This window comes from Gavia stellata, chromosome 21, assembly GCF_030936135.1.
Source record: "Gavia stellata isolate bGavSte3 chromosome 21, bGavSte3.hap2, whole genome shotgun sequence".
NCBI classification, from domain to species: domain Eukaryota; kingdom Metazoa; phylum Chordata; class Aves; order Gaviiformes; family Gaviidae; genus Gavia; species Gavia stellata.
The window spans coordinates 6,817,544-6,939,439 of record NC_082614.1 but is presented as its reverse complement, the minus strand read 5'-3'; the positions used below and the strand labels follow the sequence as shown (position 1 = coordinate 6,939,439).

Here is a 121,896-nt window from a genome sequence, read left to right as displayed (position 1 = left end):
ACGAAGAAAAGCGTCACTGGAAGACAGTAACTCAACAAGATCAAAGGTCAGCCCAGTCCAAGCAGCAATGGAAGGAGACATGGAGCAGCAGCATTTCAGTCAACAGCTAATACAGTTGAGTATCGCACAAACTCATGGAAAGACTCATGAGAGAAATTAAAGTATTTTTTTAACTCCGTATTTTTAGATGAGAAAATCCTGCAAACCCAACATGCTGTCAAGGTATTTCTTGCTCTTTTCTGGGAAATCAGAAATAGAATACTTTAGGGCTCCTTTTTTCAGCCTTCATGTACAAACATAAGCTACCTCTGTACCAAGTAAAATGAAAAGCTAGAAGGATCACACATTTCTCTGCCACGCTAATTAGATGGAAAAAGAATGAACTTAAGGAGAATGGGCTCTGTGTGTGTATGTGTTGAGAGGAAGATGAGAGGTAATTTTGGGGAAGTAGCAGGATGCTTTCAGTATTCACAAGGTATTTTAGTCAAAAAGAGAGAAGTTTGAACCAGGGACTGTTGGACTTCAGGCAGAAGTTCCAAACAGCAACAAAGAAACCCAGTGGAATGGGGTTTCATGCCACATCTTAGCCAAATGCATTGTTCCTCTCTGTTCCTCACATCTATTTTTATATTGCCTTCCCAGAAATCCACATACAGTTACCAGATCACATGCTGTGCTTCCAACAGGAAGAGTCTCAGGAGACCTTCCAGCATTCTTGCTTACCTCTTCACTGGATTTACATCAGTTTAACTAACTGGATCAATAATCTGTTGTTTATCATCAGAAAGCTCACAAATCCTATAGAAGACTCTTGGAACAACTGGGACATGTTTAGACTCACTTTGAATAGGAAGACAAAAAGAAAAGTAAATTGTCAATAGCAAGATGTACTAAAAAATCAGGCAGGGGTCTGGAAAACAACCTGATGGAAAGTCGTCAGTGTGAGTAATTTATAAAGGGGAACAATAGAGGGGTTACAAAACAATTCTTGTACCTGACTTTCAAGATTAGCCTTCACATGAATACCGCATGTGCGGCGCCACATTTCTGACAGGGGATATGAACACTGGCTACCTCTAGCACCTCGCAGAGCAACAGGATGCTGTTTTGCACTCACCAAAGCCACCTTTGGAACCAGAGTTCAAGCTTTAGAACTCTTCCAAAGCTAGCTGCAGAGTTTCAGGTGTGGTGAAAAGACACATCAGAGCAAGACATGCATCAAGAGACATGGCATGTATTGATGCAATAAAGTTTCTAAGTCTTCCACATGCCTCAAGTGGTTTTTCTTATTTTTTTAAGCTTCTCAGGTGTTATGTATATGTAATTTAACAGAAAGAATAACTGAAAATGAAGTGTGCCCAACAAGGAAGCTGGCATCTTTGGTCTGCAGAGAAAGTCCTGGGGCCAGAGCTCTACAAAGCTTGATGCCATCAAACCAACACTAGTATCTCTTCCAATAAACAGGGCTTGTACTTGGAAGCAGTTCTTCCCAAGCCTTCATGAGCATTTGAGTGCACCGCCTCTCCAGTGCACCCAGAGGGCTCTCAAATGGAACAGGCCAGCCCACACAAACCGCAAGCCCACACCCAGACCCACACGCCCATCTCTACAGTCTGACTCCAGCAGTTTAAGACTGCCTGTTATACTTGAAGCTTACAGATAGAAAGGATCAGTGTCCAATTCTGGTGAAATACAGGAAATATGCATGATACTTCAAACTAACTGTACTTAAACAAGGATTACAAGAGTGTTAAGTCAATCAGTAGCTTGTCAAAACCTCCACTGAGACCAGCTATAGTGCAGTTACACACTGAAGTAACGCACTGGAGTACATGCTATTGTGAATACAGCATTCTGCTGGAGGAAACAAAGAAAGCGAGAGGCAGCTACAGTCAATGAAAAAGTAAGAACACACATAAACCTATCTATGGCAAAAATGTAATTCTGTAATATTCTGGGGAAAAAATTACATACTCTGCTGTGAAAACCAGAGGGGACAGAGGTGAATTTTGACAGGCCAATTCTCAGAGTTGTTACAGACCTGTCAGTTACAGCTAAGCTCTCTTTAGTTTCAGGTCTCATTGTCTATGTTTTCATATTAACTAGAGAAGTTTCTAGCTGCCATTATCCAACTATACCTTTTAAGAGTTTAGTTCTTTGGCACAGTCTGATTTTAGGCTAAAAAAAAAAAAGAAGTAATGAAAAGTAATTAAAAGCCCATTACAGTGATGTAAGCTTACTTGTGTTGCTCCCAGAAATCACCCATTTCAAACCCTTGGCCTGAGAAGAACCTTGTTGTAGTAAAATGAAAACATTTGGTCTCTACGGATTGCTGAAGTAATTATTTTCAAGATTTCGTGAGAACAGTGTGATAGCTAGATGAATATCAATATAAGGAATGTCAAAAAAGCCTGTGGATCATCAGATACCCTGGAATCTATTCACATTACTCTGCTCAACAGTTCAAAATACCGATGATTTCATGACTTTCTTGCACCAAAGATAAACCATTTCTGCCTGTCTATAAAGAAACTTCACCTGTCGTTTTTTGGATGGCTTCCCTAATTCAATTTCAAGCTGATATAGTCATACAGTGGAACAAACACACTTGAGTATTTACAAATATTAAATGTAGGCTACTCACTACTGCAATGTTCAAGTGACAGTCATTTTTTAGATAAGCTAATGTAATACACAGCAGTGTATTTACTGTTTATAAAACAGCAGTTCATTTTAAAGCAAAATTCCAGTCATTCTATATACGCACAGTACTATGCTGATTTGGTAATACAGGGACACAATTTAATGATTTTCTTTGCATTTGTTTTTACAAGATTCAGATGCCAAAAACAGAACAGAACATTAAGTTACTGGATTTAAAAAAGAAAAATCACATACGTTTACAACATCAAAAGAATAAGACGAAATATAAACCTTTTCTACTTACAATTGATCTATACAGATTAACCAAATCACAAATCTGTCACAATATAAACGTTTAATTGTTACAATGAATAAGAACATACAGAAAATGATTTTTTTTTTTAATAAAATCTTCCTTTGCTTTTTTATTTTAAACTTACCATTAACTAAATTAGCTATGCAGGACTTGTGGGGTACATGGCTAAGAAGGCACCAACAGTACAAAGCAAAGACAAAGCAGTTTGAGTATTTTAAGAGTGCTCTACACTGATACAACACAAGAAAAGGCAACAAGAGTAAGTAAACCAGCTGCAACCTTTAGAAATTTGTTCTAGATTTACAAAGGTAGTCCAACTTTTACATTTCCTCCAATGTTTCACTTAGTTTGATCACAGCACATGCTACAAAAACCACTGTAAGCTTCACTTTACTAATGTGCACTTTTCACTAATTTAGTGTCTTGATTTCAATTGTTAACTAAACCATTTTGAACCACAAATGTATTTAAAACTTAGTAAAAGGATTGTTTGGACTTTTTTGTTTAAACCACTGCATTTACAAAAATATTTCCCCTAAAATCTGGGATTGCTTGAAGACATTGCTGTACAAATATAAAAGTACTATGCAAGGGACCAAATTAATGAGTATATGGTGTGTATGTATAGACCTATATTTATACCATATCACTGTGCTGTAACAACACAATAAATTTATCAATAACCAAGGACTATATAAACTACACTAACAGAAGCAAATATATATTAATAAAGTTTAAATCTATAGTACAGTTGCTCAGCAAACAACTGGGACATGGTATAAATATATTGTAGCATATTACAGTGGGCAGCAACAACCAGTTTTTCTCATTCTGTAAGGAAAACCACGCTCAACTCCTGGGTTTCATTTGGCCACTGCTGAGTTATGTCATCCCTGCTACTCCTGAAAGCTCCTAGTGCACCACACTGCTCAGCCCGTGTAGCGTGGTGTTCACTTCAAGTTTGATAGAATGTGTGGTATTGATGAGGAAGAGTCTGGCGGCAGTCAGGACAGCAGAATAAGATGCTGATTTGCCAAACCATCCATGTGAATTCTATGTTTGCATATTTTTCTTCAGCTGTTAAGGTTGGAATGTTTTTGACAGTGAACTGTTTACAATCCTTATTCCCAAAACACCTTTACCATGAAATATGCATGTTACTTCGATTAAGAGTTGCTGTTCTCCGCTATAAAATATAAAAACTACATAAAGAAAAAAAAAATCAATGTAAAATGATGAAATAACTGACCTAACACAGCGTTGTTATAGGCACATTCTTTTAAACTATTTTCAAAATCTGACAAAAAAAAAAAAATCATGCTTCTGCATTTGACGCATCAGCAAATTCAACCCAACAATGTTTATGGAATTCAGTAAAAGACTGATGAATGTGGTTACTGATACTGATGGATCCCAACTGGATTCAGCAAGAATAGCTACGGAAGAAAGCCCGAAAGCACCAGATGTTAGGTAAAGCCAACCCTTGGCCTCTCATTCTGAGAGACAGAATGCAAGGGTAAGTCTACACCTCCCCAAAAATCCCAAATTAAAGAAAGTATTAAAAAAAGAATTGGGAGAGAGAAGGATGAAGTAAGCTGCCAAAGTTCTTCCTTAATAAATTAAAATTGAGGTGTTACAAACTAATTTCAGTAACAGTCATCTTTCCAACCATGCCAACAATGATTCCCGTAGTAATGATGATGATACAAGTAGCAGAGATTCTAGAAATATTTCAACTTTTCAAAACTGAGTGAGAAAAGCATTTTGGTAAAGATGTGTAGAAATGTCAAGAAAAATTTCTACACTAGTATCAACAGTCAAGTGCATATTTCTATAGAAATGTTTTTAGCATAGGTTCCATACCACAATCCAACGATCACTTGTGCAGTGTCCTGACAATGCTCCTAATACGTTCCCCGCAACAGAGATTTATGTACCACAGGAACTTCCTAATAGAAAATACCCTTTAATGACAAACCCTTGCTTATTAAAAATCAGTTTTGGCAGACTAACACTTAAACTATAGGAAAAAGAAAATTTTGAAATGGAATCTTGTAAGCACCCTTATCTATTGAAGTCTAAGTTAATGGCTTTCTAGATTTCTTTGAAGAGCAGACTAAATGGTATGAGGAAGCCTGGAATTATTAACCAGCAAGCATCCCTATATACTACAGTAGCAATTGAACCTGATTTCCATTCGAACACATTACCCAAGAGGAAACCAAAAACTAATTCTTAATGTTAATGTGAAGATATAAGATTTAAATTTATTTCCAGGAATTACAAGTGCATTTTGTTCATATTAGCAAGCAGTCTTTATACAATCCATTCTTCACTGCTGCCAAAATAAAATGAGAAGAAGACAGCAGAGATATGAAAAGCTAAAAATAGAACTATTTTTCCTAAGTTATTTGTTGAACAGCATTTCAGTTGAACACAACTCAGAGGTAACAATAGATTATTTTTTTTTCTCAATCATAGGCATGTGGCACTTAGACAATCATCTTTGCACAGAAAGCTTTAACAGTCATGCGAGGGCACAGTAATTATTTTAAACAAGGCAAATTTCTCACCACAGAGAGCAGTGGGGAAAGAAAAGGAGGCACTGCACTGGAACATAACACCTAGTAAACTCCACATTATACAATTTCAGTAACAAATACTTGAAAAGATCATTAAAAGGTATACAATTTTAAACATTATTTAGTGCTAGCTTTGTTTGGTTGTCCTAACTCAGCATTATCAGAAAAGTTTGATAGTACTTGACAACAGAACAGTACTTCATGTCACGAGCTCATGGAGGCTTGATTACAAATCACCATAGTGTAGGTTGCAAGAAATGAACTTGAGATGCTGACATGCTGTAGGAGCAAAAGTAAAATCAAACTTTCTCATTTAAAGATGCAGTGTTCCTCTCTGCAAGAATTCTGAATGTCAGTGATTAGATTCAAATGTAAAAACTATCAATCCTCATTTGAAGCATTTCATTGGTATGCAGGATGTAGACTGAGTTTATTAACATCATATTTTGGTTTCTCGCTTGCCACCACATATGGATGCCTTCTACAGAGAAAAGCATTCACCGTTAGGTCATCATGCCATTATGTTCTTTGTTAATCTTCCACCACACGGTGAGTAAATATAAGTTGGCGAGCTGCCACTCATTCTCTTTGCACAAGTCTTATAAACACTACTACACAGTATGAACTTTGGAAGTACTATGCCTGCAACATGGTTAAACTTTAAACGATCTCTTTTAGAAAAGGCAGGGAGAAAAAGGTACAAATTTTGTCAATACACAGAAAAAATGTTTCTTAGATGAATTCAATTAAGTTGGGTTCCTATGTAGCTCTTACGCTGTATAGAATACCTGTATGTACAGCACAGGACACCCAAACAAGTGCATAAGCAAGATTAACATGAACACGACTTATGCTGTAATCCATAGCATAATGGTATAAATTCCACTGGATGCTAACCATTTCTATTTAAAAAGGAAGTGCAAAAAAAATCTGGGATGTCACTGACTTAAAGTGCCCTGAATAGTAGCTTTTCTAAAAAAAATGCCAGCGACTTCAGTAAAGTCAGAAAAACATAGTTCATGGTGTAAACTTCTTACAGGTTAATGAATTATCTTCTTGGATATTGATCCGGGAGTGAAAGGAACCACTGCATCTTTCAAACCAGAAAGCAAGCAGTTAAAATACGGCCAGCAGTAGGTGCACTTACAGTACAGTACTGCAACAGGTCAACAATGGGCATTACGCATAGGAGTGTCAATTACAATTCTTCAGGCTGAAAAGATTCATTGAAAGCATGAAAAGCCAAAACTACCAGGAACTGCCCTCCTGAATGGCTCAAAGGAGTTAGTGGATAAGCTGAGAGAGGCCACAAGACATGACCAACAATAAAGAACTGGGAAGAGGAACAGCAACGTTTGAGCATGCCCAGTCCTTTAAGTCCTTGTCCTACAAAAAAGAGCAGAGACGTATTTCAGTGAAGAAAGTTTTAACATTGCCTTTTAAAACAAGCATACTTTTCTATTTCTATGCTTTATGTACACTATGTTTACCATGAGTCAGAGACAGCAGTACCAATATATGTTAAAAAAAAAAAAAGTCAGAGACAGTGGGCATCAGCACGTTACATTTTAAGTTAAAATTTTAAATCTTCAAAAATATTAGGAAGATTAATCTTAAATAATGAATGAAGTACATTATTTGGTCATCTGAAGAATCTGTTATTTTCTCATTGCTTCTCAATTCCAAAAACTACAGCCAAGGGACAAGTTTTGAATCTCAAGACGTAACACACTGAGAAGAGCTAGCTGATAAAGTACAGGGAGGGACTGTAGGGGGAGCAGAAATGCACAGGAAGAGACCATTACTGTCTGTTTTAAGCCAACTCCTGGGGATTGGCCCTCACTAGGATGTCAGCTACTTATATTTAAACTGTTGTGATGTGGAATAGCTAATAATTCTAATGACAAATTACCAGCATATCATTATCAAGCTAAGTACAATATTTAAATTTCAGTATCATGTCAGCCAAATCAACTCTTTGTAGTAGCATTTAAAGGTAACATTTTTAGCAAACCAGAAGTTTCCGTTACCACCGGATCACTGATCCCTTTATCCCTGATCCCTTTATCCCTTAATCCCTAATACAACCTAGGTAAGTATGGTCTGGGCAAAGAGGCAAGCAGGACAGATCATAAACTACAATTTACCACAATGTTAGCTACTTGCTCTCACTTCCTTGATACTACAGCTTGTTAGTAACAGGTTTCATCTTACTCCTAAAAATTTATGTCATTTTATTCCAGAATGTGTACATGTACTGCTAGAGTCTCTTCTACAGAATTAGCTGTAGAAAACACAGACGGGAAATAAGCACCACGCATGTTACTGTGTCCCAGGTCTAATTCTATTGGCAATGCCCAGCTAACAATAAGAGCCAGATGTGTAAACCTCAGATTTACCTAACTTTTAATTATTAAAATAGTTTCAAATTTTAGCTAGGAAGCTTAAATAAACAAAATACATTATTTCTAAAGATCAAAACTACTTCATTTGTGAACGTCTATACATTTGAATATTCAAGCCAGTGGCAACAGAAGTTACCATATTTAAATAAAAACTGTATTTTCAAAAGTTTCCTCCACTTTTTTTTTTTTTCCTTTCATGGATTTCTTGCAGTGAGGAAGTTCACTCGCTCAAAACTTAACATTTCTGCTGGAACCGCCAACAAAAAACGGTGACTGTAGAACGCTGCAGTTGATGGGGAATAGCACAGAAATTACTTTTAAGACCATAAAACAGGTAACCTAGATTAAGCTGTCTTCTTTTGTGCGTTTTTCTTTTCCAGTCACAAAACTTTGATACTCCAAACTCCAAGTTTCATATGACTAGATACAAGGAAGAAATTTTTTATGATGAGGGTGGTGAAACACTGGCACAGGTTGCCCAGAGAGGTGGTAGATGCCCCATCCTTGGAAACATTCAAGTCAGTTTGGACGGGGCTCTGAGCAACCTGATCATGTTGCAGATGTCCCTGCTCATTGCAGAGGGGTTGGACTAGATGACCTTTAAAGGTCCCTTCCAACCCAAACCCTTCTGTGATTCTATGATTCTAAGTATTACAAAAATTATTTAAGTCGGTATTTGACCAATTTTGTATGAAACTACTGAGACTTGCAAGCCTCATAGTATATGGAGACCAGTTAAGTTCATTGGTTTTTAAAAAAAAAAAAAGGCAGAGACAGTGAATATGTAAGTACATTACATTTTAAATTAAAATTTTAGTTCTTAAAGATTAGGAAGATTAATCATAACTAATTTACTAATATTTACATACCTATTCTTACTTACTCACACTATTGCAGAGGTACTTAAAACTGAAGTTAAATCATACTCAAGCTCTGTGGGGTTTTTATTCCCTTTAAAATAATTTAAGAGATTTCTCCTCTGTACATTATATTTAAGGAAGATTTTTTTTTAAAAAGCATTTGAAGCCATACAACAAAATAGTCTGTAATATATGAAGAACACTGTCCCTTAACATTTTTTAATAAAATTTGCATTTCATAGTATTACCATAGCTTTTATTCTGAGAAGCACTATTTAAATGTAATTCTTACTCCTTAAATGTAACCTAAAAGCTAGGTAAACATCTCAGACAATTGCCTGGATTCCCTGTAGACCTTCAATGTTGTAGGCAGAACTAAAGTTTCTTCAGGAACAGAATAAGACTGAGGTCAAATGAATAACCATAAAGCTACCCTTTCACAGCTAGTTATCATACCAATAGAAAAGGTAAGGTCTTCATTTCACTAGTAGTAACAAAGTTCCAAAATTCTTCCCCCTGCCCAAGTGGTTTCGTACTGCTGTGACTTTACCTATGCACAATTTAAGATCGATATCCTGGCTGGAATCTAGCAGTTTCCTCAAAAATCAGTTCTTTCAGCTTTTCCTTCGGCAAGTCATCCAACTCCATATCAAACTTGAAGGGTGCTTCAGCTACAGGCTTAATAATATAAAGAAACATTATTACTTTTTTTAATATTACTGTTCTGCTGAATTTCATGTAGTCCTTGTACAGGGAAAAAATCTGAAAAGGCACTTCACAAAAATATCTAATACTGTGCAGTCTTCAAGGAAGAACTCATTCTATTAGTCCTTTGTGTGCTTTATATATTAGTTTACCAAATTTTAAATCAAACCACAGTAAGTAGCTGCTCAAGTCTAAACCACAAGTTAAAATATTTGTTAAAGGTTCATAACTTAACATCTACCTGAAGAAAAATTATCTGAAACATTTGTATTTCTCGGAATAAACATACCTGTCCCTTAAGAAAAACTAGTTTATTTCCACCTCCCCTACTTCTTCACCAAACGTAATCTGAAATCTCATTAGAACTGTATACTAAACTACAGCGAGTTCAGATTTGGGGGGTTTAAATGCATAATCTGATGGCAAACTCAGTTATTCTCCTCCTTTATCTCAGACATTATGAAACAAGACCATAGTAAGCTGAGAAGTTCCATTTTCAGGAGAGTACCCCTTAGCATCTCTTTATTATGTTGTGCCTCCAACATGCTGCACTAGAACAAGAAATACGAAGTTTTGGTAAATTGATGCAATACAGTAGAAACACTGTCCTTAAACTAATGAGGAAAATAACCTGTTGCATCATTTAAAAAAACTGTACATTTTAACAATGTCTTTACCTCATCACTTGGATCATAATACTGCTCCAGATATGGGTGGGCTAAAGCTTGCTCAACTTCAATCCGCTTATGAGGATTAAAGGTCAGCATTTTATCCAACAAATCAAGTGCTAAGAGGGAAAAAAGTGAGCAAAAGTTTAATACACACTCCTAAGTACAAAAGTGTTATAAACACTGATATTACATAGAAAACACAAGCTACCCTAAGTTCTGTGCTAATTTCAATTTACAGCTGGAATTCCCCAGCTGTAGTAGCAGTAACAGCAGCAGCAGATTGCTTCCTGTGATTTGGGCAGAGGCTCTTCGCCTGCCCATCTTACCTGCGTTCCTCAGTTACAGTTTCTTTGGCACCATCTGGTCTAATGGAGGTGTACCCTTTGAACGGCTCTTCAGCCTCAGAATGAATGTTGAGGGAAGAAATGCATAGAACACTATGGTACAATCTGTTTTTAACTACAGTGGAAATTTAATAGATCAGGCTTTTTCTTAACTCAAATACCAAGACAGAGCTTTTCTGAAGTGAGTAAGTAATCAAGAACATGTACTTATTCTGAAAAGAAAACTTGGCTGTTCACTGACGAAAATGTCATCCAGAATGTCATTAGGCGTTCTAGATCATCACAGTGAACTATTCTAGCATAACTAGCAGCCCAGAAGATACTCTCCAGCTAAGATGCAAATATATTCAAATTCATGAGATTCAGGCAAAATCTATTGAAGACAAAAGAATCCATAGAAAACCTGAAGATCCAGTAAGACAGAGAGTGAGGTCTGATGAAATTCTGGACAAATGTTACAAGTCAGAGTTACTGCAATTGTTCAGCTACTTTGATTGTAACATTTTCCTTTTCTTGGAAAAGGAAACTGAATGATTACAGTAGCAAGAAGCCCAAAGGTATCTGCAGCATCCTAAATTCTATTCCATTTCTTCTCTTCTCCTCACCACATCATTTATGACACAGAACTTACATAGAGGCTTCTCACTGCAGTAAAGTAGCTGTAGCTTTGCATCAGGATGAGATGCATACCAAGCATTGCAGAAGAGACAGACCTTACCACTACATTCAATGGCAGCTTGAAAAAGCTGCAAACTTGCACAGCAACTAACATTAAATATTTTGATGCAGTTTTTTCAACACTGGAAACTCACATGCTCACTCCATGCTAAAGCATGTCCTGCACAATGTTTTTTACTGGAATGATTGACAAATGGCTTTTTGAAAGACTGCTCTGTCAAAACTGCTCTGGAGATCTAGATGAAAAGGTGTCGCAGAAGTCATGCAAACTGCGTGTTCCTCTAGCAGCTAAGCGTATCAGCATCGCTACAATTTGAGCTGTCAGAAGCCCACGGTAAAAATCCTCATGCTGATGAGCACTATTATAAAAGCAGAATAAATCACTGCTGTTTCTCTGAATGATAAGGATAATCAGCTCTACACAGTTCCACCTGCAGAAATCATCTTGTACATGGTAGTTCAGTACCTGATCATATTCACTAAGAGTAAATTATCATATCAGTTTAAAAAAAAGTAACTTATGAATTGTGTCAGAGCAGCTAAATGAGCACTGTATTGTGAATACAACCCCCCTTAAACTGTATGAAGTAGAATTTAAAAGGCAAGTTAATAACTATCTAGCAAAACAAAATCATTTTTACCCTTTACTAAAGACTTGTTAAGAAAGGCAACAGTTATTACATTCCTTGCTTTCATAACTTTTGCTCCACTTATAACCAATCTTAATCCATTAAATTTTAACCATTCATGCTGCTGAAGGACCCATGCTTTGATTGATATTATTCTGTTTGATCTAGAACTGACATGCAGTCTGCACAAACTACACTGAGTTCAGCAATAAGCAGCTATCTCGTATCCAATTTTAGAAACAGAGTTCAAGATTTGTTTCATGCCTATATCAAAATCCAATGCCTATGTTCAGTACTTCTGTAATATATCGTGCTATCAAAGACAATAACAAGAGTTAGGATTTATGTTTTACATGTAAGTTAAAGATCAAACACCACAGTACGTAATCTTAGAGTTACTAAAATTGCTTTAAAAAGCTAAGCTAGTATGAGGGTTTCATGCTGGTTTATGATTTTATATTAGATTTATTCTGCTGTTTTAAGGGACCTAGATGTTCTATTTCCAATATAGATAAAGATAAATTCTCAGGGCGGTTTTAAAAATCCCATCCTGCCATTACTTTTGGTACTCATTTCCATTTCTGAAGATCTGAGACAATATAATAGAGCATAAAATACCTTTGGGGTCAGCATTTGGAAACAGCCTGTTCCATGGTACCTTATTTTTGTGTGGTAGGGAAAGCAAGTAGTTTCTGGCCTTTAAATTTATTATACAATTCAAATCTTCTTGGGAAGGGGATCCAAGTATACCTAAAAAAAATAAATACAAACAGTACTGCATTCTGTGAAAAGCACATTAAAACGGTTATATCACATTTGCTAAAACTCAGTACTAAAACTGCTCGGAAGAAGATTTCAGTCTAACTGTTTTAAGCGTACAGAATACATCAGAATTTTTTTAGAAACCTTTACTAAAAAAATTTAAGTTATTTTTTCTTGTAAAAAACCAAATGCATTTGCATTTTCTAATGATCAGTAATCTATTTAAAAGATCCAATTAAGTGGCGTAACGATAGAAATTTTTAAAAAAATTTCACCTGGACCTAATATTATATTTGAGCTTTTTTAATTTTTTTTTATTTTATTTTAAAAACATCTCTGCTGATGTAGTAAATAAATTGGTAAGTATCCTCTGATTACCCCCAAATCAATGATTTCTTGTAGAAATCACTGCAGAACTAACTACAGGGAACAGATGATACACCTACAGATCCATATGTTCTACACTGACCAACAAGAGAAAGAAATGAGTGACCAAGACCAGTTTAGTTGATACAAAAGATGGAGAGAGACAGATGAATGTGGAAATGCTACTTTTATGTAAAGCTTACCAAGGATATGGTTAAGTTGGTCAAGGTAGTGTTTTCCTGGAAAGATAGGTCTGTTGGAGAGCATCTCTGCCAGAATACAGCCCACTGACCAGATGTCAATAGACTTGGTGTAACCCTGCAAGTAAAGTGGAAACACATTTTTGTCAAAGAAATTTTTGCATAATGGCAGCAACATGTTACTTTAGTAAACTTTGAAAGTGCACGCAAACTTTTTTTTTTTACATGAGTCATGCTTGTTCATGCTGTTTGATTTTTTTCTGTACAAAACAAAATAATTAAGAATTGTATATCAAAACACTATTTTGAAGGGGTAGCAAGAACTGAGGTATGCAAGATACGCTTTTCCAAAAGGATTCTCTAAGTTCAGCTAAACATATTACCTACTGCAAATTTTTGAGACTCCCTAATTTTATAGCAAATTTACACTAACAAATTTTGGAAACAAGCTGTTCTTCTTAATTCCATAGCTCCTAACAGTATGCTAAACACATGTGAATAAAAGCCATCCTTCTTCCTAATAGGATCTAAATACCACACAAGTAAGAAGCCTTCAGCATCAAAGGGGTGAAAGGGCAAAACGGATTGCTGGTTAGCTGATTTGTAAAACACAACAGGTAAGTAAGTAGTAAAGATGATGTGAGAAGGCCAACAACAGTAAATGGGATAGAAGAAGAATGGAAGAAATGGCCATATTTGCATGCGTATGGATAACCCCATGTTATCCATAAGAAAAGGTGTTTATTCAGAAGCACACTCGTTACACTAGTGCCTGGGTAACACAGGGGCAAGTTCACCTCAAGAACCCCCGGCCCCTTAAGCTCCCTTGCCTTATTCTCCCATAGCCTGCTGCCCACTACTCCCCCTCCCATTAGCAGGGAGCTTCCAACAAAAGCTAGTAACTTTGTTGAATCCACAGCCACCTCAGCACCCGCTTCTCAGGACATGATCGCTTGGCCAGTTGTTTTCAAGGCACTGTAATTCTGAAAGGAATCAGGCTACAGGCCAGGAAAACTGTAAGCTGACCACCTCTTAAGAAAGACACAAAATATTTTCTTGTAAAAGCTGGTGATAAATGTATGTGGATATCCAGAAATAAGGTTAAGTTGCCCTATGTTTATGGCCTCAATGCGAGTTTAAAATACAAGAAGCTGGGAAAAAAAACCCTCAATGGGTCAGATGACTGTTTTATAGAAGCACATCAGACACACTATTGCCACAACAAATCAAACCCAACAGCCAGTGAATCCTACACAAACAACGAAGTCTCTGCGGAACATAAAATACAGACACAGACATCACATAGGTATTTTGCAAACAAGCATATGGCTGTAGAAACTAATGCAAAGGTTATGAAGGATGCCCATTGCTCACACCATACAGGGACTGGATACACCTTAAAACAGCCACAGAACAACACAAGAATAATTCCCAGTATAAAAAAACCCAAAGGGATGAATTCATTAAGACTATGGGAATGCAATTAAGATTGACACACAACAAAGATCACACGCCTTCAGAATCAGATTCACCCTCATTACACATTCTAAACCGAAATCAAGATGTCAAGATAATACTAAGGCAAGACTTGCAAGCCTCGATGAAGACAGTAGTAAAATGCTCTCATTGCTAGTACTTCTGTCCTGCTCTGTGGAAGAGCATTTGATGGAAAGAAGTCTCACGATTGGCAAGGCACTGGACACATAGGAGCTAATGCACATGTTTACTCAGTTGTTGTATCCAGTAATAGTATCTGGAATCACAGATTTATTGCAAGCCAGTAGCTATACTGCAAATCCATTACCACATTTCCTCAAGACTATGCGTGCGTTCTGATCCTAAAAACACAGAAGGGGCAGGGGGGAAACAAAACTGGTACTCACAAGTGAATAACCAGCAACAGAAACACCACAGCAGTGCACTATGGCTCTTACCTTAGAATTTAGCATGATTTCAGGAGCCCTGTACCAACGTGTGGCCACATATTCTGTCAAGAATCCTGTGTGATCATGATCTGGATCTGCAACACGAGCCAGGCCAAAGTCACAAATCTGGTTTTAAAGAAATAAAAAAAAAAGACATTAGACATACAATACTACAACATTACTAACTCACCATTCCCCAACCCATGATGTAACACCTACAAATACAGGGATGGTAACCTGTATTTTTTAGAAACAAATTATTGCACAAAAGTGAAGAAAAACATTTTGGATGCAAGTACAAAGAGTATCCAATTAGGCCATGCAGGGGCCAGGAAGAATAAACGTTTTGGGGAAAAAAAGATGTTCCTGGTGCACAATTTATGTTCCACTTCCTTAACAACTTCTCTGCCAGATAGGTGGCAAGATATAGTGCTCCAACCTGTTACTAGAAATTTACCAGAAAATGAAAAAAGAAAGAGATTAAGATTTCCAGAAAACAAAATTACCAGCACATTTGTAGCAAAGTTCAAGACCCCTTTTTACAAAAGCTACCATCATAACTGCATCTTGGCAGGAGAAACATCCTATCCAATCATGAGATAACGGTAGACTGGAGAGATTATAGGTTGCTGAAGGAAGCATGAGCTTAAAAGAAAAAAAACCAAGAAAATATTTCTCAACCATGTATCAGGAAAATAGTTTATCTAACCATGAAAAGAAAAATAAACTCTCATCTAGACTAGTGAGTTCAGCAAAAAGGAAAAAGTGATTTGGTAAGGAGGCTCCATGGCTTTCAGAGCTATTTAGTGTCCTCTCTCCAGAGAGAAATGAAGAAAACTGAAAATGTGAAGAAAGACAGTCTTCTAGAGTACAGCAGCTGTTCCTTTCTTACCTTCCAAAAGGTAAATGGCAAGCTTGTGGAGTGGCACATTAGACACATTCATATGTTTTTGCTACCACCAAACAAATAGCAGTTTATGATAACGATCAATTTCCACACGAAGTGCATTTGCATGAAAGAATACATACTCGCAGAAAAACAAGGCATCAATTGTAGGAGTAGCAAACAGGGAGTTCCTCTGACACATAGGTTTTATAATAGTTTAGTCTTTCATAGTTAATTGTGTACAATGATTAAATTAAAAATGTGAAGTAATAACAAATTGTAGTCAATAAAGACTGTAATGGATAATCCTACCAAAAATGCAAAAACCTCATTGTACCCTGGTAACCTACTCCTTTATTTTCCTGGAGGGACAGCCTGTGAAACAATTGATAGATCAGTTAAGGAAGAAGTGATTCAGCCGACTAAAAGCTACATCTGAAAGACAAGATTCAGCAGATGACTGTTAAACAGAGGGACTGAAGAAAAGGAAATGATGAAATTCATAAGCCAGGCTGCATGGGATGACTCCTCTGACTTTAGCTACATATTAAAAAAACCCAAACCCTGAATCCTTAGAAAACAAAATCAAAAAGAACCCTTTTAAGCATGTCAAGGTTTTCCCAGGCTATGGAAAGAGAGCAGCTGCCTTGTGTGCAATTAGCAGCTTACATAAAGCGAATCAATGCAAATAATCAGAAGAATCTCCTGTAAAGACAGAGGCGAAGAAACTGTAGAGAACAGCTTTGTGGACTTCAGAAAATAATTATGCAGGCAGACAAAATTGTTGCAAGCTCTTCCTCCTAACCTCATAAAAAAGCTAGATAAGACTATAGGCAAGGAGACTTGTGCAGAATTATAGTATTACACATAAGCAAAGTGCTATGATTTGTTATTAGGAAGACAAAATAAAAAAGACACTCTCTGGTCCACAGTGAGGAGAAAGAACTGAATTAAAGAAGGTGTCTGTGAACCTCTCAACTCAAGTAGAAAAATGCACATGGGATGGAAAGGACGATTAATGACAAAGAGAGCTCATTAAAATGACAAAAAGCCCCTGCTGACTGGAGCAGAAACAGGTTAAGTGAAAAATAAGAAACACCATTACTGAGAAAGGCGTCAAGGTTGAAGCTGCAAGAAAGAGGCTTTTGGCTGTCAGCAGTGTTTTCACCAGCTGCAGAGCTGACCAGGAGCATTAGCAGGGCAGAATAAAAGAGAAGCTGGAGAGGCCAGCATTCTGCCTGAAGTCCCGGGTGCAAGGGACGAAGCACAGAGACTGACTGTACCCTGGTGAGGGCAGACCGTTCTTGCCCTGTGGCAACAGAACACATTTTAAAAAGCAGCTACCCTATTTAGAGGGGGGGAAAAAAAATATTCCAAGTCCACTATGTCTGTTCAAAAAATAATTGGTAAAAGTCAAAGCACCAGAAGAAGGTAGGCTTCTCAGTCAGAACTAAAACAAAAGAAGAAAGAATCTGTGAGAGCAACATAATGACAGGCAAAATTTTCTTGGCATTTTGACTAAGTCATAACAGAGAATGAAAAACTGCACAATGAAAGACCCAGGTATGTCAGTCAGTGCTTCATGCCTTGGAGAGACAGAACAGATGCTGCCAAGAGAGAAGGAATAACTTCCCCACTAAATAAATAAATAAAATGCCAGGATCCTATTTATATATTTAGCTTCCACTTCTTGAAAACAATGTTATTGTAATCAGTATCAGGTATGCTTGTCTTTTTTTTTTTTTTTTTTTAAACAGAGATGGCTTAAAATTGGATGAAGCTATCAAGCAGATGGGAAGATTTATGAGGATCATGTACATATGACCATTTACTAAGCAAATGAAATGACATCCAACAGTGCTACTAATACACTGAAACATCTGAAGTTGTAGCATTGAGTAGTCTCTGTGTGTGTATGTATATATTTGTATAAAAGGAAAAGAAGAGGCTTCCATTAAGTTCAGTTGTTAATGATGTGATGGTAGTTGAAACAGTTGCGGCTCTAAAGTAATTGGTAAAATCCTGAAACAAACAATAACTTGCAGTTTTCCTCAAAAAAAACCCTCTCTCATCACCCTCCTTTCAAGCCTATCGAAGTATCTAACAATTCTTGGATATTTAATACTTCGAAGTATTCACTATGTAGATAGAAAAGCACAACTTAAAAAATAATATTGATATAGTGTGTTAATGTTTTAACCAAGTCAAAGAAGTAGATTCTCAGCTACAGTAAACTGGTACACTGAAGACACTGCAACATACTAGTTGAGAATCTGTTTAAAATAACTTTGACCTCATTTTCTGAAATATTAACGCCACTGGCCTAGGAAAATTATATGGTCATGACCGTTTTTATCTAACTTAATTCATTTACAAAATTGCAAAACAGGTCAAATTGTTGGATGCAGGTAATCATGAAAGCATGTGAAAATATTTCTAAAAATGTTAGCTACTGTTTTAGAATATATTCCAGCCTGTAGCATGTCAGTATACATTAATCCCGTTCAAGGGAAAGATACCAGGCTGCAGAAGAGCAGACTAGTATCTTTATTACCCAGGACTCTCACTGGAGAGAGACTCCAAGGTAGTAGTTTTCATGGACTCTCAAATCTAATCTTTCACTGAAAATATATCACAAAAGACAGTAGTTAAGTCAATTGATGTACTTTCACAAACTTTCATTCACTATGTGGTAATTCATACTTAAGGTCTCACTGAAGTCTGTAGCATAGCCTAAGGAAACAAACAGCTTTAGGTTCTGCATTTCTGCCCTGAGCCTTTCAGCTGCTTAGGACAAGCTATAGACAAAATTTGTAGACAAATAGTGTCAACAGAGACTCATACATTTCTTTCCTGGAAATGGAATCTATGATCCAGAAGTCATGATCATATTTAAGGGAGAAGAAAGAAGGAGCTCTTGTTACAACCTGTAGGACTCTGAGCTCCAGAAGAGATCAACAGCTCTCTCTCATAACACCATTAAAGAAGGAAGCTAACAGCATTACCACTGAAGATAAATAAACTTTCTTCCAAAAGTGTGATTTTAAGTTGTTCACTTTCACATATGCTGTGTCTTGAGTTTATGTACAATAATCAACTTTGTAAGCACACACATGTACACAGCTGACACACAGACTTACAGAACGGCCCTAAAAGAAACAAGTTAGTACAATTTCAGCATTTATCAGGCAAGGCCTAGCATGTTCTACTTTTCTCTCCAATTCTGTTGTTTAAACTTTAGGTGTGGTATTAATACAACACCGGAGCTTCCTTTAGGTTATGAAAAAGCATAGTCTATATGACAGAGACTACCATATTCTGCATGAGAAAGCATGTATTGCAGTGGCATGCTGATTTTAAAATCTTATAAAGAAATTGGAACAGTACCCACTAAGGTCATATTGTGTTATTTTGCCATACAGTGAGCTTACCTTCTTTTTCATGACCACCTTACTTGTGTTAAAACGTTGCCTTTTATTATTTTATTGTCTTTAATTGCACATAACACAGAGCTACACTCAAACTGTTCTTTCCTGCTGCTATCGCATAGTCGTCGTAGACTTTACTCCATTTCTTTCACGAAGGGGTTAATGCCTTGAAGGGATCTGATGTAATAACAGCTGCTGAAATCCCATAGCAGGAGTCAGAGGTGACCAGTCCAGCAGTACCGTGCATTAGGAAAAGCTGACAAGTAGCAGTGGGAATGTGAAGCAAACTGATCGTGTAGCCAGTATTTAGAATGGACCAGCATATGAACAGCAAGGACTTTTCTTGGAATTGTGACAAACTTGTACGGCCAGCAGCTGGTTTACATTTTGAAGAGGGTATTTTTGTTTTGTTTTGGTTTTTTCTTTTTTTTTTTTAAATGAGAAAGCTAGAGCTACTATAAAAAACGAAGTGTAATTAGGTGCACCACAGTATACAACAAACACAGTTGTACCACATCAGATCAAAGTAATGTAAACTCCGTAATCTCACTCCATCAGTGGCCAACACCAAATACATAATGTAAAGTGTAAAAGGGAACATACTCTACTGCTTCTCTACTAGTCTCTCTCATCTTCCATGGATTTGCCACCATGGGACTCTAAACCAGAGGTAGCATTCAATAGCTTTTTCTTCGACTAACTTGCTTGGGTTTTTTTTAAGTCACATTATCTGTAATATCTACAGTGTTCTGTGGTACCAAATTCCACAGCTTAACAATGCTGCCAGTTAACTACTATGTCCTTTCACTCTCAGCATGCCACCTGCTCCTTTCATTCCCTCCTCCACCTTTTTAATAGGTAAAGACAGTGAACAACTGTTCTCTCTTCACCCTCCCTATGCCACTAACAATTTTATCAAATTCTATTGTATTCTTTCTTTTCCTCAAGCAGTATCTTCCAGCAGAGAAGACCTAGGCTAAATAGTTCTTCCTGATATGGAGAGAAGTACTTTGAAGTCCTGGTCTCCTCATTTTAAAAGGATATCATAGGGAGAAGTGCGATAACTACGATCACACGGAACTGGAGACTCAAAACCAACAGAAAGTTATAGAACGACATGTTTTCTGTTTTATTCTTTATTTCTGTTCTAATTCTTCACACTTGGTTTGCTTTACTGAATGCCACTAAGCATTGAGCTGACATTTTCCAAGAATCATAACAGCTCTAAGATCATTCTTCTGTAGTATTAACTAGTACAGAGCCCATCACTGGAAATGTAAATTAGGAACGTTCTCTCTCCAAGTAATTGCTGTGCATTTAACCAGCACTGACTTTCACATGCCATTTTAATTGGCCACTAATATGAAGTCCTTTTCCAACACTGAACAATTAACAGTCTAAACACAGAGAAACCAAGACTTGGAATATACACCATTTGAGTTTACGTTCTAGGTAAACACAATTCTGCTTCAGATAAAGTGTTTTCACCTAGCTTTCAAAGAGGCTGTTTCAAAGTCAGCCTCCAGATGGAAACAGTGATGCACCCATTAAAACAGTGTAACAGTGAGTTCTTAGTCACTCTAATCTTAATAATTATTTTATCAAAACCAATAATGTTTTAGCAATCTTTCCAGGATAAAAATCACACTAATCCCCCATAACAAAACCACATTCATGGTTAGAGCGGGTAGTATAAAGACCGTGGTAGCAAAATTTTTAAGAAAATTCAACTAACCTTGAGATCACAAGTGGTATTAAGCAGCAAATTTGAAGGTTTGAGATCACGATGAAGCACATTGGCTGAATGGATATATTTTAACCCTCTCAGAATCTGGTAAAGGAAATAACAAATGTGGTCGTTGCTGAGGTGTTGAGTCTTTAAGAGCTTGTAAAGATCTGTCTCCATAAGATCTTGCACAATGTATCTGTCAGGCATCGGATGTAAGGCAGCAAAACAAACACGGTGTCATGTCAGATATCAACATACATTACCAGACGAAACTTCCATAACAATTTTTGTCTCTTTTTGTCTATTTAATAACAATTATGAAACTATGTAGTTGCTTCTTGCTTTACAAGTTTTGAATCAAATCAATCCTGTTACATGATGCAGCCCTTTACAGAACTAAGAGGCGTCAGCACATGGCCCTCCCAAATTAATCAACACAAATCTCTATTTCTTTATATTAGAGCCTGATTTTTATTGGCATCTTAATATGATCAGATTCCTATCCTGCTTGCCAAGAAATAAAACCTGTTTTTTAGTTTAATGAATAATAAGCTTCCGAGATACTTGCTTCCAGTTGCACAAAAGCATGAAGGTAGAAGATCTGATCATTTCTGATCAGTCTTCTCTGCCACCTCTCCACTTCAAAAATTCAGCTGTTGCTCTCCTTTACTATATATTTATTACGCTACATTGAAAACAATAGTCCTTTGCTTACCAAAATTAAATCCCAATATATTCAGTCAGATTTTTTTTTTTTTAAGACTGACATGAACATGAAGAAAAGGGATTTTTTTTTTCCTGCTTTGGCAGGAATGAGTTAAGTAAAATTTTCTTCTCCCTTAATTTAATTAAGCTCCCTTAATTCAAATAAACAAACCCTTGGGGTGTAGTTCCATGATCACTTTTCACTGAAATAGGATTTTGTGAAAACACACTACTATTGCATTCCCGTTAGGTGTTCCCATCCTCTCTTCTGGGTGTTCAGACTGGATCACACAACTAGGACATCTTTTTACAGGCAGCACGCACTTATATAAGTCAAAATGGCCACAGAGACGCAACCTCAGAACCCCATGTAAGCCTGATTGAACTCAAATAATATATTGATAATTTCTGAAGTGAAAACATTTGACCTAAATTCAATTCAATTTCCACCTGCATGCACTTACGCCTTTTCTTGGGCAGACATCTGCAAAGACCTGCAAAGCCAATAGGAACCAATGCATGCAGATTTGGGGAAACTAAGCTGGCTGACTCTAACCCAGGCCTTGTATCTCAGATAGAGTCTCCCAGCTAAGACTACTTCATACGTCAGATATCCGCATGAAGTCATATCTACACAAAGCCAAGTTTCCCATGAATGAACAATTAGTATAACAAAAAGGCCAGATTTGCATATATTAATCAAGTGTGTTTACCTGCCCACGTGCAGTTTCAGACCTTTCACATATGCAAAAAGCACTGCAAACCTGGGGGTTTTGATTTATTTTAATTTTTTTCCCCCCAAGATGTATCCATTCTATTCTTTAAGAAAATTTTAGATGATTATAGCAGAGTCTGGCCATTTTATTTTCTCCTCAAAGCAATCAGTTCTAACAACACCTCTATTAAGAGCAAATACAGTTTTAGGATTAAGTAACTAAACTAAATCATCTCTACAATGTTGAGTTCTTTGCCTTGGAAGATATAAATTAACATTTATTTTCCTGAAAAAGAACAAACAAAACTAGTGTTCACCTACTTATCAAATCTATGTATCTATAAACCTACCAAACACTATGAACTTCCCTTTCAATTTACAATAACAGAAGCCAACTTTTATTAAAATTTAGTAAGGAAGAGGATGAAAAGGAAGAAATAATCAAAACAGAGAAGGCGACAACCATCACTAACTACACAAAATAATTTAAAACTTTGAAAGGATACACGTCTTTCATTTGTTCAATAGTCGGAGCTCTGATAATATCATTTATTCCAATAATATTCTCATGCCTGAAGCGCAGTAGGATCTTAATCTCTCTCAGAGTTCTCTGGCAGTACGTCTGATGCTCAAAAGGACTGATTTTCTTTATAGCAACTCGAACTTTGTTGACGTTATCATAGGCAGAACTAGAAGAGAATCAATAACATTAGTTATAAGGAATGTCAAATTCATTCAATTCAGAAAGCAAGAATGCGAATTCAACTGAATATAGGGGCGGTGCATTTATTTTACTTTTTTTTTTAATCAAATTAAGAGATGCAACAGCGGCAAATATCTTTTAGTTGGATGAACAGACAAAATACTGTTCTACTATCACCAGCCTACTTGGGTATCTACAAGTCACTAGCTTTCCCAACTGACTTAGAGTCTGCTGATTCTCAGATACCTGAACAAAGAAAATGAGTACTCATCTTCTTTATCAGCCTGTGGAACAAACAAGTTTGAGTCTTTCTCTATATGCTGTCATCAAGAAGTTTGAGAGAAAAAGTTCATCTTGATTTAACCCATTCACTTTGGGGCACAGAAAAGCCTTCAGAAATCATCTTTCAAGCAGCAGAATTCCACATCCTACGTGTAACTCCTGCAAGCAATTCCAATTGACACAACCTTTTAGTCCTCCATCAAGCTACACTGTCGGCACCTCCATGAAGAATGGACATGGAAGAACAAAAGGGATGGAGAATTTCTGAAAACACCTTCCCAAGTTCAATTCCAAAGATAACAGAGTTTGAGAAGAGAAAGAATGTATCAGACTATACACATGAAGCGAAAGGAAGCAGCAGTACAACGAGGTAATACGTTGATTGTGACCTGTATCAACGAACACACTGGCTGCTATATTTACAGTGCTGTGGTTTCAGAAGTTCAGAACAGCATTCCTAGCTATCCCAATAAAGCAGTCTCAGTATTTCTGTTCAAAATGCCTATGAATTTATGAAGAATATCACAGCCTGAGCCGAGTAAAAAGGCTCAGTAAAACATACACCATTTTCTAAATTTGGACTCAGGTTATTATTTAGTAAAAATGTCATGAATCCTTACAAATTTTAGGATGTTTTCTATCGTCTTGCTTATATGAATGACAAAGCATGTCATTATAATAATTTGTCTTTGTATTAAAAGTATATGGTAATTTAATTACTTAGAATTTAAATGTGTGTATATGATTCTTGTTCCTTTCAAATTTCTTTTTGCGCACTACTGCATTGTTTGGAAATTAAAAAAAAAAATCCATTTAAACATTTCTGTTAGCCTCAACTATTTCATATAAAAATATAAACATACTAGCCAAGCAGGCATTACGTTCCACCAAATTTCTATAATCAAGTCTCAGAACATTCTTTGAAACTCTCTTAATAGGCCTTACTCTGCTGAGAAGTCCAGGTATCTGGTGATCAGGTAAGGCAGAATGAAATATGAAAATCCAATTAGAAAAGGAGACCTAAAAGGAATTCAAATGCCTGGCCACGTCAAGGTTCTTCTACCACTAAGCAGATTTATGGTGCAACAAGGTGTTTTGAGACAGTACTGTTACCACTGTATGCAGAAGTGTTTAACATTTCTCACTTTCATTATTAAAAATGACACAGAATTTGTGCCGCCAGTAAGATCTTCATACAGCTCATGAATATGCAGTGACATCCTTTTTGTGTCATTTTTCTGCAAAATCACTTTGACCTATGTGCATCCGTAACTCTGCCCTATAAACACAGACAGACTGCATGATTTATTTGCCTCTAGAAACATTGAACTCAAATGCTCCACAGGGTGCTTTGAAATTCCACACGGTAAGCAAGTATTCATTACAACTGTTGCTATTACATATGTATAGATAACACATTAGCAGTTCATAAGTCCCAAAATAGATAATAACAAAGTGCTGTAAGTGGAACTTGGCATACACAGTCTTCAAGAGCACTTCGTCTACAGTATTTTTCTTAGTTGATCAGTTAATCACCTGCAGTGTTTACAATATACCAGTAAGGTAAGTCACAAGCAGAAAACAAAACTAGAAATAATTCTGAAGCATGAACAACCTGTATTTGGGCAAGAAATGAAAGAATCCCATGGACCATTTTATCGTTACAAACAAACCTCCTACCTCCTTTTTTGTATGGACTTAAGCACATTTTTTTCTCCCACAATGCAGAATCTTACTTCCTTGCAAAGTACTGGACACCAGCAGCTATGCAGAGCAGAAAAAGGCAAGATGCCAATATTTACTAATTGATGCTGCTCAAATAAAAGCTCCTCATCTCTTACAATATTTGATAAATCTCTAAGTTATTGCTTCTCAAGCAAAGGTTGGTTATTGATGAAAAATATGCATCTTCCCTCGCAGAGATTCAATGACCTTGAATCCATCAATTAAATATACCAAGACTTCATCTCTTCTAGCTGTTTCACTTCCAGCTCTTGAAGCATTTTCTTAGCAAAAGGTTTATGCTGTTATTTAAAAAATGATGGGTAATTTTGCCTTCAGATGGTTCAACTATAAAACAGATGATTTAAAACAGTGTGGAAAAAAAGCTGACTATTTGCAGTAAAGATGCAATCAATTTCCTCTCCAGTGTACATTCTGCATACAGTCATCTTTCTGTTCGTATCAGAGGATCTCACCACACCAATGTAGCTAAGCATGCACTGCTGTTACCACTGCAAAGCCTCAGCTAAGGAGAGCAAAACCGAAATACTACCTACTTGAAACATTAAAAGGGACACTGGATTTATTTCTGTTGTCACACTTTCTGAAATATGAGTTTTTCTGTAACTTGATTAAACATGCAAAAGATTATCTCAATTCCTATGAGCAAGAAGCTAATCATACAACTAGTTAGGTACACTTGCTTATACATAGTATTTTAAATATAATGCATAATACAGATACACAGAGACTCTATTATAAAGCTCACACCATTTCACATTCTCAGAGTCACAGCCCTCAAAGCAAATACAGCTTTGCGTAAACTCTGTGACCCTTTAAAAAACAGTGCTTCTTCAATTTGACACGTGCTATAGAAACCTGCAAAAGCTACATATTAGACTGAACTTCAGTAGAACTGAAGAGTCATGTGTTCTCTCATGCACATCGGCTACAATCAGACACCTATTTGGCCTATGAAACCATATAGCAGTATCTATTTCACTACCTAGGAAACACCATAAACTAACAAAATCAGGTCCTTTATAGGTCAGACCGAACCATTTCCCAAAGCTTTCCCTGTTCCTCACAATCTCCATCCAACCAGTACCTGCCATCAACACCAGATGGTTACCCACTACTCTCCAGAACTCTGGTGAAGAAATATGCTGCTCACACGGTGTCCACAAATGAACAACTATAAAAAGTGCAAATCCAAACCCTCAATGCATTAACTCGCTGCAGTTAATATAACAGCTTACTTATCACTTAACGCAGGATTCAGCTTGCTTAGCCTTAGCTAGAATTAGAGATCTAATTTTACGACTAGTAATCACCTGTGCTCCCCCTACAGTCCAAAAAGGAATAGCTCCACATATACAGCCCATCCACCACCCAGCGCGTCCTAAATTTAGATTATTTGCATTCTGGAAGTGCTGTCCCAATGTGCATAGTCTAACCTAGTTGTCTAGACTTTCAGCTTCTACTAAATCTCACAACAACTGCTTATATTTTCACTGAAGCAGTTAACTGGGACTCCTTCTAAAGGCAAGAACCTTCTATTATCTAGACTTTTTTCCAGAGAAGATAAAAATCTGTAAAGTGGGAATAACAGTTCATGTACTAACAACTTTTAGGGTGCTAATTTATAGCTTTTAGTTTCTAATCATTAACCACATATACCAATCACTGCACATAGAACTTTCCCTTTAACAGCCTGTGTGTTTTTCACATTACGATGAATCTAGTTACTGACACTTTCAATATTCAGAAGGAAGGATTTTTTTCCACCCCAATGATATGCAGCTTCACAAGTTGATGCAACCATTCAGCCGTGAGTGCTATTTATCTGTACTGTGATAAATTTAAACATAGATTTTGCAACTGCCCAACTCTAGTATACACAACATTATTCCTATTTCAAGCTGTGGTTACTATCCTGTGACAACCTGCAATAGCACCATTATTTAAACACTTTTAAGGCACCACGTGAAAATCCATACAAGTCCTAGCAGTATAGTTTATCATTCCTAATATTAAGCATTTTGTAAATATATAACAAAGTTTTGACTAAGTAAAACATCTTGCACGCCTGTACAAAATAAACAAATTAGCATTTATAACCCAAAAAGTTGTGCCACGCAACTTTTAAAGCCAGTGTTTTATCCTTCTACTGCTCCGGTGCCAACTTCCTTTTTAAAAAGCAGCCCAGGGTGGGGCTGCTTCCAAATGTAAAGACCAGAAAACGCACCACAGTATCTGAGCAGCCTACAAGAAAACAGCATACTAATTGCTAAGATGAACCTCTGACATGTAGCCCCTCTCCCATTAATTCCTTCTCAAGGAAGGAAAGCTTTTCACCAGACAGATCGGGACAAGTGCCAAAGCTCAGCTCCTTCTACCCACAATGGCTGCTGCATGTTCTTCCATCCATTTCTATTCTTCACATGTTTCATTTTGGAGCAGAACTGGAACAAGTGAGAGCATGCTGCAGCTGCCGGGAGGAAAGGAGCCAGCTCCTGGCAATAGTTACATCCCACAGAGGGCTGTTTCTTCATAGAACCATTGAAAAACAACTGCCTACTCTGTCGGCACCCCCATCCTCAGCACACTCCTCCACCACGCTGCCTGAAGGCTCACCCCATCATGGGATATTCTTCCAACACTTCTAGGATTATTCACCTTATGGCTGTTTTACAGGCTGCTTTCAGCATATGCATATGTACACATAAAAATACACAATGCTACCGGCAAACATCCTAATTACAGCTCTAAATAAAAGACTGACTTGAAGTTTAAAAGGGATGTTTTATCAGTAGCTTTGTGTTGCTGTGGAAACAAGATTCCAAGGGCATATCCAGCGATAAGAATCTTTCTGAAATATTGAATAATTCTGCTTGCAACCAGGAGAGGAAAGGCAAAAATAATTCCCAGCAAACAAGCTGATCTATGAAGATCTTTAATATTTTCACTCAGTCTACATTTAGCTCAATCGCAGACATTTCTACAACATGCTGACATTTATCAAGTTACAATGCAAATAGCTTAAACTTATTTTTAAGACTGCTGTAAGAAAAATAACACACTATTATGATATAGTAATAACCAGCAGTACCATAACAGACTGTTCGCTACCATTTTTGGGGGTGAGGGAAGGTGGTGTTATGGGTGCAGATTTGTGGAGGGGACCGTTTGGTTCTTTGGCTTGTTTGGGTTTGTTTCAGCTTTTTTTTATAATCAGATATTAACCCTTTCAGATTCTTCAGAATAATTAGTTTCTGATTCTAGATTATTAAAATACAGGGAGCAGCTACACTGTATTGTTCTTTTACCAAAGAGAAAAGACTGGAAAAAGGATAAAAGTAGTCAAAGACAGTTTCAGATTTGAAGACATCCAGTAACATGTCATTTTTATACTGCTGAATATACTTTTTGTCCCCAGCTACAAACACCTACGGTTACTAGAAATATTTGTTACTGTGTTCCATTTATTCATAATATTTTTGAAGATAATTAAGTATATTATTCATTAGACCTTTTTTATTAACACTAACTTACAGAATCAGCACTTGGTTTTAAAAGGAGTATGCGCCTATTCGTATTAAGATATATTTGCCTTGTTTTAACAGACCTCAGTTTATGAAGACAACCCATGTCTCCCTCAGAGTTTTTTGTTTTGATTTATTAGCTTTCTCTAGAAGAGGTTCTCAATAACGTAACATCTCCCAGGCTTCTCAGCTGTGAATTCAGGAAACTATAGAAACAAGGGCATCTTAATAGGCTTCTACTTCTCTCCATTAAAGATTTACTTTTACAGACTAATTCCTACAATGTAGAAAAGTTAGTAGATCCATGAAAATGGAGAGCTACCTAAATATGAGATTCTTATAAAAAGAAAACCAAAAACAACTCACCCTTGAGGTTCTAGTTGCTTTTCAAGCTACAAAAAGATTATAGTAACTTTAGGAACACGAGCACCATGTACTTTTTCATCCTACTCTGAGGGACAAAAGTCAAGTTGTAATTCAGCACTCTTGAATTACCTATTGGTATGCTACAGACGCTCCCCATTGATTATTAAAAGACAACTGTACATATTGTCTTCTTAGTCTTTGGAAAACATACATAAGCACTAACAGCTTATAATGAAAGAGGAGGCCAAAAAACTTGAATTCAAAATTGAGATACTTCAGAATAAGCTTAGATACAAGAATTACGTAATGAATTGCCAAAAGTTTGAGTGTTTAAGGAATGGACCTCTTCTCATCATTATCTGATTGCTGAATTCTCCATTTGTTGAGTGTGTCAGAAAACTACCTCAAGTTATAAATTACAGGATGACCTCAGATTTATCTCAAGTCTTGTTTTTGTTGAGGAAAGAAAAAGAATATGCACTGCTGTGACACACGGCTGCCCGCAGACACTGAAACTCACTGACAACTTCTCCCCATTTTCTTGCATCTCATGCTACAAAAATAGCAGCAGAGGAAGACCAAGCAACAAGAGAACATTAAAATAACTATATAGTAGATGTGATCCAATTTGCAGTAGTGTTAATCTGGCCCTACCTGAAAATTCCTAATTGCATGGTGTTTGAAAAAGCTTGGGTTTGTTTTGGTGTTGTTTTGGGTTTTTCTAAGCAATTTTTCATTTGTCAGGATTCTAGTATCAGTGGCTAGATGATTGCTTTGGGACTAAGAAAATATGAATCCCTGTTTCTAAACCTTTTATCATGACCCCTCTGCAAAGCAACTGTCATACTTTACAAACTCCTCACGAGTTTATCCATATTCCACATCCCTTTTTGTCTGTTGCTCGTCACGAAGTGATCACTGCTATGGTTTGGTTTTGTTTTTATTATAGAAGATACCTAAACAAACTCCTTTTGTATTTCTTATAAAGTTGATTTTTTGTTTTTCTTTTCCAACAAGGGGGAAAATAAATATAATTTCTAAAGCAGTGTCCTTTATTTTATCTCAAGTCCATAGCAAGATGCGCAAGTAACCACTGCAGACTGCTCTTTCATACTTCTAGTTAACCTCTGAAGCTTACTCAGTCAAAAATGTAACTGCATTACCTTCACCTTTACCACCTACTTTTTCAGTCATCTTTCTCCTAACATTCAAATTCAATCCTAATATTAAGGGTTTCTGGCACAATTATGCCAATTCTTTCCTCCCATGACAAAAGTGAATAATTACTCATAAGTGATTTTACTCTTTAGCAGTTTCTGATCTACTACAGGTTATTGCCCTTCACGCCACAAATTATTAAGGCACTTCTGTAACCTCCTATAGGACATTTGTTTTCATATATCTACTCAAATAATTCTAATAGGTTACCAAGGCACAATTTTATTTTTCAGAATTTGAAAAGTAAAATCTGATGGAGCCTTCCAAAGCATTACAGTTATTAACTATTTACTACGCATATAACAATGACTTAATAGTTTAATTCCTTAGATCGCTCCTAGTATTTTGAAAACAAATAGCTAGTTATGCAAAATGGAGTCTATTAAATAAATAACTTTTGCCAACTCAGTCAATTCATAATCCCGGGTGTGGCAGACCAGATGATTTGTGTTTTGTTAGCACCTACTAAGCAGAACTATGAAGAGCAGCAATTCTAGAACTACACCTTAACATTAGTATTAGAAAAATATAAGCTATTTCACCCAAGGTTCTGTATTGTTTGGCTGAAGATGTCACTTAACTTCATGGTATTCTCATCAATCTTAGCTGTTCAAAAAAACCGATCACTTCTCTCAGTCTCTTCTAATACATATTTTTCTTTCTATACCTTTAGCTGTGAAGCACTGTGTCTTCAAATCATCATATATGCCTACTCTACTTTATGCCACTCCAGTTCAAGTTGGTCTTCAGAAAATAGACAACTCTTACATCTTAGCATTTTGTCTACTTCTTGCCTTCCCACTTATCCTCCCCATCTTAGAAGTTTACAGGTTCTCCGATGCGAATATTTCCTTTGATAGCATCTATGCCAAATTTAACATTTAGGCAAACTTCACTGTTATGTTTAAAGGCCCTTTGGCTACCTGCGAAATAAATCCCTCATTCAAAAGCACCCACTGCTTTTGGTAAGATATTATGATATTAAATATCACTATCTTTCTTCTCTCTGTATAAACTTAAAGACAATTCCTGTGGGAATCAATTTCAGGGTAGAATTGTAAGAGCTCGACAACATCCGAGACAACCTAAGGGCTCAGCGAATTAAAAGGAGTGGTTGTGGTTCACTCTCCTTTTTGTGCCTGACAACCCTGCCCCTTTCTCACTTTTTTGGTTGGAGCGGTGGTTTTCTTTGTGACAGTTCAGAGAACTGAAGCAGCTCGGAGTCAAAGCAGATTACGAACAGGAACAGTAAAGTCCTTACCTGCATATTCCTATTCCCTTCCCGTGTCAGCACCAGCACTGACAGGATTTTGCGTCAGTCACATCAACTTACCACCTTTAAATTTTATTTTTTATGAAGTAACTTTTCAGCTAAATCAGTTTTCCAGCACAGCTAACTCTACAGCTGTGTAAGCACCAGCCCAAGAGCAGAGGAAGGAATGACACGACCCGAGGCCCAGAAGGAAAGGCTGCCCCTTTAGAAGCAGCGCAGCCTGAGATCAGCACAAGTCAGTCATGGAAACCACAGCTTAAGCGTCTAGGCCCGACTGTCATGAAAGCTGAACTTCCACATGAACCGCCGAAGCGCTGACTTCCTCCTCCGGTGCTTACGGCTTCTCAAGAGGCAACAAAACGCCACCAAGGCAGCGACGGCAGGACTGTTACATAACCAGTGTTACTCCACGGCCTGGAACAGCAACGCGGCACTGTGAGCGTGCACGGGAAACATCTCCCCTTTCCTAGAGAGAAGGGAGAGCACTACCAGAGAGCTGTGCGTGGTAACAGTATTAACAAATCCCCCGATGTGCTTTACTCTTTTGTCTAATAAGGTTCTAATTTGACTTAAATCCCAAATACTCCTCCTAAAATCAGCTTTAGAAAAAGGAAAAAACACAAGATCCACACAATTACTATATTTTTCAGTAATTAGCTTATTTAATTGATTTCACACGATATAAATCTTCAGAAGAGATAGTTCACGGTATTTCACTCCAGCAGAAAATAAAGAAAGAAATAAATCATTGAACAAAATCACTCATGCATACATACTTAGAAGCAGAGGTTTTCCTAAACCTGTAGAAACATCAGTGCAAAGTAAAAACTAATCACAAAGCACTAGAGAAAGCAAGCTCATTGCTACTGTCCACTCTGCCGTAGTTAGTTCAGTATTCCACTTGCAAAGCAAAACAACCCAACCAAACCAGTAGCACCGAGAATGCATCTCTCCACTATCAGAAGTTGCTTCCCTTCAGTATCAGCTTATGAGGCGTTTCTTGCATGTTTTTTCCATCTTTCCAAAAAGACATGCCAACAGTAAACCCTAGCCCTTCAATATATTTTGTTTTGTAAAACACAGTGTTTGTGTTTTGTTCAGACAGGGTATCAGCAGTAAGACATGTTAGCTACTGTAACTAAAAGGAAGATATTTCACAATTATGAAACACTCAGAAAAATCCAATATAAAAGTCAGCCTGAATGTCATTTGGGGTACTTTGCACCATCGAAATCCCAATAAAATTGGGCAAATTCCAGACTGAGGCAGTTTGGGGAGTATTGATTTGCAGTGCTCAAATGACTTCACATTTCACTCAGGACACATCAGCAATATTTGGTGGAGCAAACTGCCTTCTCTCCAAACAAGTGAGAAGTAAGGTACTGCAGTGACAGCTGCTAATTTTAAGGAAAACTGCAAAATGAAGTAATTGCGTATTACAAACTGTAAGCCTAATTGCAAGTTGCTGGTACTTAAAACATACCCACCATACAGACGAATTACCTTCTACAATGTAACAAAAACTCTCATCTGCATTCTAAGCATCACGGAGTATTTCAGTATTTTATGAAAATTCTCTTAAAATACAAAAGAAGAACTTCCAAGAGCAGAGATTTTCCCTTAATAGAACTTAGGCTGTTGTGACTTTAGGCACTGCTAAACAAAGATAGATAGTAAAAACATGCGCACAACTCTGCTAAAAACTGGACTGTCATGGAAGATTCTGCCCAAATCTAATAGAAGAGTATTTCTAGTGAAGTCTTTCTACAAGCCATGTATATACACACACACATCAGTATTTCATCCACCACTGACAGGCAACCGGGCCTGGGAAGGCACACAGCAACCTCTCGCCTGCTCCTCCTTCAGCCAGCGTGCCCAGGTGGAAGCCGGGGTGCAGTCCCTTCCGCAGGGGATGCGGGGCTGCCTCGGCTCTAGCTCTCACACAGCCACCAGAAACCCAGCGGAAAGGGGTGGAGACAGGAATGCTCTCTGAAACAGAAACCAACCTGCTGCATGATGATGGAGTACGAGAAACCTCGTCTTGCCAAAGTACCTACCAATATCTCATCAAATAACCCCATCTGCGTTAATGGCATTTATTACTACTTAGATCTTACTAATCTCCCTGGTCAAAGCTGATAATGAAGTAATGCATATTTGGCTTTTAACGCACCTTGCAAAAAGATGAGTTTAAGAATAGCTTCTTTATATGCCCAAAAGTTGTAATAAAGCAAAGGAAAACAAGCTCCCTTCTGAAAAGGAGATTCATTCACAAGCAAACAACTCTCTTTAATAACTGACCTAACAATTAATAGAATCTAGGTTTGACACAGATAAACCACCAAAACAAACTACACTTTGCTGCATTTCACATACACTATTAATTTAATTTACCTTACAACACAGTAAAAGAAAAGTTATATTCTAAAATATGTTTATGGCTCCATACGCTTCATTTGAGCGATTTGGAAATCAGAATTATATAGAGTTGAAATCACTTAATAAAATGTTGTGGGGTTTGGGGTTTTTTTTTTCAGACCAGATTTTTTCCTAAAATACCTCACCTGAAATGCAAGTAAAAGTATTTTATAGATTGCCAGAACAACATCCATCTTCATCCATTAGCAGCACCTGCTCACAGCGATGAAGGCTAACCACGGACTGGGCTGCGTTATTAAGTGTATAGCCAGCCGGTCAAGGAAAGTGATTACTATTGTTAGGCCACATCTGGAATACTGCATCCAGTTTTCCTCTCTCCCAGTACCGGAGCAAGTCCAGCAGAAAACCATTAGGATGCACAGGGGGCTGAAGGACATGACATACAAGAAAAAAATTGAGGAAACTGGGTTTGTATAGGCTACGAGGGAGGGGGGGAAAGGGGTGGTGGTAGAAAGCATCTAATTGCTCTTTTCAGTCACATAAAGGGGGATTAAAGAGAAAACTTATCCAGACTCTTCTCAGAGGCAAAAAGTACAAAGGACAAGAGGTGACGGTCACAAGTTGCGGCAAGGGAAACTCTCATGTTTTTAAGGGCAAAAGTTTCACTGGGCAATAGGTTTAACACTAGAACCAGAAGCTGCCCAGAGATGTTGTGGAATCTCCATCCCTGGAGATTTTGGAAATACTGAGTGGACAAGTTGAACAACTTGATCTAATTTTGACATCAGCCCTGCTTTAAGTAGGAGGTTGGACTGCATGACCTCAGGAAGTCCCTTTCAACCCACATTATGCTGTGAAATATTCCACAAGATGTCATAAAATATTTTTATTAAATATCAAATTGATCAGTTAATTTAATTTCTAGATCACAGCTGAAAGCTATGACAAAGCATCAACATAAAACGCATTAAAAAAATGACTATGTTGGCGAAGTATTAGTTTTCAACTCAAGTTGAGCTGTACACCCACTCAGTTGGTAAGTATTAACTCTTCTGTGGGCTGTAGATCCCCCCTCCTAAACAAGGAGCTCACTGAACTAACAGAGCCTGGTGTCCTACAAATACACATTTCCGGTCTCGAAAGTATCAATAAATCCATCCGTGAAACTGGGGCATCTGTCATGTCTGTTTCAGAGAGTCTGACCTCTTATACGTGACCTCCTGATGCAGTCTCTTCCTCAGTGGAGCAGCATATAGGATCTCTTCACTCTAGCAAAATACCTATTTTTAAGAACCTTGCAGAAACTTTCCATCTTTAAGACTTCTACCATTCTGTCAAATTTGATGGAAGGCAGGCAACAGGTTCAAGAATCATATGTACAGGAGACAGACTGATGCAACCACATACAGACACTGTGAACATATAAGCCTTACTTCCTTAATAAATTGTGCTTTAAAAAAAATAACACAAGTTATCACTATCTGTTTCCATGGGCTGGACCAAGCTATGTCAAGAAAATGTGTATTTACTTATAAAATGCAAGTGTCCCTGAGCCGCACTCTTCACCTCTTAAGCTAGTATCCCATTACTTTGGGCAGACAGGAAAAGTTGCTACTTCTCATCTTCCATAAATCTTAAAGACAGCTCTGATACGAACAGAGAGCGTGTAGCTGCTGTCCCGTCCCCCATGCCTGCTGCACAGCTTGCTGACCACCTGTGGCATCACGGGGGAGAGCAGGAAAAGCAGCTCTAATTGCTCCTTTCATATTTCCACATCAGGGTGAGCAAGTGCTAGAAGTCTGAGTGACTGGAGAGAAATGCTTACCTCGGCCTTCTCCCCAGAGGGAAGAGGCTGATAACTAGCCACCAATTACATTCCCTAATTCTTTACTCTGATCCTTGCACTAAGAAGAACCTATTAGGGTTGGCTAACTTGTATCAGCTCCCTCTTTTCCTTATCACACAGACCAGAAGATGTTAATTACCAGGTATCGACACCCACACCCAACCCGTGCTCCCTAAAAGCACATATAAACAGGGACATGAATCTCTATACTTGCCCTATCATTACAGGGTACTCTCTCCAGACCAATGTAATAGTTAACAGAAAAAAAATTATAGGCTGTTTCTGATCCTTGCCACTAAGCAGGCCACCCACCAATCTGACCCTCACAGAGGGATGCAAACGCTACCTTTTTGGACTGTCTCAAAAGAAAGTATTACGCAACCATCAATCCCATCAAGTTTTCTATTTCCAACTTTTAATATAAATATCTGTGCCTTGCAGATCATCCTAGTCCTGATTTTTTTTCTGTTTCCAGCCTCTTCATGCATATATTTCTCAGATTTCATTTTAAATTATCCATCCTCTAAAAGTAGGGCTCTTCCTTGAGACAGTAGAAAGGAGCAGAACTTTGAAAAAACTACTGCCAAATGTTTTCTTTTCAGTATTACTTTAACATTCATCTATTGACTACCTTAACTTCTAATAATCACTTTTCTATAGCACATCAGTAACACAAAGGTGTCTTTGTAACAACCCAGTCAAATTCAGGCCAAGAAATGCAAGATTTGAGCTTCAAGATTGTTTTCTTCCAACTGCATTCATGTTTATTATTTACATGCAGTTATTTGCAGCAATGTTAATACTTCACATTTACATAAGCCTGATGACAAAAAGGACTTCCAAAAAACAGCATATAAAACAGAACATCCCTATCACATTCCCATTCACCATTTCTTTCCCAAAAGATGACTTGTTTTAAAATGTCAGATTATCATCCGTGCCAAATTACCACTGATCAACTGGATGAAGAACAATTCACATTGGAAATTTAAAGCTCAGCTTTAAAGCTCAGCACAATCGTATTTTTATCGCTGTTTCAGTGTGTTTAAAGTATGGCCTGTGAACAGGTTGATTCTGGTTTTTTGCAAAAAGAAGAAAGAAAAAACAAAAAAATCCCCACACATTTGGGAAGGAGGAGACAATCTCAAAAACCTTTCACACTTTATTGTGTCTGAGAGGTAGTTCTGAAACTTCAGACTTGGTCTGAAAGTCGGTCCCAGCTGACTCTGAGGTTGATATTCCCCTATCACTGAAAGAAAGGGAAAGTCACATAAAGAACCTCGTATCAAAACCCCTCAAAACAACTCTTAAGCAAAAGAGAAGAGGAAGAAAAAGAAAAAAAAATAAACACAACATTTGCATATATTTGGATAAATTAATTCAGAGTAACAAACATGACTGTATGACTAAATTGCTCAAAGAATGTCCTGCAGTCCTAGAAAGTGCTGAGGATTTTGGCTAAAACTTTGTTTGCACTGTGGTCATCCCCTAGTTTCACATGCAGAAATACTGAAAACAAAAAGTAGGTTAGAAAGGGACACCGACATGGATATTCACTTATTAACCACTTCAGCCCCAGCAACAAAATGTCCGAGCAAGATGCAAGCCTGTATCAAAGGATGAACATTTGTGGTGGAGCTTAACTGGAGGACATTAAGATGGGGGCTTGCCTGAAAACACGCGTTTTCTGCTTACAAACTGAGAAAGTGCAACCACAACATAGCAGTAAATATACTGCTCTGTTAAGTTTATTTTTACTCAAAACCTGATTATGTTAAAAATGACTGCACTAGAGAAAACAGTTAAATGCCTTTAAGGGTTTTCAAATCCAGATGAGAGAACATTCGCGTACAGTGTATTCAGTCAACATCTTCCTCTATTTCCTGTGCTGTTATTTTATGTTGTGATCAATATTTCTCAAACATTATTTTCTCTGCTGCAAAATCAAAATGGAAGACTGACTGTAATAGCACTATCCTAAGAATACTTGACTTGCCCTTTTATTCAGTAATATAATTAAAAGAATTTTATTGTTTTCAACTCCCTAATCCAGAAATAGAAGAATTAGGAAAAAGAAGGAAAAAAGTGAAGTATTTTAAGAGATGTCACTTGTTTTCCGTATAACAAGCCTTACGGCACAATGCACTTGTAAACAACTAGCATCTCCCAAGTCGTACACATTAGCTGTGGGTCTAAAACAGAACCATCACAGCCTGCTCTGCTTTCCTTCATTGAAGTGTACAAATTTAAATGGATTTTGCAGTTGTGGGAAACATCTCCATCTGCACACTCATAGCTTGCCCTCTACCCCACCCCCCAAGGGAGAAGCTTCTGCAGATCCTCCCTGCATTAGCTATCAAAGCAAGATAAGAAACATGGAGTATTAAACTGCATAACCTACCCCTCCATTGATCGAGAAGTACTCTTTTTTAATCATAGTAGCTCGTATGTTAGGCACGACAATACTTTACAGTTGCTATGGCATTTAACTACAACAAGTGCATCCAACACTTTCCTGGTGAAGTATACATATAAACTGCGACTTTGTACCCTGTCATTTCACACCCAAGGCAGAAGAGCAATAATTAAGGGCACAACATATTAAATTTAGTATTTCACATTAATAATATTAGAGTAGAAAACACAGGAGCCAAGGGCGTGTTTCAACTGAACCGGAGACTTGGATTTTTTGTTAGTAATTTTGCAAAGCATTCATAGCAGACACAATGCATGAGAGTAAGTTTAAAGTACAAGATAACCTTATATAGTTTTGGAGGGGAAACAGTTTCAGTATAGAACTTAACATACCATTCAGAGGGGCAGAAAGTGGCCCCGTTTCCCCTGTATCTGCTCAGTAGCATAGTGACACCAAAAAAGGGCATCAACTGCCATGGTACTGCTTCTTGTAGTCTCTCATCTGTGGTGAAATATTTTAGCTTTTAACACGTTGTCTGTTAAACATACTTTTAACACCCCGTTGATATGAACCGGACTATACACAGCATACACCTTGAAAGTACTATTCCCAAGTACTTTGTTAAAGTGGACTGCAAGTGTAAACCAGTGCAGTTAGTACCAACATTATCTGCACTGGTTTACTTGCTCTAGCTCAGATGATAAAGTACACCGTAATAAAATACAGCTTGTACCATAAGCTACATTAATGAGTTTTGGACTGGATATATTGCTGTGATTTCTAACACTAAAACAGTAACAAGGATATTTTTACACTGTAAACAGGATTTCTGATCTACATTTTGAAGGTTCTTCCCACAGCAAAAAAGTGAAAGCCGCAACTCAAAACTTTGTAAGAGAGACTCATCTCCCAGCTAAGTTCAGGCCTAGATGAAAGCTTCCACCCTGAAATACAGGATGACTTCATCTTAACAGGCCAGCACAACTCAATGACTATACGAAAAAACCTATAGCTACAAAAATCTGTAACATACAGCTGAAGGCTGTGAAGAGCCTTCACTGAGAAATACACTAGTTTACAAAAGATTAAGCATCAGAGAGAGAAATTAACGCTGATAAAGCTTTCATGGAGTCATAGCCTGTAAATCTCATTTAGTACCTCTGGTCAAAAAACATGCTGAAGAAACAGAAGCAGCGTTGTAAGAAAGTTGACAAAACGATAACAAAAAAAGTTTTTCATCTGTACCCCTTAAATTGTTTCAGAAGTAAGGGGATTTTCAACCTGTTTTACTAATAGAAGACAGACTAAGAAATCCTAAGTAAGGTCACTGAGGACGTCAGATTTAAAACCCAGTCACTAGATATACCACCACAGAGCATCATCCCAACTCAATTAGATTGCTAAAAAAACCCATCTCACGATCTCAGTCCAGTTAGTTTACAGTTTCGGTATTTTGTAGTTCATTCACCTCGCTCTTTAAGCCTGATACTAACCAAAGCAAACACACACCACCGCTTTTTAGCGAGACTTAGTACAAGTCTTCGTGATACAAAACCACCAAGAGCTAGAACGGCTGAGGAGAACTTTCAGCGGTACATACGTTAATTCAGAGCCCAGCCCGGCAGGCTGTGCCGCACAGACAGCACGTCCCAAGCCGAGCCAGGCAGGGGCAGCAACTCGTATGCACAGATTCTCCTTTTTTATCAACCGTGACCTCGGGGACGTGCAGCCAGGTGAGCCTTCCACGGGCACAAAGAGAAACGCGGAGCTGCTAGCAGGATTTTACGACCTTTTCCCCTTTTTGAACGTCTGCAATCAGGCTACAGAGACGGAGAAAATAAAGACAGCAACCAACTCTAGAGGCAGGGGCAAAAAATATTCAAGAAAATAAACGCACGACTGAAAGGAAACGAGACGTTCAGCTGCACCCATCGATGGAGGAATTTTGGAAGGGGGGGGGGGGGGGTGAGGGAGGCGGCAGTGAGGGAAAGGGGATGCCGGAGGGACAACCTCGGGAACACGAAGGGAAAAGCAGAGCTGAGGAGAGCGAGGCAGAGATGCTTGAGCCCCGGCTTCCCCTCCCCCGAGGGCAAGAAACGGGCCTCTCCCCCCTGCAAGGGCGGGCCGGAGCCCGCGGCCGGGCCCGGAGGAGGCTGCGGCCAGGCAGGGCGGCGGGGAGGGAGGGAGGGAGTTGTTCAGGGCAAGGGCGCTGCCCCAGCCGGGCTCGGCAGCCGGCACTCACCACACCATGCCGTAGGCCCCCTCGCCGATGTAGGAGAGGTTGGTGTAGCGGGGCCCCACGTCGAACACTTGGCCCCGCACCATCTCCGGGCCCCCGGCGTTGGCAGAGCCGCCCGCAGCCCCGGCCCCCGACACCGCCGCCATGTTGTCCGTGCCGGGAACCGCGGTGACTGCGTGCGGGGGGGCGGGGGGGGGGGGCGGAGGCGGGGGGAGGAGGAAGGAGGGCGACGAGGAGAGGGATGCGGGAGGGAGGAAGAGAGGCGTCGCCCGCTCCGCCGCGCTCCGGAGCACCGGCCGCTGCCGCCGGCTCCGAGGCCCCGTCAGCGCCGTCACCGCCGCGGCCGCTGTGAGGAGACGCCGCCGGCCGCGCGCGCGCGGATCGACCCGGGCCGGGGGGAGGGGAGGAGGGGGTGGGGGCTCGCGCGGAGGGAGGGGCGGCGGGGCGGGGCCGGGCGCGGCGGGGGGCGGGGCCGGGGCGGGGCCGGGGACTGCGGTAACCGCAGCCGCTGGGGAGGGGGCGCGGCGGGCAGGTCACGTGGTGGGCGTGCCGGCTCTGCGGGCGCGCGGCCGCCCGGCGCCATTAGAGGCGTCAGGTGACGGCGGGCCGCGGGCAGGAAATGGAGCCCGGGCGGCGGCGCGGCCCGGCCCGGCCCCGCTGTCCTCCTCTCGCGTCCAGGCCTCCGCCTCCCGCTCGCTGCGGCTTCTGCGGTCGCCGCCCTCCCGCAGGGAGGCCACGGGACAGGCCCTGCCGGCGGCGGGCGGAGCGGGGTGCCTGCGCCGTGCCGTGCGAGGCTCGAGCTCCTGGCCGACGGGCCCCTTGCGAGCCGGGCTGGCGGGCCTGGCGTCCCGCGGGCCCCCGCACCCCCGCACCCCGCCGCCGGCCTCTGCGGGTGCCCGCTACAGCACGCGTTAGCGGCGTGCTGCAGGCTGCGCGCTGTGAGGAGCTGTGCTCGAGGCTGCGCGCAGGATGAGCGGGAGCAGAGAGGGCTGCGCTCGTGTGTGAGGCGCTGGTCCCGGACCCAGAAGGGCCGTGCGCTGTTCTTGGCTGCGCTGCGGCCTCCTGCTGTCATGCAGCGCGAGGTGATGATACACGAAAGCTGAACTACTGTAATAAGAGCAAGTTTCTGACATTTCCTAACTTCAGTGCGTAGTTTTGCAACCCCTAGTTAGCATATTGTTTTTATATAGAATTACATTTTCCTGCTAGTTATTTCCCATATAAATGTAAACTGGAGGGTTTGGGAGGTGAAAATGCCGTTGATGATGGTTTGTATCGTGCCACGGTTGCTGCTTGCAACGGTGTCTATCATCTCTTCTGTTTTCCTGCAAGGCTCAAGTTTTCCTACAACAGCTTTTACTTGATCTGGAAGTTTGCAAAAGTTACGCACAATGATCTTCAACACCACATCTGAAATTTTTTTTCTGCAATTCTCTAATGATTCTCACAAAAAGTATTAACCCCTGATCTGAAATCCTCCTGCTGCTTGCTTTAACTACTGTTGCCACGGCTGCTTGAGATGTGCTGTATCTTCTGTTCCTTTGAAAAATCGTTCAGATATGTAGCTTTGTATGTCTTAGCATGCCTGTGTCTCCACTTTTATACCCAACCCAGTCTGTCAGAAGACCCCAGTGTGGGACCATCCAAATACCCCTTGACTATCAAGCTTTTTTCTTGTAAGCAGTTACTAGTTTTGCATTCCTGTTCAATAGTGCTCAACCAGAAGCTGTTACATGACAATCCAGTTGCTCTCAGGTTCTCAGTGGTTGTACTTTGCTCTCTAGTTTATTTCAACATTTCTCTCTCAGCTCCACACTCTCGATATTTTACTGACAGTTTTACTATTGACATCGCTGCTGACAATCCTGCTGCTTCATGCCTGTCTTTGCCTTGAAGGTGTCCCTGCCGATGTACTGTCTTCCTTCTCCCAACTGCCAAAGGGTCATTTCTGGCATCCCACCTTCTTCTGTGACTACTTGCTGCAAACCAGTTTCCTTTGCCATCAACCGAACAATTGCAGTTTTCTGAGGCTGCTTCCAAATGCTGTACAGTCTCCTGATTACAACTTGCTAACATCCCCCAAAGCATCGGGCTTGCTCTTTGACCAGAAGTCAAGAGGGAAGAGTTTCTGGTTTCAGTTGCGCAGCCGGTTAGCTGAACTGCAGCCCAAGGACTCTCCTTTGACGCAGACCTACCCAGCAGAGTCTGGGCTTCAGATGCAGCCCCGGCCTCGTTTGATGGAGTGAGAGCTGTCATGGATGACAAACATCATCTTACAAACTCCTCTCTGCATTTAACAGACATTCAACTATACAGCTTGAGTTTTTTATGTATTTGAGTGGGATAATGCTTCTGATGTATTTATTTTTACTTGTATACTTTTTTTTTACTTATGTATTTTTCCTTTCCATGATACCTTCTTCTGCACTTTAGAAACACAGTATTATTATTCTCAGAAATTTTACACAGCAGTAAATGTGAATAAATGTTTAAATTTTCTGAACCTAAGTAAAATATTATTTGAAAGGTTCTTTTAACTCTAAACATGAAATTATGCTTACAGTTCTTATTACATACATAAATAAATCTGTCATCAGCAAATGCAAAACATGATTATAGAGAATCTAGCTCAAACACAACCTGTCATAGCAAATTTAATTAAAAACTGGCGTGTATCTAGATTATTTTCTACCTTCACCAGCATGTGTCTGATCAAAAAGGAAACCAACCAGGCAGACCAGGAAATTGTGGAAAGACTGTCAGCTCCTTTGGGCTCTGTGTTCAAATACATGTCTAATCCAATTAAACCCAAGTAAGTGGTCAAAAGGCTATGGCATGCTTTCCCCACAATTTCTCCTGTGACAGAACTCGGTGCATATATTTCAATGAAGCACTACAGTTACTGAGATAGGTAGATCAGACAGAAGTGTTACCAATAGCTTGTCAACCTATTTAAATACACTGCCATTACCTGCGCTTAATGTTGGGTCTTGTACCTTAAGAAGGTGACATGAAAGCCTCAATTCTGGAAAGAACGTAAATGTGTTTTAAGAAAATTAGCAGTTCTATAATCAGAATAAGGGGTTATGTTGGGGGAGAAGAGGTGATACTTACTAAAAAATGATAGCAGGTAATGAAAAGCAGGAGGAAAAAAAAACCCTTTTATTTCAAACAGAAATAAAAGCACTGCTAAGCAGACTTTGTCCAAACAGAAACACAGTATCTTCAGTTTGAAAGCTATATTAGGAAACAGCTAAGCCGTACAATTGGTCAGTTTAAATATGCCATGGTTTGGACTATCTCCATATTCATATCAAGTTCAGGAGTCACATGGATGAGTTCATCCTACAATCAGGGTCTAGAAATTCTCTGTACTGTTATACATATCTACTTTAACTGTTAACTTCGTGTTCTGTAAATAGGTCTCTTGAAAAGTAAATGTCATACTATGAAAGGCCCTACGAGTCCTGGAAACAGCATTATCAGGTTTAGGCGAAGGACAAACACGACGTAGCTGCCCCACAGTGGCACTCTTCAGTGGGGGTGGGAGCGATTTCAAATTTTTGTGCTAATTTAAAATTGAAACTACATCTCCCAAAATCATCATTATTGTATTAGTTGTATTATTTGCGTGGGGACATTGACGACGTAGCTTTCTTGGTAGCTGCTGTAGGAGTGTGGCATTTACTTACAGAGTACCTCAGCATGACCCTGAACCTCCCCATCATCCCAACAAAATGCAGGCATTAAGTATATAAAACAATTTTCCCAGCATTATTTAAAAAGACCTCAAGCCTCTGTGCGGGGGTGACGAGAGAGAGAAATAAGACATGTAAGATGTTTTATAAAGATATATTTTAACTTCTAAGGCACTCAGGAACCATGGTGATGAATGTGACACAAACTTAAATTGCTTAGATATGAGCCCTGATCCACAGGGAACTATCCTAAGATTCATAAAGAGCATCAGATGCTAATAACTTCTAGTCAGTACCTACCTGGGCTTGATTTAACTGGTGACATACAGCTGAAATCCCTTGAGACTGATTTTCATTTAAATGTCAGCCACTGCTTTGACAGTGTAAAGTGACCTCAACAGAAACGAGGATCTCTGTGTAATCTCATGCCATTGGGAAGTTAAAAACAGCCTCTCACCCAAATTGCTGGGCAACTGATGCCAAAACAAATTTACTTTTTTCCCCCAGTATTTCTTTTTTCCCCATTCAGTATTCTGACTGACTTTGCAGGAAGCTTATAGTGGCTTATACACCATGGAGTTAAGACTAGTAAACAGATTGCTATGTTTGTTTTGTGCATGCCAAGGAGAGCACAAAAGATTATTAATTGCAGAACTATACTGTCAGTAACAACCTTGATCTTGCACTGGGTATCATTCTGTCACTGTCAGAATCTGTCACTGTTGTAGGAGATGTCTTGTGTTATCTATCATGTTCTTGATAGATCTGCTGTTCACAAATACAGTTTGAAAACACAGTTGCAATTTCAAGTCATTTTTATGTTCCTTAGTTTTGTACAACTAGTTTACAATTACACTCTAAATATTTAAAAAGAGATCCATTTTACAGCAACCTTAAAAACTTATTATATAATTCTAACAACTTTCATTAATATACTGACATTTTGTTGCTGTCTATACAAAATTAAGTTGCTTTTATTTTTCAACTGCAGTAGCAGCAGTATCCAGGCACTGTCCTGCACTTCAGTAATGGAAATTTCCCAGCCTCAAAGCACACTCTGTCTCAGTCAGCTGCAATAAAACTCTGAGTGATTTCAATATTGTTGTGTGCTTTACTTGTCCTCAGTTATCTGCAGCTTGTATCTTTTGAAAACCAGCTACTCCTCATGAGCTTGCTCCATCTTGCCCAAGACTTAAAATTCAGTAAACAAGCCGTGGATGATAAGAGAACTGAACCACCAGATAAAAAGTTATTTTACAGGACTGATAAAAAACCCCATAGGTATAGTCAATATTTATACGGAATGTTACAGTGACTTGTGAGGATGCCCCTGAAGTCCCGGTACGTGACCATTGTTTTCTTGTGCTGAAGCTTTATGCACTGGAAGGCCATTAAGTTTTTACAAAAAGATTTAGCTAGTGTATATCGGTCTCTTGATCGCTGTACTTCTGATACCATTGATTACTAGGAAAGTACAAGAAAATACAAAAAAAAGGAGATAAGATTATTACAAAACCTCTCAAGTCTAGTGATTTACAAATACTAATATATGCAGTCTGTTTCCCCAACTTGTTCTCAGTTCAGCTGTGAACAGGACAAGTGATGCCTCCAACAGAGGCAGAAGGCAAAGAATGTAGAAACAGGGTTGTTAGGGGTTTATGTTGTCCAGATAGTGCAGTCGCTCCGCTTTTAATCCTTCTCATAGCTAAAAATTTAGGGAGCATTTGTGATGAAGAGGTTGGCTGATGTGAGGGCAGAGGAGAAAGGATGATGAAGGAAAGAATAAAAGAAAATATAGAGGCGGGGAAGAATGTAAAATAAAAGTAAGATTAACAGGTAGTAGGAATGAGCTATGGGCATAGAAGGGATATAGTTGGAGGGGTGATATCCAGATCCCATTGCATCTGGCTTTGTGCAAGTGAAGCACTTGGCAGACACACCTCCCTTCATGGGGAACCAGTTTGGGGAATGGTGCCAGACCTTCTAAAAAGAGCTTACCAGGACTTGCTTTCACGTGACGTTCTTCTCAGCAGGGGTGATGTTAATCACAAATAAACGTAGCCAATGATTTTGTGGTGGCACAGGTATACTTCCTAGTTGTCTCCTGTTATTATATTTAGTCTAAATGATGGGCACTGGTTGAACAGAAACAAGTGACAGGGAACAGTACACTACTGGGATTCTGAGATTTACACATCAGCAGGGTTCAAAATTCAGCCAACATCGATACACCATCACATGACAAGTGCGTGGCAGCCTTTATGAGCAAGTTGGAGGCAAGTTGGAGCACAGTTATTCTGCATATAAGGTTCCACATATGAACTGTCATACTTAGCTTTCCTGCTGCTAGTTTTAGCAGATAACAAGACCTGACTGGAAACAGGACTGCCTTTTCTCCTTCACTGGCCAGATCCTGGCCTTGCTGATAGTGAACGGCAGAGCTGCAGAAGAGGTGCTGCCAGAATTACGGCTGCGGCACTTCAGGCACCTGCAGGGAAATCTGCATCTTTGCTCTCTAAGCTGCACCTGTGCTGTGGGAGGGAAGGAAGGTTATCAGTCTCTTTTCCTTGCACATTGTTCAATCCACTGACCTGAGAGCCCGCAGAGTCTGTACTGCATTTTTCTAATAGATATCATATAAATTACAGACATCCATTTCCACAGTCCAAAATTGATGAATCATCATTCATTTTTAAACCAACCATTTCTTTTGCGATTTTGCATATCTGTAGTAGATAAGAGCTGTGCAGATGAGACAGGTTTCCTGAAGGAAGTGGTGTCACAGTATTTTGAAAAAAAGAGCCAAGCTGTTGGAATCTGTGTTGCGTTACAGGGGTAATGCAATACCTCTGAGCGCTTCCTGTTGATCATGAGAGACAGTTTTCACCGCATCAGAAAACTTTCAAGCATTTGGTAAGAAACACTCCTAGAGAAAAAATAATATCCAAATATACAACCCCCTGTGGCATCTGTCATTATAAACAAAATAATGTTTTCGTTATATATATCAGGGGACTATTTGTGTGAGAGAAGCAGATTTTGAGGCCCCATCCACCTCCTGCTGAAGCCCATGTTGCATCTCTCGTTAGGTCATTGGACCCCTGGCATATGATTTTTCTTATATGTAAATATCAAGATGTTTGAATGAGCAAATGTAATTTTTACTATCAGCATTTGTCATTTTCGTAAACAATGTGGGTATACAGAGAACGAACATCTGCAGAATTACAGCACAGAGCCTTGTATGAAAATGCCAAAAGTAAGATTTGCTTCTAACAACAATAATCTGCAAGTGCTGAGGTACCTAATCAAATATACAAATTGTGCAGATGTTCAGAGCAGTGCTGTCTCACTGTGTGGCCTTTCTCACTGGACAGCTTTGTTGTCTCAATTAATTCTTCGGGATAAATTAACCTAGCCTGAAGACGTAGAGCTGGGGAGCAGAAGGCTGCAGATTTTTCAACACCAGCAACCTTGATGGTGCAATTTGCACCCCCAGCAGATAAGATCTTTGGCAAGGAAATGCAAATTACTGAGGCTGATTCAGGATGTTCTTGTGATCATGGCTAGGACTTGGTCTGCAGCTGACAGGCACACAGGGTGGGTGTCAGGGAGGAAATTCAAGGTTTCTGCCAATTCTATAGGGAATGAGCATTTTGATAGGTTACTATACAACAGCGCAAAGACAGGCCTTGAGTCTCGTAGAGCTTCACCACTGAAGGAGGCTTGTTAAGTTCAGAGCAAACTGTAAGGCTTATCTGTTTGTTCAAGCTTTTTGGGACAAATGGGAAGATCTGAACTGCAGTTTTGTTCGGTAACCCTGCTGCATGGAAATTCAAGATGGGTAATGACTGTATACAATTCTTACTTCTTTAAATGGCTATAACATTTTAAACTCTGCCACATAGACTGTTACCAGTTAGACCAGGGGAAAGACTGAACCTCAGAAACATGTTACCTCCAGCCACCAGCACTAGATATAGCTAAATTGTATTAATAATTAAGACATTTGTAGCTTTTTTGATTTTCAGAGTTTTAACAATGGGAAAATTATCTGGCTCACATTATCGTGGTCTTACCTGACATATGGTGGTTATTAGGTTAGCCTAATGATAAGAGATGCTTTTTATAACTGCAATACATCCATTGTAATCAAGTGCTACATTTATCTTACTGCATTACTGAGTCTCTGGATTTTGTACAAGTGACAAAAAATTGTTGTGAGGATCTATCAGCGTCCTGCATCTCAACTAACTTTTCAATATAATGTTTCATTTCCCACTGATGTTAACAGAGCCAAACTGAATCCCTGGCCTGGAAATTCTGAGAGAGAGACTGACAGCAACGAAAAGGATTTTTGACTATTACAATAAAGGCTGCTTTAAAAAAAAAAAAAAAAAAGGCAAGCAACAGAACACTGCTCTTTTTGAAGGATATGGCAAAATATCTGTAGGATGATGCTCTGCACCCAATTTTACAGGTACCATTAATGGCGGTAGGGTAAGATGAAGTGATTATGCTCTGCCGAACAGTAAGTGTGGGAGAGCAAACAGCAGATGTCCAGCCACTTAGGCCTGTGCCTTGCGCACCAGACCGTGGTATGGAAATCTGTGTGGATATTTAATTGTTATTAAACTACAAGTTGCCTGGATTTATGAGTCTGGGAAGCGCGTATGCTGCAGTGAGAAATAAGTGTTTATTAGCACAGTAGCTGTGCCAGCCTTTCCTGCAGAGGCAAAGTACCCCCGTCTATAGAAAATGGATTAAAAGGGGGCAGCGTACCACTCTCATGTCCCATTTACCTTTGTGAAGTGCAGCTGGATAAATGCCAATGTACGGATACATTTCCATCATGAACTCTGAACAGCTTTTACTGCCACTTGTCACAGATAACAAAAATGCAGCAGCTGTCTTCTTATCAAACCCCAATTTGCAGAAACATATACCTAAATAAGGGACATAAATAGGACTCCTCCTTTAGGGACAGCTACATGGAAACGTGAGAATAAACCCATTGAAAGCTAGATTAGGAAGGTGGGACCATTGCCCTGTATTCAAGCATTTTCCGGTGCTTGTTGCAGCAACCTTCTGTGGTTGCTCTGAACATGTCCTCTTTCCTCCTTGGTTCCTCTTCCACTACTCTCACCCATGACAACATCCTCCTGGGCTCCTGCAGTCCCATTCATTCCCTTCTCTGCTGTGCGGATCGCTTCCCTTCACCTATCCAGTCAGCCTTCCTGATCCGGCTGTGTTCATCTCACGCACTTTTGAGGGAAGCACCACCTAGGAGGTGAAGTGGGAGGTTCGGCATAGAATAGCAGCGAGGCATCCCCCAGCACACCCCAAATCTGCCGCAAAAATCTGACGTCTGTACTTCTCCCACTCATTGCAGTTCCAGTCTCCATTCTCACATTGTCCAACTCTCCTCCGTTCCTGGGCTGGTACATTTGTTGCTGAGTTCATTTTCTTACAGTTTATTGAGCTGCACGAGCTCATCAAAGGGCCTGACAAGCACCAGACCTGTACAAAGAAAGCAGCAGGGCTGGGAGTGGAAGTGTCCTTTTTGATACCAGCAGTCCATTACATTTGGCTCAGCTGCCATGTGATACCACTCCCTAAGTCTAGCTTCGTCTGTGAAACAGGGAGGTTTGACTACACTGCTGAGAAGCCTTCAGACACTTCTTTTGCCTTTGCTATCCTTCGCCACACTTTTCTCTGTTCTGGAAAAATGCAGGAAAAAATAATTATGAGGGCAGTTTTACAGCGACTTCCTTACCACCTACTTTCTGCTCATCCTCTTCCTCTCCAGTTTCTGCCATTCACCCCTCCCAAAATCTTTCTGCTGTAATTCTCCATGCTCCTGGTGACCTTGTCCTACCATCTCACAAGCAGCTGTTGACCTCTAGAAACAGCACTCCTGATCCAGGATCTTCTTCCTTGCAAACACACTGCAGAAGCAAGACAGACAAACGCAGGCCCCCTTTCTCAGGACAAGCATTCAAAAAAAAAAGTATTACACAATCCAGAAGACATGCGCATTACTCACCAAAACAATCATGGGTATCCTATTTCTGCAGCCCTGCCTCTCAGTGCTTGTTTCTTTCCAGTATCGTACCAGTGTACTGAAGCCAGGACCCAATAACAACTGCATATGTATAAACCTAAAGCCTGCAACGGAGGGGAATTTTTTGTACAGCTATAGTAATGATCAGAGGCAGTTCCACTGTGAAGGACAGAAGTATCTTGCTGTGTTTGTTTTGTAACATGGTCTGATCATTTGTACTGTTGAATTAATAAAAATAACAAGATAGAAGCTTTCCAAATGGAATCTATTGCTAACTGTTGTTCACTGCTCTATTCTTATTCCACATACATTAGGAAGTGCACATTATCTGATAAATCAAGATGTAAGAAACAAATAAATGCCTTTATATTGTAAGAAAAAAACTACCTTTCTAGAAATACTGTAGAAACATTCACATCCTCTATTTCTGTCTTTTATAAAAGGCAGGCTGTGTCTTATTATCATCAAGGAAAAAGTAAACAAACGTAATTTAATCAGTTCTGTCTTTCGTTGATTTGCATCAGCAAGAATAAAAGACAAAGGCAGAATGGAAAACAGCAGCTTTGTGCTAGAAGTTTGAATGCACAAAATACTTCTTTCTCCAGCTGTCAAACATTAAAAAACACTATGCATACCAGTAATAATAAAAGTGTCAAACAGTTGACCACAATGGGAATCACAATGCTTCATTAAAAGCTCTAGAGCAGAGCAGAAAAGCTTCCAGCCATTTGTTAAACAGAACTAAACACTAAGATACTGCAAAGAGTGTCAGAAGATGCTTTCAGCTAGTCTGGTCAGCCAGATAAATATCCCCTCGCTTACTTGAGCCCGGTCTTGGAGCTCGCACCAATTCAGCAGTTACAGCTGTATGTGCCATTTGCTTTCCTGAGATTGGGGCATCTCTCAGTAAAACAGAAAAGGTTAATGTCCTTTCCAGTGATCCGGCCTTCATTCCATGTGGTGCAGGGATATAATCAGTGATTTTGTATTTACATATGTAATTATGTATTATTTGGAGAACCTAACCTATTTGTTCAGCTGACAGGCGATGTTGTGATAAGGAATTTCAGCAGACAGGATATTTATAGACCCTTTATCTCTACGTACGATCAGAACTAAAATGTCAAACAATACCCCGAATGAAGGGTTGTTTCAGTTCAACTTTTCTCCATTGTTGCTTTTCCCTGTTTTTTTTTTTTTCTCTCCCTCTGTCTGGTTAATGCCTAAAACTTGGCAGGGAGAAAAAAAAAAGGGAATGTGACTCACACTGACAACTTCATTTGCTGTAAGAGACCTCAGTAATTGCTCTAACCCACTTACAGGAAAGCTACCCCTCCTCTTTCTCTCTTCCTCCACCCTTAGATAGACAGAGGCCATATTTGTAACTGGAGCAGCCTGGCTGATCTCAGAGGTCATGCTATCACTTATGAAGTAACCAGGCCTCTTTCTTTTCACTTTTCTTCTTCTGGATTCAAGTTAACCCCTCACAAGAACTTAAAGCAGCTTCAGTTTAAGGGGCAGCTTCCTGCCACGGATTTCTCATGAACCTAATAACCAGGTTTTCCAAAGGACTCGCGGCTCAAACGTGGCAGGGTTGAAGTGGCTGCTCCTATGACACGCACCAGCTTGGCAGCCAGCACCAGAGCTCTGGGATAAAGCTACCGAGCAGTTAAACAATTGTCGCCTTTTCCTTTTCTTATGGGATGGGGGGCAGGGGACGGTAAAGAGGAACAGGAGAAGAATCAGCACAGATGCCTATGCAGCACTCTACCAAAATATATTTTCATTTTTAATTACATAATCAACATAATGAGAGTGGCATTCGTAGTGAGGGGGTGGAACAGATGGCAAAGACTTCGTTTTCAGCAAGACATTAATTAACAACAACTCTGGTTTCTGCTAGAAAACGGGGTTTGTTCTGCTCCAGCAGGGTTAAGACGGGTGCTTACTACACAGGACAAAACTCAATTTCCAAACACAGAATTGTGATCTTTGTATTTCTTTTCCCTACATTCCTGTTGAAATTTCCAGGATACTCTCTACACAGCAACATCCTACATGCAAAGCCTTATTAAAAACAAACACAAGTTCGGGTCCTAGCAGTAGCTTGGGATTCTCCTTGCAAACACTTTCGAATGCTCTGTGGACACGTAAGTACAAAGAGGAAAGGGAAGAAGAGTAACTATAATTAAGAGAGAGCGCTTTGTGCAACTTAAATTGCAGGTGAGGCTTGTGTAACATACAGCAGCTTCACAGAGATATGGTTAAAGTTAAAACTTCCTTAGATGCTCTACACGAAGTTCTCTCTCCTCTTTCCTCTGTTCCACACATTTGGACTTGACATCTTCAGCACACTGATGCAGCTCAGTTGGAAAGAGCTATCCCAAAGGGGATTGAAGCAGAAAGTAGCTATGAAAGATATTTATTAAAACCACAGGCAGAGAATACATCACCCAGACACAATGAATAGGGAAATAGCACATGCAGCCTAAAAGTCTAGCCTCTATTTTTCGTCTGATAAGCTGGCTGGACAGCCAGGCACACTGAACAGCCCACAAAGCCCCAGCTCTTCCCTCCCTATGCTGCCAGGTGACACGAGGTTGCTTTTTCCTGCTTTGCATTCACCATCAGAGGCTTTCCAGAGTCACACGCCCAAATCCTGCAGCGGCCTGTGGGCCACATTCCTTCAGGGATTATATCCGTCCCCAGCAGGAGACAGGGAAGAGATGCAGGCCAGAAGGGATGGGCAAGTGGGGAGGGAGAGGAAGGAGCAATGCTGTAGAGAACATCAAGATGAACATAGGCAGGAGCCGGAGGACAGTACTGATGGAAAGGGAGAGGGGAAGCAGTCGTATGCTATAATAATAGTATATAAAATAGGGCAGCAGGGCATCTAGATTTGTCTGCTGTGGAGCTTGGAAATGAACCCATTATTCCCACGTCTGAACGCTTATCCCTGTGCTGCCAGCAAATACCTAACAGCTGACAAGAAATGTCTCTGCCCATGCTAGTGACATGCACATGTAGGAAGGATGCTTTTCCATTACTCCCACTTACTCCGTGCAGGCAGTAGATGGTTGTGGGTCTGTGCTGTAAGCTGAAAATCACACCCCTACCCATTACCCAGGGGGACTGAATGATATGACTGCAGATGATTTTTTATTTTCTTTCAATGTGTGTGTTAAAAACATAGTTGGGATGAGTTCAAAATCACATTACAATAATATTGTGGTTATGAAGTCCAACACTAAAAAATGAGTATATGCCTGAACTAAGAATGTCCATTCCACCTTTCAGCAGCTACTTGAATTTAAAATATCAGATCAGGCTCCCGTGCCATAAGAAAGTGCATCCTGACATCATTATACTGAGCATAACTAACCTGCAGAATTGTACATGATTTGGGCCTCCTTCAGTTCATGTTGTGTTAAACCAGAAATGGGCCACAGAGAGGAACGCAGTATCTTGCATACATCAGATGGCAGAGATTCTTTGCAGGATGATTTTCAGGAGAAATGCCAGATATCACCAAAACAGTGCTTAGGAGGTGCAAAGTAGAGGAAAGAAAAGAATACAAAAAATTATATTCTGCTTAGCCTGTTCTCCTTTCCCAGGGGTTAAGAGGGAGATGCGAGAATCAACAAAACTGCATTTGTACTTATGGCTACTTTTTTGGGAGGAGAGAAGGGTGACTAAAAACCCTTTGCAGATATTACCTTTAAAAAAATAAAATCAACGTAACAAGAAGTTAACTCTTCAAGCAAAAACGAAAAGAAAAGCTACCAACAAATGCACAGACAAGCACTGACTTAAGTGGAGCTGCAAGGCTGAATTTGGCTTGAATTCTGTGAAGTACTTTCAAAGCAGGAGCATACTGCATACAAATGAGCGTTAAATAATTCGCATCATTAAGAGAGCTCTGAGCAGCTCATCTAGACTTTGAAAAAAGCTGAAGCAAATGTACATTGTTTGAATACCATTAGGGACAGTCATTAACTAGCATTAAGACATCTACAGTATCGACACTTAGTGCTGTAATAAGAGACCCATCCTCCTTTCCAGGTTATTTTCTTTATTGATTTGTAGAATTTCTTATGCACAAGCTTTAGAGTGCCACAGAGCTCAGCAATTCATGTAGGAATACCCATTAAAGAACTATACAATTACTTCTTTTTTATATCACATCTTTTAATTTTGGTTTTATAGAAACGTAGTCCTGTTTGTTTGGTGTAGATACCATAGACAATTTAAACACCAATGTATATCGAAGAAAGAAAGACACAAATAGGTAAATGGATTTATCCAGGGTGACACAGAAGGACGCAGCGTAACAGAAATAGACTAAAGGGTCTGGATGCCCAGTTTCCTGGTTTAACCACTTCACTCAATCAGCTCTAAGCACAGCTGCTGTAGGCCTAGGATAAACTATGGCCTCATGCCGTACCCCAAATGCTTGAAAACATGTTTCAGAAGTAGCAGGGACAGCACAGAACAGATCAGGTGAAGAATGCAAGTAGTGCAAAGAACCAGAGGTACGATATAGGTTAACATGGTTGAAGGTATTCAAGCACCAGAGCTGCAGGAGTTGATGAGTGATGGAATACTGAAAGCTAAATATGTGCAGCAAAGTGCATAGGGGGAGGCAGGGGCAGGCAACAGCCTACAGGCAGTTGAAGGGGAGCTGGAAGGAATCTCTAATGAAGGCAGAAATCATTCTGGGTGACTCAGAATATTGGTATTCACAAAGAGAACTGAGAACAGGCAAAAATAAATAAGGCTGAAAGCAAAACCCAAAGGCCAAATCCCTCTCTATAGCCAGAACACTGATATGATCTGAGCAACCAAACAACAGGTCCTTGTGAAAATCTCTCTCCAGCTACTTCCTGCACACCAGCCTCTCTCCTCGGCTGGCGATGGCTGCAAGCAGCTCCCACTGCCCAAGCCAGGGAGCTTTGCAGGCTGCTGTTGTACTGACACCATTTTTCTTGCAAAACACAGCCCCGGTGGTCTCCCCTCCACACCCCCAGCCCTTGGCTTCCCCGTGATATCTCAACTAGCGCATTGTGTTAACTTCACAAACTTCCCTTGAGCCCTGAGCAGCTCAGCTCAGCTTTCATTAACTGCCAGCTTTTGTACATGCTACAGGCACACACATCGGTCACTGACAGATTCAAAGTCGCAGTAGTTTTATTTATGAGTGGATTTACGCTAGCCGACTTCCAGATCTGCTGCCATCAGCCCAAAACGTATGCAGGCAGCATTTAACTAAAAACCCAAGTTCTACAAGTTTTACAGTGACAACTGAAAAACAGATTAGTTTCAATTTTTTATAGAAGTGTGATGGCTTTTTGCCTTTCTTTTTAAATTTTTCATTAAAGAGCAGTCAAAGAAGTTACAGTCATGTCTATTGGAACTGAGATCAGTAAGACTGAAGAACAGGAAAGACTTCCTGACAGCGAGGTCTGTTAGTCAATGGAGTAGTGTCCCAAAGGAGGCCATGGGAGCACAAGAAGTGCTTTAGCAGAGCCAGTATTAAGTGCTTCAAGTGATGCAGCCAACTCTTAGAGGATTGCCATGAGAGACACGGCCCTCAGCAATGCAGGATGCCTGCCATTAGCCTGCTAATGCACATCCTGGCTTGGCCGATTGCTGTTTGGGAATAGCTCATTGACTTAAAATTTCATTAACAAGAAAATATTAGAAGACAATTTTCTAATGGTCGGGGCAGGCCTTTGCAACATATCTTCCCATTACAAAAGGGGATTCTTAGTAGGGGCAATAAATGAACAGTTTTCATTAGTATTTGTATTAGGATTTATTCATTAACCTTTCCTTAAACTACTTCAAAGTAAAAAATACTAAATTGCTTGGATCCCCTCTCTGTCTCTTTTACCCTGCAAAAAAGCAGCCACTTCCCAGTCTCTTGCTAGCATTACCAAAGAAATTAAAAAGTAAAAGCCACCAGTTACAAAGGGGCTTAAGATTGAGAATACAGATCCATAATTTCTTCACCTTAGAAAGCAGACAAAACCAAGACAAATTGAGATGCTAAAATTAAGGCAATAAACAGCGTTATAAACATTGATACAATAGAAGGGGGGAACTGGCAGAGCCATTTCAACATCTAATTCATTCTCCCATCTCAAGTCCCTCAATAGCAGGGGTTCAACAGGAGCAGTGCTAAAGCAGCTGTGCTCCGGGGAGTCTTTTGAGAGCCAACACTAAGGACACGGTACCTTTAAAGACCAATGACATTTGGCCAGTTAAGTTTGTCAGGGAAAACTCTCGACACACACGTTCACGCTTCACCCCATGCCAGTCATTCCAGCTGCTGGAACAGTTGTGTGGAATTAGCTGCATCAACAGAAAGCAATTGGGGGAAATATCTGATGTCAGTGGCCCAACTCGTGTTACCTGCGCCTGTTTGTAACCCAGCAATTAGATCCATCGTTAGCAGCTTGGCTTAATTATAACTTAGAACTTCTTCAAGCATAGACTTTGCACAAGATTTTAAATTACTGTAATTAATTGTACAGAAAGCCTGAAGTGTCTTCTGGTCCATTGTTATTTTTTTTTTCCTCCTTTTCCCACACTGACACCAGAACTTGGTTTCGTAAAGGAGCTGGGCTGTAGACTGAAAGAGAGGAATCTCTTATAGCCTGATAAACACACAGAGAAATACCTTTTATGTCTTATATAAAGAGAAACAAGGCTTCAGATTTTTAAAATCTTGACTAAGAGATGCAAAAAGGAATATTATTCTAACTTATACTTGTTTAGTCCCACTTTTTACATGAATGACCTCTTTCCTGCCTCCCATTTAAAAGGCTTTTTGCATTCTCCCCAAATTACTGCTGTTGGCCATTATCAGAGATCTGGTATTGGACAGCTGCACCCCAGCCTAAACCAGCTACTTGAATTTTAACCAGTAAAAAGCAAAACACATAATTAATGCCAGAAACACTGCAACTTCTTAAAAGATACAGGGAAGGAAGGAAGGAAGGTATTATCATGCAAAGAAACTTTTCCCACTCAGCTTTCCAGTGCCCACCTGCAAGGTGAAAATACGGGAATGACACAGCACGCAGAGGGGCTCTTTTGAACAAATTTGCGGCAATGGGCAACATCACGTCTCCATTCCTATCGCGTTTTGGTTTGCTTTGGCCAAAGGGAAGAGGGAGCCCTCTAGGGGCAGGAACACAAAGCCCTGGAGGAGTGTCGGGCACCTGCAGAGCCTTTTCCACACCGAGACCTTCCCGCCTTACCTGGAGAGCGGAGCAGGCTCCTGTCCTCTGCCAGGGCTCAGAAGCCGAAAGGTCTACGCAGGAAAATCAGGCTGGGTAGGAGGAGGTCACAGGCTCTTTCCTGGAAGTGCTTACTCTACAGCCTAGAATATGATGTGGGAAGTAAGTCTCTTTCCTATCGTTTGTGCAGTCTGTTTCAGGGAAAACAGAACATCACCAAACTGCAGACTGAAGTTCTGTAGCTAGTCTGGCCCACCACAACATAGCTAGAATTTTTTCTTTTAGGTTATGCAAAAGACTTGGTTTTGCCTTACTATATGCCTCAAGCATACAATGAGCTCTTGTATAAAATGAGCAGGTTTATGTTTGTCAAGGCATGTTCAAAATATTTCTTTCCAATAGCTACTTCTATGTGAAGGCTAGATAACAGCTGCACCATTTAAACATTTAAATATTTTCTCATTCTAATGAGAACTTAAGATTCTTTCCAAACAGCTCAACATAACAACATGAGAATGTGGCAAACCCAAACTTCAAAACATTTTAACTCCGGTAAAAAAAAAAAAAAAAAAAAAAGAACCTCAAGTATCAAAACGCATTTAACAAGATATTAATAATTAGTTGTAGTGCAACAGGTAACAGATTTTGTTAGATATCCAAAACAGAAAAGTTCAAGAGCAGGTTAACACTTTGAAAAAACAAGTTTTTTTTTAATATAAGGGATTTTGACCGTAAGACATCCACACAGTTACGTATGCAAAACTGCATTATCAGTTTGGTGAGACAGGCAACTACCCATTACAGTCTCTACACACAATTTGCAAGCAACTTTCTGCGTGACATATTGAAGGTTATGCTTGATTTCTTAAAAAAAAAAAAAAAAGAGAGACAGTAACATGAAAGCCTGTAAAATCTACATTAGTGCTGCTTGAACAGCAAACTTGATCTAGATGCAGAAAATGTTTTGTCTGGCCCTGCTGAAGAGCAGAGACATATGAAGTCTGCATTACTAGAGGACAGACAGTATTTCTTAAAGTTCTCCTAGTCTCTGAAGAAGCACTTCTGCTCGCTCCATTTCCCAGGTGTGGAGGACAGGCATTTCCAAACTGATCTGGTAGAGATGAAAAATTAATTTCTGAATAGCAACTCCCAGTAAAGTTTCCTAGAGAACCTGGATGAAACCAGCAAATACTAGTCAAGGTAAACTGAGTAGCTCTACAAGAATTAAATAGCCCTCATTTGTGTTGTAACAGTCACTTATTCAGGCTGAAACAGAAACATCTGCCTCATCACCACTGTTATTTCATTACTTTCTACAGTCTAGGAAATGACTAGGGGCTACAGATTTTACAGCACATTGTCCACAAAGAAACATACGTCAAATGGGAGTGGTTAAACAGGACATGAAGATTTCTTATTCCATGCTCAAACAATTGAGGTGGATAATGCTTCTGTGTCACGAAGCCCATCAATGGCATCTAAGTTTAGCTTCGTGTAGCTTTAAATCAAAGTTTTACATTCATTTTGATGAGCTTATTGATTGCTTCTTGCTTAAACCCACCAGCAACAATGACTGCAGATGACTGGTATCACAGAGCAGAAGGTTGGCTACGAGCCCCATGTTGAACACATGGTCTATTGGAGATCTGCTAGATGAAAAAGAAAACATCCATGAGTAAGATAGCACAGCCAACAAGAATCAGCAACGTCTGGATTTCACCTCCTACTAATCAAAAGGAGACAGTAAAGCCAATGTTGGGCACCAGCAAAGAGAAAACTATAGTGATGTCCAGACCTGTTCTCAACTGCAGCTGGAGTGGGCTCAGACCTATAGGAAGATGGCACCCTTTGTTAGGAAGTACCAAAGATGCGTACAAGACATGGGAGTGATTTTGTTCAGCTCTGTGTTGTTAGCAGCAAAGAGTAGCTGTAGCTGCTTTTGGATTGTGGAGTTACCTGGATGATGAGAGTCCCATAGCTGCTTTACATAATCATGAAAGAACAGCAGCAGTTAACTGTTGCTTATGCTCCCTGGTGAGCCAAGTGAATCACAGGCTAGGAAACTGCTGTTAAACCTAGTCAAGCAAATCCCCAACCTACACTTTTCTGAGAATTTGCTACCTTTCTAGATATTATTTACAAGTCAATTTTCATCCCTTGAATTCTTATTGTTATAAAAAACCAAACCCAAACCAACAAAACATTTAGAACCATGAAATGGAAGATATTTTCAAGATTTTGAGGTTTGATCTGAAGTAGGTTCAAGAATGCCCACAGCATCTTGAGCAGAATCTACCTGATGATTGATTATGGTTATCTGTACTTTTGTATTTCAAGAAATACCTTATGTGCTTCCCTCTGATGCAGCACCCTGGGCTCTTTAACTAGATTTTTTTTTTCTTCTTCACTAGGATAAATACAATAGCGCTTAGACAAACTGCCTAAAAGACTGCATCTCTCAGATCCCCAAGATTGTTAAAGCTTACTTTTTGTTGAGTCTCTTATCTCTGTCCTGCTCTCCTTACATCTTCCTTTCTTGAGGATGTGAACACCAGCACTTCAGAAACAATCACACAGATTAGTTTAGCTTCCAAGACATACTTATATTTTGAAAGTTACCATACTTCTCAAAACTTCCTCTATGTTCTGTTGTAAATTAACCCTAACATACTGCAAGAATTCACTGTCCATCCTTCCACTTCAGCAGTTAAAGAACACTTCTTTAACAAGTATGCAAGTAAACAACAAATTGTCACAATCTCTGCTGCAACAGGGTCTTTCAGATAATTATCCCATTACTGTAAGACATTAGGTAGTACACCAAACTTAATCTGCATTATTACTGTTGTTAGCTGGTAAAAAGAATGAAAGAAAACTTAGAACAAATCAATGAATTAGAGGTACGTAGTCCATTTCTGAGATGGTTTTAGTGACATCTTTTCAAGTAAGCGTGTTCTGTGATCCCAAGGATTGTTTCCTTCTAGTGCTTCCACTGGTCTCTTTTCCCAGAAAGGCCCTATGGAAGAAGGTAAGATTTGGTGACAGGGTAACCACTCAAAGATGTGCAATATGACCATGGCGGATCCAGCTACTTGAAATATTAGAATGAAAAATACATTTAAGAAAAGAAACAAACAATGCTTCAAATCACTATACTTTATTAATACTTCAGAAACATCAGATCCTACAGTGGAGAGTTCTTATCCCCATCTGTTTCCAATCACTGCTTTGAAACTTCTTCTTGCAATATGCAAATAGATACATGAGGCACTGTGTGAATACAAAAGTGACAATACAAAAAAAACCTCAACAATTAAACCTCATGCAATACATACATACATATATATTTATAAAAAATACGGTAATGTAGCATAATACACACAAGCACTATTAAAACAATCCATGTAAATGAACGTACAATATGCATAGCATTTAATGATCAATGACAACAGGTTTCTGACCTGTGCACAAAACCTGTCAGCTTAAATAAGAGTTTTAAGATACTAGGTAGCTGGTTAAGCCACAGCTTATAAAACCTGCTGTACTGCAGCTTTTCTGCTCAGGGTCACAAGTGCAGATTAGCATACAAAATAAATAAGGACTACGATTCTACAACACTTGGCTAACAGCTCCTATTTCAAAGTCACTGGCCCACTTACTTTCATTCAAGGTTCATTAGCCAACACAGTGGCAAGAAATGTGCCTAAAGCAACAGTTCTGCTCTTGTACTATTTTAATACTGATAAGAACACATATTTTTAAGACAGCAGGAGTAGTTACAGAGGTCTAACTTACCACTAAATAAGTACAGGACTGAAGTTATTGTACAGAGCAGACACTGAAGAATTACACTGACTGAGAGGCTGATTAGCCCCGTGGTATGCTGCAGTTACCAACCTGTCTGTTCGGTCAGCTAGGGCAAGAAAGAGAGAGAACTGAAGAGGTGAAGAAAGTTAGAAACCTTTTTTCCCCACTCTACACAGTGCAAATGTTTGAAAACACAAACAATCTGCAGGAACAAGGAAATACAGAGACACGAATATTTCTGAAGTGCCGTATTCAGGATGAGAGCTACTGTTACCTGGAATAAGCTTAATGGAATAACATGCAAATAACAGGATTTTCTTCTTACACATCCAATACTGGTCAATGCCAAAGACACAACAGCTGTTGTAGTCTCTTATCTTCCTAGCTGACATGGTACTTTCTACACTCTTGGTGTTGCAGGCCTCCAAAGGTTGGACCACATTCACTATGAACACAGATGAAATTAAAATTATAAAGTGGCAACTAAACTTACTTAACAGCCAATGGAGTTTACAGTCTAAGAAGCAGCATTTTGGGAAGGGGGGTTGACAATGTAAAAGGACATAAAAGATAGAAGAAAAAGAAAATTGGAAAGAGAATAAGGAGGAGACAGAGCAGGACTGGCTTTCAGAAGAGGAAGTTAAAAGTAGTTAAGTAAGTTATAAGTACTTAAAGTTAAAACTTTATACTGGCCTTTTTCTTTCCAGTATGAAGTTTTAACCCCCAACAAAACAAACAACTTGCTATTATTAAACACACTGAAAGAAGAAAAAAGGAAAAAAAAAAGAGACAAAAAAGAAAGAAAGAAAAAAGAAAGCAGCATTAATCATCCAGTATTAAGCCTTTTAACAAAGTTAGAAAGGGCAACATGAAAAAGAGGAAGTCATAGTATATAATTGCCCTGAGAAGGTCCCCGTAAGATCTCTCTAGTTTCCTAGCTATTATCTCTTTATCCTTAGACATCCAAAAGGAACCACCATTCCTTAGATAAAGGATAAATACTTCCTGCAGGGAGTGATGGTCACACCTTCCAGCTCCATTTGCCAAAGCGACAGACCTTCCACACACCTAATGTATTGCCACACAAATGATAATAAACTTCAAGAAGTGATCTGCTAGATCAGGAAAGACTGATGAAGTTCTTGTGCATGGAAATCCAGAACCATTTAATCATTAATAAGTTCAGTACTTGCTATATTAGTATCTCCTAGAAATTAGTAATCAAGGTTAATAGTTGAGAGAAAATTCAATAACCATAATCTAACTAGTCACAAAGCCCAGATACATTCAGCTCCTTAGAAAGTTAAATATATCTTCTCCCTTCAGACTAAAAAGCATGTATCAACAACAAGACATGAAACCCTAACTGAGAGGAGTTTGTTAACAAAATAAAGCAGACATTACAAAGCAGCCAAATTCATTTGCTTAAAACAGTGGTTTTAAGCTGACAGTGCACTGCCAACTCTTCTAGGTTGCTTTTTTTTTTTATTCCATTGTTTGCATTCCAAGAAGCTTGAAAACATTTCTTTTCCTATTGATTTTGTCTTCTTCTGTTTGACAAAAGCTGCAACTTGCTAAATTTTCTATGCTGCCAACACAGCTGTCTTTTGTTTATTTTTGTGTGCACCAGCAGCAGCATGCACAGCTTGGAAAACACATTAAACTAGCAACATGGAACAGCTTGTAGGGAAGGCTTGTGAGTGTTCAGGGTCTGATGGGTCTCACCGAAATAAAGGTTTAAGTGATTCTCTGCAAGATACTGGTTTCCATTTCTATTGAGAGATGAAGTTACCACAAAAGCCTACCAGTTCATTTTAAGGTAGTATTTTAAGAAGTGTCTATGACAGATAGGTGTTCCGGTCCAGTCACTCCTCATGTCTGCATCTGATTACTTTTCAGCTGACATGACTGATATCAATAGAAATAACTTTAGATAAAGTAAAATCCAATAAATGTATTAAAATCAGCAAAAACATATGCAGAAAGTGGCTGGCTTAGCTCTTAGAGTTGTCAATGCTACAAAACAAATACTCAACGGGGCTGGCTGTTTTAGTGGCTCGATTTAGGAAAGTAGGGAGGACTAGCCTCTTGGTTTTGGCGCTGTCAGTTCTAAAGGTTATGACTAGCCTGGCAGAAGACCCATTGCTTTACAGCTCAACTATTCAAATGCAATCAGACCTGCTATAAACATGTGTTTAGAGAGAATACGTAACTTGGTGTAGATTGGGAAGTTTTGCGCTCATTTGAAAGCTCATTTTTCTCCCTTTCTAACCCTTCCGGAACAGCATTTTGTCCATCAGGAGTTGTTTGGTCCTCAAAAAGGGGGAATGGACCATTACTTCCTAGTAGGATTTTGTCTGACAGCACAGGCCCAATTGTACAAGGGACAGTAAAAGAACTAAGCAGGGAAATTTAATTCAGGCTTAACTAGAGCTAAATTATATATGAATCATCTGCAATCTGCTCTGTTGTGGCTAACATCCCCCCACCTTCTCCCTAAAGCATTTGCTTGATACTTCAGTACTATAAGAATAGAAATAGACCATGTCTGGCGCTGTGCGTTCAGTACCTGTATCCACAAGAATACAAGTAATTTAACCAACAGAGTCTCACTTCTACAAAGACTGGAGCTGCAATCTTAATTTAGACTTTAAGCAGCTCAATTAACTGTCTATGCCCTTTACAGATTGAGGGTATTTGCTGGTTACCTTTTGTGCAATACCATTTAGAAATACCTATGTTCCTCAGCCACTTGTTTTGGAAGCACCTTTTTGCTAGTTTTTAAAGGATTGCCTGGGAGGGAAGTTTCAACCCCAAACAGCTGCTTTAAGCTGTCAACTGAAAATGGGTTTTCCAGTGCAGACAGCCAACTTATCTCCAGAATTCAGAAAGCAAGAGAAGTACTTTTCCCAACAACCAACCAAAAATTAGAAATTTCAGTGGCTTTTCACGACAGAAAGCTAATAGCACTGGAAATGCTTTTAAAAAGAGCAGTATCTCATCTGACTTTGAATTCAGATAAGTGTCTATTAAATGCTATTAAAGTCATCACTGTGATTAACACTATTCAGCTGCCAACTCTGCTGTAACCACTCTGTGCCCAATTACTCATCTTACGAGAGCTCACCAGCCATATCGATTCATTAGCACACTTTATGGCATTTACTCATGGCAGCAGTTGCACAGTGACCAGTAACTGCATATAGTGAATGCTCCCTCTTAGCACTACCTTACACATAAGGATGTTTAGAAAAATCCATTTAGTAGCATTAGCTTCCAAGACAGTGTTGAGGGGTCACAGTAAGTCACCTCGGATGCTTTTACTGTGATTCCTTCCTTGGCTGTTTGAAGACAGAGTTACCACATCTGAATTTCACCTTTTTAATGGGTGTGTTTCTAATTCTTTCAAGCACTGGTATTTCACTCTAAAGAACTGACATTTGTAGCTCTATTTTCCAGCCCACTTCCTTTTTAAAATAGGCATTAATAATACTTAAATGCATTCCTGTCTCTCTCTTTCACTCCTCCATCACTCAGAGGGTGGATTTTACTTAATCTCCCTCTGTTCTAAAATTTTTCCTGCATTTCTATCGTCTGTATTCTCAAAAAAACCCAAAACCAACCCCCCAACAAATGTAATTTTTAAAATTGTAATCTTGTCTATGTCAGACCCTGAAGACTTCACTGTCTTAGCTATGTTTCTTCATAGGAGAGAGTGGGGTAAGGAAGGGAAGGGAAGGGAAAGAAAGGTAGAAGTATGAATTACCCATAAGCAAAAGAGATGCTGCATACCCACTAAGCAGAATGACTAAAGCTAGTTTTCAATCAAGCACAATAAAGAATGTAAGCATGCTCTGTTTTAAAAATGCAGGCTCCTTTAAGGTGCAATTTTTCTGATGCTGGGTGCTAAAACGCAGCAGACAACATTCATTTGGAGTCTAGTAAAATATGACAGTACTTTCATTTTTCATTGAACATATGTCTTGAATCCTTCAGCTAACTTCTACAACTTCTAAGATTTTGGCTAGACTCAAGAATCAGTTTTGTTGCAGGCCCATCAGAAAGACAACAAGGAAACAGGCAAATTAGTCAATTTGTCATTAGTTGATATGACATTGGTGGATAAGTGTTAACATATTGTAGATGACACTGGGAAGGCCCAGAGAGGCGAGAGCATTCTCTCACCAAAATTACGTATTATTTTTAACCACATTTTAACCGTATTATTTTTAACAGAACAGAACAGCCAACACCAGAAATCCAAGAAGTTTTAAGAGGAAAGAAAAGAAAAGCTAACGTAGCAGATTAGTACTGTAAATTCAAAACACAGCACCATTCCGTATTTTGGACTATTTAGTTCAACTTCATAACTCCTGCTAGAGCTCCTTCCCCTCTCTCCTCACCACCCATATTAGTGACACTTCTTGTAACAGTATTATGCATAATAGCTGGTGGCTTCTAAAAGTGATATTGAAGTCACAAGTGAAACAAAAATTGGAGGTTGCCTGGCCATCCTAAGGATGAGACCACCCTGATGACCATTTTCAATAGAATTTTAAAAGTGCATTTCCAAAATCCATACTTGCATCCTGTGTCCTACTTTCATTACTGATTTAACATCAAATGGAAATGTTGGGGTTTTAGTTTAAAAAAAAAAAAGAAGAAAGAAGTTTCCATAAGTTTTGATCAGGCTGTCAAAAATAGGTAAGACATCTCCAAAACCAATATTCCCCCCAAATAGTATTTGGAATTGTACTGTAGATGACAAATTAAGTCTTATTTATTCCACTGATAGGATACAAACTGCCATTTTTGACCCAGTTACAACTCCTATAGACCTGACCAGACTTTTTAAAGCTAGTAAGAAGTCTCTAAAAATTACAGAAATATTTTTTATCCCCGCTAAAATCTGTATGAGTTCACAAAGACTATTCCTATCCATTTACATCTCAAAGAAATGAGGCACTAGGTCATTCAGAATGAAAACATCTATATAAGGGAATGGCTTCTCAGAATGCAGAATTTCTTCCCTTGAGCATAGCTTGAGAATTAAATTTTTTTATTACCACAGACAGCTTTCTAAAGGCCCATTTCACTTAGCTCCCATTAAAAAAGTTATCTATCAAATTTGAAACAAAAAAGGATATTCTCACATAGCTGTAAGTATCCATTGAAAGACTTAAAACTTTGTTCCCTCTGTAATGCAAATCTGCCCAAAAAGGTTGAAATAAAAGGATCATTACAAAGAATTTGGCTTGTTCAGTTCCCTCCATTTCCCTCCCTCAGGAAATTTGGCAAATCTCAGAAACTAAACCATACTATGAACTTACCAACATTTCACACCTCCCTTCACAAATACAATAGCTTCCCCCTCTCCTGATAAACCTCAGATAGCAGTGAAATCAAACAATTCTGTATGATTCTTACTATATTAATAACGAGAACTATTTCCAAGACACCAAGAGGCACTCGTGGTCATCAGAATTTAGCATGACACTGAATATCTGGGTTAGACAAAGAGATAGGAGATGGCAAATCCAAAGGTACTACTACAAGTCTAAATGCTTCCTTAAGTAGGTTCACTACAAAAATTAACACCTACCCTACACCAGGCTGCCATCACAGAAAGCCTTCCCCACATATTTTAGGGCAGCAAAATGTAAGATGGAAAAGTGCTTGCAACCTTCTCAGAGGTAAAACTCCTGTTGTTGCATAGCAAAACAAGGAAGTCACCGTTCGAGTTGCTATGAGATGGCAGCTCACTGAGGAGTTTCTGTGTTAAAACCATCATCCACAGTAATCCAGCAAAAAACTCAAGTTGCTGGGGTAACTACATTGCCCCACACTAGCTAATGATTCAGAGACACTATGGACATAAACAGTGCTGCTCTGTTCTTCCTTTTAGCAATCTCAACTCTTCTACCCTAAATTTCCTCCCTAACCAACATTAATGTTCAACACATTTTAATCAACAGGACTGACATATTGCAATGCCATGTGCTTCTAAATTAGGCATACAATCACAATCTTGCTGCCAGATGTAAAGCACTTCTTGTTTAGATACAGAAATTACTAACACATTTACCATTGAGCCTTCAGATCTTGTTGAGTCCTGCTAGCCAGGCTAGCAAGGCAAGACAAAACACAACCAGAGGCTCAAGCATGTAAAGCATATAACAGTCACACAACATACACATTCATTAAGATTCTTTCATCCTCACCTTAGCTTCACATCTCCTTAGAAAGTTACTTACACCCAAAAAGTTCATGAAGTATAGCCAAATTAACCATCTATTAATCAAAAACTGTTACTAAACTGTTTCTAGTTTGTGTTATTAGATTTTATTGTGAAGGTCAGAAGTGTATTTGTTTTTAAATGAAAGTCAAGATGACTCAGATTGTTACTTTATGATTAAGTAATTAGAGCTTTTTGCATGGGGTGGGGGTAAGTCACAGTAAGTATTGTGAAGCTTTTACTACAAGCCTCAAGATTTAGCAACAATGTGTTTTCTTGAAACCTAGTTCCCGCTAAAATAATTCACAAAAAGGAAACATTTAAGTGCATTAAACATTAGTATTAATGAAATAATAAAGTCACATTTTAAAAACACTAGAAACTGGCTCACCAGAATATGATAGGAAGCCAGCAGTCCTTGGGTGAAATATTTAAGGCACTTGAGGGTAGTCAGTTTTTAAAACCAGATAATAAAGACACAGCCACTTCAAAATTCTAATTTAAATAAAAACCACAACAAAATTAAGTAACACTGCAAAAAAATTCCTTGAACTGTAAAGTTCAGTAAATAAACAAATAAACACTTAGAATAAAAATAAAATTCTCATTTGTTATAGTACACAAAAAAGTGGCAAAAACAGAGCATATTTAACTGCTGGAGCATATATACTGTAAAGATCTCTCTCAAATACAACAATAAGGGTCCTTCCTTTTCAGGTTGCCAAATAGCCAATAAAGCATGTTTGCTAGGGAGAAATAATCCAGTGCAGTTAAATATTGGATTCCAGTTTATAAAGCAGAGCATCCCAGAAAGCCGCTGATTTTGTATCATTTTGCCTGGGATATTTCTAGTTAGCTTTCTTGCTCTTTTTCTGGAGCATTCAGTTCCATTTTCTCCTGTCCATACATACAAAATTAAATGTCTCTGTTTGAATAAAGAGGCTGCATCATTCTTGAAATATCATCTTTGGTACAAAACAAAAGCAACTTCCACAGCATAATGGTGTCACCTAGTCTCTCGCAGACCAAGCCTGTTCCTACAGACCACACACAATAGCAACCTTTTCTGTGATGGAGATAGCGCCTCCCAATCTCCAAAGTAACATCACAATTAAATACAACATACAGCATTCTTTTTAAGCGCTAATTTAAATTTTCACTCACAATTCACAAACAGGTATTCTTACCCATTAGCTTATATATATTATGGTTTCTTACCACTTCCAGGGCAGAGAGATATGACCAGCAGCCCTGGGACACACTTTAGAAGTCTGCTCCCAGAGACGAAATAGCTGTACAAATCTCCACGTCTGCTCAGTGTTTTTTGAAGGGAGGGGGAAGGAAGGAAACGACAAATAGGAACTCAGTAAAAGGAGTCTTGCCTTTCTGTTAAATGTTTGTCCATTTGTCATTTTTTCCCTGACACGTTTTGTCTATTGTATCAGAGGCTTCTTCAGTGGAAAGCAGTTCCTTTTGTGAACTTACTTCAACGTTCTGGATTAAGCAGATTTTGTCACTGTGTGGCTGCTGCCTCACAGCTGAGGAAATTAAAGGGTGAGCTCCGAGCACCATCATCAGCCCCAAGGCTCTTGGGGTCTCTGAGACAATCTGCCAAAATGTCCTGAGGATCCCTCAAGAACACCACTAGAACAGTGATGTTATCACTGGATCCATTTTCCTTTGCAGCAGCAACCAGTCTTTCTGCTGCTTTGAGACCCACTCCTTTGGTTTGCATTAAATGATCTAGGACCAAGTCTACAACCTCATATGGCTTGATAGCATCAAAGAATCCATCACAGGCTAGGAGCAAGTAATCTTCAGAACCAGTCAGCTCAAATGAATCTCCATCTGCATCGCCAGAGATGTAGGGTTTCTGACATATGTCACCTAAGACAAACAATCAAAACAAAGGCTTTATTACTTCAAATGTAAACAGTTACTTCTTCACCCACCAATTGCTTTTACTGTCCTCAAGGACAGCCAAATCATATTCCAGAGGTACTTGATGCAGGACAGGAGTAGTGAAACGCTATGGAATAAGCATGGAAGGCCTTTGTTTCTCTAAGAACACTTGGAACCTACCTACATCCAGTGGGTTTCTAAGGAGTTACTCTAATTCATGCTTTCCTAATTTTGCAGGGAAACTAAGGAAATTCTTTCAAAGTTTTTTCTCTCTGAAATATATTTGTGCAGGGAGATAGTCAGGCCTTCATTTTGCAGGTGCGCCTCTTGTACAGCCTTCAGAATGCTATGAAAATAGGATTTTTCTTAGCTATCCAGATATACAGCACAATGCCGTTAAGAATCTGCTCATTGTGTTTAGTTCATCAGTTTCATACGGACATACTTATTAAACATGGGTTGCTATTGATCCAAATAGTATTATACAAATTTATACTAATTTGCTTCCACTCATACATTACAGTTATCTACTGTACTTGCCCAGGGTCTTTTCTCTTTTTGTCCTAATTGGCAAGTAGTAAAGTAAGCTCATTTAATAAGATTCTGGAATACCACAATTAAAATGACCTGAATTGCTGGATATGTGTGATTTGAAGGAGGATGCAGTGATCTAACTTAAGAACTGCAGTCAGGAGAAAGATACATTAATATTAAAGTGCACAAAAACCCTCATGAAGCAGACATTCAGACACATAAAGAAGGCTAGATGAACATTTATTACTTCCTTCACTTTTACAAATTAAATATTCTACATTTGTTAAGCTACTGTAGAACACCACAGTATCAAAGACATTTACAAGAAGCAAAAGACTTAGAAGTATAAAAGAACTAGGACTGTCATGGCTAGTATGTAAAATAAAACAATATTCTATGCTTATGGTAAAACCAGTAAGATTATATAGCTGCAAGCTATCTAAGTTATATAGCTGTAAGCTAGCCTTATGGTAAAGACAGTAAGAGTGATTTACTGTTTGGTCAATGCTGAGCAAAACGTCATTTACAGTAAACATACAGTCTCAGGTGGTGTGTTTTAATCAAATTTCATCTGAACTATACTGATTCTGATTGTTTATCTTACCAATTGCCCTGGAAACAGCCAAGGTACCATTAACCCGCCAGCAGTCCATATAGGTTACACAACCACCCAGAGTCTCAATACGTGCTCTCTCATCCTGAAAAAAAGTAGAATATAATTTTTGTACAGAAAGCCTACATGTGGCTTACTGAACTTGTTATCAAATCAAAGAGGAAAAAAAGACAAAACCCAAACCCAAGAGCTGCTTCAGCTTCTGTATTTATACTATGAATATAGCAAACACACATATCAGAATCTAGCTCTGAAACATGCACTTAAGATTACTGGAAACAACCCACCTACTTCCCAACCATACCATGGCTTGTCCACAAAAAAGCAGAATTCTTAAGTTTTTGTATCATCGTATTCTTTCTCATATGGATGAGCACCCTTTCCTGCCACTTCTTCCCATCCCATAGAGCAATCAGGTAACTATATAAATATTTGGAATAAAATACAAGATAACTAGACTATGTAACAATAGCATTTGCATTGATACTCCTTTAACTAATCAGTTATTACAAATATTCATGCTATGAAGGCAAAGGGTCATACAATGCTATCTAAACTCACAAGATCCCCATGAAATTTCATGTAATAAAATATCTGGCTATTTAAAATATATAGAAAATGCAATATACTTTAAGCCAGTTAGGCTAGTAGATTATAATTAGCTTTTGAATGACAGTATAGTCTATTATGAAAGACTTGCATTATGCTAATATTTTTAATAGATATTAATCTCAAATTAATAAGTTAATTTATAACAGGTAGTTTTAAATTCACACACCAAAAAAATCCTGTGAAAGTCTTTAATTACTACAAATTTTGAAAAGACAGTCTGAGCAGGAACTGAAGTCAGGACTACCAGTACCATCAGTACTTTCAAGGGGGCATAGTCATAGGGATCGCCTTTTCAAGACACAGGAGTGGATGGAAAAAAAGAAATTGTCAATTCTCTGAATCCTACCATACAATATATGTAATTATGTAAAGCACCAAACACTTAAGAAGGCTCGATTCCAAAAGGTTTCAAGACAGATTCTGACAACACACACACAAGAGAAAAAAACAAGTCAGACTTACTTCTCTTTCCGGTTTGTGAGGTTCCATTAATGTCACAGCTTTTCCTTGCTGCACAAGCATTACTTGTGAGTCCCCTAGCCATGCGATGTGTAGCTTGTTCCCTACAATCAACGCAGAGACACCTGTTGTACCACTCCGCAGCTTCTACAGAAGAAAGGGGGTATGTTAGGTGAATATTCAACAAGCACCACTAGGTTACATGGCAATATTGTAAACCTAGGTTTAATCACACTTAAATGCAGCAAAGTAGACCTGCCACTCATAATTCAGGTACTTGAAAAAGGTATAATATTTTAGACAGACTTAAAATAAACTATTTACATATTCTAACATGCAGATGGCTAATACTGGCTCTGTTACGTTCTTAATTCTCTGCTATTAATACCAAAACTGATCTAGCAGACTAAGACTTCTGCTGTTCAAAACACAAGAGACATACAGAAAAAAGAAAGAGGATCTGAATTTCGGTAGTATGAACATTTCGGAAACACACAGGTCTCCCCAATCCCTTTCACATTCTCCACTCTACTACTAGCAACTACAGGCACCTTGGTCCACATACATCCTCTTATCCTTGGGTATTTAAATGAGGATGTCAACAAAGGAACCTAACTGTCCTAGATTCCCTGTAAAGATTAGTGAGAGTCAGACCTCTGAAGATGCTGGTCCGTTTTTTGTATCTCATTGCCAGAAATTAAAATATTAACAATGAAGACTTCCATATTCAATTACTGCTATAATAAAAGAGTTCACATTAAACTGTGTTATAATAAACTATCCTCCCATTATGTAGATTTGAAGAAAGAATGTTCATCATACCAACTTGATTCAAAGCTGATCAATAAGCTTAATGAACTGAAAAGTCTGATTTAAGTCACAGAATACATTTTGCATCTTACAACCACTTGTGACATTAATGGTGGGACAAGAAAGAGGAAGATAGTGATCATATTATCAGGAAGATAGAAACCTCTTTTCCAAGTAAGAGGCAGGACAACAAAACATCTAGTGGCTGCCTAATTTAGGCAAAGAGGCAACAGAGTGTTCTCTCAAATAATTGATATATCAGGATCATTTAAACCACTTAACACTTATTTTCAATCACTTGTCTTGAACTTGCAGGCACTGTCATTTTGGTTTTCCTCAAAAAAAGAAATTGATCAAAGAAAACCTTTACATGTAGCATAATTTCATAAAGAAGTCAGTGATTCAAAGAAACTGTACTGCCAGAATTTTCTGGATAATACCATGTTGTCCAACAGTTCTCACTGTTATTTAAATACAATGGAATTAATCTCTACCCACTCACCTCTCTTTTGGCTTTGAAAAGAAACATTTCATCTGTCTTCTGGAAAGAGCATTTCAAGGCCTCAGCTGGATTCTTAACAATCTCTTCGTGTAGCCCGACATTTACATGTAAATGGGTTGCTGAATAATTGGCAGCATCCACTCCACCATGGCCATCAAATACCGCAAAGTAAGCGCGATCAATGTCATCCTTTTGCAGGGAGGGAGAGAGAGGAAGACATACAAGTGTTCAAAAACAAAACAGCTCATAGACCTGTACCAGCAAGCAAATATTCTTTATTCTGGGCTTTCTTCCATACAACATTGCATAGGTAAGGGCAATTTAAGTCAGTTTACCCATGTGCAAAATGGATAAAATGGGTACTTTGCAGGGGAATTACTCTTCGTTTGCTGTTAGTCATTTAATATCCTTGAAAATAATCTGGAAATGAAACAGCAGACAGCTGGTTATGTAGTCCCACTGCAGCTTCATTAACTGGCACTTGTACAACTGCTGTTCTCCCCCCTTCTTTTCTTAATAGATCAGTTACCTCAGTCACAAGAACATTGTAACTCCAGTAACATAACACTAGGTGAACTTCCCATCTCCCTGCATCACTTATGACATGAAACCCAAGGTCACAAGATCCTTCTTTATCAGGGCAGTAGTTCGCCCCTAGCAATCTGAGTCAGTAAGTCCTTGCTTCAGCACAGACATGATAAATAACTTGTGGCAACAAATTCTTACCATTTCACAGATCATCCACCACTAGGTCATTGTGTTTATGGGAATGTTGAAAAGCTAACAAACTGGCCTCCCCAATTTTGTCCAGACTTACTGATAAACCAAACAGCTGATTGAACTCTGGGAGCAGAACGTGGCGGTCCTCCATTTTCCGTCGAGCATTACGGATGGCATGGATGGAAACAAGCAGGAACCGCTTCAGTGGTCTCAGTGGTGGCAACTGCTTCTGCCACTCAAAGCAAACATCCCGAAGCTTGTTAAAGAAGCAGCGCTGCAACGACTCTCCATCCAGCACTGAGAGCACAAAAACAAAACAGTAAGTTGTGTACCCCATTTTCCTACATTACCCTATCTTTTGGCCTGCCTTTCCTTCAAGTTTCTTTCCATAGGACTACATACACACATTCAGCACTCTGCCTTTACAGGCTCTGCAAGAATTAAAATAGGCTTCTGAGAATAATGTGGAGAGAAAGTTGCAATGGAAAACAGCATAACATTAAGGATAAGAGCAGCTTCTTTACTTAATAGTTCTCTTTCAAAACAGAGGCTTATCAAGTAGGTGATTACATTACAAAAATCATAACAAAGACCCAAAAATCAGTCTGGCATATTACACATAAATGTTATTATTATGTAAGTAAAATGCACAAGATATAGTGGTAAGAGTGCATCCCTAAAAAAAAAAAAAAAAGAAAAAAAGAAATAATCAAGCAGGCAGAAAAGCCTTCAAGATAAGAAGAGATTGCTGTTGTCTTGGGCACAAGGGTTGAAAAAGCATTAGCCTAGCTTTGGGTCAGGTTATGTCCTAGTGAACCACTTCCACTGAAACAACAAGGAAGTCTGAGAATGTTTTGCTGAGGTCAATAGCTCAAGTCATAGTTGAGCTGAACAGATTAGAATTTTAAGCTGTTGTCTTTATCTTTTTAAATACACAAGGTTATAGGAGCTAGAGGGACAGAAGAACACTTCCGCCACTTTCCTGCTTTGTCATTACAGAGCAGAACTGTAAACACCCATTGAATATAGTGTGAAAAGCTCCGGCCAGACATTCAAATCCTTTTCTGGATAGGTCCCAAAGATCAATTAATCCAAACTTATTGTTCATCAGACTGAATGGTTTGGTGTTTGGCATTGTGTCTAGCTTTGCAATGCAGTCTCTCTCAGAATAGGTAATAATTTAAAGTTTTGCTATTTGAGTAAGAACCCTGCCTCAACACTAAATCAACTAAACTCAAAAAACATTGAAAAGAACATCTATAGAGCAAAAATAATTTGCTGGTCACTAATGTGTTTCCTAAAGAACTGTAGTGCATGAACTATCTTTCCTATTTCTATTTTATCCTGACTCCTGCTAATGCTGCTAGCATTAAAGCTTCCTCAGAATTCCTTTTTGTAACTCCTGGTTCTCAAGCATTTCTTTTTCTCAGCAAGACTGGATGACCAGCTTCAGATGCATCTGTGGGCCTGGAGAATTGAAAGCTTAAATTTAAACACAGATCTTTGATTAGCAGTCACTACATATTAGCCAAAACTACTTTTGGTTTGCTTAATATGCAGGTGTGAATGGGCAAGATATTAAACCTTTCCATATTAAGTCATCCCATATACAAATATAATTAAATAGGACAGCATCTTAGACAGCCTTGTCTACAGCTATTAGTTTACATATTTGTAAATGCCTTGACTAGTACTGACCAGAAGACTTGGACACACATTGCTGTTTAAATATTAAGCTTGTGAAATCTGACATAGAATTTAGTACCTTAACACCAGAAACTCTTCTGCAGTATACCACATCAAACAGTGGTATTCATATAGGCACACATACATACCTTGCTTTTAGATAATCACTTCTCTTTCATTCCAAGAATGCTTTTTTGCCGGAGAGTTATTATTGCAATACAGAAAGAGAGAGTCCATACTGTGCTGTAGCACAAGGAACATCTTTCTTCCTAGTTGTACAGTTAAAGTAATGTAGTAGCAATTACAAGGTAGGGAAAACAAGTACAGTCCAAACGTGCAGAGAAATGAATGCCTTTAAAGAAGATATTCCTTGCTGAGATTAGGCAATGCAAGTACCTGAATAGTAAGCAGATTTCTGTAATGTTCAATAGGGGAATGGTGAATAGCAATTTGATCTAAATGACAACGGTGACACAAAAATGAGCAAACATAAAATAGACAGGAATATGTAAGATGGAAATTAAAGAAGGTTTCAGCCATCAGAACAGGGAAGGTTCTGGGGCATTTGTCAACAAGGAGTAGTGAGAGAGAACCTGAAGTAGTTCAAGGTTGACACATGGGAGTCAATGAAGAGTCCCCAGCAGAGTGACTGCAAGATGCTCTGATGACCAGTTTCCAGCTGCTTTGTGAAATATTTGTGCTGAAAACCTACATAATTATCATGTGGGTTACAATATGCTGTTCCTTATTTTCCTATAAAGGTTGAGTGATAACAAATAAAGATATGCTCCTGGAGCACAAAGTCAGAATGCAGTACGATACAATTCTCTCTGTTACAAGGGAGATGCTTTTGTACCACTGTTGACAATGGGACATCTTACCACATGCCTTATGGTCATTGCCGCAAACATAACAAACATTTTGTCAGTGTTAGGTTTATAGTTCGACTCAATGATCTTAAAGGTCTTTTCCAACTCAAATGATTCTATGATAATATAGAGCTTCTAGTTATGGAAGATCAGTACCTTGATCTCCTTCAGTTTCCCCTGCACAAAGCCATGCTCTAGCGCTGCTGCCTGTACCTCTTTATTTTCTTACAACTGCAGTGATCTAGTCACACAAAGCTCTTCTTTTGCCAGCGTCCTGCTCCAGGTTAGGTTAGTTGCACCGAAGTCCGTGTGATTGCTCACAGACCAACAGGTACAGCAGAACACCGAGTGCGGAAATGGGGCACTGTGGGGAGGCTGCGCTCAAAGCGGCTGAGGGGGCACCCGCGGGAATCTCTGAAGGCCTGCGGAACTACTCGCAAGCTGGTTCTGTGCGGAGGTGCTGGCAGGCTCCTGCCCCAGCCCCGCCCCGCCGGGGGGCGGCAGAGAACGCGATCCGCCCCCCCGCCCCGGCCCCGCCCGGCTGGGGCTCGCTCTCGCCTGGGGGCAGGTTTGCTGATGTCCCGCATGCCGCTGCTGGCGTTCCCCGTGAACGCCGACCGCCGAATCCTTTCTCCCTGCGCCAGAGGAGGAGAACCAGGGCATGTTGTTTAGACCCCAGCCAAGCTGATACGAGGCCAACTCTTCCCATGCAAAGTGCTGGAAACTTGCGAGATCTCTCCAGACATAGGAAGGCTACAAACATTAAGGCAAGGGATGAAATACTCAAGGTGCAGCAAGACTTAATTAAATGTGTTTCCCTCGCTGCTGTTTCAGACTTGTAGGTGAATACTGAAATAGGCTTCAGGAAAAGTGTCGTATCCTGGCCATTACCAGAGCTCTGCTTGGAGATGCATCCTCTGGGGCACACCGAACCACCTTTGAAGTCATCCCAGGGAAATGGAAGGGCGAGTATTTCCCCTTACAGGATAGACTAGTTTACCTGAGACATCTCTGTTCTCCATTTTTATCTTCGACTGTGCCGCATCCTGCTCCATTTAAATTCTTGGCATTGGGATTGAAACTTTGGTGAAGTCTAATGTTAAACACTTCAGCATGTAACTGCAATAGGACCATCTGTTACACGAGGCACAAACCCAATACTCAGTCACCAAGGTCTGTTCTCTCCCTGATTCACTCAGGTAGGGGAAAATGCAGGCATCAGGCAGAAGACACATGCATCAGGTTCTTCATCCCCCAGCATCCCATCTTTACGGGGGAGAGTGGGGAGATAAGAAGTAATCAATAAAGACAGAGATTATTGAGAAACTTGCCAAGAAAAAGATCTGGAGTTTCAAGATGTTCAGGTTGGAGGGCTCAAAATCTGGTCCCAAGAACAGACAAAAGCACGATGGATTATACAGATGAATGTAAGGTGTCAGCATGGCTGCACAATAGCAAATGTGATGATGCCAATGTCAAAATATAGCAGTAATTAGCTAAGGTCAGGTTACCAAAGAGAAAAGGGCACTTCAAAAATACAAGAGGTTATCAACTTAGATATGAGCTGAACCAGTGCTATTTAAATGAAGCTCTCCAATGAGGAAAAGAAAACTTCTTAACTAATTCAGTTCAGGAAGCACAGTGGACACAGTCGTTAATCATTTTTGGGAAGAGAAGCTCTCTTCCCTTTCCAGAAAGCCAACCTACACGATCAGTCCAGGGCTCCAGACACCAGGTTTGCATCTTGCTCACAAAACTAGCAGAGCTACCTTTCATCCCACAGATACCCAGCAGGAACAAATAAAGTTCTGTTCACTGCTGCTTGCCAGACAGCCTAACCAAATATTCTGGGAAACATTTCAAAACACTGAAGTCTTCCAACAAGACAACCTCTGGGAAAACCACAGAAGGAAAAAAGTATACTTACAGGTGAACCTTTCCTCATCTCCTTCTCCCTCTATTTCCACACTTTCCTGTTCAAATTCAGTCAAGTCTGTTTGGAGGACTTCATCAACTGCAGCATGGATCAACGATGCTGCAAGAAGTGGTGAAACACCTCTGCTGGTAAGAAAAGAAGGGAAAGCAAAACAGACTGCATTAGTTTAAATTGATCTACAACCTCACTGTTAATGGCTGGTGACCTCAGAATTAGAAAGCATTACACAAAATAATTCCAACTTCATTAGAAAACTAGAAGAAACCGTATGTTCAATATTTATTCATACAAATCTTTAGTAAGATCCTCAGTTAGACAACTGCTTTCTCAAGAATGCAAAGAGGAAGAAGCATATGAATCATGTTTTCAAACTGTTGCCTCACACTCCAGTCGCAGATGGTACCTCCTCCTCTTGAGCTCTCGGATGAGAACTGCTACCTTCAATTCTAGCCTTTGAATGCAAACATTTTATTTCTACTCACTACACAACATTTCTTGCTTGCAGTCAACTGTCTCATCACAGACAGTGTCAGGATCTCTGCATTGTGGTAGACGCAAATCTCCAAAAAGGTTACTTAAGTTGCCTTCCCTCCGCAAGAAAAGTCATGCTCAGTACTAACCTACAGCACTTTAACACTCAGTTTCTCCTGACTGGAAGTTCCCCAAAGAAGTCACTCAGGAAGAAGGTGCAAAGAGTTGGCACTGGAGACTAGGCTAAGAAAAGACTCCAAGACTTGTGATTCAGCTGAAGCTTTTAGGTAAGCATCTAGAAGACAGTAACACTACATGATCTACACACCCTCTCCTTTTTACTTAACGCTTTATGCAAGCTACGTGCTTTTTAGGAAGGACGTACTTGCCATACTGCTTTTGAATCTGTAAACAAATAAGCCCTATCCAACTTTAAAATGGGGCTACTAGAAAATAACTCTTTTATATTCACTATATTCCCATGGCAAGCACTAACAATTACAGTACGTAACACAGATTCCAGACATTTTCTAAGAACACAATGAAGAATAAGCGTGGATGTCCATAAAAAGCATTTTATCCATTGTTCATGGAGTGTTTGATACCCACAAAGTATCAAATTATACAACTAAAGCAAATAACACATTAAAGCACCTGCAGCAAGTCAAGGACAAGACTGTTTTGCCAGGAAACATTTAGGAAGTCCTGCATGAAACTGGTTGGCTACAGAGTAAGAAATGGTGGGAGCAACTGGTCTCTGCAGAGGTTCAACAGAGATCACTGGTTTTGTGCGTACGGAAGAGTGGGGAGGGGAAGACCATGAGGTTTTAGGTCCCAGTGACAACAAGCTGAAATGCATTTGCCATTGTGTTGCTGAAAGAGAGGCCTTGTCATATCCTCACAGCCATGTACGAGTACCTCCTGTGGCAGCAAACAGAAAGCATTGTGTTAGTCAGCAGGCTGCTAACAGAAGCGTATTTTATGCTACGCATTCTGTAGCGGTGATGGCCTACTTTAATGAGTCATTTTGGTCCTTCAAATAGATGGCAACATGTTTGCAGTCCTTTCAGTGCTAGCTGCAGTCATGTCCCATCAAGGAAAGGCAGAAATTTACTTTTTTTTTTTTCCAGGCTAATATGTTTAGGGGAGTCAGTTCCTTTCCTACCCAAGTTAAAAGTAACAATGCCTGCTTATAATCACTCTGACACTAACAGACAACCTTTTAAAAGGTCAGGCAAGAAACACATCTGAAACGGATATGGCACCCCCCCTCAAATCCTGCTTCCTGTTTTTGTTTGTATAGGTGGAAAAGAAAGTAATATTAAAATACAAGCCACATAAACAATGTCAGATGTGTAGCTGATGCTGCTGAAAGTCAGAAGCTTTAGTTAAAGTAAATTTCAGCTCCAGGAACAGAGACAAAAAATACTAAGTGAAACAGCTATACATTTAAATGTAGTGTGAGAGCCACAGCTTCAGTCATCTTCAGAATTCCTCTGCTATGCTGGAGAAAAAATTCAAATTTAGCCTGGGTTTCCAGCTCGGCGTCAGAAGAGGGCTTAATGGTTTGATTTTCAACTTCATATAGACTTCTGCTTTCCAGAGCCCTGACTTGCTGAACTGGGTCCATAAAAAGAAGTTTAAACAAAAGGCAATATACTAAGTGCTATAATTCACAAGTCCTGTATAAGCCTCTGCTTACAGGATGCCTGGAACAAAGAAAAGGTTTATGAGTTATTATGTCACATCCTTCAACTTTTTCCAGTTGCCACCCAGTTCCTAAAAAGGAAATTCAGAGATTCCTCAGTATTGATATGCTTCGTTCAGCTTTGCTTCCTATGCATTTCCTCCCCCTCCACAGTTTTGCAAATATACACAAAGAAAATGGTTGCTTATGGGGATTTTATTTGTTATGCAGCCAGCAACAACAACATTGAGCAGTTGATTCTGACAAGTTGACAAAAGATAAAATAAAAGCCTAAAAAATGACCCTACCTATTTAGTTCAGCCTCAGTTCTGAACAGAACATATTTGTCAATTACCTTACAAACTCTTAATACTAGTACTACTATATTGGTAAGCCTGTTTTTTACTCAAGCTCAGGTAAACAGAGCTCCAAGGCAATGGCATCTTCCATTCAGTTTAGATGTTTACTGGTTCGAATTTCAGCCTGTAAATCAGAGACTTCAGGAGTTAACAAGATACATAATAAAAGAAGAGTAAAAACTGCTTCTTTAGTTAAGAGCTACAAGGTCTCACTTGGCTTGAGAGTATCTGGAAGCAGACAGTACCTATGGCAACCAGTGTAAAAGTAGAAGCCCACTGCAGTTACCATAACAGATTTCAAACCTTCTCTGTAAGCAAAGAAGAATGTCACTTATTGTTAAAATCTTCCTTTCAAAGAAGCCCAAGACACCCTGCTGACAGGCTGAACCAAGCATAATTTAATCTTCATGAATCAAAAAAAATACTGTAGTTGTTTCCTAAGTGGGAAAACAACTGTGTTGGGAAGAAGAGGGAAGCTGGTGGGGTATGTTGTGTGGAAAGGATGTTACCTTCTCTTAACAAGAGACTTACAAGAAACATGTGTCAGCCCCATTTCTATGACACATGCAATGCTAATTACCTAGCCTCAGCCTACACAGGCTAGTAGTAAACACACGTAGAATTTCTTTGCTACAGGCTATTTCTTTGCTAAGAAAAGGGTGTGTTTGACCACAATAAAAAAATATTTAAAAATAATTAATGCATGCTGTAACAGTACAGATGAGGCATTGTAGCTTCACCACCAGCTAAACCCAGATCACCAGCGGCTGGGGCATGGAGTTCATATCCTCCAGCCAGTTCATGGTAAAACACAAGCTCATTTTAGAAACTTGAGTATAGATAAAAGTGATAAGTTAAAGAGTAATGCAATACTTATGCTAATAGAAAACACACTTAAATTTATATGCCATCCTCCTCCTTGAAAGATTCTGGACTACTGGACACATACAGTATTGTTAAAAGGAGCTATGCAAAGCTTCTGTTGATATACATACCTGTGGGCCAAAATAAAGTTACATATGGAAGTAGAAAGCAATTATGATACTTTGCATAGTTTAGATTTGGCATGAGTTACAGAACAGAACTTTTCTTCTTGTTCACCTTGTTTCTCCTCTGCAATACAATTTAGTTCTCCATTTCATTTTAAAAGACCAGCTATCATGCCATCACAGCCACATTGTATTCCTATATGTCAGATCAATCATAAGACTGTTACTGACCCCTTACATATCAGCCTTCAGAAAGAAAAGACAGAGTATACACAAGTTTCTTCAGGAAGCAGAAACGCTAGCGAGTCACTTCTTGTTTGGTTTTATTTGGGTCATTAAATTCCCAGCACACTTGCAGTGAGTGTTGCAAACAAGTCACCAGTTCAAAGATGCCCCCATCCCCTCTTGTCCTCCAGTTTAAAAGGGTATATTCAGAAGTCTCTAGTAAACAGCTTTGCAGGCAAGGGGAAAGCATCTAGAGCATCAAAGGTCAGGCCACCACATCTCCTCCAGAGCCTCAACTATGACTACATTTTTTTCAAAGGCTTGAAAACAGATGACAGACTTTCTGTTGTGCTCTATGCCCACAGCTTACAGCAGCTTTGGGAAAGCAGAGTAGTGCAGCAGATGGCGGACTCCGAACAGCTGCTCTTCAGCACTTTGAGCAGAGAGAAGCAAGCTCTGTGTAACCTGGTGGAGAGTGGTACAAAGCCTCACTAAAATGTACCAAATGCCCAGTGTTTACGCAAAGCCTTCTGAATTTTTATTTACTTTTTTGGAAGGAAAATAACTTACACATTCTCGCACAGTACTGTCAGGAAATCTCTGTTTGTATAAAGACAAGCACAAAAGTTTACTAACTGTATTGGCCAAGTTGTCACCTTTCAAATTTAAAAAAAAAAAAAAGTTACATGATGTTCCTTCTAGCTATTATTACCAAAGTCATGGCAACAAGGCAGCAGTGGTATTGCAGGCCAGAGCACCACCGTGCAGTCCTCTTTTTATTTCAGAGTGTGTGTGTGTATATATATATATATATACGCATATGTTGGGGAACAAAGAGGTGCTGTATCTGCTAGCAAAAGCTTCTAGGGTAAGTCAGCTGCAGAGCTGACTTATATCAGGGGGAAGATACATTTGTTCATTTCTTTGCTACACAGGCTCTGTGACACCAGAAGATCACATACAGTGCAGCTTTGCCAGTAAAGCAAAGTTTGTCACTGTGGACTCAGTGTGTGTTTCTAGCACATTACAGCTATATCAGCAAACTGGTTTTAGTGCAGATCTGCAAATGCTAGCAGTTCTCTAGTCAGTGAAAGATCCTCTCATACTGACAAAATGATAGCAGGTCACAAGTTTCCTCATAAACAAAAGCTGCTTCTATTCAGTATTTTCTCCCCAATCTGCTACTTTTATTGCCCTCACCCCTTTTTATTCTTATAATCAACTACAGAATGTTTCCACTCAAGTGGGTCTAAGCATTAGTATTCATTACAGCAGCACCCAGAGTTCCCAGGGTGATAGTGACCGGAAAAGTACAGGAGAGAACATCTGACATCCTACAATGCATCAAAGTTGTTTCTTGTGTTAATGACATCAGATCTTTACAAGTAGATGAACAAGATGGAATCAAAACAAATATATGAACAATGTCACACACAGTATTTCAATCTTTTATGTTTCCATCTTTACATGAAGCAGTTTTTTCCCCATTTTCTTCTGAAACTATCAGAAGCAGCAGCTTTAGAATCCATCTGTTGAGGCCCTTCAGTCATCATCAAAAGAGTTTTTACAGAAGATGTCCAATGGAGAATCACCTGCTATTTCCATTTAATTCTCAGCAGGAAGAAAAACCACAGAGCAGAACAGGAGACGCTTAATTCCACAAAAGCCACTTTTCAATTAAGCCCTAAACCTGTTGTTTCAAAATTGAGTATTTATCTTGATGCCCAATTCAAACAGCAAAAGAAAGGGTGCTTCACACAGATTATGAGAGCAAAATACGCAAGTTCTAGAGAAAGACAATTTCAGTTTTCCAAGCAGAACCGAAGAAACCGATTTAAACACCAGCAAGCCAGCCCTAAAAGTTTTCATCAAGTTTTTTCTCTCTTGTATTGCAGCTGTCCCCATACATACACTTTCTTTTTAAGGCAAAGTGATTCTTTCCCAAAATTACTATCGGGAGTATCTTGTAATTTAAAACTCCCAGGGAGTTTTCCCCATTAAGAAATGTATTCTGAAAAGCAATTTACTGATCACAAAATTAACAGTTTGTCCAGCCTCTATATACCACTGGAGGCAGGTCAGAACTGCCAAAAACTTTATTATCCAGACATACGTGCAATGTGAGCTGCACATCATTTCTCTCACGCTGTGTATCGTCCTGCCATCAGCTTCAGAAGCAGCAGTGGACAAACCACTCACAGCAGTTTTGACCACCACCCCAAAGTACCAGAGCTGGTTTGTTAACCATTTGCTAAATTTACTAGCAAACAGCAGAAGTGCCATATTCCTCTTGTGCGTTAACTTTATCAAGGCTTCCAATTCTAACATTATTAATCATAAAACAGTGAGAACAGTCATGTTCCTGAAAGAGTAGGCTGCTTCTGCTAATCCCACGCTTGCTTTTGCTACCAAGCACAACTGGTCCCATGAAAACTATAGAGTTTATTTGGAGGCAATCACACATGAAATTCACTTTCTTGTCTGAAGTGAATGGATCACTGATACTGTAAACATGTTCCTAGCAATGAGAAGTATTAGTGCATTACAATAATATACACTAAATGGTACAAATTAGGAATAAGGGAGTAAGCTTCAAGAGATTTATTAAAAGCAAAGGTGACAGTACACAGGGTATTAGGAGTTTTCACAGAGGAAGGGCCTAAAGGGAGTTTTAAGAAGAGACTGGGTAAACCAGAGGCAAGATTTTTTTTTCCCCCCTCTTCATGCTTACATGACATAAAAACATCAGAATATCAGAATCGCTGAATTAACTATTCCAAAAGGAGGGAAATAACGAAAATAAAGATGCCAGGACCACACCTTGGGTGTAAGCATTACAGTGTAAAACACAAAGACACAAAACAGGATGCTGAGGCAACCAAGAGATGAAACACAGAGACTCGTTTGGGAGGGAGCAGAACAGGAAGCCGAAGCCTCACAACTCTTAATGCAGTAAAGTCTCCTCAAACAGGAAGGCTGCTGGAATTTCACATTGCTGTTTGGCTATGTCACAGGATGGTCATACAAGTTTCAGCTCCTATCAAGGGAAAGGAGAAATTTCTGTATTTGGGGGTCTGATTTCATCTCATCTTCTGTTTCAGTACAAGTTAGTAAAATTTCAGGTTCATTTCTAAAGCTTTCGAAGTAACTAATGGACTCTTCACTCACATTGACCCATTTCCACAGATTGTCAGAACACATAGCTCTTACCCAAAAGTGTATGTTAATTAAAATTCTGCAAAAAAAGATTACTTAAGCCTGCCCCAGTTCTTCAGAATGTTATGTATGTATTTAGCTCCATACAAGGAGCTAAAGACAGTTCCATTGATTTAAATGAATTATTCAAAGTAGAAACATCTGCAAAGCTTCACCAGATTAGCGATTTAAGCGCAAGTCCTGCCAGGAAGCAAAAGTAGCTGGCTGTCTTAGCCAGTGTTTGGCAATGCTAGCTGCGTTTGCAGAAGATTGTTAAAATAATTCATTTTAGATTAGTAAAGGCATTCAAGGGGCTGAGCCTGAGATATCCAGCTGCTTCCGTGTAAGAGATGTGTGTAGCCTTAGAAAAGCAATAGCATTCAGAAACTCCTTGTTGGACCTAACAAACGTTATTCCTTACCCCATTCCCTTCTCAACAGCAACCCTGATTGGTGATGGAGGAAGAATGTTTCTCCTTGCAAACACAGGAAGGTTTATGCCTCCAAGGAACTAGAAGGACAAGCTAAACATCACCATATGTTGTATCATGAGCCAAGGATATTGCTGGACCTTTATTGGCTTGGGCCTTTCAAGGCATGACCCACACATCTGTGTGGGTGAATGAAGTACCTGACAATGCAGAAATAAGAAGCAGAACTGCATATCTGTGTGCCAAACTCGATTCCCAGTAACACTTTGATCTATAAAGAAACCCTTCATCGTTACTAATCATCATGTAGGATACATCCTGTGCTGCTGAGGAAACACAGAACAAGCATCAATGCCAGAAGTCAGCAAGGTACATCCAATAACATCTTCATAGTGTTAAACCTGGTTATATTGACACTGTAATATTTGAATGTGCATATTTTCCACTGAGCTGCCATCTGTGTGTTAGGGATGCTACTGTGATAGCCCGCAACAGCAGATCACTGGATCTCAGCTACAGTGACCTCTCGTGAACTCGCTTCCTAATCTGGCATCGCTTTTGCATCTTTAACAACTTTTACACAAACATTTAAATGTCTTGTAAGTGTCATCCCTCCCCTTATTTTTCCTTTTCTTAAAACCTTTACCATCCTTCTTTCTCCTGTTCCCTTACATTCCCTGAAATATTTTATCAAGGATTTGGGGGATTCAGATCAATTGAAAAGTTTATTTAACCTTTGAAACTGCATTTTGAGTTGTTCCTCAGTAGTGAACCTGGGAACGTGGGAAATAAAGCATAAGGTTTGGCAATTTCTCACACAATCAGAGGCTTCAGTTTTGGTCCTTAATTCCATGGAGTATGGAGAAGAGGGGCTGCACTTTCAAAATACTAGATTCCTTTCTTGGCCTTGGGCTCTACCAGTCTTTTCCTTCACATGCAAGAACTTAGCCTACCCAATAGAAAACTGCAGCCCTTTTGCAATTGCAAAATGAGGTTTCTCTCCATCACAGGAGTCCAAAACTGAGCTGTAAGTCTGCTGGGATGCCTACATTTGACACTACAGGTATGCTGCACTACGCCCAAGCACATAGCTTTACACACAGGATTGCTTCACTGTTTTGCCTCCAGGCAGCCACGAGAATTTGTAAAAACACTTATGTATTTCTGTTTTCCAAGTACATTTTGTGAAAACAAGCGTAAGTAGATTGCTGCACTTTTATTCTGCTTTGCATTCTTTAGCTAGCTTTCCCTTCCTTTTTTTTTTTTTTTGTTTTGTTTTGTTTTTGCCAGCTTGGGACTTAAGAAGCTCCACAAAGCAGGCTGTCTAATCAGAACTGGCTGCAGGGCAGGTATGTGAAAAATGCAGCTTCTGACAGGGCAGGCTCCTTTCTGTGTAAACACCAGAAGTGACAGGTGAGATGCAAGCATTGCAAAAGCAGCAATCTTTTTTTGCTTCCACTTGTTAATGTGCCCACTAGAGAACAACAGAATGTTAGCAAATATGTAACTCAGAAATGCTGTTTTAAAAATCACTACAGTTTGAAGAACCTATCCCGTATTTCTACAGCTTTGTGCCTTCCTCTCTAGAAAACGTTATTAGACTGGACCACATGGCAGATGGGTTGCCATGTGATAAGTATTTGTTCAAGACTGGCATTACTCCGTTCTTCAATGCGCTCATGCGGAACCACTCTTGCTCCAAAGAGTTCAAAGATTCAGTGCACGCGATGAATTTGCAATCTCATTTAGGAATGCAACAGCTGTATTTTGTTCAAGAGCAATTTAGTCAAAGTATAACTAAGTAATGCAATGATCATCTGGGTCTTTTTCAACTACAACCTAAAAAACTGATTTTTTTGTATGCATTTCTCATCTTTAGGTTTGGGCACACCATTTCACTGAATGATGTTATGTCCAGGAGCATCTACATAATATAAAGCACAGAAGTAACTTGATTTTTTAAGGCAATTTAAGTACCTAAAAGCCACCTACACACTTTCGACAACAACAACATATCTATTCAGCGTTCATAAACTCATCAGATGGTACGTAGAGAGACAAGTAATTCCAACCCTGTTTCTATCTGTTTATCAAATTTAACCAGGTAACATTCAGCATATATCTAAACAGAACCAGTCTCTCTTAACTCCCTGTCTTCACCAGTTATCCCCAGTACCACAGCACAAAGTCAGCTCCCCACTTAAGATTTTTTTAGACTATCCACAATCCCTGTTACTGACTCTTACAATAACAAACACTTTAATGAAGCAGACCTTGGTAGGAACTTCGTAAAACACAGAACACACAGGCCCTACTGCTGAAGTGCTTCAGGAAGCAGACACGAAGAGGGAAGAGTATCAGAAGACAAGAGGTTAGAGCAAGACAACTTGTTCTTGGTGAAGCACTAACCTGCCAAGACAAGTAAGTCGCATCCAAATTTTTAGCAGTGTTAAAGAGGAAGTCTAAACTGATAAGGATGAAGGTTGTACGATGTCTGTGCTGAAATCAGGGGATGACAAAAACATCACTGAAAGAAGAGCTGTGTTTTTCAGCAGTGGTGCGACCACGCTCTTGAAGTTTTGAGGAAAATATCAACTTGAGAAACCCACGCAAGCACGTCCTACTCACCGGGACAACCCAAGAGGGCTGGGAAGCCGAATACTTTTCTAGCTGTTTTGCCTATTACGCCTGACAGCCCGGCAAGGCAGGTGGCAGCTCACCGACTCCCTCCCTCCCCAGACTTTCAAGCAGATCCACACAGGTGCCCTTAGGGACTTGAATTCAAAGTATTGGCACTTTACCACAAGAATCGCCCTATCACGCTAATTGCAGGATTGTAATTTAATCTCTCGTGCACCAAGGGAGAAGTATCTTTGGGAGCACACAAACAGTACTAGAAGGCAGGAGGCCTGTGACAGAAGCATGCTATTAAAAGCCCATCTTCCAGGAGAACATTCACAAAAACAATGAAGAAGGGGGAAATAAAAAAGAGATAAAATCTAAAATTCCCTAGGAGACGCTGAGCGGATCTCCCCCACGGCAGCCCGCGCCAGGCAGCAGCCGGCACCGCCAGGCCCCCGCGGGCCCTGCCGAGGCGGGGAGGGCTCCTCAGGAGGAAGCGCCTCCCGCCGCCTGCACCTGCTCCAGCCCCGCACGGGCGCTGGCGGGCCGCGCGCGGGAAGGGGGCGCAGCCCCGCTCCCCTCAGCCGCCCCGCGCGCCCGCCAACTGTCAGCGCGGCGCCGCCCCCGAGGGGAGGCCGGTGCGAGCCCCCCGCCCGCCCGCCCCGCCGCCGGGCTCTCACCTGCCGCCCAGCAGGCTCCTCGCCCGCTCGGCCAGCGCGCCCGGCACCTCGGCCTTGCTCAGGGCGCCGCTCCCCGCGGAGCTCCACGGCAGCGGCTCCCCCGGGCCCAGCGGAGACGGAAAGTCCCTCAGGAAAGAGCTCAGGGGAGCCCCGGCCGCCTCCACTTCCAGCGCCATGGCGGCGCCGCGCCGAGGCTGCCCGGCTGCCGCCGCCGCCTCGCCTCGCCGGGAGCGGGCCAGGCGCCGGCGGGGACGGGCGGTGAGGGGGCAGGCCGGGGAGGGGAAAGCGAGGGGAAGAGGGCGCGGTGACGGCTCCTTTAAGCGAAGCGGAGGGGCGGGGCCAGGCGGGGGAGGTGTGGTCTCTGGGACGAGGGCGGAGCCACAAACAATGTCTGGAATGCGGGGGCGGGGCGGCCACGTGGCCGGATGGGCGGGGCGGGCGGGGGGCGCTCGGGCTCTGTGCCCGCGGCCCCAGCGGGGACAGGGCCGGGAGCCCCCACCTCGGGGGGGGGGGGGGGGGGGGACGGGACACGACACACGACAGTTTTCGCCCGGGGGCAGCTTCTGGTGCGCCCCCCCCCCATCAGAAATAGAGAAGGGTTGAAATCGAGTGTTTACAAGTGGCATCTTTTCACCGAGCCCTCCCGGTGCTCAACGCCTACCCGTGGAACAGTTTTCCATCCCAAAATACATTCTACATCAGATTATAGAGAGTTACACGCCCTGACAGGTCACACACAGAGGTACGTGCAGCCAGGAAGGGTGCACAGGCTACGAGCTCACCCAAACTTACTCAATGAGACAATTCCCCCCCAAGTCTTGCCATTCACAATCCCTTTTTGTTCCCATTCCTACTGAAATGCCTATAAAAAAAGGCTTCAAAAGACCTGATTCTGGAGCCATGCCAGGTTTTTTGCTGTGTGTAATTAATTGCAAAACACCTGTGCTAGCTTTCAAAACCTTATCACAGGCAAAAATACGAGGCACACTCAGTTAAATAGACTTAGCTAAAGGTAGTGATTTTGATGAGAACAATAACAAGTTGACCTGTTTCTCAAACTGGTTGTAGTTAATTAACTTTGTCCACCAAATCAACTATAATCTTTTCTTGCTCATTTAAGAGCACCTCTGGCTTAGAAAAGGGAGAGTGTCAGTAAACTAGATGGAACAATCTTTGTCCCAAGCTGGAATCTTCCAAGAAAAGAGTGAATGAAAATCCTGAATCCTAAACTCAGAAAATAATACAGTATCAAAACCCGCAGTGAGATTAGTAGGACACAGCCATCCAGAGTACCTGCACTGACCTCTCCTAGATCTTTTGGGCCCTTTTGGGTATTTACAGCCTATCAATTAAAATCCCTGTCCTTCTTGCTTCACACAGAGCTGTGTAACAGTCTAACTTTGCTGAAGTGTAGTACCAAAGCACAATGCCATTAATTTATCTCATCCAACCACGTAACAGCAAAAGTCTTTCCCAAAACCAGGACCCTAGTTTATTACTTTGTCTAGACTTGAAACACCTTTTTACTTCAGGTACCAGAGTGATAAGGATTCTCTCCTTACATTATAGTATCTTCCAGGGGTAACCGGATATAATAGAACATTTTCAGAGGAGGAAGGAATAAAATATCAAATGCTGCAAAGCCAGGACAGAGAACACATTACCCAGAAGCACTAGTACATGTTCAGTGAAAGAACACTGCTGCAAGCATTTGCAGTACCTTGGTTTCTTGTTTTTTCCTTCTCAGACATCTCTATTTCAGAGCATTAGCTTATGTTCTGTCCCCATTCTACTGAAAAAGCCAGCAAATGCAATATATTTCACACTTTTTTAAAATGCAAGAGCTCTCTGAAAAAGAATGGGGAAGCACAGTTAATGCTTTCAAAACTTGCTTATTTTTTATACTGGGATACTTCACAGAGGATCTCAAAAATAACTGATCTGTGAAAGAGAGGTCCACTATTAAACTGTTTTAAGTAGGCTTTTAATTCAGAGGCTGGATGCCCAGTTTTGTGAAGGATCCAAGTGCTCTGAACTCCTGCTGAACCTAATACAAGTTCAGGATTCATGACAGATTGAAGCATTGGGCACAAAGTTAACTGTTCAGCAACAGACGCTGCTGAGCTTTTTAGAGATTTCTAAGCCATTAAAGTTAAGGAGATTCTTATCCCACCTATTCCCCGCTAAACTATAGTGGCCTGTATCCTGCAACATCTCTCCTATGATGACTCCATACTGGCAGTTCCACGAACAAAAACTGTTTTAAAATAGTTGAATGATTTAGCAGAGAGCAACCCTAGATACAGAATGAAATCACACCTTCACTATTACTAGCCCTAAAATGGCTACTGATCACTTCCAGACAGATGTTTTTTGCCTGTACTGTATTCTTTCCCTGCTCCTATCAGAGATGTAATCCTTCTTTTCCTTCCACACAAAAACAATTATCAGATCAAAAAATCTGTATTTTGATACTCCTCTTAACCCTGAGCACTACACTGCCTGTCTGTCTTTTCGCACCAACTTTCTAGGGAGACCAACTGCTACTTCCCTCTCCCCAGGCTGACAAAAGCAAGTTTCCTAGGGGCACACTAGTGCCATCTCAGCAGGGAGAAGTGTGCAGCCATATCATATAGATAAATCAATTTTTATTCTTTCACCAGCTATGGGAGCCAAATCAATCTCCTCTCAAATGAATGCTATTTCAAAGGTAACTGCCTAAATAAAAAAAAGCTTTCCTCTGAGCTTTTCCCATGGAATATAAACTGAAAGGAGATTTATTTTATAAGCCATAATTTGTTTCTTTTTTCCAGTAAGAACCATAGACACGAGACAAGTAGTGCTCACCTTAAAATTAGAGACACATCTCCAGGGACCTCATCATTTTAAGTTTCTTGTTCTCTTGTACCTTTTAAAGCAATCCCAGGAACACGCCTCTAAGTTTTAAGTAGAAACTGAAAGCGCTCAGCATCTCTGCATTCTTTCCACTCCACTCCAGAGACAATTGCCACCACCAACCCGTGTGCGAGGCCACAGCACTGAGAGCCCACCGTGGCACCTCCTGCACCTCGCAGCCTTCTCCCAGGCCGTGGCCACCCTGCGCTGCCCAGCTGCAGAGGGAGAACAAGCTTCTGTGGCAGCTGGTGCAGAGCAAAACCAATGCCTTCATTCCTCAGGCATAGGCCCCCACAGTTCTGAACGACCCTTCGCAGTTACTAATATATCTGTATCAGAAAGAACTTTGCCATTTGTGGTAGTTACAAGAGAGCCAGTGAAATCTGCCAGAACATGTAAACGGCTCATTCTAAAAACTTGAGAGAAAGACCCCAGCATTTTATTCCTACTGGGGCTAACACAGCGAAAAGATTTTACAAAGTAAAGTTTGTCTGCAAATGGCCAAAATAAAAGCCATGCTTGGAGAAACAGGGAAGTGTTCTCACACAGCTCAAAAGCCACAAAGAATGACTAATGAGAGTTTCCCACACTTTCAGGGCCACCGTCTCTTAAGTATCACAGAAATTCCAGCCAACAGTCAGTGTCATACACAGCAGGAAAAGCTAGCTAAGCACACAGGTATTTTCAGAGCCATATCCTAGTATACCAAAAGCAGGCTACAGAGGTAAGAGAAGACTTGAACAAATGAATCAATACAAGCACCCTGGAAGGTGTTATAGTATATGCTAAGATCTATGGCTCTGAGACATTACGGCAAGATGATCTTTAAAACATGAGAAGAAGCTACTTACTCCAGGCTAAGGGAAATGCAAAGACAGTTTGTTTTTACCAGAAAGAACATTTAATACTTAGGGGGGGGGGGGGGGGGGGAAACAAACAAGAACTACAAAAAGAAACTTCTACCTATGGCTTGGTCTTTTAAGCAATACTATTAAAGCATAGTTCATGTCTGAGCTGTAACCGTATAAACATTTGATCAGAGGAACAGGCTTGGGGCTGTGGTGTTTCGTCTGTGTTCTCTTGTTCAGTAAATGCACACACTGTGCCAATTAAAACAACAGAGTTGTACATTACCTTTTGTAGGAACTTGTCTTCCCTTTCTGTTGCCAACGAATCACGTGTCAAGTTGCGCTCTGCATAGCTTGTGTTCAAATGCAGTAGACTTTGCACCATGCAAAACTGCGATGGCATCCTCCCATCCAATCACAACTAGTGCTGAAATTGTTTTGGGAGTAATAGATGATAGAAACTGTACTTGATCAGATGACCAGATATGATCAGCTATGCGCACATGGAAGGAAAGGAGAGAGTATTATATATTTGTACAATTAGATTTTGTAATGTGGAACCCAGTGCCACAGTGGTTAGATATAGCTCCATATAAACACATGGCAACACCCTCCTTTTGATGACAAAACTAACCCAACACTGAAATCACAATTTGGGGTACAGACAGTACAAACTGTATTTGATCAGGTATGATCAGCTGTGTGAACACAGAGGAATAGAAGAGCACAGGTACTCTATCTGACCTCCAGCAGCAGGATGTGGTCTCATTTAATTGGGGCCCAACTGACCAAAAGATATAACTTGGCTGCACAGTCCACAATTTGGGAATCACTGCTCAATGCAGATATTCCCCTTCACATTTATCATTTCCATTTTGTATGTCTCTTGGCATTATTCTTTTATGCAGCAGAGTGACAGATTTGAAGTAGTGCTCTTGCTAGTGCAGATGTAATTTAAAAATCTGACAGCTGCTAATCATTTATTATTTTTGAAGATTCAAAGTCAGATGAAACAAGTCTCATTCCACACCTAAAACTACAGCAGCATAACACTGATCTAAATCAGCTCTTACATTCCTGGCACTTGTATTGCTGACAAAAGCCCCAGAAATGACAGAGAAAGGCAATGAAATTTTCCTCTTATCAGCCACAGGTAACAGTCTAGGTAGACTTCTTGAGTCTCCCTACTGTTTGTAAGCTCTACTTGGACCAATGAATTCCAACTAAAAGCTTAAAGGCTTACTCAGTTACTAACTGATCATCCAGAGGAATTTGCTTTGTGATTAAATCAAGGTGTACAACAATCTAAGGTGTTTAACTTTTCTAAGAACAGGAAAGCAGTGAAGATCAAAAATACTTAAAAATGAACTTAAAGGGAAACAATTTTTTGTAAGAAGTTTATTTTTCTGTTGTGTGGCCATTATACAAAGTAAGCAGCCAGAGCTGCCATTTTGTCCTTGGGTTTCTTTGGATTGAGTCTTCCTCCAGGCCTCCGGCCTTTACCTCTTCCTCGACCTTGCCTTTTTCCTTGCCCCCCACGGTGCATGGGGTGCCTCATGGCTGCGTGTTTCAGCTCCACCAGATCTTGAAACACAGGATCACAGAATATGCAGCCGGAATGCTGGGTCTCATCACCGGGTAAAGGAGATTTGGCTTTGTTAAAATCTACGTCCACAAGGGCTGCATCACACAAGTCGCAGGTCTCCGGTGACACTCGGACTTTGTGGGCATTCTCAAAGAAGTGCACAATCACATTGCATTTGTTGCATGCCATCTTCCACTTGGGACCTGACGTCGAGTCTAGCACCAGAACCCCATTCTCACATTCAACACACTGCCCAATTCCAAGCATGCTAAGAGAATGCTGGCACGTGGGGTGGGTGCATTCATTACAGCCCATTCCTGGTGGAAGAAGAGTAAAACCATACCACAAGGAACCCTTTATATCACTACCCACACTACCCAGTTTGGAGGAAGTGAGACACAGAAGTCAAAGACAGTTTAGTACACTAAAGATTTTCTAAATCACTAAAGAATGGAACCACTCCCCAAATGGCAACTTGCCTTTTCACAGAGTCAGAATAATCCCTTGCTCAAACATTTTTCTATAATGGCTTTCAGAATTACCAGACACTGCCATTGTACAGTACAGGCAGTTCAGACACATTACTGATGAAACCCAATTATGTTTTCAATTAAATGTATGGCTCCTAACTTACTGCTATTTTATAGTTGCACTATACACTGTTAGTAGAAGACATTTTTAATTACAAGACAGTAATAAAAAGATGCCAAAAAGCTCCTGATACTCAGAGCTTCAAAGCACTACTTTAAATAAGTTTCGGTCTCACAGTAACCAAACTAAATGCAACTTTTACCCCTCTTTATATCCATCAACAGCTTTTGATGCACCACCTATATCAGTATCAAACCACTCTCAAGACCTGGTCTTAGTCTATAGTCCTATCCATACCAAGCATACTTCAGTTTGCAAGGTGTCAGAATCTCAGTGTCTTTCACTGCATACTGAGTGTTACAAAGGTCACCTATTGTGCATGCATGTAAATTAGTTTCTTACTTCTTTTAGAAAGAAAAAAAAGTATTCAGAAATGAGTTACCTAAAATTCATGTCAAACTCACCGACCAGAATTTATTAGTTATCTGTAATCTAATTTGAACAGCACTTTATGCTAAGCAACACTGATTAAAAACTACTAAAAAGCACACTGTATAGACTGCACCTAATTTATTTCAAGTGAGGTTGATCCCTGGATGTTTACAGAATTCCTACCTTTTTTCATGTCCCTGAAGGGAGGATGGTTGTAACAGTATGGACACAGTGGGTAGCTTTTTCCTCTGGATCCAGACGACCACAGCACTAGCTCAAAGTCGTCTAGGGGGCAACGCAACTCTTTGTAGAGTTTGATGGTACCATTCTGTGGGAGACTGTAGGTGTCATCACAGTGAGAGCAGTGCAGACGACTCGGCTTGGCCTGGAAATATAATACAAACATCCTGAACAACTGTAGTGTCAATAGAGGATTTACTGCAAGTTTTGAACAACTGGGGCTGCTCTCTGGTTTGCTCCCCCTGGAAAAACTCCATCAGGCTTTTTCTTTTAGAAATGCACTCTTGACAACCACGCTTGAATCCAAATTCAATAATGGAAAAGAAGTTTCTACTCAATGCCCCCCAGCACATGAAATTTAAACTCCAAGCATGAGGTGAACTTACCTGAATATACTTCATAAAACGATGGCATTTACCACAGCGGGAAAGAGGTTTACCCGTGGCAGCTAAGGGTGAAAAAGACACTTCCATCAGCTCATCCATACCTGCGAAAAAGACAATCACAATTATGTTAGAATTCTAGTTCTTAAGAGGAAATCTTGCACAAAGTCATCTACAGGACCTGTGAAGAAAAAGCGGGAACGAAAATATTTGATTCACAATGCTCTTCCTTGTTTAGGAAGACTTTTTAAATATACAGTGTTTTGCAGTGAGCGTGCACAAACACACAAGGGTAAGTTGTGCTGGTTTTGGCTGGGATAGAGTTAATTTTCTCCATAGTAGTTAGTACAGGGCTATATTTTGGATTTGTGCTGAAAACAGTGTTGATAATATAGAGATGTTTTCTTCATTGTTGAGCAGTGCTTACACAGAGTCAAGGCCTTTTCTGCTTCTCACACCGCCCCACCAGCGAGTAGGCTGGGGGTTCACAAGAAGTTGGGAGGGGACACAGCCGGGACAGCTGACCCCAACTGACCAAAGGGATATTCCGTACCATATGACATCATGCTCAGCATATAAAGCTGAGGGAAGAAGGAGGAAGGGGGGGACATTCGGAGTGATGGTGCTTGTCTTCCCAAGTAACCGTTACGCGTGATGGAGCCCTGCTTTCCTGGAGATGGGTGAACACCTGCCTGCTCATGGGAAGTAGTGAATAAATTCCTTGTTTTGCTTTGCTTGCATGTGCAGCTTTTGCTTTACTTATTAAACTGTCTTTATCTCAACCCACGAGTTTTCTCACTTTTACTCTTCCGATTCTCTCCCCCATCCCGCTGGGGGTGGTGTGTGTGTGTGAGTGGCTGCATGGTGCTTAGTTGCCAGCTGGGGTTAAACCACAACAGAATTACTTCAGCTAGTCTGAAGTTTTTGAAAACTCCCCACTACACAGTCACAAACTAAATCTGAAGTAGAGTTTTGGAGCCATGATGCAGTCCAATTCCTTTCGAAGAGCAACTTAATTTGACTGGAAACTTCCAGTCCTGGAACACAACTTTTCAGTAACCCTAAACTTCTGAAAGGAACCTAATATATCAGTATTTTCCACTAGCATCTTTGCAACAATTAAGTAATTGTAGGGAACTCCACATGTAAAAAGTTTTACCTGCAATAGAATCCACAAAATAGTGAAATTTCCTTTTGAAAATGTCAAGGGTGTGCTCCAGGACCTGATGATAATTCGCTTTACCCAAAGCTATTAAGTTGAGTTGCTTCTCTACAGCACTGCGGATTGTAGGAAGAACCAATTCTGCATCTAACAGAAAACCAGAGACAACAGTAACAGAGAAGCAGCAATGAAAGATCAAAAAAAATGGGGGTAGGAAACTGTCCATACATAAACTGCCATCAAAATAAACAAACAAGTTTTAATTATTATAGTCTTTGGAATTAGTAACACTTTCCTATATGCATTATTTCAGACAGATATGCTACTTGTACAGTGACAACAGCCCTTGGCATACTGAAGGGAAAAGGTAAGAGCATGGAAAGGGAAGAGCATTTAACTGACCTATTTTGTAATAACCATGAACCAGAACAATGCCAAGGTTTGTAGGCTTCAGTCTCCGACCACTCTCCACTGTGACATAGTTCCGCTGGCAAATGTTGTTAATGTGGACTGGAATACTTGCATCAGTTCCTGCCACACAAAGGAAAACAATATACCCATCCTGAACAAAACAAAGTTTTCATCAAATTACTGATTTCTGACTTCTCTGGTTTTATGTCAAATTATAGTGCTCCTAAGACTGCTTAAAATTCAAATACCTTTTTACCATTACCCAACTTCCAGTGGATAAACTTCCCTCTCTAGTAACTCTTACGTCCTTTGCAGTTCTGAGAAGTCTAAAACATATGTTTTAACCTTAATTCCTTCATCTCTTCCAAGGAATTACTATTGGGAAGACACCTATTCTCGCAATCACTTATTCTGGAAAAACACAATGGAGTGAGAGACTATGTTTGTTTTGACTGGACAAATTTATGAAAATGCATCAAAGGAAAGAAGTCACATTAAAAAAAGAGAAGTAGAAAGCCGAAGCAAGCTGTAAAGGAAATAAGTCCTAAGAACTGCGATGTGCATTCTTCCACTCAACATCATCTCTTTCTGACAGAGAAGCGACAAGGATGCATTATGAAAGAGGATACTGCTTTGGCCAGAAACTAGCCATAAGGATAAGAAAGGAAAGGAATGTGGAGGAAGAGCCAATCTACCCTCTGCTAAGAGGCGCTACAGGCATTGTGGTTTGGGGGGGGGGGGGGGGGGGCGGGGAAGAGATCATTACGGTACCTATTCAAATGAATACTGAAAGGTCATTACCGACAGAGAGAGTTCAGAGAAGCAATTCAGACTCTCTAGACTATTGGTGGATGTATTACAGGATAATGTAAGTTAAGCAAGTTCCTACCAATGCCATGCTTTTCCATCAGAGTGATAAGTTCTGCTTCTGTCAGGTAATCAGGAGGACTGGTTTGCTTTTCCAGCAATTTTATTTCACCAATTGGAAAAAGATCTCCTTTCTCACAGTGGGGAAGGCTCTCTTCCAGTGGGATGCTGTGCCACGGCATAATTCCTGTGAACCCTGGAGGTAAAGAAACAAATAAACAAAAATAATGAGGGCTTATGTTCACAGCATTCAAAAAGCCAAAGGTATACATTTCTAATTTTAACATGGGCCACATTATACAGATCAAAGTTAAGAGGCTGTCTGCAATACCATGCAGAAAATATCTGAGGCTAGGAATACTGAGGCAATACAGTATCACAAGATGGTATCTCCTGCTACACTGCATCCAATCTATTTTGTATGTGACTTGAGTAAGGCTGATGTACAAAAAAAAGTAAATGCTTTCCTTGAATGAAAGGACAATGCCAGAATGGATGGGAAGAGTTTCTTAAAAAGGAAATACAAATAGTAAGTCATATTAATGTAATAAGGACTATTGGGCCAGCTTACCCTAAAAATCTCAGTGATGGTGCTACATCCATTTTACAGAGGCCCAAGAAAAAAAATCTGCCTTTGTGTAATTTAACCGTCAAAAGGCATTTGCTGTCTATAAAAAGACTGGTCTTCATATGGGCAAATGTGGCATTAAATCTTTGAGACTACTACATGAAAAATAAGTCTTTTTCTGTTGTAATTGAAGAATGGAAATGAAGACAAAGATTTAGTCCCTGGTCTTGATGTCTTCAAAATTGTACTTGCCCCCAAAGCTTCACTTTTATATCCATTCAATGTATTAATGGGAAAAAATCCCAAACCTGTAGCTAACTACATACTCCCTGATTTGTCTTACCTGGTGAAGTTACCACTTTTCCGATACAGGTAAAACGTTCAGGGCCAATACTGAAAGAAATGGTCGTTTGTAGGTACTTGCAATCAGCACTGACAGTGGCAATGAAATGCCTAGTTATATACTCATATAGTCGCCATCCATCTCCACCTGAGGATAAACAACATCTTACCCACAAAACCCAAATCCTGCAGCTCTGCATAAAATCCATGCTAAAAGGTACCAGATTTCCCCAGGTGTCACAGGAAAAACTGGTACCTAAAAGAAAATAACTTTCAAAAGTCCATCTCTTTAAAATTCCCTGCCTACAGTATCATCATTATCATACAGACATGAGCTGCGTGCAGATGCTCTTGGAGAAGGACTGCCAATTTAGCCAGCCCATCTCCCAATTCTGCAATGTGTTTGAATGAGAGGATAAAGTAGCAAAGTTTCCTTATTCACACTCTACAAATAGGAAATCGAATAGTCGAAAGGTTACACTGCTATGAACAGCTTCTAATTCTTAGTCCTGTGCTTTGCATATTTCATCTTGCTGTGTATATAAAGAAAAAAAAGAATCTTACAGAGCCATTCAGTACCCTGTACAATTACTCAAAATTTTAAAGCTTTTGTTTTTCTACCGGAGATTATTTCACTGATTCATGAAAATCAGAAGTTACCAGTTTTCTACAACAATCTTAGCTATTTCTAATAAACAATACATTCACTACACTTTCTTATAACCTTAAAAATCACAGTGTACAGAAAGTCACATGTTACATTTTCATATAAAACACACAAACCATAGAGACTAAATTAAAATGCAGTTAAAGTTTGACTTTCAAACACAAAAATACAATAAAATTTCAATACTTGGAAGCTACTATTTTGGTGCAAATTTCTCCTAGCAAAAGCAGGCATTAAGTTGTTAAGTTGGTTATTCCTCTTCCATAGCAGTACTATGGTCCCTATGATGAACTACTGAATAGCAGCCCACCTCTAAACTTCATTGACACCAGAAGTTTAAGTTAGGATAAAGATTGCTCTCTCTTCACTTCCTGCTATTCAAATAATTGTATTTTCTGTTGAAACCTCAGGGACTTTCAATCTGGCTCTATACCTCAAGGAACTAATTTCCTCGCATCGTGTTCCAACACTACTGAATGTGTCTATACCTAATTCTGCTTCTGTTGCAGCTCTCATTGGAGTGATGGGAGGATGGTCTCCTGCATCATGGCCTTTCCTTGGACGATTAATGCCTTCTGATAGCAATGCTTTTACCTGGGCGAAAGAAGAGAGAGAAAACAGGCTAGCTGAAGTGGATAACAGGTGTCTCTTAGCAGGTTAAGAAGCTTTTTAGATCAAATCCACGACAACGCAACATCCATAAATAAAAGCAATTACAGATATTTACTGTTTCTGAAGACCTATAGATCATAATAGACCAAGTAAGATATATTCTTAAACACAGACTGTTAGTACAGGTTTGCTTCATGTACTCACAGTTTCCGCCCAGTAAGGATTATTGGCTTGTTGTCTCAAACACCCTTTCAAGTCAAAGTTTTCTGGATAATGGGTAGTTTCTGTTCGAGGGTAGCTAATATAACCCTGAGTATAAAGACGCTCTGCTATTTGCATGGCATGTTGTGGACCCATTCCTAAGACGGGATAGAAGAGAACAAAAATCATCTACACATCACTGTGATTATGATTTGTTTGCTACATCTGAAAGTATACCTCATCAAAGCATTTACATAAATCATGGTTTGTCCTTTCCATAAGACTTTTGTCACCTTGATCTTACCCAACATTTCACTTTTGACAAGCTTTCTAAACTTGATCCTTGCCCCAAAATGATGTATTACAGGGACAAGAAGGTATCAATCTATGTTTGATATGTCCTTGATTATTTTGTCTGAGAAGCCAAAATATTTTGCTTTAAAACAGTGTGAAAATCTGAACTTTTACACATACCTAAAGCAGCACTGGCCACTCGTAGCATTTCTACCGTGTTCAGAGCCAGTGGTCTCTGCTTCACCTTCTCTTTTTTACTCACAGATTCTACCTAAAAAATAGCATTTTCCCAGTGAAAGTTTTGAAGTTTGGTAACTGGTAAATGTATAATTTCAATCATGCCTATAAACATGTAGCATACCTACCATTATCTATTCTTGTCATATGTTTTGTTTTCTTAAAACAGTAACCACCAATATTTATTTAATTCAGGAAATCTGACTGGAGATAATGTTACCAAATTCTAAAGTTACAGTCCTAAGGCCTGTAACTGTGAATGCAACAAGGTAGCTTATTGCTATCTTTACTTCCTATTTACCTCAGCAGCACGTACTTCCAGTGCTACAAGGATTTAGTGTTTATTCCAAGCAACGGTCCTAACTATAAGGATCCTGATTTTTAAAAGCTTCATGCAGTCTTTGAACCTTGATGGCTATAAGCACTTAAATCCAAACATATTGTCAAACAAGTATTGAACAAAGCAGAATTAAAAGCTAATTGGCTATAAAAACTGTACCATACACATGATTAAAAATTTAACTGTAGCAATATTGCCATATAAGTAATTAAATTGTGATTTATACAATGTCTCATGGGAAATAAGAGGTCTGCTTGGAGAGATCTGAGAGTTTCTTAGTAGGTTTAGTAATGAAGACTTCCTATCATGAGTGATGATCATTTCCAAAGTCAGTATTAAGAAGCAGCTTCTGCTGAGATGACCACACTACTGTAATATGAACTACAGTAAAAAAAAAATTTCTTTCCCTTTATTCTTATTTACACAAAGTTGAATGGAGTAAAAAACAAGATACAGATATTCTATACTCTTTTTTAACAAAGACAAAACAAAAAAACAATGTGCAGCAAATGAAATATTAAATGGTATTTCCTTATATGAAATATAGCTCTACTGACACTTAGTAAATATTATCACCTTTGCTTCTTTTGCCATCTTTGTTATATTCAGGAACATTTGAGCAATTTCACGATCAAACACCCTCACTCTATCCCAATCCAAAGTGAGAGAACTTTCTTTTTCAGGATTCACCTAATTGGACAAAAAAAAAAAAAAATTAATTCCCACCAACTCTATTACTAGAAGTGTGAGAATGCACATTTCCAACAATAATCCAACAAGCAAATCCTACTAATACCTGTACTAGGACACAAGTGCTCGAAACATGCAGTTGTACTCTTTGTCACAGCGGCTTTTGAGAAAGGAGGAGTACTTTGAGTTCCGGGGTCAGGGGGAATGACTGGAATTATTCCTGCAGTTAACTGAAATACTTTACTTATTTTTAGTGTTGTGAACAGTAAAGGCTGAAATGGGCAGAAATTCAAAGTTTACCATTTTGATTTAGCAAAATCAGTCATTTGTATTAAACTGTAACTAGGTCATGTTTTAAGTCCCACGTACAAAAATAAATGTGAAGCAACTAATACGAGATAGCACAAAACTCTCTGAAAACAGGCACCAACTATTTCCTACAACACACGAGACACATCAGAAATGAGATAATAGTAGACACCAGATTTCATCTTTTTTTTTATTTTAAAATCTAAAAATGGCAACTTTTTACCATCTATCCCTTATTCGTTTAAAAAATCCTTGTGATCATAAGCAGTAAAACCATGTTGGTTTGCTCTCAGAGCTTGGACAGCAGTGAGGCTATAAAACTGTGATAAGCTGCCAAAGTATTCAGAGGACTCAGTTGCCAATTAACACTATGAGCATTTTATTTGCTTTAAAATTCCAATACTCAGCAATGCCAATGTTTGTTGGCAGGCTAATTAATTCCTGGATTCAAATTAACAACACAGTCAGTCCAAGGACCCCAGGGAACAAAAGAAAACCATTTTAAGTAGCCTTTTTGGCTGAGTCTAACCTTAGATGGTTAGCACTAGAAATTCTTATAAGCAGCAGACAATAACCACTTTAACACAAAACTGACATCCTGGAATCTGTTCTCGAGAGAGTGGTGACACGCATGTGAACTGAATGAGAATGGGTGAGTAAAATGCAGGCATTGTGAATTCTTGTCAGCAGCTACAAATTTATAAATGAACCAAATGAAAACATAAATGTGTTTCTTTGGTAAAAATGCATGTTCCTCATATATAAACAAGTATTGTAAAACTTACTTTAGCTTGCAACACCCAGTAAGTCTCAGGCTTAAATGACTGGATTTTGTCATGCCTTTCAACACAGAATCCAAGTGTTGGGGTTTGACATGGCCCAAAGGAGATGAGGGAGCTGTCTAAATTCCCATATTTCCCCTGAAAATATTTAGTCTGAAACCTAAGAGAGGAAGAAAAACCCAAAAGAAACAGGAACAAGTACATTAATATCCTAATTCCCGTGAAAAGCAGAAGTTTTCATTAAATTAAATTATACACACAAATACGAGTAATCTGTTAAATCATTGAGGCATTAGGAAAAAAGCGTTCTGAGAAATATCGTCTCTTAAAGCTAATTAAGTCATAATTACTTTGCCTCACAGAATCCTGTTTATTCCCAAATAAAAATCTGAGAACACCATAAAATAAGAACATACCACAGCTACTGATAGTACTTTACCTAGCTCAGTTAAAGCCAGTACACAATTTTTTATTTATTTGTCTGTGCATAAAATTGTTCAGTTCGGTGCTGAGCAGAATTAGCCACTAGAGTTCCGAGGCATATTTTGTGGACAGAGCAGTATTCCTGAACCTTTCATAAAACTGTCTGTAATCTATGCTGTCACCTTGTAAACGCACAGCCAATTCTAAGATCCAGCTCCTGCCGGGCATCCACTGAAAGAGCTTCATTGCGATTGGGTTCTCCCAAGTGGTTCATGGCATTGCAGATGTCTGTGTCAGTAATAGAACTGAATTTAGCTCTATAAATCGTCCTTTCGGTGCTACGAGGTTTGTTCATAACAGGAAGAACAGCATCAAGAACCTGATGAAGATCAGAAGCATATGTTAAGAGTAATTGAAAGGTAAGGGCTTAAGTCAGTTTTTCTCTTTAAAGGGAAAAAAAAACCCAAACAAACAACACTCTCCACAAAATATTTACTGATATGTAACTACTTTCTTAATTCAGTAAGATGTCATGCCAACACACTAACTGATAAGCAAGAGCAGTATTTGTCTATCCACTCAGAAGTGTATTAAGAATTAGCAAAACTGAAGGATTTATTTATTAAACAGCAACTGCTGGAAGTGAAGCACTATTCTTAGCTAAGTGCAAAGAAATTCACCAGTGCAACTGAAACATCTTTTGGTGAATATGTATCAGTTTCTATCTGGGTTTATTCTACATATTGCCAGGGCCCAGTTATGATACAGCGATATTTAAAAAACTTAAAACAATTACTGGATAAAATGTGCTCCTTTAAACAAAAACCGAAAAGTACTCCTCATGTAGATTTCTGGGAATAGGATATTAAAAACACCCTATCTTGGCACACCAAAGTTTTAGTTCTATACCCAGTTCTATACTGTGCAGAGTCCACATTCCTGCGGTAAGCCTACACTTAAAAGCAGCCTCTATGCTCAAAAGTGTCTAATTGCTTAATGAACAAAAGATAATAGAGATCAAGTTTTATAAGGACAGAAAAATAACTACTCCAGCTGTGAAATACAGACCAATTCTCAAAGCACTGGTATGTTCAGACATTTAAGAGACCTTATTGTTCATCTCAGATGAGCAACAGCTATAAAATTGATTTATACTCTTTAACTGATATCTTAAGAGTTCAAAACCACATGAGTTTTTCCACCAAGACCCTCCATGCCTTTAAAATTTTATTCAACTGTTTGAATTTTGCTGTATATCCATAAAACAATATGCCGATAGCATTGTATGTCACAGACAAATATATTATGGTATTACGTCTTAAAAATGGAAATCTTACTTCAAAACAGATGTTTTCTCCTTCCTTATCACAATCCAACCACAAGACAATACAATCACAGCCTCTTCCCTCCACCTGTGAGAAAAATTAGCACAGTTCTTCAGCAATTAAAAAAAAGACCTACCTCCTCACTAACTGTATACTTTTTGTTTCTATTTTAAAGTACTAGAGATAATTTATTTGGTGCAAAAACGATTGGAAGAATATAGCAGAAGTGAAAAGAAGTCTGCAGGTACTTAAACAGTGGTTGAAGAGAAAAACAAGCTGTGCTTCATGGGACCAGAAGTCTGCCCACAAGATGCTCTTCTGCAGGACCTGAAAAAAAATCAGCATAGCTCTATAGCAGTGAAAGTCTCCTGAAAATGCCACAGTCTGTGTGTGCAGCCTTGGGCACAGTCCATTCCCCTTTCTGTGCCTTAATTTCCACATAATTAAAAAAAAAAAACACAACACAAAACCAGAAACACTTTCCTAGTTCATAAAGATACCACAAAGTCTAAATTTATCTGACAGAAATCAGTTTTACACCACATATACTTGCCTTTCCAAAAGTATTATTTAGTAAAAGCAACCAAGCTACCGCTTTTCTCTCAGAGGGGCACATGTGAAGAGTGAACAATAACCAACACAGACTTATTTTAAAGAAGGCATTTGCGGGCTATGCCTTGCGCTTGTTGATAGAAGCAAAACATGCATCCAACACTCCAATTTTGAGAAGCAGGATATCGACAGTCAAAAAACCTCACAAGGCAATGGCAAAAGTGAATTCAACAAGGCAAAGATTTCAGACAGTGTGAGAACCAGTGAAGTCAATAAAATAGATCTAACCTTGGCAAAAAGCTGCTTCCTGCAGGGAAGAAAATCCTTATTTAGGAATGCACTCGTTTCTCTTCAACCCTAGAAGAACTCTAGCATATTGTACAGCGTATTGCCAAACGCTACCCACTTTTGGGAAGCAGGTGAATAGACTTACCAAATCCAACATTCAACAACCTGCAGCGCGACAAATAGTGCATTCAGATGGCCTGTCAGATGGCCTGTCTGCCTCAGTACAGGGAAGATACATAACAAATGCTTTGAAGGACATGGAATATTCTGCCATTACCCTCCAAAAGAAAACTATCTGTGGTGAAGACAGACTGAACTTCTTACACTAGAGTGAAGATAACGGACCCACTCTAAGAGCTGGGATAGGGTTATACTTCTGGTTCTTAAATAAAGCTAGCTAACCTGTAAGAATTTATCTTCTTTTTTTTTAAAGCAAGGCTAATTCATAGCAAAATGCTACACTGCTCTTTCAAATTTATTAGCAATTCTTACTGCTTTCCAGAACCACAGAATCATTCCACCTATTTTTCTTGAAGGGATAAAAATATGTCTCATTGCTTCCTCCAACAGAGGAAGAATAGGAACAATGAATCCTTGAAGATGGAATAGGCTTCAGATGAAATAAAGAAAATGAATGCCAAGGGAAAAAATATATATCTCAAATCTTGTAAGAAAGAATACCTGTAAAAACTTCACCATGGTCAGTTTGGGATTAGCTTCTTTCTTTTCTGTGGGAGCTTTGCTAAAAAGTTCTGCTGGATCCACTTTGTCCCAGCTGTTATATTTTCCTAAAAAGCAGAAGTATATTAAGTAGAGCTCTAAATATGCATTCAAAAAAAACAGCCACCAACGAACAGCAAACAACATTACTTTGGAAAACACTTGGCTTCCAAGATTTGCCTCGAACACATCTTGCTTTACTGTGTATCAGGGGACCCCTTAGCATTATGTGAATTGCAGCTATAATTTTCTAATATATAAAGGAAAAAAATACTACACACCTTTCAGAAATTTTAACATGAGCTATTAAAACACATTCTGTTTGTACAATTAATCGATCAGGTGAAGGGGAGGGAGCTATTTTTCTTTGTTTTCACAGTGCACACAGAACGGGCACATTGCAGTCTGTTTTACTGCTTATTACTTACGGCCAGTTATGTCTCAGCCCTGCTATGCTACGGAGCATCCTGTATCACCTTCTCATATAAACACGTTTGTTCATTTCCATTTTTCTGAAATAACTGTTAGTAATATTGCTTAGCAATTACATTAAACTGTATCTCTTCAAAGCACTATGTAAATAACTCAAAATTTAGTCCTCATAAAACTTGCAAGGTCATTATCATTAGAAGAAATACAGTAGTCACATGACTAGTCCCACACTTCAAAGCAAGTTAGTGACAGGATTCCTTGCGCATTATCCTTACCATGTCTCTATTTTGCAGTATTATGCTACAATGCTTTAGAGAAGATCCCTTTGGACTCTGCACTCCTTAACCACCTTTCATCCAAAGTAGCAAAACACTTTTACAGGCTAGCAAATTGAGCCTCACCTCCCCTCATATTCCAGGGACATAATTCAGGCACAGAAAACAGAGTGGCATGCCCAAAGTCATGCAAGAAGTCAGCCAGAGAACTAGAAACAAAAATCAAGAACTGCTGACCACAAGTGATCTTTTCATCCTCCTTTCCTCTCTAGTTCTAACATTCTTCCTGAATTACTTCCACAATGAGTATTTTTCTATTAGAAGTCCTTGACGGCTTTACAAGCCATATCAGTTAAAACATTTTATGAACAAATACCTATGAAATCCAAAGTCATGACATGACCGCACACAGATGTCATCTTGAAATGGGCACTCTGTCCTATAAACGAACCAGTGTACTCGTGCACAGAGCATGCACCATTCAGTCCCTTGCGAGATGACATGTTTCCTGTGAAAATAAGATCATAACTATGAACAGGATAAAAACCCCTATTGAAATAACAGTTATTTAGTGTGAAATGACATCCCTCTTTTCTTAGATCTTACAGCTAGGCTCTTCCTGATCACAAAATTCTACTCATTGATCAAGTTTTTATTTCAGTTAACTATCACTTCAGACCTTTTTTAAAGCGTGTTTCATTTTAAATTGAAACTATCCATTATCTCCTCCATCCTTTCCCTCCCACCAGGATATCGTTATGAAAATACAGCTAGTTTTCCAGACCAGTACAGTTATAATCAACTCATTCTGTTTTCCACGCGATTTATAAAATATTTACTATAGCTTCAAAAATCTCAGAACAGCAATTTGCTACCTGATAGGCACTTTCTAAAAACCATATGCACTAACACACACTCCAGCTACATAAAATATCAAACCCAGATTCTTTTATTCTTGAATTGAATAGGCATCAGCACATAAAAATAACCAGGACGTGAAGTACCACCCGGTTATTTAATGAACTGCAACCTGTCCTAAGCCACCATTCCCAGGTGGCAGCTGCCCCAAGACAACCAAGTAACTGACCGGGGTGTTTCTGAACGTTACTTCACCCACAGCAAAATGTGGTAAACTCCGCATCACGCAGTTTGCCTCCAGGCAACTAACAGGTATCTACTCAGCTGGGTTGTGCACTCCAGAGCACTTCAACTCTGCCGCTGGCAGAACACCAAGCAGAACGACTGCACCCACGTGCTTTTTCTCCTACCTCTTGAGAGGATCTTGGCAATGGACTGAGCCAGAGAAGGCTTCTCCGCGACCATTAAAACTGTCTTCATTTTCAGGTGATGAGACGCAAGGTGCCACAGGGCTTAATGGTTCGGTCTGGGTATACTGGAGACCACGGCACCCAGCTCACGAGCGAAAGCCAGTCCTCAGCCTGAAGAGAGCATAAAACAGGCTTACCGCAAAACCACTTCCAGTAAAAAATCACTATGAGAACTAGAAAGACAGTGACAGATTCGGCAGCTCCTCGCGGGCCCTCCCTCCCCTCAGCGCTTCGCAGCTCCCGGTGCCCGGGCCCGCCGCTCCGCCAGACCTTGGCCGAGAAGCCCGGAGGGGTGGAGAGGCGGCCCGCAGCCGGGGAACCGCTTCGATCGGAGGTTTAAATAACAGCCGGGGCCTGCCGGCAGAGAGAGGCCGAGAGAGGCCGCGCCGCCGCCCGCCCTGTCCCAGCGCTCCCTGAGGGGCGAGGGAGCTGCCCGGCGCGCTGAGGGAAAGCGAGGAGCGCCGCCCGCCCCAGCCCCAGCCCCAGCCCCAGCGCCGCTCCCCTCCGCTCCGCACCTCAGCAGGCGGCCATGGCCCCCGCTTGCACTGCCGGGTCACGGAACCGGAAGGCGCGGGCGGGCGGCACCGCCCCGGCTGAAGCGGCGCGGGCGGGCGCGGTGTCCCCACCCGCCTCCGCCGGCCACCGCCTCGGCCCCGCCCCTCCGCGGGGAGCGCGCGACCCTCCGCCACCCGGCGCCGGCGGCCCCCTGCGCGAGCGCCCCCTGGCGACGCGGGGGAATGGCGGGGGCGGGAGGGGCAGCGGGCGGGGTGCGCGTCTCACACATGGCTTTTTAATTGGGAGGGCTGTAACGAAGCCGAAGCTCACGGTAGGAATTGGTACGAGATACGGAAGCGAACACCAGAACAGCAGAAAAATGTACCGCCACCGTGTCCTCCCGAAGGCCCGTGCACAAAGCTCTGCACTGGGTCCATTTCGTACTCACCGCCCCACGTCAGCCCAGCTGCGCACGGACTTCTCGCTTCAAGTTTGGTCATTATCATCAAGGTGCACACAAAACAGATATAATCAAACTTCTCTAAGGAAATCCGCGCACACCGATTGTCTCTGCTCTATCCAAGCAACTCAAGTTACAGCAATGCTCCTGTGCACGGTCCGTAATTCAGTTTCTAGTTTCCGTAGACTTAAAACAGTATAAGTAGTCTCTGCCACTAACAGCATCTCCTTCAATGCAAAGAAATTTGTCCTAGGTGTGTTCGGAGCAGCTGATTCCCTCGTACCCAGATGAGGTAATGCAAATAATATTGATTTTGGAATTATTCTGGAAAAAGTGCATTTTTTGCACATTAAATTTTAGTTGAATGTTGATTTCTCACTTAGGCAGAAAGAAGGGAAAGGAGAGCGGGAAGGGAAGGCCCAGGCTGAAGCGCACCCTTCCCTCACCCCACATTTCCCCTGGAGGAGGCGAGGGCTGCCCCCCCCGGGTCCTGCCCCCCCCCCGGGTCCTGCCCCCCCCGGGTCCTGCCCCCCCCCCGGGTCCTGCCCCCCCCGGGTCCTGCCCCCGGGGCCGCAGCTCCTTGTGCCGCTGCTCCCCGGGAGGCCGGGCCCTGCTAAGGAGGTTTTGCCAGCGCATCGGGGCAGTTCCCAACCTCTCCTGCAGCCTTCGACTCTTCCACACGCCCTGAAATGTTTCTGTCAAGGAAGGCTCTGAGGGGGGAAGCCCCAAGTTGATGAGTTTTATAAGCCCTTTGTGGAGGAGCTCAGCAATTTGTTTTTACCCCCGTGGTGTGTGTGCACTGAACATTGCCCATGTCTACAGTGCTTCTTTTCCAAGAGCTGCTCAGTACCATACAAACCCAAAGAGAAAAGATTGGGAAGCAGCCGGGATCAGGATGCATATCAACCTCGCGCTGTCTGGAATAAAAAGAACTAATTCACCCTCCATTAGATTAGTAGACAATTAATAGATATTAGAGTTGCCAATGAAAGAAAAATCAAAACGAACCCAGGGCTTTTAATTCTTTGGCAATACTGAAGTTAGAACTTGTTCAAACAAATGTGTTCTGCTGTTTCAATGCCCGGCTCCCTTTGACATCTGGAGAACATCTGGAGCAATCAGGACGCACGTTAAAACCGAGTCTTCAGATATGTCAGATAGAGACATATTTTTCAATTTCCTCTAGCAGAAGCTCTCTCCAAAATCCAGCCTTTCGGTTCTTTTTGAGCGCGCGATGCAACACGCGGAATCGGACCTGCACTTGCCTGTGAAAGCGCAGCCAGCTCTCTCCGACCGGCAGCTGGGGCGCTCCGGGCACTGGGAGCCCCCGTGTACCGCTCCGCCGGTACGGACGCGCGTGCGGCCGGTCCGCTGGGCCACGGGAAGACTCCCCCAGCCCGGAGGAACCCCCGCTCACCGGACAGCCCACGCACGCCAGCCCGCCTTGGCCTAACCCACGGAGCACGTTGGGACATCCGGTCACGACAGTCGCTTCGAAGCGCTCGCAACCAGGAGAGGGCAGTTTTGGAAAGCCCTTTGCAGCCGGCAACGCCTCACCCCTTTTCCCGTCCTCCGGCGCGGAGCCGCGCCGGCCCCGCCGCGGCCGCAGGGACCCGCTCTCCCCGCCGGGCGGGGCGGGGGCGCCGCAGCGGGGGCGCGGCCCTCGGGCTGGGCTGGGCCGGCGCCGGCAGCGCGGGCCGCCGCTAGAGGGCGCCGCGGCCGCGGGAGCCGCCGCCGCGGGGGCCCCCGGGCGGGCGGGAGGCGGGAGCGGGCGGCGGCGCTTCGCGGGACGCGGGGTTCACCCGCTGTCCGTCGCCTTCTCTGGCGCGGCAGCGGGCTGCGGCTCAGGACGTCGGAATTTCACTTCGCTCCAGGTTGCAGTGTATTTTCCCCGGGAAGCGGCTCCCGCCCGGGAGAGCCCGGGGAGCCCGGCTCCCACCGCGACCTCCTCTCGTAGGGCTCTTCTCCTCCGTGTGTTACCGCTGTTTCAGGGTTGGCCGCCCCTTCTTTAGAAGCACTTCTCACCGTGCTGAGGAGGCTCCAAAAATTATCTTGCCCGACCCCACCGCCCCTGCAGCGAGCAGCCGGGCCTGGGAGGCTCTTCATTCCCACCGGGAGAAACTCCGGGGACAAGAGGCCGTGTTTGCCAAGACACCAGTTACCCACAGAGCTGGGGCAGGCTTCACCCAGGACTACCGACATCCCCGTCCTTTACTTTTTCAGCCCTGGCTGATGTTTCTTCGTTTTTCTTCTGAAGAGCGGAAGGCCATAAACACAGCTCTCTAGCTCTGTGAATGGGGCAGGGTAATAAAAAGCCCAAAGCAAGCAGCCTCTCCTACGGTTTTCTCAGAGAAAACCAAGTTTTCTTTCTAGGTGCAAATCATTAGCTAGATTTTGTTTCACACTGACTTGGTAAGCCCATCAAATTAAGAAAGCGGCAGCTCTGGGTAAGCACTTGGCACACTGAGGACACTTCGACCTGACTGGTCCTGCTGCCTGTGGAACCCTGATTTTTTCAACACCGTTTGTGCACCAGGTCATTTCAGCGGAGGGTTATTTAGGTAGGCAAAGCTCTCACCCTGACTGAGATGTCCATGGCTCGCTTCTCCAGCAGAAGAGCTTACGCAGTGGTTAGAGCCTTGGACCTCCTCGTTCTACCGCTGGTTCGCTTTGGTAACTAACGCCTTGGTACCTCCTCTCACCTCCAGAACTCGAGTAGCAACTTCCCTCCTCAGGGATGTTTTACAGATCTGTATGTGTAGACCCCATTTTAAAAGCAAGATAGAAAAAGCTACAGAAATATAAACTATTGTAGGGAGCATGATCATTCCTGCTTCGTTTCCCTGGTCTCATTCTTGACCTTAGAGTAACTTTTTCCTGTTTGTTTCCAAACACACTTGAAAAGATTGCCATGAAACTAATAAGTATTGACAGGAGGGTCAGGCAGGCAGAAACACATCTGGAAGGATGCCACAGACATTAGAAATTATGAAAATGCAGGTCAAATTATTAAAATAGTTTTTTCCTTTTTTCTTTCCTTTTTTTTTTTTTTAAACTAAGTAAGAACTATGAGGCCACAAAAATGTGCCTGAAATCTTGACTACAAATCTGGGCTCCAGATACTTCAGTGCTGGGAAGCAGGAGACAGAGTCTACCACATACAGAGAAACAACAACACTTGAAGTGCTTTGTGCGGGAGTGAAAGTTATGCTTGTGTCCCTTATAAGAAATTTTTAAAAATAATATTTGAACAATAGAAGGGAGAGAAGAGGGTGAATGCTGATGAAACAGGATATTATTAGTTGCTGGGACATACGCATACATGACACATGAATTATCATTGATCTTGGCTCTGTTTTCCCCTTAAGTGGTAGCCTTTTATTCAAAGGAAAACACAAAAGCCAACAGATAACCAAAGCTCTGTGTTAGAAAACATCCAGGCTTCAGTCCCATATATATCCTACGTACATCTGCCAATTAGTACAATACTGCTTAGAAACAAAGGCTCACCTGCTAAAATGAGGGGAGGGAATATCAGAATAAAGAGACTGTGAAGTTAAAGCACCCATTTATCATATGCAGCATTTCTTCTCACTTTAAGGCCACCTTAAATTGAAGAAAAGATGTGGAAGGAATCTGTGTGAATGGGAGTGGATCCACAGGGATGGAAGGACAGAAACTAAACACATGCATTTTGTTCAGGTTTTGTCTTGCACCAGCTGCAGTATAATCCAGCCCAGTTTTAGCATTGACAATAATCCATAATCCAGGTAAGACAACACAGTGCCTCTCTAAATGCAGTCTGTAATAACAAAAAAAAAAGGCAGAAAGAAACCCAAAGGCAACATGATGGTGACCATTTCAAACCCATGCCTCCACATGTATGTAATTGTACTGCAGACCTATGGGTATTGCTGGAGGAGGCACAGATCTCAACTACTTTCATGGGGTTACTTGCACATTAACAGCAACTTAGCCGTGGCCACACAAGGTCCCAACCTCCAAGCAAGTAGCTGAGACCCAGGTAGTGCAGCCCACGTGGGAGCCTATCTGAGTAGAAAGAGCTGCATCAGCTGCAGTCTCACCACTTCGGTGTAGGCATGCCTTGAGATCATCCACCATCAGCAGACTCAGCATGCTTCACCACCTCGGGGAGCTTATCTTCCCAGTGCTCCCAGGGGAGGTAGCTCAGTCTTCATGTCACACATCAGGGAAGCCTCTGGCACAGGGACATTGGTGTGCAGATTTCCCAAGAGCTGAGCTAGCTCCCCAACTCCTGCACAGGGTTTCCCAGCTGTGGTTGATCTTCACCTGAGAAAACTGGCTTTGTTTTGCCCTGCACTGTGGAGCTTCTCATTTCCTACCCTGAAGACCAGCCACTGCTGCCCACCGTCCCTTACACTGGCTCAGGTAGGGCTGGCACTGAGACCAGACCAATAACTGGCCAGCTGAGCTAGATCATGTAAAGTTGCTCATGTCTGCTCCATGTCCCCCCACCTATACGTACACTATAGTCCCAACTATAATACCGCAACACGGAGACACTCAAGTTGACCTGTCAGAAACCCAGCGCTGGTCTGACAGAACAGACTCACACGTGCTTCAGCCGTGCCGTGCCTGTACTGGGTATTGACTACATTTGCAGTTTTGAAGTTCTTGTTCAACTGCTACGAATCTAGAGAACAAAATAGCATGCCATTAACAACCCCATTGCAAAAAATAATACCTGGATGTGAGGAAAGACATAATTTGTAATTCATATGGACAGGTTTAGACTCTCTGCTTTCTAAATGTTTGAGTTGTGTAAATTAGGGGTGAGGTAAATTCTTGGCTGTCATTTTGCAGAGATCTCAGCTGGTTTTTCAACGACAGGTTTTATTGGGTTTGGAACTTGGAATTTCTGCTTTGAATTGGGTTGAGTCCTCAGTGCTGAAAGAGCTCTACCAGCTGACCCCTCGTGGAGCCAGCCAAAAGCTCATCTTTGCCCGAATTTCACATCTCACTCCACCCAGGATGGGACAGAATTCAGGACCTTGAAAACTTCATAGTATTTTTACATGTTCTATCCTTCTTGTTGCAACCAGGTTTTCTTATGGCCTTTCTCTATCCCACATCTCTCTGAAGTTAAAGTAATCCAAACAGTTGTAGCTACACTGCTCTTTGGGAAAGACCACCCGTCTCCCCTCAAGTCTAGGACCTTGCTGAAGCAGCTGTGAAAAAAATGAAGAACTAGCTTTGAAAAAAAACCAACAACTAAGACCCCTCATTACCAGAAACCTCTCAGAACGCAGTTCACAATTACAGTGCTTTTAAAATTTTGCCTACATGAGAGGCTCTTCCTTCTGCTGGCTCTCTCTGCCACCTAGCCCAATCCCCAAACTTTGTCTGTGAGTTGTGGGTTGCTGTTTCACCGGTTGTGGCCCTGGCCTTTGAGCTGTGAGTCAATTTTGCGTTATACATTTTGAGCTAACACCCACGCTTGTGCTGAAGTCCAAATTTGCCTTGCATCTCTACTGTTTGGAAGTTGCTTTGGGTCTGGATCCATGCCATAGCTCCCTCGCCGCCAGCTCCAGGCACACGTAGAGTCCAGGGGAAAGAGCCCCTCTTCTCAACCGACCCAATGCTTATTATAAAACCTTTTACCTCTTTCCTACAGGAGACCAGCACTTCGCTTGCTCTTTACAATTAGAAGTAAAACCAAAACCACTTGGGTAGAAATGTGATAGAAAGGAAGGAGTCTGACATTTAGGATTAGCTACTGACTCTCCTGCTTTGCAGCTCTAAGCAGCACGTTGTAGTCTACATTGGTACAAACTGGTTTCAAAATCCTACCAGATGCAGCCTACAGAGCTCAGCATTCTCTCCCCGACGTGTTAACTGCGATATGCACTGAGGAAGAACCCCAAATTTTGGTTCCTTCTGTAAAGCTCATGTTAGTGCCTGCTCAGCCTCCCCACCCGCCCTGGGGGCTCTGCACGCTTTTGCCTGGTCCCAAGGCAGCTCCATCATTCCTGTGTTTTTTCTCCCCACTTCACACTTCTGAACAACTGCAGTGCAGTAAAGCATCCAAACGGAGAGATGCCTCTAGCATAAACTGTTGAGGGTTTGATTAACAGAATTACTGCATTGTCCCTCTCACCTGCAGCAGTGTTGGCACCTTTGTGAAACACGTCCTATCAGGACTATTCCACCACAACAATGAAAGCCTCTTTACCTGGGTTTTCTTCTACAGCTGTGGCTACCTAACTCCACCTGGATGGTAAAGGCTGTACAACCTCCATTCAGACTACCTTCAATGAGTTTGTTAGCCCATAAATAACATCAATCAGCAATTGTTTTTGAGGTAGGGAAGTGACTTGACAGATTCTTTCAAAGGAGAATTAGGTTCCTAATTATCTGTGACCTTGCGTGTTTCAGAATCATTACAGCCATTACAGGACATCACTTGTCTTTACTTTGACTGTTCCTGCTTCCTTTGCATTCTCCAACATTTTTCCTATTGATTTTCAAAGAAACTGATGGGGTCACGCTGTGGCCCTCAGCGGACATGAATCCTCAGTACCTCTAGCAGCTCGTAATCAGAGCACGGAATGAAAAGCCATATATTGCAGGACCAGTTAAGCTCTGAGCCCTGAGCTGCTGCCTGGGAGATTGAGGCAGAAGCAATGTCCTTACTGCATTGGGGTGGACTTGCCAGTTAGGGCAATTGCCTGAAAAACGGGCTACCACCCCAGGGAGCTGCTGGGATAATTCAGCCTTCCTGGGACCCTCCTGATTGTGCTGCAGTTAAAACAATGCCCTGCAAAAGTGACGGTCAGGCACACAGCCCGCATTTTCCCAGATTTCCCAATCGCTTGCTACAGGCACTTGGCGGGACTATAGCTGTAGCTCTTACAACAAAACCTTTACGAAGCGGTGAGCTTTGCGCAGTGACGGGGTGGTGTGACTGGTCCTGTCTGAGTATTTTGAAATTGCAGTCGTGTTTGCAATTTGATAGCTCTGGAGGTATTTTAATGCACAGCCTGCTGCCATCGTTGTGTCACCTGAAGTTGAGGGGAGAGAGGCTGGATGAGCCAGTGGCAACGCGGTATTTTACACATAGATTAACTATGAGCTCTAGCCGAAATCAAAGAACAACCAGCTGTTGAGAACATTTCCATGGGAGGTGCCTGAGGTCATTTTTCCATAGTTTTCAGAGTAACTCAACATCTCTGCAGAATTATGTGGAAAATATTCTGTCCAAGACACTTACTCTCTTTCCATTTTTGAGCCTCCATGGGTGGAATGATGGAAGGGGTTAACTGGGCAAGAGGAACATGAATTCTGGAGACATTTTCAGATACCTGGGGTACCTTCGGCTCCACAATGTTGACCTCTGACTCTCGAAGTTTATCAGCACGTTCACTAATCAGGGGTGTTTAATGGAACAGCCACACAGATTCCTGGCATTCTTGAAACGTTATGACCCTGTCAGTTGTATGAAGACTAAAAGTCTCTTGCTTTTGAACTCACTAGAGTTTGCACTGTCTTAGAAGCCTTTGATAAATACTTGCTGGATTTCTTACCTAGCTGCTCTAATCTGCCCAAGGTCATCATTCCAGAAAAAAGGCTTTATTTTGTGGGCATTCATCACTTAAATGGATCAAATCAATTTTTTCTCAAATTGTGGAGTGGAAAAAAGCATTGTGTGCCATGTTTATGAAAGCCAGCAGATAAAAGATTTATTTTCATGTTACACATGAGTTTTTTTGTATTCACTGTCAGTCTCTAAAGACCAGTAAAAAAGAAAAAATCAAATATGTTTTTCCACAAAAAACCCTAACATTACTTAAATACATCTCACACAAGTACTCAGAGGTTTTATCAACAGAGTCCACATGGGTGTTCTTCCTTCACAGCTCACACTGGAGAGTTTAAGCACAAAGGTCTGGATTCAGTTACAATCAGAGATCCAAGCCTGGCCAGAGGAATATGTGATCCAAACCTTGACCAGAATTTAAATGGACCCAAATTTAAATGGCTTGAATTCCCCATGAGAGAGATGCCCAAGTCACTTACAAAAATCAAACTAGAATTTAACAGACACTTCAAACACCTTTAAAAATTTACTTCAAGTCCAGGATATGAACATAGGATCAATGTTCATGTAAATAGCTTGAATTTTGAGCAAGAAATATGTCTGTCGAATTTCTTGCGAATAAGCTCCACACAGAGCAAGCCTTGCTAGCACAGATAAGACTGGATATCTCATCAGTGTAAGAAAGCCCTCTAATCAGGGTACTGGCAACAGGCAAAGAAAAGAGGCTGGAAATATCAAGAGTTAACAGGTGACTTGATATGGATGGCTGTCTCTGCTACAAGGCTTTTTAAAAAAGCAAACAGTTCACATAATTTATGAATGGTTTCATAGGAAGGCTCACATTTATCCCAAGAGGCCATGCCTCGGCATAGCAGACCTCCCAGGAGACTTTTGAGGTGACTCTTCCTTTATCAACCTCGTTTTATTTCTCCTAGTTCTATTCTTCTGCTGTTTCTCATGATATCTCTTGATATTTTTAAGCTCATCACCCACTGGCAGACTGTCATTAGATTACATTGTTCAGCCGAGCAACACACTCTTATTTCAAGATGGACAACGGCAAGAGCCTAACCTTTCACAGGGCAGGGGAAAAGCATATAAAAAGAACTGAGGAGGTCAGATTCTGCACAGGGTGGGAGCTGAGATGCTGCTGTTAAGCCGAGCATTGAGTAAAAACATCTCACTTGCAGGCTAACATAATGCTCACCCGTTGCTCCACACGCACCATCCTCCACCTCTTAGCTTTTACCTGATGTTGTGAGGAGTTGAGGAATGGGGACACACAGTGAACAAGATTATTTCCCCTGCCCTCGAACTCACCAGCACCCAGGCAGACGCCAGCTCGCACGCAGTGCAGCACAGCTACCTTGTGTTTCCTGCTGAGCCTCCTTATGTGGGCTCAAAACCTAGGAGGAATTTCTTAGCAGTCCTTGGGATGTCTTGCTCTCCTCATTACCTCTCCTGACCTAGCAAATGGGGGGCAGGATGGGAGTGATCTTTGTATCTAGGTCAGATCGGAATCTTTTCTTCCTTTACTACAGAATCACTCCCTCCTGTTTCCTCTCAGCTCTTTTCCAGGTTTGCCTTTCAACTGCTGGTTGAGCACTTGTCTGTCATTCTCTCCTTCTACCTTCTTCAGCCCAGGGCAGAATCATTTGTACTGAACAGGATAGCACTTTCCTTCATTTTCTGTCTCGCACTTTTCTTTTTCACCCCATCTATCATATCCCCACATATGACTGATGTAATACAATGACATATTTTAAACCACAGAAACTGTGCAAACCAGATTTTTTTCTTTTCTTACTTAATGGAAGAGCAGAAGCCAGCTGGGGAGCCACTGATGTAAAACTCACTTTACCAGTGAGACTCACTTATCTGTCTCCAGCCTCATGTTCCTCTGGTCAATGAGGCCACGGAGCAGGAGCAACACCTCTATCTTCAGTCCAGCAACTGCTTCACCCAGTATAAGACCATGGAGGGGGATTGGGCATGTCACCTAGCAGTGCCCTGGGCTTAGAGGCCAAGGGATCTGTTGACTTTCACTCCACACAGTTCTGATGTTGGGCATAGCTCTGCTGCCTGACCCCTCATCCTGCTCTGAACTGTATTACCATGAATACAACATTCACAGTTGCCCTTTCAAGGTGACTTGGTCCTGTGTTGGCCCACAGCTGCACTGGGACTTGCCCCTCACCCTATATGCAAAGCCCTGGGCAAACCTCCTCCTTGCAGCCTTGATTTTTCCCTTGGGTAAGTGGCAGTCCGATGCAGAGGCTATTGCTAATAAAACCCTGGCACACACCACACAAAGCTTTGAGTAGAGCAAAATATAACCACCGATTTAATGAGTATGAAAACAAAACTCAAAAAAATTACCACAACACAGGAAATTGCAGAGCAATGGCAACCACAGGAGGAAAGCAGGAGAATACCACAAAGGCCTTGAAAGGCTGCAGCAGCAGAGACATGGCTCTTCCTGACCCCTCTCTCCTTGCAGAGGGAGGAAAATGTGCCTCCTCTGCTCAGCCAGGGGCCCAGCCTGCAGTTAGTCACCCATTTTGGATGACTACAAATACATTAATTTAGCCAACTATCGAGAAGTAAAGCTTTTGAAAAAGTATGAAATAAATCATGGAAGCACCATGTATAAGAGCAGGCAGCATGGTGTGAAACCTCAGCATGGGCCAGCTGTGACCTGCGTTAACCTGCCCAGGCTCTGGCACTTGAGAAACGCCAGTGAGAAAAGTTGTAGAGATGATTGCTATCTTGTACAAGAACTGCTGCTACGAGCATCCTCTTCTATCTACCCCTCTCAGGGAAGAAGGGGCTGGAAGGGCAATCCCAACTGCTTTTCTTCTCCTTTTCTTCTTCCATTGTGCCTGTGGACTCTGACCCACAACATGCAGCAGAGCCAGGCTGTAGGCACACAACCTCTTGCAGCTGCCAGTGTTTCAGCTGAGAGGTAGCTCTCCTGGTTTGCCCTCATTTCTCATCTCCACAGCCTCCTCCTGCCTTTTAGAGATTATTGTTATTTGAGAGCTGAGCATCTTGTGTGGCATTCAAGAGGAGATGAGTTAGTTTAAAGCAGCAGAGCTTTCCTGGGCTGACCTGGCTCTTCTAATTCAGACTACGCCATGAAGGGAGCAATCGACTCCAGCAAAGGGAAGGACAGCAAGTAGATCAGAGCTGGGGAAGGCTGGAAGAGGAATCAGAGGGGAATGAATCTCCAGACACAACAGCTAACAGAGCCCTGGCTGCCAGACTCAGACTATTCAATCAACAGAGACAAGTAGGTCCCATATTTTGACCCAAATTTGCTGTTGCAGTTTTTGGTGTGTGTGTACAGGGATGTGCCAGTGCCGAGCAGCAGGCAGGCTAGATGGTCAGGTTGGACCTCAGCCCATCGCTCAAGAAATGCATGGTAGAGCAGAAAACCTGCAGGGCAGCTGGGTCCTGGCTGGCATCTACACCCCCATCTCATCCCTCTCTCAATTTGCCCTCTGAGAGGGAGTTCTGCTCTCCTGGTAGAGGCTGTACATTGTATACTTCCCTAGCATTACTGAGCATGAGTTTTATTACTTCACATTGGTTCTTTCCTCCCCTGTTGTTCTTTTTAGGTAAAAGGCAAGAAAGCAAACTCTAGAAAGTGTTTGAAACCTGCCAGTCCCTTGGAGGCTGAACCATTTTCCACTCACTGGAGTGTTACTGGTTCAAGACAATAGGGCAAATTGCTCATTTATGGCAAAGCTGGTGAAACGTTAATGTGTCCATACCCCTGCTAAGGCTGCAGGATGCTTTGGCTGCTGGCGAAAAGTTTAATCATCCAAGGTTAAGTGAACAGTTTAGCTGAAGTGAACAGTTGGTTTCATGCTTCACTTACTGAAATGCTCTGAACCGGGAGGCTCCCTGTTTGCTGCAGTTTGCTATGCACTGGACATGGCTTGCTCTCCATGCGTGCCACTTGTGTCTGCTGCTCTGATTCTCATGTGCACTGTTGAATTGGAGCAGTGAGAGACTTTCAGGTAGACAAGGTGATAGCTGGGAACTTCAGTCACTGCCCCAATGGTTGGTGCTCATGGAAAGCCGCACCATGATCTCTGTGGGTTCCCAGCAGAGAGGAGGCTCAGCGGGAGGACGGCTGGTTGGGTCCAGCTGCACACTTGAAGGCAGAAGCTGCTTGCCATGGCTCCTCTGCTCCGGCACCTGCAGAGTTCTCACGCTTTTGCTCCTTGGATGAGAAGTTATTTTTGGCTGTGTTTTACTATATTAAATATTCGCTCTAGGCTTTCCCCTATGTACTGTGTAATCCTGTTCTTTGTGGGTTTTATATATTGTTCTTTTGACATTATCACTATTGCATATTAATAAATTAAACTTTCAATTCATGTTACTCTCTTGGGCCAATGTATATTGCTAGGGGTTGAAAAGAAGGGATTAAACTGGCTTAAAGTGTTCTGCTCTTGTACCATGTTATAGCAGATGTGTAAGAAGGATCAGGGAGTTTTCTTGGCTCTGAACTGTTATATTAATAGCAGAATTGTGGGGTCATAATTTTTATTACACTCTTTTAATAAGCTATTGATGCAGACACATTTTACACCTATGGGGAAATATAATTATGCTGGAACTGTAACATTGGATGTTCTTAGTAGAATATCACAAGGTATTAG

General features: G+C 40.7%; 3 protein-coding genes across 3 annotated transcripts; all 3 read right to left on the bottom strand.

Annotated features, from left to right (window-relative positions):
• Positions 1–2,981: 2,981 nt before the first annotated feature.
• Positions 2,982–40,687, bottom strand: MAPK1 (mitogen-activated protein kinase 1). The gene is made up of 9 exons (XM_059827940.1): positions 40,545–40,687; positions 23,056–23,238; positions 21,136–21,325; positions 15,096–15,212; positions 13,165–13,279; positions 12,452–12,583; positions 10,189–10,298; positions 9,357–9,484; positions 2,982–6,927 (listed from the first exon to the last, which is right to left on the bottom strand). Exons 1-8 carry the CDS (start codon positions 40,685–40,687, stop codon positions 9,368–9,370), a joined length of 1,107 nt encoding a protein of 368 aa, XP_059683923.1. The 3' UTR covers positions 2,982–6,927; positions 9,357–9,367.
• Positions 40,688–60,701: 20,014 nt separating this feature from the next.
• Positions 60,702–89,066, bottom strand: PPM1F (protein phosphatase, Mg2+/Mn2+ dependent 1F). The gene is made up of 8 exons (XM_059827561.1): positions 88,891–89,066; positions 78,224–78,357; positions 73,839–74,038; positions 73,022–73,210; positions 71,713–71,856; positions 70,630–70,723; positions 68,808–69,476; positions 60,702–61,799 (listed from the first exon to the last, which is right to left on the bottom strand). Exons 1-7 carry the CDS (start codon positions 89,064–89,066, stop codon positions 69,103–69,105), a joined length of 1,311 nt encoding a protein of 436 aa, XP_059683544.1. The 3' UTR covers positions 60,702–61,799; positions 68,808–69,102.
• A 4,987-nt stretch (positions 89,067–94,053) lies between these two features.
• TOP3B (DNA topoisomerase III beta) lies at positions 94,054–108,786 on the bottom strand. The gene is made up of 17 exons (XM_009818579.2): positions 108,630–108,786; positions 107,738–107,869; positions 106,616–106,722; positions 105,107–105,181; positions 103,952–104,148; positions 103,350–103,506; positions 102,142–102,255; positions 101,169–101,259; positions 100,698–100,852; positions 100,370–100,475; positions 99,216–99,362; positions 98,327–98,500; positions 97,429–97,557; positions 97,024–97,173; positions 95,868–95,968; positions 95,425–95,626; positions 94,054–94,535 (listed from the first exon to the last, which is right to left on the bottom strand). Exons 1-17 carry the CDS (start codon positions 108,697–108,699, stop codon positions 94,054–94,056), a joined length of 2,589 nt encoding a protein of 862 aa, XP_009816881.1. The 5' UTR covers positions 108,700–108,786.
• Positions 108,787–121,896: the final 13,110 nt, after the last annotated feature.

Excerpts from the sequence above, each read along its gene's own strand:
- MAPK1 (XM_059827940.1), bottom strand. The coding sequence starts at position 40,687 with ATGGCGGCGGTGTCGGGGGCCGGGGCTGCGGGCGGCTCTGCCAACGCC. Across the intron at positions 15,213-21,135 it reads ATACCACTTGTGATCTCAAG|ATTTGTGACTTTGGCCTGGC; the intron begins GTTAGTTGAATT and ends CTTTAAAACCAG. Across the intron at positions 12,584-13,164 it reads CCAACTTAACCATATCCTTG|GTATACTTGGATCCCCTTCC; the intron begins GTAAGCTTTACA and ends TATTTTTTTTAG.
- PPM1F (XM_059827561.1), bottom strand. The coding sequence starts at position 89,066 with ATGGCGCTGGAAGTGGAGGCGGCCGGGGCTCCCCTGAGCTCTTTCCTG. Across the intron at positions 70,724-71,712 it reads CTCACAAACCGGAAAGAGAA|GATGAGAGAGCACGTATTGA; the intron begins GTAAGTCTGACT and ends ACTTTTTTTCAG. Across the intron at positions 69,477-70,629 it reads GGCTGTTTCCAGGGCAATTG|GTGACATATGTCAGAAACCC; the intron begins GTAAGATAAACA and ends TGTTTGTCTTAG.
- TOP3B (XM_009818579.2), bottom strand. The coding sequence starts at position 108,699 with ATGAAGACAGTTTTAATGGTCGCGGAGAAGCCTTCTCTGGCTCAGTCC. Across the intron at positions 107,870-108,629 it reads TGCCAAGATCCTCTCAAGAG|GAAACATGTCATCTCGCAAG; the intron begins GTAGGAGAAAAA and ends TTATTTTCACAG. Across the intron at positions 104,149-105,106 it reads GAGAAAACATCTGTTTTGAA|GTTCTTGATGCTGTTCTTCC; the intron begins GTAAGATTTCCA and ends GATCTTCATCAG.